Source organism: Haliotis rubra, unplaced genomic scaffold (assembly GCF_003918875.1).
Source record: "Haliotis rubra isolate DU_JTF1 unplaced genomic scaffold, ASM391887v1 Scf47, whole genome shotgun sequence".
Taxonomy (NCBI): Eukaryota; Metazoa; Mollusca; class Gastropoda; order Lepetellida; family Haliotidae; genus Haliotis; species Haliotis rubra.
This window is the reverse complement of record NW_025767157.1, coordinates 1,425,898-1,561,737: the sequence shown is the minus strand read 5'-3', so window position 1 is coordinate 1,561,737 and position 135,840 is coordinate 1,425,898. Positions and strand designations below refer to the sequence as shown.

The 135,840-nt window shown below is 40.2% G+C and overlaps 7 protein-coding genes across 15 annotated transcripts; 3 read left to right on the top strand and 4 right to left on the bottom strand.

Annotated features, from left to right (window-relative positions):
• Positions 1-3,540: 3,540 nt before the first annotated feature.
• Positions 3,541-17,012, bottom strand: LOC124290580 (protein arginine N-methyltransferase 3-like). Its single transcript, XM_046727331.1, has 12 exons — positions 16,899-17,012; positions 15,385-15,650; positions 14,809-14,911; positions 13,379-13,550; positions 12,057-12,201; positions 10,523-10,710; positions 9,976-10,048; positions 9,509-9,614; positions 5,549-5,736; positions 4,713-4,850; positions 4,024-4,111; positions 3,541-3,667 (listed from the first exon to the last, which is right to left on the bottom strand). Exons 1-12 carry the CDS (start codon positions 16,909-16,911, stop codon positions 3,558-3,560), a joined length of 1,590 nt encoding a protein of 529 aa, XP_046583287.1. The 5' UTR covers positions 16,912-17,012; the 3' UTR covers positions 3,541-3,557.
• A 3,076-nt stretch (positions 17,013-20,088) lies between these two features.
• On the bottom strand, positions 20,089-44,244 carry LOC124290595 (cold shock domain-containing protein E1-like). The gene is given in 17 exon segments (XM_046727354.1): positions 20,089-22,294; positions 22,831-22,994; positions 26,776-27,072; positions 27,405-27,531; positions 29,135-29,306; positions 29,989-30,114; positions 30,358-30,493; positions 31,311-31,454; positions 31,974-32,145; positions 38,809-38,978; positions 39,974-40,187; positions 40,703-40,860; positions 41,222-41,382; positions 41,525-41,621; positions 42,085-42,219; positions 42,875-43,127; positions 44,170-44,244. Coding segments are annotated over 16 exon segments (2,460 nt in total). The 5' UTR covers positions 42,911-43,127; positions 44,170-44,244; the 3' UTR covers positions 20,089-22,143.
• Positions 44,245-44,391: 147 nt separating this feature from the next.
• Positions 44,392-53,279, top strand: LOC124290593 (charged multivesicular body protein 2a-like). 2 transcript variants are annotated; one of them, XM_046727352.1, is made up of 6 exons: positions 44,392-44,482; positions 47,999-48,194; positions 48,536-48,715; positions 49,366-49,496; positions 50,081-50,142; positions 51,913-53,279. In XM_046727352.1, the coding sequence occupies exons 2-6, from the start codon at positions 48,021-48,023 to the stop codon at positions 52,038-52,040; spliced, it is 675 nt and encodes a 224-aa protein (XP_046583308.1). In that variant the 5' UTR covers positions 44,392-44,482; positions 47,999-48,020; the 3' UTR covers positions 52,041-53,279. The 2 variants fall into 2 exon arrangements, with proteins under 2 accessions (XP_046583308.1, XP_046583307.1); XM_046727351.1 differs by lacking the exon at positions 44,392-44,482 and adding an exon at positions 44,523-44,726.
• Positions 53,280-59,984: 6,705 nt separating this feature from the next.
• LOC124290594 lies at positions 59,985-60,519 on the top strand. Its single transcript, XM_046727353.1, has 2 exons — positions 59,985-60,089; positions 60,256-60,519. Exons 1-2 carry the CDS (start codon positions 60,006-60,008, stop codon positions 60,517-60,519), a joined length of 348 nt encoding a protein of 115 aa, XP_046583309.1. The 5' UTR covers positions 59,985-60,005.
• A 7,258-nt stretch (positions 60,520-67,777) lies between these two features.
• Positions 67,778-78,657, bottom strand: LOC124290646. Of its 2 annotated transcripts, none has more exons than XM_046727432.1 (6): positions 78,509-78,657; positions 77,791-77,997; positions 72,939-73,107; positions 71,516-71,586; positions 70,692-70,822; positions 67,778-69,337 (listed from the first exon to the last, which is right to left on the bottom strand). In XM_046727432.1, exons 2-6 carry the CDS (start codon positions 77,995-77,997, stop codon positions 69,103-69,105), a joined length of 813 nt encoding a protein of 270 aa, XP_046583388.1. In that variant the 5' UTR covers positions 78,509-78,657; the 3' UTR covers positions 67,778-69,102. The 2 variants fall into 2 exon arrangements, with proteins under 2 accessions (XP_046583388.1, XP_046583389.1); XM_046727433.1 differs by lacking the exon at positions 78,509-78,657 and adding an exon at positions 78,089-78,152.
• A 61-nt stretch (positions 78,658-78,718) lies between these two features.
• Positions 78,719-98,687, top strand: LOC124290645 (translocation protein SEC63 homolog). Of its 3 annotated transcripts, none has more exons than XR_006901993.1 (19): positions 78,719-78,885; positions 84,431-84,536; positions 85,629-85,743; positions 86,351-86,466; positions 86,660-86,721; positions 87,151-87,209; positions 87,660-87,710; positions 88,320-88,428; positions 88,993-89,087; positions 89,215-89,350; positions 89,493-89,585; positions 90,623-90,768; positions 91,084-91,231; positions 91,598-91,773; positions 92,059-92,214; positions 92,569-92,862; positions 93,630-93,836; positions 94,086-97,157; positions 97,361-98,687. XR_006901993.1 is itself a non-coding variant. In XM_046727430.1 (18 exons), the coding sequence occupies exons 1-18, from the start codon at positions 78,762-78,764 to the stop codon at positions 94,224-94,226; spliced, it is 2,334 nt and encodes a 777-aa protein (XP_046583386.1). In that variant the 5' UTR covers positions 78,719-78,761; the 3' UTR covers positions 94,227-98,687. The 3 variants fall into 3 exon arrangements, 1 of the variants encoding a protein (XP_046583386.1); XR_006901992.1 differs by having other exon boundaries at positions 94,086-98,148; positions 98,263-98,687; XM_046727430.1 differs by having other exon boundaries at positions 94,086-98,687.
• Positions 98,688-100,435: 1,748 nt separating this feature from the next.
• On the bottom strand, positions 100,436-126,606 carry LOC124290603 (CCR4-NOT transcription complex subunit 2-like). 5 transcript variants are annotated; one of them, XM_046727364.1, is made up of 17 exons: positions 126,511-126,606; positions 116,607-116,709; positions 115,820-115,898; positions 114,638-114,695; positions 114,282-114,411; positions 113,617-113,718; positions 112,563-112,621; positions 112,132-112,233; positions 110,933-111,016; positions 110,408-110,484; positions 108,784-108,877; positions 107,984-108,140; positions 106,987-106,995; positions 104,171-104,232; positions 103,663-103,712; positions 101,626-101,726; positions 100,436-100,917 (listed from the first exon to the last, which is right to left on the bottom strand). In XM_046727364.1, coding segments are annotated over exons 2-17 (1,404 nt in total). In that variant the 5' UTR covers positions 116,609-116,709; positions 126,511-126,606; the 3' UTR covers positions 100,436-100,679. The 5 variants fall into 5 exon arrangements, with proteins under 5 accessions (XP_046583320.1, XP_046583319.1, XP_046583321.1 ...); XM_046727363.1 differs by lacking the exon at positions 126,511-126,606 and adding an exon at positions 125,824-125,859; XM_046727365.1 differs by lacking the exon at positions 126,511-126,606 and adding an exon at positions 125,824-125,859 and having other exon boundaries at positions 115,826-115,898.
• Positions 126,607-135,840: the final 9,234 nt, after the last annotated feature.

Below are 135,840 nucleotides of genomic sequence, written 5' to 3'. Positions count from 1 at the left end.
GGTGTGCATGTCCCAAGTCACTGTGTCACTGGAAGTGTTGGGTGTGCATGTCCCAAGTCACTGTGTCACTGGAAGTGTTGGGTGTGCATGTCCCAAGCCGCTGTGAGCCACTGGAAGTGTTGGGTGTGCATGTCCCAAGCCGCTGTGTATGACATTTGTAAATAGACTCTCCCAATGTCTGTGTTTATATTTTCACACATTCAGAGCTTTCTATCTGTCTTACTGTACAGTTTATACTTGTTGAAGTTTATACCTTTTTTTATATATATTTTCTCTTTCTATACATATTGTACAAATCAGTTTCGTTTCTGACTTCGTTATCCTTGGCTGGAACCAAGATGTATCATTAGTTAACAGGCAGATTAGTTGGGGCCATTAGATCTGTTGTGTCATGTATATCTAGGTACTATGCACCCACATTTTGACATGATACCAATTCTTCAATACTGCCGATATAATAATTTCGTGGGAGACGTGTCTGCATCAGTGAATGATGTGTAGAACCAAACTGTAGTCAGTTCAGTGATGTGTAGAGCCAAACTGTAGTCTGTTCAGTGATGTGTAGAGCCAAGCTGTAGTCAGTTCAGTGATGTGTAGAGCCAAACTGTAGTCAGTTCAGTGATGTGTAGAACCATGCTGTAGTCAGTTCAGTGATGTGTTTCGCTCTATCTGTATTGAACAAACGCAGTATCTAAAGAATATTGACTGTGTACAAGGTTAATATATAATCTATCTTGTTAAAACCAGATCTTGCACTTCAGTACCCCTTCAGTGACATCAAGGTCAGAGGACACCTCTACAGGTCATAACAGCCGAACTCCAACTTTGACTGCCCAATCAAAATGAAGGATGCATAGGTTCTTGAGCCAATCAAAGTCAGCTTTCTAAAATGATTGATCTTCATTTCTTCACCCCCTATATCTACGAAAATTATCTCATCACGGAATGCAGATGTACCATCTATAGTAAGCATTTCAGGTGTAGATGCCACAGTGTTTACAGGGTGTATAAAAAGTCCACAAGAATAAATTAGGAATACATTATTATATGTGCATTCTGGTTTCATCAATTATTGTTTGTGCTTGTCAAACTTGCTTGCATGAATATATGTACAAAGAATTTAGAAGTCTTGACACTGAGTGCTCGATCAGAAAGTTCACCTGATGCTACCTCCTGGGAGGTGACCTTGGTTCTTCGTGCAGAGATGTATTGTGTCAGGATTAAAAGATTTGATTAGAACATATCATTAGAGCACAGCTAAAGGCTCTGATCTAATGTGTGTTCATTGTTTGGGTCAAGAGTGGTACATTTTTATCCAGATAATAGTATCCAACCAAAATTCTTTAACTGACGGTGGCACTTAATCTACCTCAACATTGACACAGACCCCTTGGCTGTGGGTTGGAGTGGAAAGTGCTGTTTGTGCAAAGTGCTCATGGATTTCACAGACAATCTTTCTGGGAAACTATAGTACTTGGCTGTGCTCTAAGTAGATAGAGGACTTGTGACAAGTATTTCATGAGGAAATACATGTGTTTACAAATTCTTTGCCACTGTACAATGATAAAATGGGCAGTTCACTTGAACACTGTTTTCTTTTTCTGTTTCTAAAGTTTCCTTCAGCAAAATCATATCTTAAATATTGTATATTAAATAAACATAATATGATAAAAGGGTGGGATAAAGGAAGTTATACATTCATGTGTTTACAAATCATGAATTTTAGGAATACCTTATGTATTACCTGTATGCTTTGCTGGAGGCATGCTTAATAAAATATTGATTCCCAACATTAACTATCATATAGAAACATTGTGTGCAAATAGTATCTTGTCCTCCTCCATGATGGTAATGGACCTATTAACCAAACTGTGATATACGTTTGTGGAAGATTTAACCTTTTGTCAGTGCTATGATTGGTCATATGTATTGGTGACCTTGCCCTTGTATCTGTTTTTAGTATTGATGTTAGTCCTGTTTCTTTATTACCATCAAAGACATGGATTGACTACTGTTGGTTGGAGAATTATGTAGGTCTTTTCATCTTGGTGTTTATAGAATTGAAACCTGCTTGACCTAAAGTGTACTTGTTAAAATTATCCTTACGAGTTTACAGTTTAGTTTATCATGGTAACAAACCCTTAAAACACCCATGTACACAATCTCATTGGCCTAAATATAATGTGTACGTTATAACTGACATCAGAGAATTATACTGATATACATCTGGGCCTGTTTCATAAAGCCTTGCTATGGCTATCGTAACTCTTATGATATAGAATTGACAAATGCTTTGTTAATGCCCAGATTCCTATACCATTATATCACTGGGCAATATGTCCGTTATATATTCAGCCTAGCTGATGTTGTTCCAGCATATTTACCGGGTATACAATGAAATCCTATGTACAGTTTCTTAGTTATTTGACAATCACTCTGGGTTAGACAAACTCAGGCTGATGCTCAATCTGTCCATGTTAGTTGCTACGGGATTTCTTTTGTTTGGACTACTTTCTGACAAACCTTTAGTGTTTGACTTATAGATATTTCTCCATCATAGATCATGTGTAAATAATCCTGGCTTGTCTCTAGAAAACTAAGTATGCAAAAATTCACTATGGAAATACTCATGTTGAGATATGTGATTACTTTGTTTTTATAATTTCAGATCAAATCGACTTGCCAATGTATTTCATATGCTATCTTTGTATATAAACATATATAAATATATGGCTGGGTTCTATTGCAAACGATATATATAATACTTACTATGTACTAGGTGCAATCTTTTATCCAATTTTCACTCATTTCTCATTAAATACTGATCTAAACAGCTGAGTAGTTGTGTATTTTTGGTGCAAGTGGAGTGTTCGGTTTGCAACATCCAGCTTTATAATGTCACGTCTGGACCTATATTTCTACCTGGAATCCCCAGAGATGACATGTGACAAGTACAAGCTCCAGGCCACTCCAAGATGTGTGGACACTTGGAATCTATGACCAAGTACAGTGAGTGAGTGAGTTTAGGTTTACGCTGAACTCAACAATATTCCAGCTATATGGCGGTGGTCTGTAAATAATCAAGCCTGGACCAGACAATCCAGTGATCAACAGCATTTGGGAACCGATGACATGTGTCAACCAAGTCAGCGAGCCTGACCACCCGATCCTGTCAGTCGCCTCTTACGACAAGCATGGGTTACTAAGATCAATTCACACTTATCAGAGGGGTACACAAAATCAGTGGTCTAGACTACCAGTTGTCTAACATCCATTTTGTGGATGCCACGGTAGCTGAGTGGGTTAGATGGCTGACTTTGTGTGCTGGCGATTAGGTGCCCGACTCTGAGAATGTGGGTTCGAAACCCTGGATGGGACTCAACCCAAAAGTACTAGAAACTGTACTTTACTGAGAAAGTGTTATCCCAAATATAACATAGGTTACATTTGACCACTTGCTAAATGGCATTGTGTATTTTCAAGCACAACCAAGGTGAACTTTCATCTTTAAACATCAAGGAAACAACAACACTAGTCCTGTTGATAACATAAATGGTTTATTCCATGATATATCTGTGTCTGACACCAGCCAGGTCGATTGTAATGACGAGACTTCGTGGGTCCTTCCGGTTCTTCTTACAGATGACCTTGCCCTCTAACTTCTCTCCTGCAAACAATCAGTGAGTGAGTGTAAGTAAAGAAGGCAGTGAATGTTGTTGAGCCAGTCAGCAGAATCCACCCTGGATGACCTAAGCCATGTAATAATGACAGCACATTTTCAGATGTATAACACCCAGTGAAGTCATGCCATGCATAAACCAACCATAACATTTATTTCCCGGCCATCGCCGTTGTATTAATTCTTGGAGATGTTATAAATCTTGCAGAACCCTTAAATATGTCTTATGCTTCAAAATATCACACTGGTAAACAAAATGTATTCTGTCCTTACAGTGTATAGATTGAGGCACTTTACATCCGTGTCCATGCTCACAGATTCACACACACACACTTCCATCTCACCTTTCCTTACAGTCCTGGGTTTGTCCAGGAGAAACACGGTCTGCTTCCAGTGTGTGGCTGGACTCCCCGGCGATGTGGAGAAGCTCACCTGGAATACAGCACAACAAATACTTACAAATAATGACTGATTTCATATTTACTATGACATGCTACTTATGACTAACAAATGTATTGAAACATTTCATACCTTTACAAAATCATACACAATACCATACCATATACAATTGTTTACTTATGTTTATTTGAACTATAGTAGAAATGATCTGGTTCCATGGAGACACTGAATACTATTTTCATGACAACTTATCAACTGATTCATCTCATTCAGCCCAAATTATGAAATTCAGACTATTCCAATAAAGAGTTGAGTTGTAGCTTTAGCAAGTACATCTGCAATATAACCAGGGTTTTTATTATTACCCCTACTATTGACAGATAAAATACAATATGTATATTCCCATCAAGGCAATGTAAAGATGCCTTCTTCTCTAACCTGCCTTCTTCTCTAACCCCTGCCTGAGTCAAAGTAGGACCTGAGTTATTCAATTCACTGCGGCATGGTATCAGTGGGCTAGCACTATGACAACCTAGTACAAGCAGCCACACTTAATAACTTATACACTTTCTCAGGTCATAACAAACAACCCTTAATAACTTATACACTTTCTAGGGATAACAAACACTCTCACCTTTGTATTACATCCCTTCTCGAAGAAGATGTCAAAGTAGCCTACTATCGCTGATAGGCAGCCATCATGTGTGCAGGTCAGACAAAATGGCGCCTCAAACTGGAGGTCATTAAGGCAACATCTACAGGCATCCAGCTCCTGTGTCAGTTAATGTTGGAAACTAATGTCACCATGGTTTCTTAAATAGACATACACATGTAATATACTGGTAGTCATACTACACTTTGAATAGATCCTAACAAACACAGTAATATCAATGAATGTGCAATATGTAATGTGATATAATTATTGTCATAGTTCTAAGGTAAGTAAGGAATGCTGTTTCATCATCAGTGAACTATTAGAAATGGTTTATTACTATGACAACATACACAGTAATCAGTTGCTGAGTGAGTGAGAGGAAGGGAGTGAGTGAGCACTAGATCACAGATTTTTTGCAAGTCTAAAGAACACAACTCTCCACAAATGTTTTTATATGACAAGGAATCTGTGCTGAAGGAAATGACTGACTGACTAAGTTTGGTTTTACGCCGCTTTTAGCAATAGGACACCAGAAATGGGCTTCACACATTGTGCCCATGTGGGGATTCGAACCCGGGTCTTCGGCGTGATGAGCCAACGCTTTAACCATTAGGCTACCCCACCACCCCTGAAGGAAATGAAGTATTTGAACATCTGTTCATGCTTCTGACATATGATCTAACTAAACCCATGAAGTTGAAGCATCCATCTGCTGAGACACTGGGATCTCTATACACTGCCAGTTGTGCTACACACCATCATCTTATACAGCAGCATTTGTCCTACACATAGTATTGGCAGCAGGATTCCCTCACCTTGACAACACATGGCTGAGTGATACTTCCACTATCTTCTACCAGTTCCACAATGGCCTCATGTATCACTTCTGCCTTCATGCAGGACATCTTGAAACCATATACATCATCCCAGAAAGTGATGTGTCGGCCATGAAGGTCAAGGTCACCTGACCCAATGAGGGATATAGTACACCTATCTGGAAACACTGAAACATTGGAAGAGAGAGGATCATACCTTAGTGCTGCTGCCACATACAGATCTGGGGGCATCCATTACAGGCCACTTCAGGATGACCTTGTGTGAACTTTAAACAACCAATGAACAGGAAACACCTCTCTTGAAATTTATGGGAACAGTTTCAAATTAGTGACTTTCATTCCAGAGTATGTTTTAAAGGTCATTTTAACAAAGATCTTGATTCCAAATCTGAAAACTAAACAAAAGAAATGTTCAAATGTCCAACAGATGAAGGTCGTATCGCAGTACTTCCAATGGGTTATGGACGTTTTCCTCCCTTTCAAATGTCTCCCAACAGATGGCAAAGATTGTATGGCAGTTCTATGGACTGTGGATGGTGTCCTCCCTTTTAAATATTTTCCCATAAAAGCAAAATGATTATTTTGACAGTATCAGTCATGCCTAATGTCTTGTGTTTTAGTAGTATACACTATGGGGCTACGGGACCAGGTCCCTCCCAGCCGAATGAAATGCAGCTCTCGGCAGTTCCCCCGAGCTGCCTTGCTACCATCTCGTTAGGACGTACTTGTAGCGATGTGTGAGCTGTCTGAAGGTGAATGAAACGCAGGTCTCAGCAGTTCTATGGGATCTCGGGGATTGCTCTGAGCGAGCGCCGTGTATGTGCGTGTGTGTCTCGGCTCGGCTATGATGATGCATGGCCGGCTGACTAGCGAGGCTACAGATGTCTGAAGGTGAATCAAACGCATCTCTCGGCTGGAGGAGCACAAACCCATCGAACTACGGTTCGCGCGGACGAAGCACGCCGTAGGTAAGTATCTGAGAGGCTGGAGGATGGACGTCGACAAATACATGGGCGTCGACGACATCAAACCCCTAGTCGCCAACAAAGACAACAAGGAACTGAACGATCTGGGAAGCCTAAAATTTCAACTCACGGTGAAAACGTCGCTGGACAAACAGCAGACTGACGGCACCACCGAGCACGTCCAGCCTTATTTCAGAGGCACGCAAGAAGTCGCGACTCAACCCGAATCCATCACCGCGTCTATCGACACCTCGTTGGAAAAAATACGAGAATCCCTGGAGCGCTACATGCACATGGGCTCGGGCTGGGTCGTGGACACGATCGACACGGTCTACCTGGACATAGCGAACTATGTGCCGTTCAAAGAAACAAGCCATAGTCAACTTCAAAAACAAAGACGACGACTGTTTACCGGTGTCGATCATAGCCAATTTGCATCCGGCTACCCATCATCCAGACAGACCTTCCAGCTATCCCTCATCGAGGAATCCGGCCTCGACTTTACGGGGATAGACAGGCCTACTCCGATCTCACAAATCGCTCGAGTGGAAAAACAAAACCCTCTGGCTATTAACGTCATCGGACACAAAGGGAACACAACTATTGTGCACAGGATAAGCCCTGTCCTAGATAAAACCGTGCTAAGGATCAATTTATTTCTGGTAAAAAAAGAGGACAAGTATCACTACATGACGATAAAAAGTCTCTGCAGACTGTTGTACGATCAATCGAAGCATAAGGAAAAAAAACACTTCTGCGAAAGGTGTCTGCACGGCTTAACGTGAGCCGACCTGCTGGAATCCCACCGGGAGGATTGCCGAGGCGTGGGAGAGACGGCCGTCCGAATCTATGCCCACTTCGAAGCCCTCATCAAAACCGTCGACAGAAAAAAGTTTCACGCATAAAGCGCAAGAACACAAAACCTGTGGTCAAACGACCGCTCTTGTGGTCTACCGAGGTCCCGACGCGGCCGAACGATTTCTCACGTGTTTGCAAAACGAAGAGAAAATCATCAGTTGTACACCATCGTCCCCTTGCGCATGACCCAATCTCTCAGGACGATTACACGCACGCCCTCAAAATGTGGGACAAACTGGGCTGCAAGAATTTGGGCAACTACCACAACCTGTACTTGAAAACGGACGGCTGCTTCTGGCCGACGTGTTCGAGATATTCAGAAAAACGTGCTCGAAACAGAACGGCCTGGACCCCGCGTGGTATTTCTCCTCCCCCGGTCTCTCTTGGGACGCCTTGTTGAAAAAGACTGGCGTCAAACAGAAACTACTGAGGGATTACGACATGCACCTGTTTATGGAGAAAGGCCTACGAGGCGGGATTTCGATGGCATCCAAGCGATACACGAAAGCAAACAACCAATACGTGAAAGGCTACGACTCGAGCAAACCGACCAAACACATCCTCTATCTCGACGCCAACAACGTGTACAGCTGGGCCATGAGTCAGTATCTCCCCACCGGGGAATTCGAATGGGTCTCCCCGACTGATATCGACGTGAATAGCATCGTGCCGGATTCGAACAAAGGCTACATGTTCAAAGTGGACTTGAAGTACCCCCAAGAATTACACGAATCGCACAACACCTATTCCCTGGCTCCTGAACGATTGACGGTGAACCCGGACTGGATGTCCGAATATCATTGAAACTTGCTGGGAGACAACAAGCCGAACTTGATGAACAAGTCAAAATACGACGTTCACTATCGCAATGTGCAGCTGCAGCGACTATACACAGCCAAGTCAACAAAAAAGTGCTCGGCAAGATGGAGGACGAATGCGCGGGCACGCCGATTGCCGAGTACGTCGGCTTGAGACCCAAGATGTATTCCATCAAGAAAGCCGCCGCCGCCGCCGCCGAAATCCAAAAGGCAAAAGGCGTGAAAAAACATGTGGTGAAAAAACACATCAAGCACGCCAGATTCAAGGAAGCCCTGTTCAAGTATAAAACGTTCAAACACCAAATGAACATGCTGAGAAGCGACAGACACAGGATATACGGACTGAGAATCAACAAGACCTCGCTGTCTTTCATGGACACGAAACGATGGATCGCCATCGACCACATATGCGTACGGACACACACACTCGCGCGCGCATATCGAATAATTGAACGCTTACTCACACATGCGTACATATATCATGGAGAAAATTTATTACAGCCCGTGCGGGTACTCAAAAGGCGCTGACGCCATCCCGAAACTCGCCAAAGCTGATCGAGTCTCGGAAGAGAAAGCCAAAGTCTGGCTAAAAAGACAAGCCATCTGGCAAGTCTACCTGCCCGCGCCTCGGTTCATCCCGAGAAGAAAATCCGACATTTCGACGCCGAATCGCATCCACCAAGCCGACCTCCTGTTTCTGCCTGCAAAACCTACAAGTACGCCCTGACGGTCGCTTGACATGACCTGCCGATTGCAACTCGTCATGATGTTTTATCGGTCTTGCATGCTTATTTTTCTGCTTAATGTAGCCAGCCAGCCAGCCACCCGTACACCAAGCCGATAGAGACACGCGCACACGCACTTTGACTCGTCCGCCCACAGCGCTCGGAGGAGCAACCACCCCTGAGGCGACCCGAGCCTTTTTCCCGACCGACCCCATGCTCACTTTAAAGTCAATATTTCAGAAACTATTTGACCGATTTTCATCAAATTTTGCATGCACCTCAGTAGTAGTATACACTATTAGGGACTTCCCAAGGGCTCAATTTAAAAATTGAGCCCTTGGGAGGGACCTGGTCCCATAGCCCCATAGTGTATACTGCTGTTTAACCTTGTCATGGTTGCATTACATTAAGAATCAGTAACGCGATGCTTTAAGCTTGGATGAAAGGTCAACCTGACATTTGACTAAAGACTGATGGTGTGTGATAGTGAGCATAAGATCTGCTTTAAAGGAGACTGCAATCTGGTAATCATATGGAACAGCAAATATAAGTATGGACATTCAAAAGCACTACCGATTCCATCCTCCTTCAGATACGTGTCTCTCGTGTACAGCACCGAGTCCAGCATAGACTCAAACAGCAAAAAGTACCCCATCCACTCCGAGATGATGATATCCACCTGACAACAAAGTATTACTCGCATCAGCATCAGGTGTCACCTTGAGCAGGGTCACGATTAACGTGAAACAGTTTAGAAATGAATTGTCATCCTTTATAGCAATATGAAGTGTAACATGTGACAGTTATTAGTTATTAGTCTTTCAGCAGCTGTATTTAAACAGAACTATGGTTCAGAGTTTCTTGTTTCCATCAAAACTCAAAACTGTTGTGTGCAGCTGTCACCCTCGCCATACCACAGTCACAATACTTCCACACCAGTCCCAATACTTCCACACCAGTCAAAATGATTTCACACCACAGTTAAAATGCCTCTACATTAGTTAAGATGTCTTCCATCATGCTAATGGTGTCCTACATACCTTATCCACTGGCAGCTTCACGTCTTCAAGTCTCCCTTTCAACAACGTCACCTTGTCACTGAGACCATTCTCCCTAAAACAGCAGAAACGTTTTTGTGTAAAAAAACATTATTGACATGTTTTGAAGACATTGTAATAAATACCTTGGTACAAATGTTTTATCAAAGCAAAATTATTCTTTGTTCTCACCCCCTTTTACTGCAGTAACCCTCCCCAATCTTTCAGGAGGAACTGCCTGAGAATCAACTGTACTTCATTCTTATTTCAAAGGACAAACTGGTCATGTTTGTGCTGGTTAACTTGAAACTGTTCTGACAAATCAGAATCCTAAACCGAAACAGGAAACCGTTAGTAATGACAATGTGGTGAGTAATGTCAATATGTATTGGGGTAAAATACTGCTATCACATCATCAACCACAACAATATGGCATCATGCTTACATTCCTGGTTGTCATTTCCTCAAGTAACTCTTGGTTCATGTAAAACAATTGACACAGTATTGCAGGGGCCATGTTTCCGGACTGACACACTGAGATCACCCATACCTAACTATGTCCATAGCTTGATAGATGATTTCTGATTGGTCGACACCGATGACAAGTCTGGCGCCAGCCTGTGCAGCAAACATGGACAAGATTCCTGTCCCACACCCCACGTCCAAGACAACTTTGTCAGCAAACAAGTCTTTGTTCTTCAGCATCAAGTCACGATAGCTCTCAGTACGTACCTTGTCCTGAAAAACAAAATCTGACACTCGTGAGTAAGTGAGTGAGTGAGTGAGGTGAAATTGGGTCTAACGTCGTGCTTGAGAATATTTCGCTCATATGACGACATGCATGCGTGTATATGTTTTGTGCAGCTGCTTGTACTAGCCCAGATTTAAGCTGGTTTTGTAGTGCTAGCCCACTGAGATACCATGCCGCAGTGAAGCATGAATACCCCACTCAGACACATTATACTGACTCCGAGCCGACCAGTCCTTGTTGTACCCATTAATGCCGAGCGCCAGGCAGAGACCAACAAGTACCATATTTTAACGTCTTTTGGTATGATGCGGTTGGGGATCGAACCTGCGACCTTCCGCTCTCCGGGCAGACGCTCTAACCACTACACCACGGAGGCAGTCGAGTGAGTGAGTGAGTGAAAGTGTGAAAGAGTGAGGCCTCCGTCAAAAGCACCAGGGGCTCCTTTCACGAAGCAACCTTAACAAAGGTTAACCTTAGTCCCATTCTTTAACATTACTTTAAGGTTACGTTAGTGACTTACGATCACCTTAGTGCCTTGTGAAAGGAGGAGCAGATCAATGTCTCAATGGTGGACAGGATGAATTGCCTCACAAATGTTATCCAACATGTCAAACATTGTCCATTTGTCTCCATGAGATTAATCAATTGCATAATAACTCAAAATCAGGAATAGTCTATTAACTGTCCATACTGTATATGCTAATGAATACCCTGTACCCGACAATATCTGCTGTTTGCTATTTTCATTTCCATCACTGGAAAAAGTTGTTTTAGAAAACTGGCCTCATAAAGAATTATACCAGTATTATAACTGTGTACAATTGATCCACACATCAAGATTAACAATGTCTCCCTGCCCTGCTCCACACAGTAGGAGTGGTGAATGGCAGGAAATATTTCATAGCAGGAAGTGAACGATTTATCACGCGAGAGGGGAGTGGGTTTTATTTTTTAGGTGTAGGAAAATTGTCAATATCTATATTTCTATAGGCCACACTGTCCCCAAAATTCACGCTGTAAAATAGAAGACACATGTGCGTAATTCCACCAAATATCTTTCCGTTCCGTCATCATACAAGCCCATGAGCCTGTAAAACATTGTCTAGCTTCGGCTACGTTTCCGTAAAGATGCATAAAATCTATCAAAGTTTAAGGTATCATTGCTGTATAAACGAAAAACAAAATACACCAACATTTAGAGTAATTATCGAACTATCTTTGTGTCAAATTTGAATGCTTAGTGTTGTGCCATTTTCGAGCTTTCATCCTGGAAAGACCAACACCATCAAACTCTTAGTGAACTACCACTCCCTGCCCTGCTCCCTGTGCCAACCTTCAACATCTCCTGATGAATCCCAAAGTGAGAGTATGAAGAGAAGTATGCCTCATCTTCATCCGCCTTCAGACTCTGTATAGACGGCGCTATGTGTGTGACCTTCACCTCTGGTTCAGTTGACATTAAAGTCTTCATAAAAGATCTGCAACAGTTTGTGATGTATTTATTAATAATCAAACCAGTGAGATTTTACACACAACCTCATATCCACCAGTTTCACCAGAACTGACCGAAATGGAAGCATGCAACTTTCACAGCCATTCTACTTTACTGATAAGGTTGGCTCTGTCATCTAAAGCTAAGCAGAGTTACATCCCTTGAGCACCAGTACTAATTGATATGAAAGACTGACTGACTGAGTTTGGTTTTATGCAACAAATTTGGCAATATTCCAGCACATATCAGGTTTGTCGCATTCCTGGGGACACCAGAAATGGGTCTTCACTTATTGTACCCATGTGGGGATTTCTAACATTCCTGGTCTTCAGCTGAGGAGCCAACGCTTTTGTCAACCACTAGACTACCCTGGTTTGCACATGTTGAGGTATGAAAGAAGCCAAAGTGACAGCATGTAACTTTCACAACCACCCTACTTTATTGATAAGGTTGTTCCAGTCATCTAAAGTTAAGCAGAGTTGCATCCCTTAGGCACTCCAGGAACCAATAACCAATTAGCATCATTCCTGGTTTGCACATGTTCTAGGTTTGTCAGTATGATACCAATGTTCATGCATTTCACCAAATTGGTAAACATCTCAGACACAGTGATATAACTAGAATGCAGCGTTACATCCAAAACACTCACTCACTGATAACATATATAGTTTCTATTTTGACATCAGGTCCAAAACATTTACATTAGATACTCCTCGTCTCTTAATTAAAAATATCTACCTTCATCCTTCACGTCCTTTCTTGATACACAATAAATGTATCAAAATTTGTCCACTTAAGTAGAAACAATAAATTTTCTGAAGTGAGTGTGAGATTGTTTGTATATCTAAATGTTATACAAAACAGGATTCTCGTTAAACTGTCTGCAAATACTTGAGTTAGACAATCCAGAGATGGCTACTGTGAGCAACACACCACAATGTCAGGTATGGAGACACATAACACTTCCTGAAGTGGGAGTAAGATCGGACATGTTTCTTCAGTCCGCTAATGAGAAAACAGCAACTTGTCTTTCAAAAACTCACCTATCAAAGTACATTCCGGTTCCCATGGATGCAAATATTCTCCATGAACCTAACAATCTGCTATATTTCACTTACTGTCTTATAATCTTATAATCAATTAATCTTTCCTATGTGACAGACCTAACTCTCTCCAAATCTGCAACAGCTCTTCTCAGTTCCTCCTCAGCCTGTGTGGCCCGAACCTCAGCTGTCACAGCTCTCTGTTCCAGCTCTGCAGTGCCGCTTGTGGCTGAGGTTGTCTCCCTTTGTTCTGCAGCCGACTGTGTATCACTGGTGTCCAGGGACTCTATGTCTATAAACAACAGGGTCACTCTTCCTCAACGTATTCATGTGTCACAGTACAATTTTGCCAAATATGTTTCATCAATGTAACCATATCAAAAGTAAATCATGGTATGAGACTGAGATTTCTTTCAAAAGTCTGTAATGGAGTCAAACACATTAACGGACCAGTCTTTTATTACAGGATGCATATTGGAGGACAAGTATTTATCCAGAAGTCATCAACATGAGCCTTCTTTCTAACCAAATCAAAGATTTGGATCTTTGGATCTGGGACACCACGGCAAAACCGTGACTTAGGATAGGGCTTGTTTCTACAGCAGTGGTAGCAACGGGCTGGTCGTCGCCCCATTTTTAATCTTCGAAGGAAAGAACTCTATATTATGTCATTTTACTCAAGGACATAACAGTTTATTAATGATAGATAAATTTCTTTCAATGAACATCCCTGAGACAAATACCAATACATCTGAAAATCAGCTGTTTTTTACTGACATTGTAGAACTTGGATAAGATTCAAAGGAATTGTATGGATGACAACTTCATTACGTATAGCTTACTTTAATCATGCTTCTGTATGTACTGCATGGTTTCTGCACCTTCTTTAACACCTTTACCTCACATGTAACGTGTAACATAAATTCAAATACTTGTTTGTTTTCTTGAGCACGTACATGTATTCTACTTGCTGTTCACACTTCATAAATCTTGAAACATCACAAAAGTGTAATTATTGAAGTTGTCATTTACAAAATATATATTTTGGCAAATAGGAAAACAACTATCTCTCTTATCTAAAACCTTTTATTTAACTTGGAAGTTGGCTGTAGGAAAAATACAGACTAACAATAATTTATATTTGACATGGTGTAGACTTGATCTGATCGTGCTGATGGTCAGTAATCATGCAATCAGACTTTGCAACAAGGACAAAAGTCAGTAAACATTACTGTTTGTGAACAAAATAAAAATATGAGTGAGTGAGTATGGTTTTACACCACTTTTAGCAATATTCCAGCAATATCATGTGGGGAATCGAACCCAGGTCTTCAGCATGAAGAGCCAAAGCTTTAACCACTAGTTTACCCCATTGCCCCAGATCAAACTATGTATCTATACATGTCTGTCTAACTGCTGTGTAAATTTGCAATGCAAAAATTGATCCCTGAATCATGTTATCACTAGTAGATGACTTTGTTGGCCGCTCATCTTGACATGAGTGAGTAACTTTTCCCTGACCACTCTCATCAGTGGACAAGACCACCTACCATACTGTAACAGCAGATCGCCAGGATCGGACGGCTGCATGAAGTCATCACTGGCCCACGGGACTGGGACTGTCAAACTGCTCAGAGAAGACAGACTTGGCTTCTGAAAACACAAAATTATTGACATCAACAGGTCATTTAAATATGATTATCTTATTCTAACACTGTCAGTTGAAACAATGAGCACAAAAGTGCTACATTGCATAGAGTTTTAAAAGGTCTTAAGTGCAGAAGCAGTGACATTAAACAAACACTTTCACCAAGTCATCATAGACTCCAGAAACAAGAGGCTCACCTAGTGGTATCCCATCAAAGTGCAAATGTACACCACAAGGCAATCAAAGTGCTAGGACCGCTTGACAAAACATTCTACACTGATGACTAGGATCCTGCACCTTAGCTATGACATCACATTCAGTCTTAGGACCAGTATTAAGGAATGCTTGAAATGTCAAATTAACTTATGAATGCAATACTTGTTATCTGATTTGCAAAACACATATGCAATCATCTCACTCTCTCTCTCTTTTATTAAACTAATCTTGACTGTATACAATAAAGTCCTTGCACATTTACCTGTTTTCTGATGTAGTTGATCATTTTGATGTAACCAATACAGTCCAGGCTGAAGCGTCTAGCTATCTGCAGTATATCAAACTGGTGCATGTCTCGGCAGTGACAGAAAGCCTCGTCCACACTCTGAAGGATACCATCACAGAACAAGCACCTGACTGGCCCCTTCAGCATCTCCATTCCTTCTTCCTCTCCATCATCATCCCACATACCATCATCCTCTTCCTCATCTGACTCTGGACACCTCGTCCCTATTGTGTTTTCATCATCTGTAAATATGTTCAAGTGTATCATGTTTTTCTGTATATATGTAGATATTTAGTCAAACATGGGGCATTTTTAAAGTCAATTATTACATATTTTCGGTGAGGTAACTACTTTTCAGGCCCTTGAACAATCAACCTATTTAAGATGATAACAAATCATCAAGGTCATTAATGATTAAGTCACACTTCTAAAGAATCCAATGTGTATTATATATAAACACATTCATACAGTCAAATAATTGCCTGCTGTATGATAAAGAGATCGGGCGACTACTGAATGCAATTGATTGGATTCAATAAGTTATAACTTCTCAACAATTAATTTACAAACCTTTGAACAATCTACACAAAAACCCAAAGGTTAAGATCAGTGTTGTACTCAAGACATAATTATAGTTCTTACATGTTCAGGGATAGCAACAGGAAAACCTATTTTCAGCTGAAAACTTAATATTGTGTCATCGAGTTGAGGGTTTCTCAATGGATTTAGACGATTCACAATTGAACAATTTGAAATAAAATCAGTGGAAATCCGCTGATCAGCGGAAAATTGCCATCCCTGCATGTTTGTCATCAACATTTTTGGTCTGAGTCCAAACACACATGAAGAAAATGAGTGAGTGAGTGAGTTTAGCAATATTCCAACAATATCAGTGTTAGGGACAACAGAAATGGGCATCAAGAAAATGAGGAAATGCCAGGTACTTCACTGTACTTGTATGATCAATGCCGGGATAAATAGAGGAACTTTCTTGGAAAATGATATGGCATTTCGAAAATGTCACCCATATACTAAAGTGAGGGAATGAATATGGTTGAACGCCTATGTCCTATACTATGATATAGGTCTCTTCCATAACTGTTTTAAGCTTGATCGGGTTCTTAGACAGTTCTCTGGTGTACATAATGAGGGATTTCTTCATCATAATGATCTCAATCATAACAATATTGTCTTTGTGTATACTGCATTTTGACGCACCGCCGTGCTGTCACCAAAAACCATATGATAGATCTATTATATATGGTCTCTGCTGTCACAAATAAACAATTTCTAATTGAACTAACTGGCGTGGGGAAGTATGGCATAAGGCATATGGCGATCTACAAAAGAGCGAATTGTATGTTACATGCTGAAACACAGAGGTATAATACACCCATAAATGTAACTTGTCTAAAATATATTTGTAAAAATCATAAAACACTACTGAAGGTAAATGTTTGACACTGATTTGGACACACGTGTTCCCTTACCACCGGAAGCCATGGTTGTTGACAAGGTGAAGGTCGTCAATGTTTTTAAGGTGAAGGTTGACGGAACAGATGCAGAAGTTCGAGACGAGAAAGTCTTCTATCGGAAATAATGTCAGCCGAAGGAGACAATGCTCATTTCATGTTTATGGGGACAAAGCCAGAATGTGTTCAGGGCGTTTCATTAATATTCACGTCTATTGTGAGGAGAGAAAGTTTGTGTTGAGGGAATTTGAGGCCAAAAACAATTGTGAATCTGAAATAATTTCACGGAAACATTTGGTTGATAAACATTGTCATTACTTCTCACTGCCTGGTGAATTTGAGATTGGGCGAATGCTGGGTCAGATGACTTGCATAGGATGTGTTGGCGATATATGTATTGCTCAATACGTCACCAGCGACAAGCAAGCACGTTATGTAAAATTTGTTTTGATTGACCGAGGTTCCGAGCAGGTGACCTCTTTCGAAGATACTCAGCACTTTTTCCTCCGGGACTCCGCAGCAGTGTCGCCTCTAGAATGTCTCCTCAGCCCAGACAAAATGGTGTGTCTACTCAGGCTCCCTCAGACAATACTCAGCCCAAAGAAATGGTCCAAACTTCTCATTTGTAAGAAAGCACAGGAACACGTCCCTATAGGAGACCTGAATCCTATCATAGGAACATCACCGAGCAGTTTCAGAGATCGGAAATTCCAGCTTATGGCTTTCGATCCACAGCACCCTTGCAAATTACTGACAGCATTGCTCGATAGCTACTGCTCCAAATGTAAGTTTAGTATGTACGATTTTCAAGTTAAGAAGGAAGTGCTGCAGTGTTCCAGAAAACTTGATCTGACAGTACAGGAGAAAGGGACAGATTCAGATTCAGATAGTGAGGATGAGGAGTTGAGATATCTGTTCCTTCAAGACTGCTCTATGACATACTGCCAAAGTGGAGACACCATGCTCATTTCTTGCAGAGTAATTGACAATTCCTCAAATGTTTTCTTCAACGTGTATTTTTTCAGTTCAACAACTTTGAAGCTTGTAGGCTGTAAAGAATTCAGCTGTGGCTTGCTGCAATTGAAAAAACATGAACTAATTGTGCCAATCTTCACAGTCTGCGACTCCAAAGTGACATTCTGGTTGATGGAACGAGATCAAGATGAATTCACTCAATTATTTACGTGTAATGTACCAAAACCAATCAATCTCAAGTCCATTTGTCGATCAGTTATTAAACACGCTTTAGCAAGGAGTAAGTTCAGCGAGTCTAATTTGCCCTTGCCACCTTCATTAATCAAATATTTATGTTTTTCTCAGATTGACTGATAATTCAGGTTAGTTTGTGAAGGCTTGCATCATTTAATGTTCAGTATGTGAGGTAAGACATTCCTCTACAGGTGGGAAACTAGATACAATGATGGCTTAAAATATAACTTTCCTAATACTAACCTTTAAATAGCTGACCTGGCCTGTCAAGCGTGATGCAAAGTTTGTGTTATATTGTGATATTATTATTATTACTTTGTCAGACAAGCATTTGAGTGCTGCAATTCAGAACCAGTTGTCAATGCTTCAGTTTTGTTGCCAATTATAACTGAAACAAGGTAAATATTTTGCTGATCAAGCAGGACTTGCAATAAACTGGAAGAACTAATTCTGATTCTCTATATGTACATTATTCACCACTTGTTTTCATATTCCAACTGAATCAGCTTTCTGAACAACCAATGAAGATCCGGGTTAGAATAGGTCTTCAGTAACCCATGTTTGTTGTAAGAGGCGACTAACGGGATCGGGTTAGAATTGGTCTTCAGTAACCCACGTTTGTTGTAAGAGGCAACTCCTGTGAAGATCCGGGGTAGAATAGGTCTTCATCAACCCATGCTTGCCACAAAAGGTGAGTATGCTTGTCGTAAGAGGCGACTGATGGGATCGGGTGATCGAGCTCGCCGACTTGGTTGACACATGTCATCGGTTCCCAATTGCGCAGATCGATGCTCATGCTGTTGATCACTGGATTGTCTGGTCCAGACTGGATTATTTACAGACCTCCGCCATATAGCTGGAATATTGCTGAGTGCGGCGTAAAACTAAACTCACTCACACACTGCAAGAGGCGACTAACTTTGTAAACATACTTGAATCCTTGTGAGAACCTCAAAAGTGGATTCAAGAGGTTGAGAGTGTTGTGCCATTGTTTCAGATCTACTTCCATCGACATTTGAGGTTAGGTGATAAGAAGGCATGTTACTTGATGGTTGACCACATCAGGAGACTGAAATTATGGCTGAAATTACGTCATTTCACCACTTTGAGGATTGTTGTGGTGTAAACTGTACCACTCAAAGCAAGTCTGAGAATACAACAATTGGAAGGCTAGGTGTCACAATACCCACTAGAAAACATCAGGTGTCTATTGAAATATACAATGTATAAAGGTCATTCATTTGTTGCCTGCTCTACAAGATATAGGCAACTTTGAGATTAGTGTGTATACAAGTGGTCTGAATAGTAAAATACTCACTCACCCCATGTTAAAATGTGCTAGGCATTTCAAATTAAAGTGAGACTGGTCCTCTTAGTGTGTATACAAGTGTTTTACACTGCATATTCTAAGTAAAAGGATATGTTTTAAAAAATACTTTGATTTTGCATGGGGGTGGGGGTGGGTTGTGTTACATCTCAAGGAGATATTCACTTGACTGATTTGGTTGTTCAGCAAGGTAACAGTTTCAAGAAAGCAAGAGTGAGATCAGGGTAATTTGAGACCGTCCAAGACCTCTACTTGCCCCGAGTTGAAGGGATTATGTGCATCGAGACATTAGTAATACCAAGAGGACTGGTTATATTTTGCTGTTGCCACATATCTGACCCATTTCCTCATGTGTTGCAATATGATTTGTAGATTAATCATTGATCATGTGTGGTTCTTTACTTATTTGACATGGGAATCCACACGTAACACAGGCTTCTCTTGTATATAATACCAATGTTGTGCTGGCAGCTTCACATCTATTTAACTGCCACTAACATTTATACGTACTGACCAGATCTACTGAACCTAACTTCTCATGATGGTCACAATAACAGATGCATGTAATTTTTAATTTTCTTGTCCAATAATGGGTTACGAGTATGTGTGCATTGCTTTACATATGTGGGATATCATATGCAATCCATCCATGAAATTAACCACAAACACCTGTTTGGTTGATTTATTTTATTTCTCAGGCAAGCCTGGCAGATGATCTTGTTGCATTTAGTTGCAATACAAGAAAACGTAACAAGTATCGCAGTCTTTCCATCAAGGACCTAAGTAGTCCTGCGCAGAATGGCTCAGTGCTGTTGCCTCAATATGCAACATAATCTCAGCCATTGAGCAGACAGTTTCATGGTTATTACATATAAATTAGTATCTAAAGGTTTCAGATTGCCAAAATCAAAGAATAATAACAGAAAGGGAGTAGTTTCAATAAATAGTTTCTTTTAAGGCTAAAAAAACCCCAGTCTTGGTTCTCAGGCACTACTATACATTTCATTTTTGCTTCTAATTTGAAAAAACCCAACTTGTAAATATTCTGTGTCGAACAGATGGCCTCAGCAGTGACATGCTGCAGTATTAAAATAACACAATATAATACACAGTTACCCCTTTATTTTTACATTGCTACAATGCATACTTAGTGTTACATTCATGGTGGTAGGGAGAGTTTGTGTGCTTGTTTTGCCATTTGCAAACTTGGTCAATGTGAATGAAATTGCTGACAAAGCACAGCTTAACATGATGGGGTATCATGATTTATAGTTGCCTTTATTTTCTGTATTTATTTGCATTGTTTATGTGGAGAAATGACATTTACTGTGTAATTATCTTGTTATAAATGCCTGAATTCTTTCTAATGCAATGATAGGAGCACATTCACAGAATATATGGCTCCTGCTTGAAGAATTACTAAGGAGGCCTCAAACTGCTCAAATTTGACAAAAGACAACTGATTTGTCAGTATTTTCCCATCAACAACTGAAATAATGTACGGAGATACCTTCCCGGGTTGGTTGGTTTGATATCCGTTTAATTAGTAACATACTAGTTTGGACATAGCACCACCACCTCACCCCCCACCCCACCCCAAAAACCCAACAAATTAGCCTGCCTGGACCATCTTTTCCAAAAGTCATTGCCTGAGAACCAATCTTTTTTTTTCTCCTTTTTTTTTTTGGTGAGCCATAACATTGTTGCTTCCTCCAAGACCAGTATTAGGCAGGCTTATTTGGACGTTATGGAGGGTTCATGAGCATAGTGAACTTGTTTCTTGGATATTAAATCATAAGCAGGCACAATGTAACAACAGCATCACAAAGCCAGCACTTTGTCTACAGGAACACAGTCCGTCGGTAGTCAAGTGAGCATGTGATTAGCAATCTATCAATGCTGATATGTGATCCTCTACATGATGATAAATAGCTGCAATCAGTGTTACAAATCTTTCATTGTTCCATCATAAATTGCTTAACAATATGCTGTTTACACAGATGATACTCATGATTGTAATGTGTTATTACAGGTATGGCATACATTAGTTAATGTCACATTATACATTATGCACAGTTGTCTCAGCATTGCAGCGAACTATGGTTAATCTGTACACAACAATGATGGTAAAAGTCTGGCCCAAACTTATGCATGAAACCAAACATGAAATTAGTGCTTCCTTCGTCAGCTCACCAACTCCACAAATTCAAAAAACTTCATGATAAAAACGCCACCTGAAAATTGCCCATTTTAGCCTTATAAGGCAGGGTAAATGATAAAAAAATTGGAGAAGAAAAAACAAAACACAAGGAAAAGTATCTAAAGCCTTTCACAGGCAAGAAAACATCTTTTACACATTTAACAACTGGGAAGTTTTTTAAATATTTTTTTGGTTTTGTTGAACCTTTTTTTCATAAAATTGTGTCACATTCAAAAGCAACAGCCAAACAAGGATTTCATTTCTGTCTACTACATCAGGATTTGGGTCTCTCACTTGGACAGCTGACACACACATACATTCAAACATACATACATACATGCACACATACAATAAGGGGAGCCATTGGCCTCCGTAGAGGAATCAAAGACATAGGATAGGCATTTTTGAGGCACAAAAATGTAGAAATGAAAGACACTTTGACAGTTAGTGACTATTTTTTATAACTTATATTTTTTTTTGTTCATCTGCATAAGACAGCAAAACTGACATCGACTTTAGCTTCAAACTCAAACAGTTGGTGTCCATGGCTGTCTTGGCTGAGAAAAGCCTTTTGTGTTATCTGGGCCTTTGGGTGCTCTGATGATCATCATGCGTTGCCCAACCTCATCTGACATACTTTTCAGCCGACTGATAAGGCGTTCTGGGCGCTGATGGTCTCTGGGGAAAAGAACAGACATTCATGATGGAATGACTAGTGGACCTAGTAGAACCATTTCAATCAGGCACTTCGTCTTCATACACCGTTTGAGTAACTAATTCTGTCAATAAACATCAACTTTTCAACCCTTCTTTGCTTGATATAAATCAGAATCCCCTGCAAAGAACCCATACTAAACTTGGATGATCATAGCATCAGTGATAAAGGTCACATGACACTTTTAGCATTATTCCATGGATACTGCAGAAAGGAATAATGCCCCCAAACTAGCTTCACACATTCCCCCAACCCACTCCCCCCCCAACAGGTATCAAACCCAGGTCTGGAGTGACAAACAATAGCTTTACCCAATACCCTACCAATCTGAATGACTTCTTTAAATGGCAACATTATATGTCAGCATGGTCTATAATGGTAAAGGAAAACAGTTCTCTTGTATGTTATATCCCTGTAAAAGATTCTGACTTTGTTACCCATAAAAGGTGGTAATCATGTGTACTTTTCATATAATTAGCAAATGTTTAAATAAGCTTACGTGATTTTCCTGAGACTGCAGGCTGAGTATTTTCCGTTTCTTTGGTTTTGAACGACGACAAACTCCACTTCATTCCCTGGTTGAATTTCAGCTCCATCATGGACTTCTGTCATATGGAAGAACAGCTTCTTGCCTTCTTCTACCTCATACTGGATAAACCCGAACTGTAAACAGACGCTATAATTAATAACCTTTTCGACATTGTCAAAGGACATTGATCTTGGTAAGTACATGTAAACAAAAGCAACCCGCTAAACTGACATTTAAAGGCTCCAGAAATCATTACATACCTGAAGGTCATTAAAAGTACCAATATTCGATGACATTCAGTTTTACCAAGCTAGCAACTAACCCAGCTCTTGATCAGACTTTGACCTTGATAGATGCACAAAAAGAAGGCAAGAAAAAGAGTCCTTAAGAGATTAACTTCCAAGCTCTGTCCAAACCCTTCAATTACAGAAACCACAGATTGATGCAGTCACATTCTGACAAACTCTCAAAGCATGAGGCTGCTAGAAGAAATACATTTGACTGACAAATCTCTCCATTCTATATGAAAACACATGAAAATTGCAGGTTCATGATCTGCAATTCTGTATGAATTCAACTGTCCTAACAACCAAGATGTAATTTTCTGACTAAAATTGATATTTTATACTTATCCTGACTCATGCTAATTATGCTTGTCTCCTTCCTCTTGCGAATGATAGTGGAACACTTGAAATCCCTTGAAGTTCCCTTTAAGAAAGCGGACGTAAAATCACTCACCCAGGAGTAGCGTCCCTTTCCTCCCTTTGGCGCCCAAATGGTCACATGATAGGCCATATTTGTCACTCTCTCCGTATGTAAGCCCGACACCCGGATTTACAGGGAAATCTCGAGTGCCATAAGAGGGGAGGTTGGGAGGGGCTAACCTCATGAGCTAACCTCATGAGTCAGGATAAGTATAAAATATCAATTTTAGTCAGAAAACTTACATATTTTCGTTTCCTTATCCTGACTCATGCTAATTATGCTTGCAGAATCCGCTTCCAGCCGGAAACGGTGGTGGGTCAAGTGGCCCAAACAATGCGTTCTGGATTCCCTGGTTGCAGATTTCCTAACCAAACGATTCGACGAAAAAACTGTAAAATACCCTTGATTCAAATCGTTAACGGCGGCGACAGGACTGGGACACCGGATCTCGACAAACCGCTCAATTGATATGGGCCAGGCGTGTTCGCGAGTCTAGAGCATGTATTTCTGACATCCTTGCAGCTGTTGCTAGAAAGATATCAATTTGCGATCAGGAACAGGGCTCTGACTTCATGTGGATTGGAGGCTTTCTGAGTTAGTAGTTCAAAGGATGTCCGCTCTAGAGGCCCAGTGGCCAGGCATCACTGGTGAGATGTTGATAAAACTATATTGAGATCCCAGGCAGGAGCCTTAAATTTCTTTTGTTGGTCTTCCAACTTAAATTTCTTTTGTTGGTCTTCCAACTTGAGCAGGTAGTAGTGCCAGAATCTCTGGTACTTTGGTCAGCTTGATACCCATTTTCATGGTGATAACTGTACTGAGGAAAGCTAAGTACGTTGAGAGTGTTGAACCTTTTAAGAGTCTCGTCTGTCGTAGATGACATAAGTATTCCGCCACTTGAGGATGTGTTACTTTCACCGCTGTAAAGACTTTCCTCTTTGCATATTGTTCAAATCTCTGCCACTTGTCGTCGTACAAGTTGCGAGTTGTTCTGCGTAGAGCTAGTGTTACTGCTTTCGCTGCTCTTGCGGAGTACCCTCTAGTCTTCAGGCAAGCTTTAATACGCTCCATGCGTGTAGCTGGAACAGTGTCGGGTTCTTTGTGTGTGGATGGATGAGTAGGTTCAACCACTCTGGTAGTTTCAGGGTTGGACTTCCGAGTTCTTGTATGAGGACGGGAAACCATACCCTCGCTGGCCAGTAGGGCGCGACCAAAATCAGTTGCAACATAGTCATCTGCTTGATTTTCTGTAGTACTTGTGGTAGTAGTGCAGGAGGCGGAAACACGTAAGCGTAGTCCTTCCCATGATATGCTTAGAACATCTGTTGCCCATGCCTGAGGATCTGGAATCGGTGAGACGAATGTTGGTAGCTGTTTGTTGAACTTTGTTGCAAACAGGTCTATTAGTGGGGATCCTAAAGTCTGTCTGATGAACTGGAATGCTTCTGGATGCAACATCCATTCCGTCGAGGATGGTTGTAGTGGACGAGATAGGGCGTCTGATATGACATTCTTTGCTCCTGGAATGTGGCATGCCTTCATGTAGATGTTCAGGTCGTCGACTATGCTGAACAGGAGAAAGCTGAGTTGTAGCAGACTTGTTGATCTTGTTGACCCTTGTTTGTTGATGTAAAACGCCACTGTGGAGTTGTCCGTGTGTACCAGAGTGTGTGCAGCTGGACAGTTGTAAAGCGATTAATAATAATAAGTGTTCTTTTTAGAATGATCGCTGGACCAATGTTGTAAAAGATTCCACGCGTTGATTACTGCTTTCATCTTCAACAGATTGATGTGTGATTTCTGATCTCCAACTGACTCATTTCTCGACCACTTCCCTGCTGCCACTTCGTTGTTGAAGTGCGCACCCCATCCTTGTAGGGAGGCATCCACGTAGATATGAGTGTTGCAAACCGGCTCTGACAAAAAGGTCCCTCCGCAAACGAGTCCACCATAGGAGATATGGTTTCAAACTGTCGGTAGTATTAACGGATCTAGGCTGTCTAGGTGGGCGTTCACTAATAAGAGACGTCATCTAAGGCTTGCTGCACTCGTGAAGAGTTGATGCTGCTGCTATCTCTGGTACCCGATGTCTGCATTGATAGTAGGTCTTCTGTCAATGTCTGCGCTGATACCAGTGTCGATGTCGATGTAGCTGTAGACTGTAGGCTTCGTCTTCTTACTGACGATGGTGACTTCAGGTATGAGGATGGGTGGATCATCATAAACATCTGCTTCTTCCAGAGGAACAATCTCGGCTGAGAAAGACCTCGTCTTCTGAGTAGAGCTGATCTTTGATTTCGCTGAAGTCTTCATGGTAGTAGCCTTCTTCATCTGCGATGAGGTCAGCTCAGTAGACGATGATCTCTTATGGCCTCCGGCGTTCACCCCTGGTACATCGACCTGCTCCTGAGAACAATCAGCAATTCACTAGAATTATGAATATCTGCAGCAATGGTTAACACACGGTTATCAGTGCAATCACTTGATTAAGACATTACTTGTGAATACCTACGTACCCAGTCCTTAGCATGTCTATGGATGGAAAAAAGGTAATTATTAAATTCAACCGAATTTAATTTTACACAATACTTACAGCGAGAGCTGAAAGAACATGAAACAGTGCAATTAGGACATAATAAAAGAGGGTCAGCCGCAGACACTCGGTACCTACAACAAATACAAGTTTTCATCAATTGTAAACATGAAGAAAACACATGTCAAACAACGAAAAATTTAGAACAAATTTCAAACCGTAATGTAGAATATAATCTTAAAAACCGTATACAGCAATAATTTTTATGTAAGGTCCGAAAATAAAAAAGGATATGTGCCGTATAGGGACCCAGGTGCTCTCACAACCGTCCTCAAGGGCAAAGAAGGAGAGAGTGACAAATATGGCTGATCATGTGACCATTTGAGGAAAGGGACGCTACTCCTGGGTGAGTGATTTTATGTCCGGTTTTTTAAAGGGAACTTCAAGGGATTTTAAGTGTTCCACTATCATTCGCAAGAGGAAGGAGACAAGCATAATTAGCATGAGTCAGGATAAGGAAAAATTGAAAGTATCTGGGGCCCATGGCCAATATTATTAGGTGTTCCAAACTGAGCGGTTTGCCTACATGGCCAATTCATGAAACATTCATTTACATGAACCTGATTTTCTAACAGGCAATTCTATTAAAAATACCACTGAAACAGGTTTTACTGTACCTGTCCCTTGACTGAATCCACCCTGGCTCGAACATACTTCCGCAGTGCTGCTATGTTGACAGCTCTGTGAGATCCAGAGGACTTCACCACAGCAACATTGAACTTAACAATGTCCCCTTTCTGCAGGAAATCTCGCTTGTCTGCAAGACTTGTGATTCCGTATGGATAGGTGACCATACTGGGGTCGTCCTCTTCCCTCACCTGCACCAGACCACAGTACTCATCCTGTTCAGGGTTGACGATCCTCATTGGACGGATAATCTTTCCCTGCAGGATACCCTGATCTCGCAGCATTTCCTGTAAACAGCAGTGAGGGACTGACTGAGTACTGGTATGTATTATCGCTTATAGAAATACTCCAGCAATATCATGGTTGGGACAAAATATTGTACCCATCCGGTGAATTGAACCCAGATCTTCAGTGTGAAGACTGAATGCTTTAAACACTAGGCTACCCCACTACCCCTCTGTCAACATAAACCATGAAGTGATCAGTTCACCTTTGATCAGTTGGTGAATTGCGCATTATAACCGCTGAACAAGATTCTTACTTTATAGTGGTATGCTGAGGTTGAACATGGATATAACATCAAACATAATTAATTGCAACAACTGTTACTCTGATATACCTCTGGTGCAACAGTTCCTTTTGGCAACTTGCGGATATTTTCGGCACTTAATTTGCTGCTTTTTCGGGCAAGGATATACTCCACTTCATCTCCTAGCTCCAGGTCACTGGCATCCTTGTCGAACGAACTGCAAGGTAACAATGTGTGAATCTCCAGTAACACTGACATTTCAAATACAACAAGTGTTTGCCACTGATGTGGCAATGTCCCCCGCCGCTAAAGAATGGAATATCTATATTTACTACTTTTTATTTTTGGGTCACATACAAGATGCCTGATATGACTGGTGTCTGCATAATCACCCAATGTAGGCTGTCAACATACTTGAAAACATTGGGTGCAATGTTTTAAGAGATATCGCCTTAAAAAAGCGGTCAAAGTATCGTGGTGACCTTGAAGATAAGGTCAAGGTCACCCAAATAAACTGGTGTCTGTGTAATACCCCAATGTAAACTGTCACCAAATTTGATGACATTGGGTACAACAGTCGATGAGATGCTGTGTTAAGAAGAGTTTATAAAGTGTTCAAAGTGTCGTGGTGACCTTGAAAATAAGGTCAAGGTCACCTAAATACAGTGGTGTCTGCGTAATCCCCCAATGTAGGCTGTCACCAAATTTGAAGACACTGGGTACAACAGTTCATGAGATATCGCGTTAACAAGAGTTTGAAAAGTGGTCAAAGTGTCGTGGTGACCTTGAAAATAAGGTCAAGGTCACCCAATTCGACTGGTGTCTGCATAATCCCCCAATGTAGGCTGTCACCAAATTTGAAGACATTGGGTGAAAAAGTTCATGAGATATCGCGTTAACAAGAGTTTGAAAAGTGGTCAAAGTGTCGTGGTGACCTTGAAAATAAGGTCAAGGTCACCCAATTCGACTGGTGTCTGCATAATCCCCCAATGTAGGCTGTCACCAAATTTGAAGACATTGGGTGCAAACAGTTCATGAGATATCGCGTTAACAAGAATCGGGAGGTACGGACGGACGCCGCTGAATACATAGTCCCCCGTTCCGGCAGGGGACAACAAAAACTGATACGTACAGCTTATCAGTTTACAGTAAAGTGCACTCAAGCTATATATGCCTTTACAAATTTATCAACATGGTAACTTTCCATTTGATTCACAATTCACAAGACACTCATGTTTCATGCTTGAATGTTACTAAATTCAAATTGAACCGAATGATGTCAGTCTGTATCACTCAAGGTTGAACCGGACAATCATGTGATCAGCATAAGCATTGATCAATAGAAATGTGATATGATAACATGCATCAATCGAGTCGGAGAGCTTGTAAACCCCAATCACATAAGGTCCGTCTTATCACAAGCATGGGTTTTTGAGGTGAGGTGAAATTGGGTTTAACGCCGTGCTTGAGAATATTTCGCTCATGATGACGTGCATGCGTGTGTATGTGTATGTGCGGCTGCTTTACTAGCCCAGACTTAAGCTGGTTTTATAGTGCTAGCTCACTGAGATACCATGCCGCAGTGAAGCATGAATACCCCACTCTGACACATTATACTGACTCCGAGCTGACCAGTCCTTATTGTACCCATTAATGCCGAGCACCAGGCAGGGACCAACAAGTACCATATTTTAACGTCTTTTGGTATGATGCGGTTGAGGATCAAACCCGCGACCTTCCATTCTCCGGACGAACTCTCTAACCACTACACCACGGAGGCGGTCCATGGGGTTTTGAAGAGTAGGACAAAAAAGAATTACCTATAGTGGAAGAAGACTTCCTTGTCATGTTCTGCATTCTCTATGAAGCCATAATTATCTTTCAGTGTTGCAATAAAGCCCTGACAGCGACCAGTGATGTTCCTCAAAACCACTCGAACATTCACAGCTTGGCGCTTGTTATTGGACTTTTGTTCCCCTATCGAAATTCAACCTGAAAAATAAAATACACAAGAAACTTAGACACACATTTCAACAACTTATATACAGATACTAAAATCATCCCGTCAAATATATTGAACATTATAATCTGAACATGCATCTACAAACTGCAAATGTTAAATGCTGTGGGGTTATTATCCACATGGAATAGTGTTGAAAATTGTCAGAAGGGCAAATGGCTTCCAATACTATGCCAAACATTTGGAAACACCAACCATGTTATAAACGAGTATCCTTGCAACTGAGTAAATACTATGATGATTAAATTCACAAATGGTTCAGACGCCATTAATCCAAATATTCAATCTTCAGTATCCATAAGCCATGCTTTCACAAGTGATTTTCATGCCTCAATATATATAATGGTTACAGTTAAGTACAAATGTGCAACAGTCACATATCATAACATTTGTACCTAGCTGGAACCATTATACATAGCAAGTACAACAGTGACAAATCGTAATTGGTTCGTCAAAGCTGTATGTTACCCTTAACACTGATTATGTTTAAGGGATTGAATTGATGATATTCTTGCAGTTCTTGTCCAGGAAATTAAATAGAACAACAGTTTAATCACAACACTTTGACCTGTCTATCCAAACTTGATATTTTTTTCCAGAATACTGACACATTTCAATCACATTAATCATTACATGCAGTTAATCAATATTGACCTACCTTGTCACCATAGCGGGGAGCCTGTTTCATCTCCACAAGGTCTTTGGTAAAATACGTAATAGATTGGATGGTGCCTTCATAGTCAAAGACAACGTTACCACCCTCTTGTTCTTTATTCTTGGCTGGAACAGAAATACAAATATTACAGTTGCTATTGTGTCTTGTACTAGACACACTTATTACAGTCCTTAAATATAGCTGTCATTTTCAAAATGGGATAAAAGTTCTGGATGGACATACAACACACTGTAACTGTGATTATGAAAGTAAATTTTAAGCATCCAGGGCCTACTGTTTTTTAAGAAGAGCTGAATAACAAAATAAGGGTAAGTTAACATACAGACAGAAGTGAAGACAATGAATACCTTGTGTTTTGTGAGTTGCAGGCTCTCTGTCTACTGTTCCAATATATTTTTCATTATGAATGGTCAGGAAAGACACAGAACCTTTAGGAAGATGCTTGATACGAATGGCAATCTGACGATTGGAGGCAGAGGGATCCTGAAATTCAAAACATTAATATGCTATTAACTCATGACGTGACTTCAAATTCAGGAATACATATTCCCAAGGCTGTACCGACTTTAAAACAGATATTGTGCCTCTGGCTACTTTGATAACAAGACTCATCAAAGACGACAGATCCCCCCTGACACCACATATTTGAAAAGAAAAATTATCTGTCCAACTTGATTTTTTAAAGACTAAGTCCACATCGTTTCCATGGACACCATGAATAATATAAACGCCAAAAATCTGTAAATAGCAAAAGGCACCACTTCAAGATCTCTTTGATATATCTGCCAAGTCTTGTAGAAAGATATAGAACGGTTTTCGAGATGTGCTCCAGAAACGAAGTCCACCCCTCGCTTCTGAGAAGTCCAAAAAGTTTCCATGGAAACCAAGAAAAATAAAAATGACAAAAACCTGTAAATAGCAAAAGGCACCACTTTAGGTTCTGTACCTACCAATTTTAAAAAAAAATATTGAACGGTTTTCGAGTTATGCTCCGGAAACAAAATGATTACGGACGGATGGACGGACAGATGGATGGATGAGGCATAAACTATATCCCCCAGCATCACATGCCGGGGGGATAAAAATCAATGCCAGATACCACTATTTTTTAACTCATTTCAGATCATGACCTGTTACATAAGCATATAAAATTTGAGTCAACAAATGTCAGGGATAAAAATACATAGTAAATTCATGTTTCTGCAGATCATTATGGAAATAACTAAGAAAATAAAGAGTTGTACTTGTTAAATATGAAAAAAATGCAACACACTGCTGTGAGTATTCAGTATGGAGTTACCTGAGCTACAGTAAACTCAAGATCATCCTGTACATTGACTGCAGACGTTGGATCAAGAAGTTCACTGAAGTGGAAGAACATTCTTGCATCGCGGTCAGCACACTGGATAAATCCATAGCCTTCTTTCAAGCTCACAACTAAACCCTGAAGATAGAAAAAGGGAACAATAGTACATTTCTCTTGGACCATGGAGCAGAAATATGATAACACTGGAGAGAACAAAATGAAAGATTATTGATCTTACTCAAAGGTAGAGATGAGTACAGGTTTGATTGGAATACAGTTAACACCAAGATAGCAGAATGGATGAGAATGGATAATATTTTCTAGGAATTGTTCAATTTAATTTGTACCACCTCAATTGATTAAATTCAATTGATGCTTCAGAAAGCAGTCAGTAACTACTTTTGTACTGCCAAAGCTGTTGTCATCCAGATACAGGCTGAACAAGACCACTGACTTTTGGTACAATTTGAAACTATCATCGGTGGTCTCCCTTGGCGACTATCCCATTCAATTCTGACATGTTTATGAGTATTTTGATGGGTATAATGTACTGGGTTCCTCCGCCGCCACCGATTTATGTGTTTTGTTTAATTGACAATGTGTGTTTAAATGACAAATTAATGGGTAAACTTCAATAAAAAGTTGTCTTCCACCCACCGTTTCTCGGACTTCCCCAACTTTATCAAATGTTTCTTCTACAAGCTGTATGTTGGTTGCCCTCTGGAGTTTATCTCGACGATCAGTTGCAATATTGAACTCCACAATGTCACCTTGATGAAGAGTATAATCACCTTTCTGGTCTTTATCACCAAATGGAATATCCATTGTACTGAAAGAAAATAGGAAAGTTGAATCAAAATCGATTATAACACCAATCTAACCTGACACTGTTGCTGATCCAAGTCAGTATGTTTTGTGACAGTCAACATACTGAGACATTTTACAGTCATATCCAAGAAATTTAGATAAACCTGTAGAGGTTTCCAATTCTTTGAAGAGAATCGTCCTTGGGGTACATACATGCATTTTCTGCGGCTGAAAATGTCATGTGACAGTTGTATCAATGTTCTAATAAAATATTGTACAATAAATAAAAAGCCTTTTTTATCTATTATACGGCCCCCCACCTCCCTTCCACGCATGCGTGGTCAACCAGGTAAGTACCCAGGCCCGTAACCCAAAGACCGGAGGCTTGGGAGGAGGAAATTCTGTCACAATACAAATAAATAACGATCACGTAAACGAAAAGTTACTTACGCCATAACACTCACCTGTCACTTGTCCCGAAGCTTCTGCGAGAGGCATTATGGGAGGTGACCCAACAGGGAGGAAACGTACTGAGGACTGACCTCAACATGTTAAGCAATAAAACACATCACATAGTGTGTAATTAAAACCCCGCCCACTTAGTGATATCTCTAGAGAGCACTGTAAGGGGGAAACCACAACTCACAACCGAATAACTCATCAGAGAAATTGAAAGTTGTCGTAGAATTCAACAGCAGTTATTTCAATTAACACAACAATTGATCTCAGCGTCAGAAACCAAATAACCAAGACTCACTCGGTCAGGGTGGCAGGACACTGTCCACTGGAGAGAACAGATCGGCCAAAGCGCGCTCGATCACGGGAATGTGTATCAAGCTGATAGTGCCATATTAAAGTGCTAGGCCGGCTCCAAATACAAGTCACACAAGCGACACAAGCCAGCGAGAAAGTGTCTGGCAGGAATTGACTATGCTGGCAGGAGTTCCAGCCTTCCCACCACCATAACAGCAGAACAGCTGGGTACCTGTCGGATCCCTTGTGTTCGTTTGATATAGACCTTGAGGGTCTTACGGACATCCAACGGGTGAGTGCTCGTTGCAAAGGTCCCCGATGTAGAAGGCTGGATAAGAGTGGGAAGTTCGATAGGAGCTGTCACATGGAAAGCGTGATCGATCTTCGGATGGTAACTATCTGGGAGGTGAGTACTGATGTGATCTGGATGGAACACAGTCAGTGAAGTGGGTTTGTACACCTGAGAGCAGGTTGAAGCCGATCCACGCCAGCTAAGAAGCGCTGCATAAGAGGGTGCTGCCCCAGAAGAGCACCATCGACAGGGATGTGAAAGTTGGAAATAGCGGTGGAGTAGCCATGAATGGTCGAAGCCGCCAAACCTTCTTCCAAACGAGACTGCAGAAACTCCAAAACTCGGACTAAATCCGCAGAAAAGGGATCTGCAATGCCCCTATCTGAACACCAGCGCGCATAGTAAAACCACCTATCCTCGTAGTCACTGAACGTTTGTTGAATCCAGCCTCGAAGCCTGAATTGTGTCTGCAACTGCTGCAGGAATTCCCCGTGCCTCGAGGCTCGACCTGACAGAGGCCAAGCCACCCACTGAATCCGTGAATTGGGGTGTGGCGCGCCGTTCTGAGTGAGAATGTCCGGTTGAAAGGGTAATAGAACAGGAGGCTGAGCCAGAAACCTGAGAATTACCGGAAACCAGCCCTGTGACGGCCAAAGTGGTGCCAGAAGACCAAGTAGCCGAGCTGGCTGGGTGGACAGCTGGGAGAGGACCCGGGGAATGAGAGGTAGTGGCGGAAACGCCCACAGTACCTTGCCCGTCCAATCCAGCAGGAAGGTGTCCTCTGGTCCGGTATTCGAGAGCAAAACATGGGTATCTGATTCATCCCACCGGACACAAACAGATCCACCTGGAATGATCCGTACAACTGGGAGATAACTCCGATTTATCTGCCGATTGAGCATCCACTTGTGCGGGGCCAGGATCTGGTGAGAGAGCACATCTGCTCGCACGTTCTCTAGCCCTGGGAGATAGACAGGAATCACCTGACAGTCGCACTGTACGGAATGGCCGTGCTGTTGTCTAACTGAAGACGAACAACCTGGCCCTGAACATGCTCCCGGAAGCGCTCGAAAACCAACCGCACACCTCTCAGTTCCGACACATTGATGTGAAGACGGACTTCTGCTGCATCCAGACACCGACAGGCTGCCCAGAATCTCTTAAAGGATGGAACCTCTATCATTCAACCCCTTGCGGTTGAGAATGGGACGGAATCCGTCGTCTTTCTTCGTTACGAGGAAGTACGTGGAATAGAACCCCCGCCTGTTCCTCTCCCGGTGGTATGCGCTCTATTGCGGACTTGTCCAGCAAAGCCTGAACTTCGTCTCGCAGTATACCTGCCTTGATCGGACATGACAGCACCGGAGTGCGCCTTATGCCGGTGAACTCTGGCGGGCCTCTTCCACAGCGGTAAATGGCCGACACGTACGGTGTGAGTAGCCTTCTCCCACACCGGAAGGAATAGAGGGAGCAGCCTCCCACTGGGATATGTGGTAAGGGAGCGTGAGTAGTCCCCTGCAGATGGACTGGCTGGGACGTATCCGGTGGAGCAGCCAGCAAGTCTAACGGGGGGTCGGGGCAGACCCCCACAACTGCAAAAAGGCTCCTGGGAGCTAGACGAAGAGGTCTGCTCCTTACTCTTACCTTTGGCGGGGGGCGGCTCCTCCTCCTTCCCCTGCCAAGTGGCCGAAGCCATCCTGCAGACTCGGGCGTAGGCTGCGCCTTGGAGGAAGTGCCCGCACGGGGGCAAGAAACCCGCGGTTATTCTAGCAAGGCCTTCGAGTCCTTGAAAGAAGTATTGGCAGCAGCAGCAGCCTCCCGTATAACCGTGCGCCCCCGAAAACAGTGTCACACCCAGCCATAATGAAAGGGCCAGCAAGGTTTGCTGGGTTGTCGCCGAGTAACATGAGGTCGACAACCACAGCTTGCGCATCCCAATAACTGCTCACATCACCGTCCACGCAGCAGACCGTAATGAGTCCCTGGTCAGGTGGGCCTGCACGTCGGTGAGCTGACAAAGTAAGACAACATGAGGTGATACGTAACTCGTGCCTCCCTCCGCCTCCAACGCCGACCTCTGAATTGAGGAGAGATACGCCCCATGGACCACCACCCTGATCTGCTGCACAGCATTTCGATAACCCTCCTTGTAGGTTCGGTAAGCTTGCCAAACTGAGCAAAAGGTGGAACTAAACGCCCTTGTTTGGCAGCTGGAGCTGAACTTGAGGAAGCCGAGCCTCCCCCGAGGGCGACCGAAGTGAAAACACATGCATCCACCTGGAACCTGGAAGAGGGACTCATCACCCAGCTGGTAACGCTTCACGAGTTCGGGTAAGTCAATCGGAGCCGAGAACCAGCGAGCAACGGATCCACTACATCCTGGATCAGTGACGGAAGAACGCGGAGAGCTGCGTCTGTGAAGGCTGCCGAGTAGCAAACGCCTCACCTGGCAGGCCGAACTCAGATGAATCCTGACGGCATGTCGGCACCACAGATTGGGGCAACATCTGCGCTATGCACTGATGTACCTCACGCAAAGTTGACAAGAAGCGGAAAGCGCCCTCGTGCTCCTCAACCTCTCCCACATCCATCGACTCGGCTCCCGAACCCGAGCCAGAATCCGGATCCTCCCGAAGAGAGGAACCCCGACCCGGCAGAAAGCTGAGTTGCAGACTACAAGAGAACGGAAGACCCTGAGACACCATCTGCCCCGGACACAGACAGCATGCCAGGACCCCGGTCCCGAGACGTAGGAGATAGCAGAGGCAGAACTGGCTCCTCCACTCTCATGGGGAACCAGAACACTGGGAATCCTCAACGGTCCCTGCACAAGCACCGAGAGAGACTGGGTGCGAGCCCTCCCTCTCCGGGGTGGCCGAAGCTCCCGGACCCGAAGCCAGCGGCAAAGGATCAACAGGTACCTCAAGGCCGACGGATCTAGCCGAGCTCGGCGCTTCGACCCCCGAACTCTCCGTCACCCGACTAGAGCGAGCGAGAAACTCCTGCCGGAGTCCTCCAACTGACTCATTGGCGAGAGACTTCACTGAGTCCATATGTTGCTGAAACATCTGTTTATTAATGACATATCAAAAGGTTGAGATTCTTTAGAACCTGAAGATTTGGGTTTGCTGGGCTTCCTAGCCTTTTTAGACTTAGACGGGGGACTTTCGTCAGCCGGGTCCCCTTCCCACCTCCCTCAATTCCTTAAAGAAAAGGAAATCGGCAGGTCGCCTCTTTTGCGTTCTGGGGGAAAAGCCAAGGCAGAGCTCGCACACGTTTGGGTTGTGCCCAGTTTTATCTAGGCAGCATAAACACTTGTCGTGTTTGTCCTGTGGTGGCAATTTTTGCTTACAGGTAATGCACGCCGTAAACGCCTGAAAGCAAACACGCAACGCATGTAGCTAATGGCCAAATACAACAGAAACAGGAATAACATGTATAAAACATTGAAAATATGTGAATACGACAACGCGAGATGAGATAATAGTATATAAAGCAATATTTCAACCACGTGGCACGCTAAACATCCCGCCATGGAATAGTAACATGTCCGTAAACGACGGGAAAGCGAGCGTAAAAGTTGATTACAAAGTCATATAAATGAGAAATAACTAACTGCAAAGTCAAAAGAGTGTTCTAAAGAACGAATAAAGACCATACATACAGTAGTTGAAGACTCAGACATCATAGAATTGTCAGCACAGTCAAGGCACGTGTGAACACGATGCGTGACAGCAGAAGGAATGATGATGCGGGCCTGGGTACTTAACTGGTTGGCCATGCATGCGTGGCAGGGAGGTAACCCTACGTAATATTTTATTAAAACATTGATACAACTGTCACATGACATTTTCAGCCGCAGAAAATGCATATTTGGACCCCAAGGACGATTTCTATGAAAAAGAATAATTTCCAACTAATGTATGTGTGAGGAAGTGTTTGTAGCTTAACGCTGCAGTAGGCAATACTCCAGCTATATGACGGTGATCTTCAAGAAATTTTAGTCTCTGCCAGACAATCCAGTGACTGATACTGTGTGCAGTGATTGATGTCGTCAGAGTAAGATGACATGCATTCAAACAGATCACTCCAATCCAATCCATAAAGTCTGACCATCCAATCCATTGCAACCTCTGGTAAGTGTTTGCGTTATCTCAGATTCATATCTAACGTCTAAAGTATCTCAAGTAGATTACGTACTTCACGCAACCAAAATCACAACATATACAACAACAAGTGTTTGCCACTGATATGGCAATGTCCCCCGCCGCTAAAGAATGGAATATCTTTATTTACTACTTTTTATTTTTTGGGTCACATACAAGATGCCTGAAATGACTGGTGTCTGCATAATCACCCAATGTAGGCTGTCAACATAATTGAAAACATTGGGTGCAATGTTTTATGAGATATCGCCTTAAAAAAGCCGTCAAAGTATCGTGGTAACCTTGAAGATAAGGTCAAGGTCACCCAAATAAACTGGTGTCTGTGTAATACCCAAATGTAAACTGTCACCAAATTTGAAGACATTGGTACAACAGTACATGAGATATCGCATTAACAAGAGTTAAAAGTGTTCAAAGTGTCGTGGTGACCTTGAAAATAAGGTCAAGGTCACCTAAATAAACTGGTGTCTGTGAAATCCCCCAATGTATGCTGTCACCAAATTTGAAGACATTGGGTACAACAGTCCATGAAACACCGCGTTAACAAGAGTTAAAGCATGCAAAGTGTCATTGTGACCTTGAAGGTCAAGGTCACCAAAATAAACTGGTGTCTGCGTAATCCCCCAATGTAGGCTGTCACCAAATTTGACGACACTGGGTACAACAGTGCATGAGATATCACGTTAACAGTTTAAAAAGTGGTCAGTGTCGTGGTGACCTTGAAAATAAGGTCAAGGTCACCCAAATCGACTGGTGTCTGCGTAATCCCCCAATGTAGGCTGTCACCAAATTTGACCACATTGGGTACAACATTTCATGAGATATCGCGTTAACAAGAGTTTGAAAGGTGAGGTGAAATTGGGTTTTACGTCATGCTTGAGAATATTTCGCTCATATGACGACGTGCATGCATGTGTGTATGTGTGGCTGCTTGTACTAGCCCAGACTTAAGCTGGTTTTATAGTGCTAGCCCACTGAGATACCATGCCGCATTGAAGCATGAATACCCCACTCAGACACATTATACTGACTCCGAGCCGACCAGTCCTTGCTGTACCCATTAATGCCGAGCACCAGGCAGGGACCAACAAGTACCATATTTGAACGTCTTTTTGGTATGACGCGGTCGGGGATCGAACCCGCGACCTTCCGCTCTCCCAAGAGTTTGAAAAGTGGTCAAAGTATCGTGGTGACCTTAAAAGGTCAAGGTCACCCAAATTGACTGGTGTCTGCATAATCTCACAATGTAGGCTGTCACCAAATTTGAAGACATTGGGTACAACAGTTAACAAGAATCGGGACGTACGGAAGGACGCCGCTGAATACATAGTCCCCCGTTCTGCGTTGCGGCGGGGGACAAAAACTCAAGGGCCACCACTACAGAGCAGAGAGTTTTCTCCAATATACAGACCCCATGCTAAATTTCCAAAACAAAGACAATTACAACAGATCAACAAGTACATTGAAAACATACCCTTTAGGTGTTTCATATATAATTCTCCCACCAAGAGGGTCACTCTGTCGACGATTGTTGCCATTCTTTAAGGTTTTTAGCACTTTTCCTTTTATCATATCCAGACCAATATCCTCAAATATCACAGTTCCTTCTGGTAAGCGAGATATATCTACAGCAACTTCTTTGCCCTGCAAGGAAATGTCACATTCATCATAAACACAATCTGGATTAACACAACATAAATGGTTTCAGTGCTTATGCACATATGAAAAGTAACAACATACAACATCACAAACACTTGAATAGAATGACACCAAACTTTCAGCAATATTCCAGCAATATCACAGTGGGGAACACCAGAAATGGGCTTCACACATTGTACCCATGTGGGGAATCGAACCTGGGTCTTCGGCATGACGAGCAAATGCTTTAACCATTAGGCTACCATACCGCACCCACTAAACATGAGTGAGTGAGTTTAGTTTTACGCCAGACTTTGCAATATTCCAGCTATATGGCGGCGGTCTGTAATAATCGAGTCTGGACCAGACAATCCAGTGATCAACGGCATGAGCAATTGGGAACCGATGGCATGTGTCAACCAAGTCAGCGAGCCTGACCACCCGATCCTGTTAGCCGCCTCTTACGACAAGCATAGTCGCCTTTTGTGGCAAGCATGGGTTACTGAAGACCTATTCTACCCTGGATCTTCACGGGTCACTAAACATGAACAATACCATAAACAGATGATGCTTTTGAACTGAATATGTCAAAAACTGAGCAAGTGGTATTTGAAATAACAGACAGCAATATTCCAGGTATATCACATCAGTATGTGCACAATCAGGTCTTAACAAGACAAAAGAAAGGTTGATATCATGAGCAAATAACCAATGCTTTTGAGGGACCATGAGAGGCAATCAACCAGGACGCCCAGTCTGATCCCTGGATTGTCCTCAATGACCTCATGTGACAAGCAATAGTGTGCAAAAATGTGTCTAGCCAGGACAATATGAGGGTCCAATAAACACTTGAAAGTTGAATTTTTATGTTATGGTTGGGAGTCAAGATCAAAGGAGCCACCCATCATCTAACACACAACAGATGGTGACAAGACATATTTAGTATTTCACATGCATGGAGGACATAGACCTAGTTCTTATGATCTTTGCTTATCACTTACATTTCTATTCTGAACACTAAATTCCACGTCATCCCCGAGTATTAGCTCATTGATGTTGTCCTTGAATTCACTGTAGTGAAAGAATATCTCCCTCACTACATCGGCTCTCTCAATAAAGCCAAACGTCTCTTTCATGGAACACACCACTCCCTGGAACCTCTGCTGGCTCGGTGGCTGCAGCATCTCAATCTGCCTTGCACGTATGTTACCATTCCTGCAGCACGGAATAAAGAAAGCACATTTTGTAACACGGAATAGTCTGAGTGAGTGAGAGAGTTTAGTTTTACGCCGCCTTTAGCAATATTCTAGCAATATCATGGCGGGGGACACCAGAAATGGGCTTCACACATTGTGCCCATGTGGGGAATCGAACCCGGATGTTTAGCGTGACGAGCGAACGCTTTCACCACTAGGCTACCCCACTGCCCCCGGAATAGTCTGTGGGTTCTATAAACATAAGTGTGGTTTTAATATGTTCAGCTGTGTAAGATTGTTCAGCAAATAATACAGCAGCATCATGTCAAGGAACACCAGTAAAAGCTTCAAACCACGTTTCTATGTAGGGAATCAAACTAATTTCATCTCCATGACAAATTTATGCTTTAACCACTGGGCTACACCACCTTATAATATCAAGAAGAGAAAGGCTTTTTAACTTTACTACCTAATACGTTTTTTCTGCACCAGAAAGAATAATTCGAAAGTTATAGGTATATTTGAGGGTGTTACCTTTTATCTGTGGCTATGTGAAACATGACCTGGTCACCCGGTTTGAGTTTCACACTACTGTCAGACAAATCCTCCAGACCATAGGGAAGGAAGAAGCATTCCCCATTATGTTCATAAGTGACTCGACCAAGTCCATCCTGACTGTTAACAACTGTTCCCTGTACAAGGATATACCACATATATAGCATGTGTCTAAGATTGTCTTTGTTCAAGTACACTTCACAAATCATCCATTGTATCTGTAGCATGTTCTTTGAAAAGCTCTTAACTTCAAATTCTGCTTGTCATTAAACATTGTTATCATTGTTACTGATACATATGACCTTACCTAATTTGACATTTTTGAAGGGCAGTCATTTTCTATAACTGCAACACAGTGGCAAGTTTTGTAACCAAAGTGCTGGGATAACTGACCAATCCAAATTTTGCAAGACCAGCATCTGGTTCCGAAATAGTAACTGCCATGTATACATTTGCCAAAATGCAAAAAGTGACATCTTTAGACATAATTTATCTTACATTTTTTGCATGCGATGGTTTAGCCACCTGAACTATGCTGCCAACAAAGCGCTCATCACTGAGAATCTCTGTGGTAACCATGCTGTTGTCAACCTTGACCACAGTCACAGCGATAGGTTTCCCTGTCCTCCTGTCATAAGACATTTGGAATTCCACTGCATCTGCAACACAACAGAAAACAAATATTGAAGTTATCTTGTCAGATGGTCAGGTTTCCAGAACAGCTGAATCAGCACTATCATAATCTCACTGATAAATTACAATTAATTAGGTTCTCAAGTTTTACATAGAAAATGTAGGTACCTCCTATTTTCATGGTGTCTATATCACCACTATATTCACTGAAGTGGAAAAAGAGCCTGGCTTCTCTATCACAGCACTGAATAAATCCATAGGAATGCTGGAACAAACAATGCATATGTTCAGGTATTATTACACACACTTCACAGGTTACATCTCTCCCACATTAATGCTAAAATCATCACTTAATTACTAACAAGTTTGGATGTTTTAGTGCAACATTGCTTGTTACTTTATATTTCTAAACATTAGAATCTGCATAATCAACAACTGACAATGTTGCATAATATTTACTCTAGTATGTACAAAACAGAGACTTCCTGTACAATCACTATCAAAGTCAAACACTCAACTTCCAAGCAACATATAGCAATATACTACAGTGCTGTCTTTTTGTCAATACACAGAAATGTACACATATCATATGCCATCAGTTTATGTATCATTGTATATGCATGATAAGTCTATTAATAACAATATTTTTTATTGTGTTTCAATTCGTTACTAAATTTGTAATTGTGTTAGCAGGATATATTCTAACCTGTCTACAGCTGGTTTCTCACCTGAAGTTTGTCAATTATCCCTGTTTCCCTAAGACCATTGTTGCCTGATGTTGGAATATTATTGTACGATGAAACTATGTTGGGACCCTGATGGAAAGACATGATGGCGGGATCTTGGGCTGGCGGCTGGAATTTCTAATAGTCATGAGAAACAGAAAACAGTGGTAGCAAACTGACATGCAAAACAAAAGAAGAAACATCAGCACAAATAAGAACCATAATGACAGCTTACTCCTGGAGAGTGAGTTGGGTCAACGCCACTTTGAACAGTATTCCAGTTATATCAAGGCGTGTCAGCTCAATGTGAGAGTCCTCCTTGGCAATGGTGAAGGTTTACACATTTGACAATATTCAAGCAATATTATAGCAGGAGACCTGAAAAGGGCTTAATACATTTATACCCAAGGCAGGAATCAAAGCCAGGCCATCAGTATAAACACATTCACCACTTGACTAATGCAACTGCCAAACTGCTGTAGAAGAATAAATATAACGATCTTCTGAACATGCTTATATGAGACCTATACATGATCTTGATATTAAAATGGATTTGAATCATGCAATCAATCACCTTGAACAGTACCACCCATGATTAGCATCAAGTCAAAGATGAAGTACATTCCCCGTGGTGAAACCCACACATACGGGTATGGCACTGACAAACCAAGGTATAATCAGGGCAAAGATTCAAGACAACTAACATAGCATTGCCACAGCTGTATCATCTTTTACACTTGTCAGAGTTGATGTCATTTACATTTTAGATATGGGTATGTTGAACTATGTGTACCTTCCACTGAGGACTATTCATCTTTCTGACAGACATTGGACGAAGAAGTTTGTTCGAAGATTCTTGTGTTAATGCTCTGTATCACTTGTTGTCCTGCTGTTGTCCCTCTATAGTACCTCAGATGTGCAGTGTGTGCTAGTTTTTGACGGATTGGGCACCTGGTTCGTTAGCTTAGGTATCAAAAGGTTTTCCGTAGTTTTCGTTATCTTGGTTAAACTCAACGTTTTATCTTCCCCTTTTTCCAAAAGGAGTGCTGGAAAAACAATATAAGAAGTATTTATTTTACAAATGCATATTTACAAAGGTCGAGTATGTACATCAACATGAAAATGTATGTCTTGGGCCATGAAAGTTGAACCTAATCCACATCATCATGGTACAAACACACAAAACCATCAACAACATTTTTATTTTTGTTATCACCTGTTCTCTGCAAAATCAGCACTTACAACTACATGGGTCAATGGCCATATCCTCTTCCCATAAATCACCATGTGAACATGTATGAAATATATTATTTTAATATTTTGGCTCAGTGAAGTTAAAATAATACCAACACTACAGCTCATTTGAGTGAGTCTGGTTGGCAAATTCTAATAAAACAGCGATTAATACTGCGGGGTTTTATCTAGCAAATTACAGGAGACAAAAATGCCTCTGACAACAAAAATCTCAAGCATACTGATTACTGGCCCATTTCCCAGTAAATCTAACCCAGGTCCATGTCATCATTGAAATTAAAGGGACCATGACCACACAACAAGGGTAAAACTCAAGGAACCTAATTCAGCAACATTTAACTGGGTATGAACATGATCAAGTGTGTGCAAACAAAGTGTTCTCCTAGCTGCTTCAGATCTACAAAGGTTAGGAGGTCATTACACTATCTACTAATGATTTTGACATGAGCTGGAGAATGGGTTGTTGCACAGATGTTCCAGCTTCCTCCTGATGTTTTGTACACGAGTAGTATGGAAATTAACATTGTGAAAAAAGCAAAATAGCGACTATTGTTTCAACGGAATTAATTACGCTCACCCACATTGTACGCCACCATTTTAAACCAAGCAAAGTGGCGAAAGAAAATTTGCTGAGTTTGGCATTTGTCCAAATATCTTGCGCAAAAGAATGGCCTTCAACACAGCTGGTATTTGAACGACACAGTTCGATAAATAAAAGTAAGAAAAGACATTCCACGAGCATATCAGTTACAAAAGATACTCTTTAGTCTATTTTCACCAACTAAAAGCTCTCAAAACAATCATATATAAGACATTCTGGAATTTTTTGCGCACCCCAATTCAGCACATCACTGCATCATTGCCGCCATCTTAGGATACCAGTACCCTCTGACCTTACAAAGGATATAGATGGAACAAATGACAAAGAAAGTAAGATATTGATTATATTACGTTAGTACTCGTTAATAGCCATTGCAAATTCGGGAATTTTAGCATATCTAAGATATCCACGATATATACGCGTAAGTGCTAGAGATTGGAGAGTACATCACGATATTTGTGACGTCATCATCAACAACATTGGAAAGACGGAAGAGGTCTTTCACAAGAAGTGATTGTGTACTTTGTGAACATACTTTTAAGTCTCGTGAGTCATAAGAATCGAACACGACTTATTATAAGGACATCGTCTTAGTTATTCATTCTCTGTGTCGTGATTATAGATGTCACATTTGTTGACCTAACGCAGTGTAAATTCCGACAAGCAAACATATCTTTAGTCTGTAGTCACAGTCATGGGATTTCTAACGCACTTCTTCATCTGACGATTACTCATAGACTGATTGAAAAATTATCCGTCCTTAGTGTCAGTTCAGGTGGAGCAGTGCGAGGTAGGTGTTATAGGTGGAAGTATATTCTTGAAAATTACTGAAAATGTAAAAGGTTCATAGCTGTAAACCAACAATAAAAGACTACCAACAACAATATTTTGTTAGTTAACCGTGTCCACTTACTAATGTGGTTGAACATTATAAGAATATATGAATTATAGACAAATGAAAAACTTGATTAACCCTGAAAGTGAAAACTATTAGAAACGGGATGGAATACTTAAATCAATAGTATCAATATTTGACTCAATTGGGGAATGTTGTTTAAAGAGAGAGTACATTGACAGTTCTGTGTGTTTTTATATCATTCATGCAATAATTTCTGAGTGAGATGCCACACATTTAGCTTTTCATTCAATTCTCAAATCAGAACAGTGCCCCTTACTGCAAAGGCGACAACTGAATGGCTGCTCAGAGTGAAATGGCGTTGTACATGTTTTTTGTTAGAGGCACATGCGAAAGAAAGTTCATGAGTTCATCATATGAATGAATTTCAAAATACTAATTGCTTGAATGATTATAAGGCAACCCATTTTTTACCAAAGCTGAGATTAGGATATAAATATGAAGCCAATCACTCTACTACCCAGAGTTTCTTTCGACCAGCCAAGTACCTCTGTCTCATCATTAGATCTTACACATTCGGCTCATGTATATGTTATCAGTTTCATTTTGGATGAATATACACATTTAGATATACATATATCATGAAATGTTTTACTTTCATTGAGTAAAGATAGTAAAAAGGAAAAATATTTCCGTTGACATATTCATCATCCAAGTGTTATTGTTGAAGCCCTACAGAAAACTAACAATATAGTCACATTGATATCTGAAGCTACTTTTTCATACATTTCACTGTTACAGTTGTAAGATGATTATCCAAAGCAATATGTAAAGTGAACCAAAAGGCTTGCATCAAGCCTGTCCATTCTTGTTTCAGAAAAGTGGATTAATTTACAAACAGGAGAACATGTCACATGATTTGACAAGTTTAAAGTTGTCAGGCATAAGTCTACACCATGGTGTGGCCACTGGAGCAGAAAGTTTTCCTGTGGAATAAGCTTGAGAGTTACTGGGTATCGTTGACAAATAATAGCTCAGAATGGTTGACAATAAGTTGACCGTCCTGAAGTGTTGTTCGTAAACAACGGTCAGTAACCACTTACCTTACTAATCTCTGCTTGCTTTATTCCTTGGGAGAAGTTAATTAGTGCTATATAATCTTCTTCACCCAACCACTGGATTTTATAATAATGTTATGTTGTAGATTGTGGAAAGCTTACACATGTGTAAATGTTATTACTAAGTAATCTAATGTATAATGATGAATTAGAGCAGTGTATCGTGGCCTAAGTGGCGAGACAATATGTGTCCCGATACCAGTTTAATGAGGCGAGACGATATATCATGAATGTATTGGCAAGAGACCTGCGAGACGATCGTCATCACGATACAATAGTGGCGATATGATACGTATCCCGATACTTTACAATTTCTAAAAACAGAACAGATATGATATGTCGCGGGTTCAGGCCTGAGTCTTGCCAAGCAGACAAAATAACGAACAGAGACCCTCGTTCGTGTAAAACATCTCGTTTATTGCCTGTGAATTAAATACAACATTAGGAAGATGTTGTGTCAGCCATACATGTGGGATGGCTGACGGATGACAACTGAATGTGAATTCAAATTGTCAAATTAATTATTCAATTGATAATCAAATAGCACAGTGGCATATGTTATAGTTATATAACAATTGAATAATGGTGATTGTTTACATGATGACGTCACATAAAGCTGATGCATCATATTATTGCTAAAAATATATACAGTTGGTGTTGATAATAAAAGGTTTATAAAATATAATATAATTATACTTTCACACACTGTCTTACGTGCTTGTGCTTAAGTTAGTATGTGATACGCGATAGATATGTTTACTTTATGCGCGATCGGTAACAATATGTTTACTAACTTAAAATACTTAACTGATAATAATTAGATATTTAGCACTATGAAATAGAGAAAGGATATAGAGAGGGTGCTTACCTGTGAATTAAATACAACATTAGGAAGATGTTGTGTCAGCCATACATGTGTGATGGCTGACGGATGACAATTGAATGTGAATTCAAATTGTCATACGTCACAGGTGTAGAAGCCCGTGCTTTTGGTGGTGAGCCAAATACGGGTAGCACGTACAACTCCCTATATCAGACAGTGGAGAAGCAGCCTTCTGATGGAAAGATAGAGAAATAAAAGGCTGTCGGCGACAGATAGATAAAATGACTGAAACTCTATTTTTCATGCAGCAGAACTTGTGTTACATTCACACACACTTAAAGAGCTGTTAATCTAATAAAATTTCAGCATTTAATGCTTAAGAAAGTACAGTCAAACACATTCAGTATACCTTGATCTAATATAAATATATTTGAAACTGAAGTTTCCCTGAGGAAGTTGTGTTTCTACACCAAGTCTTTCACAAACAATTCAACGTAATTTAACAGAATTCAGAATCACTGAAAAAAACTCTTTAAGTCTGCTTTCTAAATTTGATCTTATCTTTGTTTTCATAGTTGTTAATAAATGGTGTTATTTGTCAAATAACTAAAACATAGTTAAATTACTTGAAGACAAGTATTCTACAGTTCACAGAGTTTGAAAAATGTTCACACTCTTTCACTTATACCCCAACTCCTTTGTTCATGTAACAAAAATAACAGATACAAACAAATTCCTATAAGTTCAATTTGTTTTTAAAATTCAGAAGAATTTCAAAGAGACTCTGTTCCTATTCCTAATGCAATACTCCTTTAAGTAGTACTTAAGTAGTATCGGGATATATCATATTGTGGTGATACATTGATGTATCATGGACCCTCGCGATATAAATGTCCTGATATATTGCCTAAATGTGTTTTGTATCGATGCACTTGTATCTCGTAGTTGATGATGCAAACATCGATACTATCGATGAACCGCTACACCACTATGATGAATGTGATATTTAGAACTATTGTGTCATATTTGACAAGTTTAATTTACTGATGTATTGTCATGTTAGCTTACATCTATGTAAACTACTAGCAGTGACATAGTTTTTGGTGCCAAATGACATTGAGCTATTACTGTGGCCTAAACATGGTTTCTTTTTCTTTTAGATGAACTGGTACATTTCACCTTTTTGTTTTAATATTTACGGTAGGATTGGCTTCTCGTTAGGACAGCAAGCTACATTTACACAATATTTCATCCATTGTCTTCAGGTTATTCTATAAACTATTCATCATGCCTCTCGAATGGTTATTTGGGCGTAAAAAGACGCCAGAGGAGATGTTGCGTCAGAATCAGAGAGCTCTCAACAAAGCCATGAGAGATCTGGATAGGGAGAGATCAAAGATGGAGCAACAGGAGAAGAAGGTCATTGCAGACATTAAAAAGATGGCTAAACAGGGTCAAATGGTAAGTTGTTGCATTTGTCCTTACGCAGACATAACAACATGGCATTACTTGAGCACAGATTAAATTTATGTACAACCTCCAGTTGGTTGAAATTGGTTGAAATGATTATTTTCTCCTAAAGACATATTTTGAGCATTGGTTGATGGTATTTGATATTGGTTGCAGGAGTCATCAATTTGTTGTCCATTATATGTGTTATTCTTTCATGAAACAATTAGCCATCATCACAGGTATGTTAGTACAAAATTTAGAATTTCAAATGACATGTTGCAAAGTATAGTTGAATATTAAGAAGACAGAAATGTTAATGGCCAGTTTTAACCTAATAATGTATGTCACAGGATGCGGTTAAAGTGATGGCCAAAGACCTTGTCCGTACCCGGCGCTACGTGAAGAAGTTCATCACAATGCGGGCAAACATCCAGGCAGTGTCACTAAAAATCCAAACACTCAAGTCTAACAATGCAATGGCACAAGCAATGAAGGGTGTGACGAAAGCCATGGCAACCATGAACAAACAGGTACTTGTCTGTTATCTTGGCATTAGTATGTTATTGTTATTGTCATGATCAGCCTGGTGCAACAACAAGGACAACACAGTTACAATGAATGTGTAGAGACTGACATTTTACTTCCAACTATGTCTACATCTCTGTCACACCTCAGTTGTATTTCCCTTGAAAAAATGATATTTGAAGTGCTCCCTGGATCTCAGCTGCAGAGATGTGTAGCTTTGTTACTAGTAGTAGGTGTGGTTGTAAGTGAAATTAGCAGTCAGCTCAAAGCAAAATGGATATCAGGAATGTATAACTGTTTATGTCATGGTATGGCTGAAATACTGCCGATGTGACTATAAATTTGAATTTACTAGCCCAAAGCGAAATTGTATAGATCATATTAATTTGACTCAGGGTCATGTGGAGTCAACATGTATGTTCATTAACATGTGGTTTCCTTGGCTAAATGTTTTAGATCTGAAGAAGTTAGCTTTGAAATAACTGAGACAGGCACTTGTAATATGAATGTGTGAGTAAATAAATGTGTTGGGTAAATGTTGTGAACCAGTTTTTACTCTAACAGGGCAATGACATCATGTTTGGATCTATCATATGTTGAAGTATCCTAGACTGAGACAAGGTCGGTCATGTGAATATTGATGATGTGGTTGTAGCTGAAGCTGCCCCAGATTCAGAAGATTATGATGGAGTTTGAGAAGCAGTCTGAGATCATGGACATGAAGGAGGAGATGATGAGTGATGCCATTGACGATGCCCTTGGAGATGAGGAGGATGAAGAAGAGAGGTAAGTAGTGCTAAATAAAAATGCAACAATCAAATTTCACCAGAAACATATTGGTTACAAGCTTTTTGGTAATGGATTTTCATGACTAACATGAAAATTATGACTTTCTGTTTGATAGAACAGAATCTAATGTGATTGTGCCAAGTTTTATGCTGTCAGGCATACTAAGTGTCATGCTGTGTTAGCAATATTGATACATTCTGTAGGATGTGAATTCTGAGAGGATTGTTCAGTGTTTATGGTACCATTGCTGTGTTGTGTTTAGTAAGGTGATCACTGTTTTGGATAAAAACATCAGACAAGCTGTCTTTGAAACTTTAAATTTTTAAGAGTAGCACAACAGATTGCGTTCACATTTCATAAATTGTAAATGATTTCTTTCTGAAGAGAAATAATAACTAGCTTTTTTATCTTGACAAGTTGTTGGATTTCATTGTTTGTGGAACATTGTGGCTGACTGGGATGGCTGAACTGACTTTCTGTGCTGATGACTTACTCTGACTCTGAGTGTGGGTTTGAATCCTGGATTGGACCCTAATCTAGGTTGTTATGGAAACTAATGATGTGACATTGTTTTATTGTAGTGATGCTATTGTGTCTCAAGTTTTGGATGAACTCGGCTTACAGATGGCAGATGAATTGTCAGGTAAGATAAACACCAAATATCCTGAAAGTTGTGAAGGGTTAATGCACAAATATGACATATTTCATGTTGTCTGATACCCAAGAGATGTTTCCCATGGAGATATTAGGAGAACTGGTTTCCAGGAACCTCTGCTTTTGGTATCTATGCAACCATGACTGAGCTTGAACATAACATACTGCAGCAGATAACAACACTTACTCTCACCGTGAGAAATTATGAGGGCAACTACACTTGAAATTATGAGGGCAAGTCTCCATAGTTGCTGTTGCCCGTGAATCATACTGCAGGAACCGCCTTAGGTTACATGTGAGGTGAGGTGAGGTGAGGTGAGGTGAAATTGGGTTTAACGTTGTGCTTGAGAATATTTCGCTCATATGACGACGTGCATGCGTGTGTATGTGTATGTGCGGCTGCTTGTACTAGCCCAGACTTAAGCTGGTTTTATAGTGGTAGCCCACTGAGATACCATGCCGTAGTGAAGCATGAATACTCCACTCTGACGCATTATACTGACTCCCAGCTGACCAGTCCTTGTTGTATCCATTAATGCTGAGCACCAGGCAGGGACCAACAAGTACCATATTTTAACATCTTTTGGTATGACACGGTCAGGGGTCGAACCCGCGACCTTGCACTCTCCGGGCTGACTCTCTAACCACTACACCACGGAGGTGGTCCTAGGTTACATGTACCATAACACTTTGGATTGATGTTTGTACAATAAGTGTCAGCCTATGGATTGCCATACAATATCACATTGTAGCCCAGTGAATATCTGGTTGAAATTTATAGCTTGTTACTTGAAGTAATAGGATCAGCAGGTCAGACTTGATGTTGTTGATACGTCCTCATAATCCAATTGCGCAGGTCAATGTTCATGATGTCAGTCACTAGATTGTGTTGTACACACTCAAACTAGCTAGAATATATCTGAATGTGGTGTTACACAACAAACAGACATGTCGTATTGCAGGTTGTTGTGATGAGCTGGGATCTTGAGGACTGCCATCCTTCACGAAATTTTCATATTTGTTACAAGTGTGCAACTAAATATGAAAATAGTATTTCTTCCTTAACTCATGCAATATGTCAATCAGCAAGAAGTCTAATTTTCATAAGAATTAAATTTTCAAAGACACAGAGGGTATTTAGCAACGGTCATGTCTTGTTTATTGACCAGTACGAAGTCTATTTATGTTTGAAGTGTGGCAGTTGTCCTTACAAGACTGTTCACTAATATTATCCGAAGCTGAGTTGCTGTAGTAGAAATGAAACTAAGTAATACAAGCGAATCACATGGTGGTATTGTGGTGTAGACGATTAGAATCATTACGCTTTGATGTCCCTACAGGAGATTTTAACAAAGTACAGTCACAAACACTGTTGTGTCGAACTCATGGTTGTCTTGAAGTAAGGCTGGGTCCCTGTGTATTTCTTGTTTTGTCATCAGTTTACATTTGTGTTGAACTGCTGCTGATATCTTGAGGTGTTTAGGGAGGTCCCTTCAACTTCAAGACAACAGGGGTGGTGGGGTGGCCTCGTGGTTAAAGTGTTTGCTCGTCACCCCGAAGATTGGATTCGATTCCCCACATGGGTACATGTGTGTTTCCAGTTTCTGGTGTCCCCCCCTTGATATTGCTGAAATATTGCTAAAAGCAGCGTAAAACTAAACTCACTCAAGACAATAGTCTTTCACTGTACTAATTGTAATTTTGGACAGCTGACAGCTTAATATATTTTTGAGGATCATCAATGTGTCTTGTTCTGTAGGTCTGCCAACTGCTAACCAGACTCTTTCCGCTGGAGCCTCCAAACAACCACAAGCTGCTGCTGCCGCCGATGTCAGTGCTGCAGATGCTGATCTTGAAGCAAGGTTAAATAATCTGAAGAGACAGTGAGACTGACAGACTCTATGGAATGATACAAGAGAGCTATTGCTTGAGGCAAGCTCCCTCTATAGCCAAACCCTTGGTGATGACAGCTGTTATGTGATCAAGGACAAACTTGAATGTAGCTTGTCATGGAAACACGAACATACAAGATAAAAGTGTTGTTGGCACAGTGGTGGCTTATTGTAACATGCCCTTATTGTAATGTTTGATTCCAAACTACATTTTTAATTCACTTTGGAAAGTTTCATAAACTACCGTCTCAACTTCTGGGTAGGAAGGATCCTGAAAGTGTCAGGTTACAGAAGTAAAGACTACAAAACTGTTCCCAGTGTATAAAACTGTCAGTTAACTAAATAGGTCGTTCACAATGTCATTATTCAAAACTGCTTTTCCACATTACGATCATGTTTTGTTCCTTTTTTACATTTCTGAGACATCTTTCATGTAATCCATTTTATGTTATCTAATTGGTTCTTTTAAGTTATGCTCTGCACATTTGAGTCTATTTTTAGGTCTTATTTTGTCCAGTTTAGGGTATTACACTGATTTATGTCAATGCTTATTAATATTCTAGTTTATATTCCATGGAACACATGTTCATACTGTTCTGTGTACAATCTAACTGTGCCCAATGAATACTGAAGGAAGCTTTGTGTTGAGTCTGTATGTGCTTACATGAAATGATCAGTCATAAGAGTTTAGTCTCATCAGTTGGTTGTAATGCTTACTACAGCAATGTTCATGTACAGAGGTTGATATTAGATGTTTGTCAATACTGCCATGCCTTCTTGTTGAAGAGACATTGGTTTTGTGTGTGATCTGATATTATTTATTGATCAGTCATGCTTGGTCAGTAGCATAGCTTTAGAACACCAGGGAATTGTTTCTTAAATAAACACCAGTCCTACTGAAAAAATATTCAAAAGTTTACAGAATTAAAATAGCACTGTACTGTACTTCCCCTCCAATGACAATATTGGATTTCATGGTCATCAAGAAATGTGATCAAATATCTTAATATATGAGCAAGCAGTTTTGTTCTGCCACCATTGTGCATACAGGCACAAATAATCTATTGATCAATGTTAGCCTTTATTTATCAAAGTAATGACTGCTTGTCAGTGATTCCAACCAGATATCACTATTCTTCTCTCACACCTGTGAAGAATTTTTAGTGTAAAAATGTATTTTTACTTGTGTATATATTAATATGTATGCGTTTTGAAGTAAACACTTTCAAACTGATATGTTAGGATTTATTTGTATTTCTTCAAGACTGAGCTCATAACAGATCCCAGAGTTCAATGGACTGCATATTAATGAAGCCACATCACCATTCTACATGTCTGCACACTGCTTTGCTTGCTTGTGATTGGCTGACATTTTAAGTCAAGGTCGCACAGTAAAATTGTTTCAATAGTTAAGATGACAATATTTGTCCCAATCTCAAAATTGAGACCGTATAAATATCAATAGTAAACAGTAACAAATACAAAGATCTTCACAGTACATGCAAAAAATGGGGATTGTAAACCAAAAGTCACTGTGTTCTTCAATCTGATTGGTTGAAAAACGTGATCAAATGGTATTTGATTCTCGGAAATTCTCTGCGTATTAATACATACAAACATCGCTCACACCATTGTATTGTTACGTCGTCAGCTGTGATGACGTCATTAAAATCATATTGTGACGTAAAGTCCGAATGACGTCACAAATGAGCAGTTCCAGATGCTACCATGGGAGACAGCCGAAACGGACGGCTGATGACATTTCATTGCTGTACCCGCGTACTTTCGATGTCAATGAGTGCAGAAACAAAAACGTGTGTGGACCTTTCGGTTTACTTTTAGTTTATACAATGTCGATAAACATCATGTGTTTAGCGAATTTCCGGGTGTTATTGAGTATTTGAAGCACGGAATATTTCATTTGAAACCTCCGGCTGATGCCGTCGGTTCCAAATGAATTCCCGTGCTTCATATACTCAATAACACCCGGAAATTCGCAAACACATGATGTTTATCTCCTAATTAATTCACTTCCCTTCCCTTCCCTGAATTCCCCAAGCTATTACCACAAACAAACAATTTGACTATCAGGTCTCAGTTGACTGAACCATTATCTATGCTCATCTTTTACATGTAATGCTCTGAATACCAGTATATCTTTAATGCCCAGTGCAAGACAACTCACTCGCAACTCACACAAAACAAATTCATTAAGCACCTCTGTGGGAAGAGAATGAGGTATTATGTGTCCACGCATTCCAATCATAGTTGCCAGCTACTAGTATCTTGAAAGGAAACTTGCAGGTGCTGCTGGTAGAAAGACCTTGAGTCTCAATTTCAACCAATCACATGATTTATGATTAAAATCATCAGGATAAGCCATAACTGTGAAGCAAACAGAGGCTTACCTAGTACAAAAAGATGGTGAAAAGACTAACCGGTCCTGAGACTTGACCTCCATGAATGTTGAAACCTTTCCTTCAATAAGGCTTACATCAACTACATTTCATTCTACTACAGAGTCAGCCCCTTTACTCCTATCTGGTGGGAAAGGTGATCATCAGTTCCTGGACAACTTCAGCGGCAGCAATTTGCAGATTAAGTCACAGGAAACATCTTGTACATGTATATTTGAAGTCACATCAAAATAGCTTCATATAAAGCACAGTAACAAAATATCACATCCCAAGGTAGTATATGGCATGTGCTACTCACTGAGAGTAGGTCACCAAATCAGAATCAGTTGTTTTACAAGTAGTTTTCAATGGGAGCTGTTAGTGTAGATTGAATCATCTGGCAATTGTAACTGGGTGACTATGAGTACAGCTTGTGTTTTAAATGTACATACATTCCTGCATTTAGTAAAGGAGCTAAAACTTGTCATACAATTTTATTGTTGCTTAAAGCAAGACTGCGCACATGAACATGTAACAGCACGTCCATTTCTATAGAACTTCATATTTTTTTTTATAATCTGTATATGACTGACAGCATGTCGCAGCCTAAATTTAAATGTCCTTTTTATAATTTTGGGAAAAGACTGAAAACATTGTTCATAGCTGTTTCCCATGGTAAACTCATTATCCGATCATCTCCCGACTCGTCCTAAGCCAGGCCTATAGATTCCTAGACCTGTGCATCTTGATAGCACAGACAGTCTGTGGCCAGTGACTTTTGACCATGGCCAGGATCTTATTGTTGACCAGCATTTCATACCAGAGTCATCAGAAGATGACATATCCCCCCAGCCCCACATCTTTGAAAGAACAAATCATCTGACAGTTACTTAAAGTCCAGCTTGACTTTTTTTATTAACTAAGTCCAAATCGTTTCCATGGAAATCATGAGAAATATAAATGCCAAAAATCTGTAAATAGCAAAAGCACCATTTCAAAATTTGCCTAATATATCTGCCAAGACCTGTTGAAAGATACTGAACGCTTTTCGAGTTGTGCTCCGGAAATGAAGCCCACCCCTCCCTTTTGGGACTAAGTCCTAATCGTTTCCATGGAAAACGGGAAAAATAAATATGCCAAACATTTGCTAAATAGCAAAAGGCACCACTTTGGCATCTGCCTCACATATCTGCCAAGTTTTGCTGAAAGATATTAAGAAGTTTTCCAGTTGTGCTCCGTAAACGAAACCCACTCCTCCCTTTTGGGACTAAGTCCGAATCGTTTCCATGGAAACAGGGAAAAATAAAAATGCCAAAAATCTGCAAATAGCAAAAGGCACCACTTAAGGATCTGTTTGATATATCTACCAAGTTTTGTTGAAAAATATTTGACGTTCTTTTTCAAATAGATAGTCCTTGGGGTACATAATTGCATTTTCTGCGGCTGAAAATGTCCTGTGACAGTTGTATCAATGTTTTAATAAAAATATTGTACAATAAATAAAATCTTTATCTATTATACGGCCCCCACCACGTGGAGTTACCTCCCTGCTACGCATGCACAGCCAACCAGGTAAGCACCTAGGCCCGTATCATCATTCCTTCTGCTGTCACTCAACCGTTCAGACGTGTTTCGAGTTGCCTTGCTGAATACCTCTTGTATAAAGAATAATGTCTGAGACTTCAACTGTATGTATGGTCTTTATTTGTTCTTGACAGAACAGTATTATAAGACTTTTGCAGTCTGTTATTTCTCATTAATGTGACTTTGTATTAAACTTTACGCTAGCTTTCCCGTGGTTTACGCACGTGTTGCTTTTCCATGGCGGGAAGTTTAGCGTAGCTGCCAGTGGTATTGTGCGTTATTAGCCAAGTATTTCTTCCCGCGGTCACATTCACGTAATTTTCAATGTTTTGTACGTGTTTATTTATGCTGCTGGCTCCGCTGTTAGCTACATGCTTGCGTGTTTGCTTTCAGGCATTTACTGGGTGTTCTGTCTGCAGGCAGAACATCCCCAGAGCCGATAAGCACGACAAGTGCTTGTGCTGTCTCGAGAAAGTCGGCCACAACCCTGATATTTGTGAACTTTGCATGGCCTTCTCCCCCCGGGCCCAGAAACGGAGGGCCGCGGATTTTCTCTTCTACAAAGAGTTGCGAGAGGCGGGAGGGGACCTGACCCAAGAGGTCCCCCCGTCTAAAGCTAAAAAATCTAAGCTGGCTAAGAAACCTCAGTCACACAGTGGTTTTGATATGTCTTTAATTACACAACTTTTCCAGCAGCATATGGACTCAGTGAAGTCCCTTGTTCACGAGTCTGTTGGAGGTCTCCGTCAGGAGTTCCTCGCCCACTCTGAGCAGGGGACAGAGACTCCGGGGGTGGGATCGCCGAGCACGGCTCAATCCCTTAGCCTGGAGGCGTCTGTCGATCCGTTGCCTCTGGCTTCGGGTCCGGACGCCTCGGCTATCCCGGAGGGGAGGGTTTGCTCCCAGTCCCCCTCGCGGTGTTGGCGCAGGGTCTGTTGAGGATTCCTGGGGTTCTGCTCCCTGCGCCCCTCCGCCCTGCCCCATGAGAGCGGATGAGCCGGTTCTGCCCGGTCTTCCTCCCGTGTCTCAGGACCGGGGTTTCGAGTATTTTGTCGGTTGCCGGAGCGGGTAGTTCCTTGGGCTCTTCCCTTCCCTCGGTGTCTGGGGCTCGGCCTCCCACCGGGTCAGGGTTCGGATCCTCTTCGCGAGGAGACCTGGATTCTGACTCGGGCTCGGGTGCCGAGTCTATGGACGTTGGGGAGGTCGAGGAGCCGGAGGGCACTTTCCATTTCTTGACGGCTCTCCGGGAGGTTCGGCAGCATATTGCCGAGTTCATTCCCAAAGCCGCTGTACCCACCAGTCACTGGACTCATCTGACTTCCGCTTCGCCGGGCGGGCTGGACTCATCTTGCCTTCCCTGGTGCAGGACGGATGGATCCCTCCTGGTGGGGACACGCCCGGGTCTCGATTTGCCTGAACTCGTGAAGAGCAGGGATGTGAAATTTCCGGGAAAATTCGCGTTTTCCAAATTAATTTTCGCTTAAAAATATCACTTCTGTGATTTTTTCTCAAATAGCAAACAAATATTTTCACATCGCGATCTCGCGAATTGTCCGGATTTGATCTTGCCTCGAAGTGATCCTGATTTTCCCCAGAGCCCATACAGGCCCTATAGGCGTATCTCATAGCACTGTTGGTAGTACGCGAGGTTGGGAGCTCAGCGTAAACAAAGGACAAACATGGCGACAGTTGAATGGAAGTCCGATGTCACGAAAATCGATAAGGGAGTTAAAAGTCCCTAACAGGGGTTGGCTGGAAAAATGTAGATAAAAACACAACTTAGTGTTGTGATTGACAAGATTGATAAACCTGGCTTTGCATATTGTAAGATTTGTAGAAAGGAAATAAATTATGGGAAGCGTGGGTGTGTCGCACTCGAAGATCAATATGCTGGATCGAAACACAAGGAGCTGGTTCTCATTCAGAAGACAAATTATGCATTACCAGGTACATACATAATTTGATTAGTTAAACTGTATTTTATAATTGATAATAATTCGCGTAATCTCTGTATCATGTTAATTTAGCATAAAATAATTAAGATGCAGACGAGAAACATGGGAAGCAAATTGAGATAATTAAATATTTGTCTTGTGCCTAAACTTCTGTTTAATATTATGTATGTAGCATGTTCAATAAAGTAATATTTTATATATGAAAATGAGAACCGTAACTATCCCTGGCAAGTGTTGGATTGTAGTATTTAGGTATATATAATGCATGTTTTGTTTTATTTTCATCCACTTTGCAGTGATAAACTGATGCATGTCTTAGTAAGTATTTTATATACCTTAGCTCATGTAATCATGTAAGCTTTTTATATACATTGATATATAGCTTAGCCTCTTATGTAATCATATTTATACATATATTTATATATAGGTGATGGTAATATATATGTTTATTTGTTGATGGTTGTGGCTTTTTCTCAAATTATTATTCATTATTAATCATCTTTTAGACTTTAACATTGCCTTTCTACTCATCCTTGACACGCTCAAGAACACTTCATATTATGATTATATCCACACTATTTTTGTATTGTCTTGATTATCATGATTATTGCTTTACTGTTTATAATGTCTATGGACAATTGTTAGTATAGTTAGGTAAATCACCTAAAACAACAATTTAAAGTTCTGTACCTACACTAACCACTGTGCTTGTGTAACTTATAAGTTTGTAGCTACATACATGCATGAATTAAATGTCTGATTTTTTTTTGTAAGCATGTTTTAATTTTGATGGCAGTAAATAGACATAATCTTCAACTGGAATTTCTTTGTCAAATTATAAGAATTATTAGACACAATATATAGTTAATTATGGTACATGTATTTATCCTACTATTCCCATATATTTACTACTGCAAAAGTTAACTTATAGCTCAAATAATTCAACCCTTCATTTTCATTAATTTTTTTTTCTTATTTTCTGTTACAGGTCAGCAGAAGGTGTTTAGTATCTTCAAACAGCCTATTCCTTCAGGACAAGACAACAGTAGTACAGAAACCTCAAGTTCATTACCACCTATAGCAGCAAAGACTCCAGTTAAAGATCGCGTTCACAATGCTGAAGCAATGTCGTTGTCCTTTGCAGCTGATAATTCACTTTCATTTTCACAAGTTCCAAAGTTGATCTCACTCGCAAAGGCTTTGTCTTCTGACAAGTCTGCGCTTGACCAGCTGTCTATGGATAGAACATCAGCCTCATATAAGATGACCCATGGCCTTGCATATACTTACTGGGAAATTCTTGTTAATGACATGAGAACACACAAGTGTTCCTTGAACATTGATGAAGCTACAAGTTCCGATAACCATCATGTTTTGGCAGTTATTGTCAGCTATTTCTCAACTGAGCAACAGAAAGTTGTTGTTCACCATTTGGACTCTCTTTCTGTTCTCGAAGTTGACAGTCAAACACTATTTGAAGCTCTTGATAAATTGTTTGTATCAAACAATATCCCGTGGACAAATTTGATGTCTATATTGATGGACTCTTGTGCTGTTATGAGAGGTTCAAAGAAGGGATTAGAAAAGATGATCAGGACGAAAAGAGCTCCACATCTTTTGGACATAGATGGCGATACCTGTCACCATGCCCACAATGCAGCAAAACGTTTCTGCCAGCCTTTCGAATATCACGTTGAAGGACTGATGTGTGACCTCCATTCTGACTTTAAGTGGTCTGTTGACCACAGGGAAGCTTTACAGATGATATGTGCCATTCTTGGCAATGTTAAATACACAGTGCCCGAGAGATATATCGCTCACAGGTGGTTATCTGTATATAATGTTTGTGTAGACACACTTCGATTATTTGATGCCTACACTCTCTTCTTCTTCCCTTTCCTGTTCAAAACTGAGACCTGCAACTACAGGGATATTGTCAATTATATCTATGCAAAGTACAATGTGAGCCATGAAAATGATCAAAATGCAGTTGAAAAACTGCTCCAGCCTATCCTCAAAAAGAACATGACCACTGAAGGAAAAGAGAGGAAACAGAGAATCCTGGAAAATCTATTCCATCTGAGCACCAAGACATTTTTGATCATGCAGGTATGATTGATAATTTGTGTATAGTTGTGCTGCCTAGTAAACACATTATATACATGTAATATCACTTTGTATTTACCAGTTTGCATCTTAATATTTCCGGCAGTAATGAGTCATTTATGTTTTAAACTTTTAGATTATATTTAAGTTTTCTTTATTTGCTTTTCAGTTCTACACAGCAGTGCTGGGACAACTGAAGAAGTATGTTGTCATGTTCCGGTCAAAGGACACCACAGTAGACAAGCTGCATGACGAGCAGAAACAGTTGGTAACAAGGTTCCTCTCAAATTTCATCAAATCAGAGGTTCTGAAGGGAATCACACCAAAGAAGCTGGTCAACTTTGCAGTGTCAGACCCTGCCAAACCACTTGCCACGGAAAGATATTTTTGTTGGATGGAAAACAAGAGGAGTTTTGTCAAAGTATGGCAGTGACAAGACTGTTTCACAGTTCCTGGAAAAAGCCAAAGAAGCATTCATCAGCTGCAGCATTGCCATCCTGTCCAAGTAGCCCATCAACAACCCTGTGCTGAAGGCAATGTCAGCACTGGATCCTGTAGTGAGGCAACATTGCACGACACAACATTATCGGAATCAACTGCCATCCTTAGCCACAAACATCACCACTGAAGAAACCAGGGATGAACTTGACATGGAAGTGAGAGGGTATACTGTTGATGAGAACTTGCCTGGACCACTGGCTTGTGATGAGGAGAAGCTTGACTTGTGGTGGGCCAGGGTTCATAAAACTGGTCGGTACCCACTTCTGACATCTGTGGTGAAGGGTGTCATATCCTGTTTTCATGGCCCTATGGTTGAAAGTAGTTTCAACATCATGGGTGATATCCTTGATGATTCGTCAGCCAACATGAAGATTAAAACTTACAGTGCCATTCAGACTGTGAAGTATGAACTGATGGCTAGAGGCCAAACATCTGTGGACAAGGACCCCAAATTTTCTAAAGTGAACCCACTCTTATGTAAGAATCTGCAGACAGCATATAGGCGGAACCAAGAGTCTAAAGAAACAAGACAGAGAGAGGTCAGAGAAAACCAGAAGACTTTTGGAATTGTTGCACCTCCAGCCAATCCTGTATCTAAAAGAAAATACAAGGAGACAGTTTCACAAGAAGTGGAAGCATCATGGAAGAAACAGTTTAGTGAAAAAAGAAAGAAATTGGATTAGTCTATTCTGATGATTTGCCGAAGTGGAAAAATCTTAATCTCTGAACTGTGAACATAGAGACACAGAAGGCTGATTAGTTTAGTGACACTTTCAGGACAATGTACAGGATGTTGTGAATTGATTACATTATTAAATTGATAATGCTTTTAAATGATAATGCAAGGAAATGATCTGCACTACTTTTGTCTCATTAAATTTCTTTAAGATTGCAAATGCTTGGATTGATGTTTGTTGACAGTTATTATCAAATTTGTTATCAACCAAAGAAAGACATCCAAAAGAGGTAGATATTTTGAGGGTAAAGATAAGGTAAAATAAGGTAAAATATAATGAGGAAATGCACCAAATTGCAGGAAATGTAGTTTTGATTTTAACATTTTCTGGGGGCTTACCACCCTAGCAAATGCAAACCCTAAGGGGTTGGCATGGCCACACTTTCTGCTGCAGATTATTTTCCTCTCTTTTTTTTAATCAGTGCTCACATCCCCGATTAAGCCCTGGGGAGGCTCAGCTTCCTCTGTTGCAGCCCGTCTGCCAAGCAAGGCGTTTGTACCACCGTTTGGCCTTGTGAAGCCCCTGCAGCAGGCTTACCTGACTTATGAGGAAGTCTATCGGAATGCCATGAGGCCTACCTTTCCTCTATCCAAAGGTCAGCTCTGGAGGCTGAAGGGAACACTGGGGACGTGTCCCTGTATGTTGTTCTGCTTCGACTGTGGTCCGAAGTGCAGGCCACACCGAAGGACTCGCTGCCTTGCGGGTCAGCGTCTGACGGTGATGCGGCTATTATAGGGATGTGCAAGCTGTGGCTGTCGACTGGATTGCTCAGCAGCAACACAGCAGACCTTGCTAGCCCTTCCGTTCCGTCTGGGAGCGACGTTGTTTCCTGGGGCTCAGCAGGTCATTTGGGAGGCTGCTGCTGCAGCTATCTCCTTCAAGGACTCTAAGGCCTTGTTGGAGCATCCGCAGGCTTCTAGCCCCCGCGTTCCCGTCACGGTTTCCTCCAAAGGTAAGGGTAAGGAGCAGTCCTCTTCGTCTGGCTCCCAGCCTTTTTGCGGGCTCGGGTGGTCTGCCCCGACCTGGGGTTGTTTATTTTCGCACTGTGTGCCAACTTGCTATGCTTAACCTACGAGGTCGGTTCTAAGTACTTATCCTCCCTGTCGGTTACCCTCCCATAATGCCTCTCGCGGAAGCTCCGGGACACGTGACAGGTGAGTGTTGTGGCCTCTGTTACATTATTCCTAACGATCGCTATTCATGTGTACTTTAACAGAATTCCCTCCTTCCTGGCCTCCGGTCTTTGGGAGTCTGAGTTTATGCATATATGTACCCCAAGGACGATCTCTCTGATAAAGAATTAACTAAACCAATTCTTTGAAGAGAGTCCTCTTTGGAGGTCGCGCCCACCTCCCCGCAATTCTGTTCACTGATTTATTCAGCAGAAGGAATGATGATATGGGCCTAGGTGCTTACCTGGTTGGCTGCGCATGCGTAGCAGGGAGGTAACTCCATGTGGTGGGGGCCGTATAATAGATAAAAAAGATTTTATTTATTGCACAATATTGTTATTAAAACATTGATACAACTGTTACAGGCCATTTTCAGCCGCAGAAAATGCATATATGTACCCCAAGGACGACTCTCTTCAAAAGAATTGGAAACCTCTGCAGGTTTAGTTAAGTTTTTGAGTTATGCTCTGGAAACAAAATGATTACGGACGGACGGACAGACGGACGAGGCGTTGACTATATCCCCTGCATTACAGTCCGGGGAGATAAAAATCATGTTCACCACACTACAAAGCAGCAATAAATCAGTTAGATGATGCATATCACACTTCTGTAGCCAATTTTCCCTGGGTCACACAAGAAAACAAGGCAATGTAAGTAATCCAGCCAAGATGTCCAAATCTGCCAGTCCTTGTCATCTAAGTTCAAAGAGGAAAACTGAACAAACCAACAAAAGAAAAGAAGCCATTCGGCAGCAGATTCAGGAGGGTGGTTATATAAATCTTGCTCTCCTGGTAAATGACCCCCACCAAGACAACAATGACTTTCACACAGTATCAGATGTGGATGGAAACAAAATATGTATCAAAGGCCCACACTCAGCCAAGTTACTGAGATCACTGACAGTAAACAAATTCCATGTGGCATTTGGAAGATACATGTCGGCCCTTTGTGAGACAGACCCTGACAGATGGGCAGAGTTACCGACTTATCAAGCCAGCAATGTGAACATGGCGTACACCTATGGTGACAGTGTTCTATGACTACCACCAGGCTACCCTGTGGCGGGTGTATCGCACCAAAGTGGACTGGTCCCTCATTGATATACCCCTGTACGTTTCCATCACTGCGGACAGGCGAATGTCGGTATGTACCATTTGTTCCAGTGACTGACTGACTGAGTTTGGTTTAAGCTGCTTTTAGCAATATTCCAGCAACATCACGGCGGGGGACACCAGAAATGGGCTTCACACATTGTGCCCATGTGGGGATTCGAACCCGGGTCTTCGGCGTGACGAGCCAACGCTTTAACCATTAGGCTACCCCACCGCCCCTTTGTACATAATCAGAAACATGATACTCAGAAACATGAACTCGTCCCATAGTTTAAATAGAAGCACTTGTATAGTTGATATCAAGCTCAAATGATAGATGAGCAGTACATGTAATGCAAGAATATACTTTATATTCAATTAGCATCACTAAGCCTTATGTGTGATTTGTTTCAACTTCAGTTATAACTCATGTCTGACAGAGGTTTTCTTCAACGTATATAATGGTTTCATACACTTAAATTATATTTTGTTTTCTATTCAGAATGGAAAACTATCAGAAGTCTCACCAGTGTGACATATGTTGCACATTGTTTACACAGTCCAGCAGCCTCTATCGTGACAAGAGAACTGTACATGGCGTGCAAAAATATAATTGCGTTCAGTGAGGTCATTCTTTCTCTAGACTGGATTTTTTAATGCCCACAATTGCCAGTCCAGACTGAAACGGACGGCTAGTTCCAGTGAGAATACAGATCAGCCTATGAGTAAGCAACCTTGTCGACGACCAGGGAACCCCCAACACCAACACCAACACCCAACTGAACCGTTATCCAATGCCCGTTTTGATACCTGCAAGTGGTGCGGTCACTTTAAACAGAGACCATATAATATTATATGGTCTCTGCTTTAAAGGTTTACTGCCAGGTAAATAACAAAATATGTATGAGTGAACACTTTCGTGTATCTATGTACACATTTTGTTAATATTTTTTATTACATTTTAGAAATATCTGGACCTCGGAGTCAAAGCCACAGGCATGGCAGAGACAGTAGCAAAAGCTGCGAGCCATGCCATCATGTCGTTTAAGATATGCTGTTTGTGCTAAAGAAGGGCATCCACTGACAAGGTGTTGGACAGTCTCTGTAAATTCATTGCAAAGTCAACATTTCATATTGATATTTTCTTTTAAAATCACATTTGGGCAATTGCGAGTGGGAAGTGACTAGTCCTGAGCAGCAAAAAGGAAGCCCTCAGTTTCAATTTATATTATTATTATTATTGCCATAAGTGTTTATTACCAGGTAAACAGTTCTGCGAGCAATGCTCAACTAAAGGGAGAGAATGTCGACAATGCCATCGCCCTCTCCCCGAGAGATTCTACAGTCAGGGTGTCGAGGTGTACAAGCTGTGTGAGACGAAGACAGAGGTGGCAACAGAGGAGAGAACAGTATGGAGGAGGTCAAACGAGGACAGATTTGGAGGGTTCAGCCTCTACGACAACTCTTATTGTCCCTCTCCATGTCAGTTCTTCTGAATCTCTGAATACAATTGACCTCTTGTTGATCAGTAAAGGAGAAAAGTGACACTTCTGTCTGATCAGAAATTTTTTCAGACTTATGGGAGATAGAACCAATTATCATGGAAAATATTTGTACTGTAGGAGATGTCTCCATGGGTTTGTGAGACAAGATCTGTTGGATGGTCACCCTCCCTATTGTCGCCAGTATGACCTTCAAAAACCAAAAATTACCACAGACTGATCAGGAAAGATGGGTCAGATTTAAATCCATTCAAAAACAGCTAAGGGTTCCATTTGTCATCTATGCTGATTTTGAATGTTTGACCAATAAAGTGAGTGGTTGCACTCCAAACCCAGCGTCCTCTTACACTGATGTGTATCAAGAACATGAACCGTCTGGTTTTTGTTATAAAGTGGTATCAGTCAATCATGATTATACCGAACCTGCTGTTGTTAATAGAGGACCCAATGTTACACATTTTATTGTGCGTCTTCTCAAGGAAGAAAAGGACATTTTACAGGTTCTAGATTATGTCATGCCTATGTCCCTCACTGACATGACGAGCAGGAACATGATTTCCAAAGAGCCACTCAATGTCACATTTGCTCTCAGCAGTTTACTTCCACATGCATCAAAGTCTGAGAGCACTGCCACGTCTAAGGGGCTTACCATGGAGAGCACTGCCACGTCTAAGGGGCTTACCATGGAGAGCACTGCCACGTCTAAGGGGCTTACCATGGAGAGCCTTCCACACTGTATCAAAGTCCGAGAGCACTGCCATGTCTAAGGCGATTACCATGGAGAGCACTGCTGCTCATCAAGGCTGTAATCTCAATTATAAGTTTAGAAAAGCTCTAAAACAGATGAGAAAAAAGCAGGAACGAATATTTTCTTCCAATCATTTTCCATGGACTTCGCAATTATGACTCGCATATACTTATAGCAGAGTTAAATAAAATATTCAGAGTCAAACACTCCTGTCTAGCTAACAATTTGGAGAAATACATTTCATTCAGTCTGGGTAATTTGAAATTTATTGATTCGTTTCAATTTTTAAACGATTCCTTGGAGAAACTAACTCATAATTTGAAGAAGGCTGATTCAACCAAATACAAATGTTTATCACATGAGTTTTCAAGCGAGGATCAGCTGAATCTCTTGCTTAGAAAGGGAGTGTATCCCTATGATTTCATGGATGATGAAAGCAAGTTTCATCTGACCAAGCTTCCAATTTCATCTGAATTTTATAATATTCTGACAGATAGCCCTGTTTCGGATGAAGATTATGAATATGCACACCTGGTGTGGTCTACTTTTGGATTGAAAACAAGCATTGTCACTAAGGTGACACAATCCCCCGCTGCAAATTATCAAATCAAACTTAAAAAGTAATGAAAGTTTAAGATGAAGTTAAATGTCAACAAAAACATGACCATGAAATATATAACCATTACATACATCTATTGTTTGTCATTATTTTCTTTCTAATATTGAAAAAAAATATCTATTAAAACAGGACTAGTATGCATAAAATATACATTGTATAGATGTATAACCTTTTACTATAATAATTTTGAAAAAGATGTTATTATTATTATTTTATTTATATAGGGCCCTTTTGACTAGGGGTCTGAGGCCCTTTTGACTTTTTTATGCGGCCCTTTTGACTAGGGTGTTTTTGACCCTTTTGACTTTAGTGCCCCTTTGACTTTTCGCCCTTTTGACTAGAACCTGGACAGAGAATGTCATGAATGTTATGCAAAATAATTCTCTTATTTTGAGCTTGTCCACGGTTTTAATCAGACAGCCATTACAGAAGTAAACATTGACAAAATCAGAGCAGGTTGCTTGTACCATTGTATTTCCATGACAAAGGGTTTAACTTGAGCCCCATGAGACTTCTGGAAAGAATTCTGGCAAAGACAATTTCCAAGTTGTATAAGACAATATTCCCATTTTAGCCAAAGACTGAAGAAACTATAGAATGGCTCAGCATAGTAAAGAACAGCTCCAAGTAAAATCAGAAAGTAAAACCTGAAAAAGGCCAACTCTTCAAAGAGAAACCATGTTATCTTGGACATACTGTGTCCGAGGATGGGTGGCTCCAGATCCAACTAGATCACTGATGTCAGTGGTTGGGCAGTTCCAAAAACAGAAACACAGCCTTCTTTGGTTGGCTGGTTGCTATTAAAAGTTTGCACGAGACTTCACCAGCGTTGTAGCTACTCTTCCCACTTTTTTGCCAGGCAAAAGGCTGGATTAGAAAGAAGAAGGAAAGTCCAAGCAGGGATTGGCATGAAGTCATGATACAACTCTTGGGACAAGGCTTTTATAGAGCTGAAGCTGCATCTTGCCATGGTGACAGTCCTGGAACATCCTGTTCTTTTTCAGAAGAAGTCTTCTTTGGGGTACATATGTGCATTGTCTGCTGCTGAAAATGTTGAGGAATGCTTGCCAACAGATCAGGGTGTTGGTCCATGGTGCGTACTTCTCCTCACTTCAGAGGTAGACCTGGAGTCAAGAAGGGGCCCTGGTGATGTTTCATCAAGTATGATCCTCCTCCATGAGTTGACCGAGGTGCAGGCCCATCTGATGTGGGATTTTGAAGTTTCATCATACCATGGTGCTAGTCCTGGAACACCCTGATGTTAGCAGACCCCATATCCTGGACATTGTGCAGTAAAGGGAAATAATGGCACAGGAAGAAGAATCCAGCAAAGTTGTGCTGAGCTTTGCTAGCAGATCCTAATGACCATCCATTCATGCATTCAAACTGTAAAAACGTGTCAGCTTTGCCTTTTAATTGCTCATAGCAAAATTCAGTGCTAAGGAAAAAGCAAAATGGTTCAGAACTGGAGTTGGACAATAAGAAAGATAAGTATATGAAACAAATTAGCATTATGGAAATACTGACAGGGCCTCATCGTAATGGTAATTTGGGTGCATATCTAAAGTACAGGTTTCATATATCTGAGATTTGTGGGTTTTTTCATATCCTTGAGTGAAGTGCATTTTCCCCAGTATGTTTGTTGCATTATGGGGCCTATACCACACACTATGGTCGAATGGTTCACAATGTCAGTGAAGAAAGGCTGCATCCATACACAGTTACTGTGTTTGTAAGAATAGGTTTTGAGGAGAGAAGAAAGAACTCATAATTTCTTTGTATGATTATGTCAACAACTTACAACTTCCAATGTCTGGAGTAATAGAGACTTAATTATTCATAATCTGATACAGGTATTCATTCATATTAAGTTGTTGTCATGTCAACCATCGATTGTCTATTCACCTGTGTTGGGATAACTCTTTACCAAATACCCCTCTGGATACAGAAGCATTCATAAATTTAACTGTGAACAAACAAAATCTGCAGGAGTATCAAACACAACATGACAGTTACTACAGTAATAACAGCACAGGGGCTTGTAAAGCAAGCTATATACTGTCACTGACGGGGTCTTAACACAGTACAAAAGTCCTTATATCTAGTGTTAAGACTCCATCAGTGACAATATATACCTTGACGCCAGTTTTTTTCGTTACAAGCCCCTGTGAATAACAGCATTTAGACCATGAATCACATGTCATGTTTAACCTGAGTTTCTATATTTGAATAAAAAGGAATACTAAAAACGTCTTTCTATAGTAAAAGACTGCAATAAGGTACCTGTATCTGCTTCAAACACATGACAAAAGACATCTTAAACATATTTTGGATCTCTTCTGGAAAGAAATATCTAAGGCAACATTGAGGGAGAATCCAAACCACAAGAACGTCATGTAGGGTGCACATTTTTCTTGCCCTAGTGTTTTTGAAGCTGCAACTGTCACTGTTACACCCATAGGTTTCTGGAATTGCACATCAATGGGGAGGTAACTCATTGCTCACAAAGGCACCCCAACAACATTCCCTGAGTGTTGATATCAAGTTGAGTATTTTGAGCAGATTTCCTGTGTATGAAGGTAGAGTGCCCCTCTTACTGTTTTTACTCAGTCAGTCAAACCAGGAAGATTTTCACATATCATCTCACAAAAGACGTTTCTTTTTTGCATATGCATCGAAATCCTCCTTATTGAGTTTATACCCCCAGTGCTGTAGAGTCTGTCGGACTACCGGGGAGATGCTGTGGTTGTCATAGCCACACCCACTCTTCACACACTTGGAGATGAGATTGTTCCGCCATCGTCCCGTTGTGCCTGCACACCTCAACCACCTCCCAATCTGACGCTTGTCATCTTCTGTCCGGCCTCCTTGATAAAACCTGAAACATAACGGATCCCTATATTCATAAAGAACCTCCCTTAAATGACATTTGACATCAAATATATCAACTCAAGTCATAACTTTAGTAAATATGTTGTGTTTCTTCACTCACCTAAAGTACCATTGACACACATCAGGTTTGATCCCACAGTATCATTTACACAAGGTTTGATCATACAATACCATCTACACAAGGCAGGTTTCATCATACAGTACTACTAACACAAGACAGGTTTGATAATACAATACCATCTACACAAGGCAGGTTTGATCATACAGTACTACTAACACAAGTCAGGTTTGATAGTACAGTACTACTAACACAAGGCAGGTTTGATCGTACAGTACTACTAACACAAGGCAGGTTTGATCATACAGTACTACTAACACAAGGCAGGTTTGATCATACAGTACTACTAACACAAGACAGGTTTGATCATACAGTACTACTAACACAAGGCAGGTTTGATCATACAGTACTACTAACACAAGTCAGGTTTGATCGTACAGTACTACTAACACAGGGCAGGTTTGATCGCACAGTACTACTAACACAGGGCATGTTTGATCATACAGTACTACTAACACAAGGCAAGGTTCATCATACAGTACCCACAGTACTAACACAAGACAGGTTTGATCATACAATACCTACAGTACAACTACACAAGGCAGGTTTGATCATACAGTACTACTAACACAAGTCAGGTTTGATCCTACAGTACTACTAACACAAGGCAGGTTTGATCATACAGTACTACTAACACAAGACAGGTTTGATCATACAGTACTACTAACACAAGGCAGGTTTGATCATACAGTACTACTAACACAAGGCAGGTTTGATCATACAGTACTACTAACACAAGACAGGTTTGATCATACAGTACTACTAACACAAGGCAGGTTTGATCATACAGTACTACTAACACAAGACAGGTTTGATCATACAGTACTACTAACACAAGGCAGGTTTGATCATACAGTACTACTAACACAAGGCAGGTTTGATCATACAGTACCACTAACACAAGGCAGGTTTGATCATACAGTACCACTAACACAAGACAGGTTTGATCATACAGTACCACTAACACAAGACAGGTTTGATCCCATACAGCACTACTAACACAAGACAGGTTTGATCATACAGCACTACTAACACAAGGTTTTGATCATACAGTACTACTAACACAAGACAGGTTTGATCATACAGTACTACTAACACAAGACAGGTTTGATCATACAGTACTACTAACACAAGACAGGTTTGATCATACAGTACTACTAACACAAGACAGGTTTGATCATACAGTACTACTAACACAAGGCAGGTTTGACCAAACACTCACCTACAGTACCACTGGAACCAGCCATAAGGGTCTTGTTTATGAATCCAGCCACTTGACTCCCACATGTCCAGACTGCCACCACACTTTACCTTGTATGTGTTGACTTTCTCATCATATGTTGATGACGACAGCTGTGATGAAGACAAGATGCCTACATTAGAACAGGAGAGTATTACCCTGCTTTTATCAAAGCAACTGGGGACAACAATAACGTACTCCATTTTGTTCCGAAGTGAAGAAGGAAACTTCGAAATTTGTTAAGATGAGTGAACACATTAAGCACAAGGCATCTCCTCTGTCTTGTATTCAGCTTCAAACATCACATACATCAAACAGACAGCTTGGTAAAAAAACATTGACAGCTCTATGACACTTTCATGAGTTCACCACCATAGAGGCGTTATGTTTGTATTCTTGTGATGTGGCGCCCACAACACTGTAATACAAAGTGTACATCTCCTTGTTCAGGCATACTTGACAGTGGTGCTTTCAGCATAGAAACAGCACTTGTATATATAAATCAAAAAGAGTCCTAACACTATTGCAGTGACCAGTATGACTGACTGCCTGAGTTTGGTTTTACGCCGCTTTTAGCAATATTCCAGCAACATCACGCCAGGGGACACCAGAAATGGGCTTCACACATTGTACCCATGTGGGGATTCGAACCCGGGTCTTCGACGTGACGAGCCAACACTTTTAACCACTAGGCTACCCCACGGCCCCGACCAGTATGAAGCAAACTCTTGGGGAAAAGATCTCAAGGACTGTTTCATACTCAGATCAAAAGTCTAATAAGAAACAAACAGGCAGATTTCCCACACCTGTTGTCCTATGTTGAGTCCTTGCAACCAGTCCTTGGGAAGCTCCTTCCACACACCTGAATAGCTCTTTTCTGCAACAAAACAAGAAGTGATGCAAGACCTGACTTGTGCAGGTGGAAGTATACTGGTCAAATAAGTTAGGGATATTGGTATTTTTATGATTGATATTTTATCAGTGTGTCAATGAATAAATAGATTATTATTCATAATTTCAAAATTTACATATATCCCTAACTATTTTTGTCCAGTATTAAAAATCAGTGTAGTAGATTAATGTAAAGTGGGCATGCTGAATGTTATGTGAACACCTGTATAAACACAACATAATATTGAATATTCTTATCAATAGATAATAACTTCTCAGGCTGTTTCTTTAATCATTAACATTAAACAAAGGAATCAAATTTGCAAAAAATATCACTTGCTCAGCAAATCAAATGCCATGGAATCACTTCAAGTATATTTATCTACATATGAAGTGTGTATCTTCAAACAAAGATCTTCATGATTTTTATATGGCACATGGTGACAAAGTATAGCCCAGTGTTCTAAAACAACACAATTTACTATGCAGAGTTGCAGCCTTTTGGTGTGCCGGAAACCTTTGATCATGGACTCACACAAAGATCTGCCCTGACTATGAGTGAGTGAGTGAGTTTGGTTTGACTCAGCTTTTAGCAATATCCCAGCATTATCATGGCAGGAGACACCAGACATGAGCTTCACACATTGTACCCAGGTGGGGAATTGAACCTGGACCTTTAACACTTTAACCACTAGGCCACCCGACCACCCAGTCCTGATAAAGAGTCTACTGCTTGTATTAGATGAGCCTGCGCAGTACAAGCATTTGTGACAAGTAGGCGGGGCAGGGAATCTAGACGAATACACTTGGTTGCTACAGGTAGATTGGCGATTAAGCATGTGCAATACATGCTGACTGTGGTGTGAAGTCAATACCGCAGCTGTTTAACATGTGTCTCGTAGAGCGATTATACATCCGCTTGTAAACATAACAAATGTTCTTTTCTCTAACACGGTGTGGGGTGTTTTGTAAACAAAGTTATATTTGTCTTGGTTCAGTTTCTAAGGATCTTAGCTGTAGACATACCTAGTATGATATAACAATAAAAACATGATTCGCACGAGGAAATTGAACTTTTCAAGTTTTAGACGACAACCCGTTTCCCTCATTTTTGGAATTTTAATGAATGTTCTGGAGGAGCGTCCCATATCTGCAAATTGGGGTCATTTGTCAGGTCGAGGCTCATCTAATAGTAGTACATCAGTACTGTAGGTTTGCCATGCCCCCTTCTCCCACAAGCTCTGATATTCTCGGGACACAGCTTAGAAAACCATAACACTATACTCACTCACTCAACTCATTATCTCAGACAAATAACTTTCCATGTTCAAAACATACTTGTAGCACCAGATTTGATTGGTCGAAAATAGGTTCCTCCAAAACTGCCAGCGTGCATAACTTCTTTAGGAGTCATATTAGGTCGGAACTCTGGAACTCCAGCAAATACCAGCTGCCCTTTGCTGTTACGCGTTGGAAGACTAGCTGTGAACTCAATCTTTTCATCACTCTGTAAAAAAACAATTAACACAAACTATTGCAATATCTCCATAGAATATAGAAATTGTTCAGGATAAGCTGAGGATCGAACCCGCCTGACCTTCTGCTCTCTGGGGGAACACACTAACCACTGCACCAAAGAGGCAAGGGTGGAAATAACTTTAAAATTGCTTGTGTACTCCAGTACAGTGGCACATGTAAAATCACTTGCCCTGATAATTTTTCCACTATACCGTCCGTTTTCTTGTTGATTTTTTATATAAACAACATGATAAACATTGGAAAGTCAACTGGACACCGTACAGTGTGATATACAAATTTGCTTGCCCTCGACAGAAAAAACACTGGACTCGGACGTCACAAGCATGGTCAGCCTTTTGTGGCAGCATGGGTTGCTAAAGACCTATTCTACCCGAATCTTCACGGGCCATATGTATTGTGGTATGCATGGCTGGGTAACTAAACCCCTGCCCTTCCCCTCTGTAGACAAATGCTCTTCCACTACTAGTATGTTGAGGGCAGTTGCTCTAATGTGGTATTTGTATCTTCTAGGTACAGTGCCTCATTTTAATCTAAATCATCTAATGTCCACCAGAGGTATTACAACATATACCTGCATGTCAGTGCCCTTTCACTGTCCAATTCATTTCTCACTACCACACTATAAAGTGTAAGCATGACCACATCATATCTCCTGAAAGTAATTACTGTGTGAAGCCTGTAAGCATGGAAAAATTAAAATGATAAATAAAACTTGCTAGTATCATTTCCTCAAAGTCTGCATATTGTACTTTCAGCCATGTTAAGAAATAAGGACATTAAGGTTGGAACAAAGGTCCCCAGAAACAGAAAACTTTTATATTTGTGTATCAGACACTGCACTATAAAATAAGCACAAAATATATGAATAAATTACATAACAGCACATAATGAAATCACCCGTGAAGATCCAGGTTAGAACTGATCTTCAGTAAGCCATGCTTGTTGTAAGAGGCAACTAACAGGATCGGGTGGTCAGGCACATGGTTGACACATGTCATCGGTTCCCATCTGCGTAGATCGATGCTCATGCTGTTGATCACTGGACTGTCTGGTCCAGACTCGACTATTTACTGACCGCCGCCATACAGCTGGAATATTGCTGAGTGCGGCGTAAAACTAAACTCACTCGCTCACATAATGAAATCTCAAAACCAGTTGAAGATATCTGACACATTAAGTATCAAACACAAAAAAATCTCCTTCAACCACATGTAGGTTTGCACGTTTGACTTGGTCTAAGCTCTATTGTTAACAAAAATGTCACCTTTTCATATGTTAAATAGTGGTGGTCCACTTAATTGAAATAATCGAAGATTGGTCGCAGTGACTAAATGACCAAGCAATCGATCATGTTTTCTCATAATTGAACACAAACAATTTTGGAACACTTGTTTGCATTAACAATGTTTTTCACAAGGTTGGTTTTGTCTGTGTCATTAAATCTGCATTTCATAAGCACTGGAAACTCGTTCAAAGTCATGACTGAACTTATCTTGAAGACTCCAGGAAATTTATGTTCCTGACATACTAGTCCTCCTCTAAAGATGTAGAATTTGCAAATGCTTTTTGTGCACTTTGCCAAAACCCCAAAAGTACTACATGGTTTTTTTTCTATATTTTTGTGTGCATTAACAAAGATAACATGAACATTTGATAAGTGATGCTAACCAATAATTTTCGATGATTGATCGGTTGTAATGGACCAATCATCAGTTATGAGATTTTAACCAATTCCCAACACTAATGTCAAAGACTCTGCAAAGAAAACTGTATGAAGCACTGGTCTATCTGTTCCAGATCTGCTTATTTGTTGGCAACCATTACAAAGGTGAAATATTGCTGAGCAGAACATTAAACAACAAACTATCAGTTAACAATGGACTAGCCAGAGAGAAAATAAACTGATGTAATTTCTTGCAACATACAAGAAGGAAATTTGATTCATACATACACGGAATGTACTGACGAATTACATTCCACACATAACTGATCAAATTTCTTTTCATATGTATTTTCTACTTTGTAGAATATTGAGGAAGGCAGTTACACATAAGTAGTAATATGTCTTCAGGCTATCATTATCTTAGATAAGATGTGTTGTTGATTCACACCTTGCCCCAGGCAACTGCTACTGCCTATTCTTCCCTTTGCCCCTCCCCCCTCTCCAAACATAACTACTTCCCCATCAAATGAAGGTTACACGTGGAGTGAGTACAGCATAAGACAGGATTGACACCATGAAATGTGCACAATCCTTGGGGCACCCATAAACATGAGTAAGGTGTGCCCTTTGTAATTAAAATTGTGACAACTAGGAGGATTTTAGCTTTTGTTGAAACAGAATGTTATTTGCACCAACACTAGATAATAAAATGAAATCAACGGCTATTTGGGCTTTGATCACCTATGGGGTAACTGAGACAGAGGACAAATTGCAAAATTGTACAGTTTGTCCCTGCTGGAACCTATCTTCCCTTTTCTTCCTACATCAATGCAAAGGTTGAGCACTCAAGTCCATGCAGTTTCAGAGGAGACATTGAAAATGCAGTAACACTAGCAAACGAGTGGTATGTTCAAGGTCACAGCTGGATCAAAAATCAAAACATCCCTTAAACGAAACTACATGCTATTCTGAGAACCACAAACTTTTTACATAAAATCTATAATTTGCCTGAATACTTACTACTACCGAGGTTTTCCAAAAGCAAGCCCTCTCGTTTAGAAGCCCATGGGCTACTATTCGGAATTATTTTCCAAATAGTGAGCTTCTATTTAATTCCAAAGTGTGCTAAATGAAAGTAGCCTCCCCTTTCTACAATACAAATACTAGTAGTCCATGTTATTTCTTGCTATATTTGACATGACGAACATATCTGTTTACGCTGTTGAAAGTGTTATTCGTGGTTTTCACGTTTATAGAACATTTTGGACACCTGATGAGGATGAAATTTTGAATACTGAACGTGATGATCTAAATTATGCAGATCGTTATGCTGTAGCCGTAAAACGTGGTCATCTCATAGTTGGACATGTACCTAAAGCACAGAGCCAAGTGTGTAACTACTTTCTAAAGAGAGATGGTGATCTGACTATACAGGTGATAAATAAGGACTTTAAACGTTTGGATTTATCCCAAGGTGGTCTTGAAATACAAGAGTTATACATATTCACTGGCGTTATTAGTGACGTTGAAAAACTTGTCTCGTATTTTGCCCATTGTCTCATCTCTTTAGTGACAAGCATCGGTTTACAATCGTACTTTGTATAACTGCCAGTGGCAATTTTCTCAAATCAATGGTGATTCTGAAAGGACTTAAGAAGTTGCCAAATTGTGATGTACCTTTAAACATTCATCTGACCGTTTCTTTTGGTGGCAGCATGAATGAAGCCCTGATGCTTCAATGGATTGACAAAGTTTTGAGATGTCGTGGATCTTTCATCAGGTTTGAACCATCAGTTCTATTCATCAGAGCCATAGAAGCCATAGTATGCCGAAAGTGAAACACCATCTGAAGCAGTTGAACATACTGACAAAGATCATTCCTCCGAAGATGACACATTTTCTACAACCCCTGGACATGAGTGGTGGAGTAAATGGCATCTTTAAGTCCAAAATGCGTGAACAATGGAACGATTGGTCCGAGAATGGAGAAACAATGTTCACACCTAAGGGATATAGAAGACGGCCATCTTATGGCCATTATAATTGAAATGGTGTCCAAGGCGGTTACCTCATGCGAAAGGTCAACTGTGGCAAGATCATTCCAACTTTCTGGTATTGTTCCGAATGGAGAAAAGGTGGCTATAATGAATCTGAACAGTCGACTGCGAGGGAGCCTCGGATACAATGTAGGTTTGAAGGTAGTGAGGTGAGGTGAAATTGGGTTTAACGTCGTACTTGAGAATATTTCGCTCATATATGACGACGTGCATGCGTGTGTATGTGCGGCTGCTTGTACTAACCCCGATTGAAGCTGGTTTTATATTGCTAGCCCACTGAGATACCATGCCGCAGTGAAGCATGAATACCCCATTCAGACACATTATACTGACTCCGAGCCGACCAGTTCTTGTTGTACCCATTAATGCCGAGCGCCAGGCAGGAACCAACAAGTACCATATTTTTTGGTATGACGCAGTCGGGGAACAAACCTGCCACCTATGTAGGTTTGGAGGAGGGTGACATGGATGTACATGATGATGACGCAAGCGACGTTGATGACGAAGATCCTTTAGGTGAAATTGAGCTGTTTGATTGACTTGTTAGAAACCCCACAGATCATGGCGCAAGCGGTGTTGACTGCGATGATCCTTTGTGCGATGGATTGACTCGTTTGAACCCCCTAGTTCTCATGACTAATTTTTAAACATTTCAAAGTTTTATTGGAGTTTGTATGTGTTCCGTTTCAGTGCATAGTCATTGCAATATTCGTGAAAGTAATAATAAAAAGATTTCCTTCAATTATTGCCTTATGATTATTTATTCTGGATATGATTGTCACTTTAAAAACATTTCCGAATAAAAGCCCATGTTTCCGAATATAAGCCCAGGCTTCTATCTGGTGTCAAAGTTCACTTGTCAAAAACCCTATTTTATGTATAGAAGCCCTGGGCTTGCTTTTGGAAAACCCCAGTATGACGAATTAATTACCTCCACATTTGTGTCCTCATCTATCAGCTTGGGGTATGGAGATGTCTTCCCTCCTTCCTCCATTGTGTCTGCATCTGTCTTAACATTTTTCTTCACCTTTTGTTTCTTTTGTACATTTTTCTTAGAAGACTCTGTTTTAAGGGCAGGTGATTGTTTCTTTTTCTTTGCAGTTTTGGATTCAGCTGTTTCCACTTTCCGTTTCAACATCTGAAAAAATGAATGAATGAGTTTGGTTTTACCCTACATTGAGCATGATTTAACTTATATTACCCCAGTATACATCAGGAAGGTACTTCACTCTTTGTTCTCATGTCTGGAATCAAACCAAGGCCTTTGGCAAGCAAATGCTTTCACAACTGGGCCACCCCAACACACCCTCAAGAAATGGACTTGCCAACTATGATAGACTTGCACTGGCTGTATTGAATACATTAGTTGCAGTCTTTCTGTGAACGATTAGGCCACAATATCGAAATAATCAATGAAATACAGTTCGATTTATTGTGTTATCTATTCCCTCCGATTTTGGCTAGGGTGCATTTCTGTATACATAAACGTTTTGGGGTGCACATCTGATGGGACAGCGACCCATTCAGCTTTTGGTCTGTTTGCTCAATCTTGTATGAAGAATGATTGAACCATTCTAAATGGTGCATAAGGCAATAAATGTTTTACAAACCCTTTTCATTCTAAGCATATATATATGCATATAATATACCTTTACGCTCAATGCTCCACCACCACAAAAGACTTGTTTTTAAAAGACACGCGTTCACAAGCGCCCTCTTTAACCAAGAACCTGAATACATGCAGAAACAGGTGCGCTTTTGATCGTTGATCAAAGGGATGTAACTGCTGTCGTGATTAACAGATGGAGCGGTCCGACTGGTGACGAGTCATTTACGCAGGTTATATAAAGGGACACAACCGACTTCCTTTATCAAGACGGAAGCGACGTAAACAGAGCCAAGATGCCTGGCATGCAGTTTGAGTATGATGAGGAGGGGGGAACTTTCTACTATTTCCTTCTTTCCTTTTGGGGCCTGGTCCTCATACCGGCTACATATTATCTATGGCCACGGACTAAACCTAAAGGTAGGATTTTGACATCCATTTTGAATTTCTCATTTTGACGGGATACATAAATCTGCTAGACCCCAAAGTCCAAAGAAATAAAAACATGTAAATCCCAATATCGTTTCAATAATAATATACAAGTATTAAGACTATATTTTGTCCTTTCAAACTCACACGTACACGAAGACGTGCGTTTGAGGCATTCAAAAAATACTTTCACTTAATTTTTTACTTCATCCGTATGCCTTTCACCCATCATGTTTGGGAAAACACGGATTGCCATACAATAAACATCAGCTCTAGTAGCAGTACAAGAAGCAATTTGCAGTATTTTAAACAGAACAACTGGCACATGACACCTTAAAATTACAATAGTATAAAAATCAGGGATATGAAAATAGTTATTATGTCAATTTGGTAGCTTGTACAGAAGGTGGTTAGCATATGTTTTTAAAACATAGATAGATTCTGGAAATTTCTGTTTGCTTAAACTTTGGTCCAGTAAAGGGTAAGCCTTGTGGTTAGGTTATTTGTTTATCATGCTGAAGGTCTAAGTTGTATTTTCGTGTGTGAAGGCTATTTCTTGTGTGCCACATTATCACATGATTATATCGACAGTGGAATGTTGAGTAAATATCATTACGCCAAAATCTCTCATGCTGGTTTGTAATCTAGAGACAAGGTAAAAAGATTAAGACCATAACCCAATCCAACCCCAACTCTGGTAGATGAACCACAGAAATGTTTGATGTATGCACTCTAATAAAGTAATATGGCGTAAAACATTTCGTCATATACAACAATCAGAAAGATCATGCTTACACAGAATTTGATTATGGCTATGTTTATACATATAAACATGTATAATAGTCAGAAGGAAGCAGTGCATGTAACCCTTTTCATAATACAACATGATACAGTAATACATTACAAACCTCAGGTCAGTATGACCTACTTGGTACCCATGTCCTTAGCAGGGCCCATCCTGACCTGAGTTATCTGTCCCAACCTTATACCTAACTTAAGTCGCTTTCCTCGTAATATTGTGTCTCTGTTGTAATAAAAATGAGCAGAAGTACAAGAGGTCATGATTAGGTGAAGTTGTAACAAGATGATATCAATGACTGGTATGTTCGCCAGGATGCATACAAAAATGTCTGTACATGCTATTCAGGAAATTATCTGGAATGCCATAAAGAAGTACCGTCATGTTTTGTTTCAACTAATAACTGTTATTAGTGGATCTGTCACAGTTCACTCACATATCCAGTACATCACAGTGTATCCCTTCATTAATCCAGTTTGTTATTCGTGGTCACTTGAATTGAATATTCCTGAATTTTTTTAAAGATAGTGTTTTTACTTGAATTTTGATGTTATTTATCAAAATGATGTGCAAAATGGATATCCAATCAAGATAGTATTGTAACCAATGCTCCTATTTGACATATTCAATTTGATGGTAATGTAGTCACTGGTAATTGTTGTGAGAAATTAACACTATCATCATAGTCAAAATATGTAAAAAAAATTATTGTTTATTGTTTTTATAATTATTTCTTATTGTTTAACCGAATATATATTGAATAATCAATCAACTGTTGACCTGTTACAATATGCATTAGTTGATCATGTTGATATATGTATTCATTAACCAATATTTGTAATCCATACAATATTAGTGGATTCACAGAAGCCCTAGTTTTTAGCAATTTGTATCATCATATTATAGTCATCACACTCTTTAGTGAAATCACAAGCATAAAAAATACTTTTGGTTTGAAAATGAAATGTGTAATAAAGGTGGTTTTAATCAAGCAGAAAATTCCAGAAAATGCCTTCCATCTATCTGATGCAATTCACACCAGCTGTTGTTAACTGTAATCTGCATTTTACAGTGTTGTGATGAATTGGAATTTTACAGTTTAATGTTATGATGAATACTCATGATTAATGGGATTTTGTCATTAAAGGAGAGGGAGGGTCATTTAATGATGATTCACAGTGTGTGAAGCAATCTCTGGTCTGTTAACATTCACACAATTCATGTCCTTATATATTTGTTGCATAGCCACGTTACTGTAGTGATGCATTGTCTATATCCTACATACAAGGTGGAAATATGTCGTGATCACAATAAACATCAGCATCATTTGAGCCACAATGCTATGATGGGCAGATTGATCCAAGATTTATGGGACAAAACAATCAAAATGACTCAGCTTGTTGACATTTAATGATTTATTGATCAGCATTAAGACATCTGTCTTTTGTTGTTGCAGTGTCATGTTTTTTTGCCCTTCTAAATTCTAATGTTAACCATTTAGCTGTGTGAATTATCTACGCAATGCTGTAACTGCTTCTTTGGGGACATCATGCTTATGATATGATATGATATTTGATTTCATTTTTTAATCTTGTGTCATTTCACATATGGAACATTTACAACAGCATTGAAATGGCATTGTTATCCAGGGTTTTACCTTGAGTCCTGTATTTGAGGGTCCCTGGGACTCATGCTTATAATTTTCAGGGTTCCTGGACAACAAAATGGGGGTCCCAGACACTTATATATTATTATTGATACTGCTATTGTATTGTGTATCATGATCAATACATTAATTGTTGCAGTAATTAAATGCAAATGATACCATAATCCAGCTAGTAGCAAACTCAGTGATAACTTAATTTTACAAAAGTATTTGGCCTTTTCTGCATCCCTGTAGATGCGCTAATAAATTTTGTTGTGTCCATTGTCAATTTTTATGTGTATAGGACGTAGGAATTCATGTCCTGTAAATCCCTGGTTATCCAACAAACAATATATTTTTGATTTTGAAATTTTATTAATTTTTAAGTGGTATTGAAAATATTGAATTTCAGTTTCATCTGGCATTCACTGAAATTATTCATTGAAAGAAGACATTCTTTTAGATATCAGACAAGATATCGAGGAAGTTTCAGGGCCTTTAATCATGTTTGTTCCTTTTAATAAGGGTTATGTCCTATGAAATTTGAGAATTCATGGAAAAGTGTCATGAATTAAGTATTCAGACTAGTGTCGTATCATGAACAAAGAATCATGGTTCATAGAATATCAGGGGATAGTTGTATCATGATGTCCTTTGTAAGAAGCCACTGCCTGTGTCAGATCACTGTGACATTATCAACAGCAACCATTGCAGAGAACTATGCATATGTTCCCAAAAATCAATGAACGTAGTGCTAACCGGATGAAACATATATGATCTAGACATATGGGATTTGAAAAAATAGAAATTGTAGTGAGCATATGTTGCATCAACCACTGCACACATAAATAGTACATTTGTATACATTTTGTCTTCAGTTCATGTAACTGTAAATCACTTATTACTTCTGAATAACCAGGACAGTATTAAGATGTTTCAATGAATTAATTTACAATGTGTTTAGTAGTAATTACAGGAGTTCAATGTACTTGAAGAATGAGGACAATTTTTATGGATATACAACTTCTTTATTCTGTATAGGTGACATTTCGACATAGATTCTAATGTCGTTGTCAAGCAAGTGACCATCTCCTCAACTTCTAGAATGCCAATCAAAGAAGTTCTATGTACTTATGCTATAACAGTTAAACTGATGCAACTGTTTTTATCATATGGGGCATCTGATCTGAAAGTCTTCAGTAGACATCTTTAAGAAGTTCATAGTGTGAACTATAAATTCTGCTAATGTTCTGGCCTTGTTATGTTGTAATGGTTCCCATGGTGTAGTTGTCCGCTTCCTGCGGAGCCAGACCAGGCTCGACTAGCGTTGGGTCTCTGGTGTGCGCTCTCCGCCTGAGTACTTGCCACAGATGCTCTTTTGGGAACATGTCAAGGGACTTAGCAGGCTAGTCAATAGGACTCCATGTCAGAGATCACTGGTGACACCTTTGGCAGGCATTGACCTCTTGATAAAAATTCTGTCGATTGAAACAATGTCTAAATTTCTACTGCCCCACACCATGGCACTATTTCCATACTATGGTCAAAAGTTGTTTTGGTGGTAAACATGGTGTAATGCCATTGGTACACAGCCGTATCCCGGTGTTGTCGAATCTGCTCAATCTTTGTCACTAGTAGTAAACTGTTAGGATCACATCCTTTACGGGACACTAGGGCTTCCACGGGTACTCGAGTACTCGAGGACGAGTCGGGTGTAGCTGGACTCGAGTCCATTTTCAAGGACTCGAGGACTCGAAAAGGGGAGATAACTCGAATTATTGACGTTGACGGACTGTCTGCCATGTGCTAAGCATGAGCAGCCGTTAACGTCTAATATTAAGAAAAAGATATAACTTTATTATCCCGGAGGAAATTCTCATACATCCAAACTGTCTCAAAATAAATATATACACAGTTCACAAAAATAAACACAATAATTACATGCTCAAAACGAATGCTATTTACAAATAAAACTGACATGATATAATTCAATTAACCACATAGGTAAAGAGGCTGAATAATTCTAGTTCTAAACACATCATGGTGATTCAAAATATTTGCTGCATTCAATTAATACTTGATGGTATGAAAGACTGTCGCTTCTGTTTTGAGGGAAGGTAATCTACAGCAGCCGCCCAGAAGGAAGTAGTTCAAAATGGTGAGATCAAATATGTCAACTATCAAATCTAATTTTAGCTGTCTTTGACTATACTCAAATACACTCCAGAAATTTTGCAAGCAGTATTAACAATTTTGAAAAGTCTGTTTTGTTAAGATGAGACAGATCCCCATACCAACATAGAAAATTGTAGGTCAACACACTTTGAATAAAGGTTTGATAAAAAACTGTCATTACGGTTTTGTCAATACCTTGACGATAATAATGTTCAGAATCAGAAATTAGGCCATTAACAGTGGCGTCATCTGCAAATTTCACAGTAAACAAGTCATATATTGACAAGTAACAGTCATTGGTATACAAAACGAAGAGTACGGATGAAGGAACACAGCCATGTGGATCTCCAGTAGAGGTTGAGGGAAAAGAAGATTGATAGCCATTGACACTGACATACTGAGTTCTATGTACCCTGAATTCTTTAAGCCATCTGATAATGTTTTTATTAACACCTAGATTAAATAGTGTACTCCTCACACAGTGTGGCTGTGTGGTATTAGTTGTTACAAGTCTGCAGATGAGAGTAAATATTATACATCGACTGAGATTTCACTTCTTAAAATGATTAGGTAACTATCTTGACAATTGATCGTTTGCTTGAAAGGTATGAATTTCGAGTACTCGGGTCCGAGTCGAGTCTCACCCCTCGAGTACTCGAGTCCCAAAAAATGGACTCGTTGAAGCCCTACGGGACACCTTGCCTTCAGACAGGCTGCAAAGAGCCATTTTCTAACATTTTCTAATCTTGAAATTTGCCTGTTATTGTATAGAATTCTTTGTAGGTTGGGCCACAGGGATAGCTTAGTGGTTAAAGCGTTTGATCGTCACGCCACGGGAGGGAGGGATGCTGCTGTGTGTTATGTTTTGTTTTCTTGGTTGTCAACGGACCTTTCTAATGAGATACTCTTACTTCCAGATGAGTCACAACAATCGCGGGTCCAGTGTAGCTGTGAGCCGTGTCAGCTGAAGAAAACTCTGCTCAAGTCCAAGGACTCCTGGTTCCATGCTAAGGACAAATCACTGTGAGTAGAATCAATGTATGCAACAGTGTTCACGGTAGGAAAAAAAGATTTGCGTTCCTAAAATGCGTTGCCCTTTGAATCTTGCGTGTATTTTATACACACGAAGTGGCAAAGTCTTGAGGGGAGTCTAGGGGCATAGCCCCGTGATATTTGAAATTTCCTTGCATTTCAGAGCATTTTATCATCATTCATAAGTCATTATTCATAGTGGTCAAAGTCAAGTTAGTTGTTTCCCCCGCCATGATGTTGGGAATATTGCTATCAGTTTTTTCCTCGGTTACTTGTTGTGTTTCACGAACCATCGGTTCACATGTCCACAAGTCATCGGCATTAAAGTCAACTTAACGTTTTACAGTTTCATAAAGAATTTGGGGAAGTGTGGTACACAACATGTGACTCAAAATCTCGAACCGATGATACATTTCAGTATCATGAGATTTAAGGAAGTAATTTAGTAATGTAACTACCCAGATGTCAAAATGCCTTGTGTGCAGAAAATGCAGGTAGAAAATATTGTGCATGAAATGTAGATTTATTTGCATGAAACACCCAGGTTTTTGAGTTAACTCGAACACTGATGCAACCTTCCAATCAACATTGTAATGTCTTGTACATAGATGTGAGCATGTTAGTAATCTTAACCATGAAGACCCAGGTTAGAATTGGTCTTCAGCAGCCCACAGTTGTTGTAAAAGACGACTAACAGGATTGAGTGGTCAGACTCGCTGACTTGGTTGACACATTTCATCACATCCCAATTGTGTTGATTGATGCTCATGCTGTTGATCACTGGATTGTCTGGTCCAGACTTCATTATTTACAGACCACCACCATACAGCTGGAATATTGTTGAGTGCAGCGTTAAACAACCAACCAACCAACCGATAATCTTCCATAGCAAACATTTGTGAATATATGAAATATACCAGTATATGGTTCATAATCTTAACAGTGCTTTAGTTTTTATATAAACTTCAGCTTATAAGCTTGCATGTTTGATATTGGTTGCTTTCATAAGTCATGTGAATTGATGTGAATAGTTTTTAACAAGTACGTTTGAAATTATGTTTCCATGTTGCCTTTGTTTTTCAGGAAAATTGGCTTGATAATTGGCTGGTTGATCTTTTTCCTGTTGGCCTACAAGGTGTCCAAAATACAGATGGACTATGTTGAATATGACCCTTTCCAGGAACTTGAAGTTGATAGAGTGAGTGCTCGTATGATAGTATCACAAAGTGCATTTCAACAAAATGAAAGCAATTCATCTTAACTGTTTTGCGTAACATGCTGGAACAGAAATTATTCGGGAATTTCGAGTCTTTTATTCTGTCCAATAGCGTGTTATATGAATGTGATCAAGATTCATTTCATTCCTGCTAATTCTAATGTAGGAGGAAAATATTGGTTTCTGAACATGGATGACAAATTCAACTTTTAGTTGGAATTTTAAGAAATAATCAGAAAGTACTATTATATATGACTATCATCAATACAAGTTCCAGCGAGAGGGATAGCAGTGAGTGTTCTCACCAATGAGCGGGGATGGTGGGTTAGTCTAGTGGTTAAAGCGTTCGCTCATCACACAGAAGATCCAGGTTTGATTCCTCACATGGGGCATTATGTGTGAAGCCTATTTCTGGTGTCCCCTGCTGTGATATTGCTGGAATATTGCTAAAAGCGGCATAAAACCATTCTCACTCATTCACTCATCAGTGAGCACCGATTAAATTGGCAATAGTTTCTGTGATAGTCTTGTGTAACCAGGGGCGATAAAGGGACGTGTTATGATTAACCATTACCAACTGTGACTGTAGGGTGCCAGCCCTGGAGAGATCAAGAAGGCCTACAGGAAGCTCAGTTTGATCTACCATCCTGACAAGCAGACTGGAGACCCCAAGAAGTTTATGAGAATAGCCAAAGCTTTTGCTGCGTGAGTCAATTTAGTTTTGTCTTCAGCATTAAATAAAGTGTACATGTATCAAGTCTTATGTTGACACCAGAACCAATGAACAGAAAATACCTCTGCTATATCCTAAATGCAGTATTGATAATTAAACGAGTAGTATTGTTTATCTGGGAATTAAACTTTTGATGTAATTTTATTATACTCTTTTGTTAAACAGACTGACAGATGAAGAATCTCGCAAGAACTGGGAGGAGTATGGGAACCCTGATGGTCCTGGAGGTAAGACCTGTGAACATGGTGAAGTTATCTGAATTGTGCCCTACAGGATAGAGTGAACGAGTTTTGTTAAGTACCACTTTGAACAGTATTTCCTTATATTTTGTCACTGACTATCAGCTTGATGTCAGAGGAAGGCCTACATGGTGTATCTCTTAGATGTATACGCAGGTCTGATGTTGACAACCTGGAAGTATTATCAGGCCGAATTGGGATTTGAACCTATGAACATAGGCAGCTGTCACTCCCAAGGGACAGAACTCTGTTCAGTGCAGTACAGGGTAGACACTTGAATTAGTCATGTCCCAATGACGATGTTTGCTTTTGTTCCCCTCGGTATCCAGTGTTCATTAAGTTATCAGTTCTAGACCCTACTAGTGTAAATGTGTTTGCCCTACCAAGGTTTGTACTAATATTTGAGATATGTTTCAGCTACCAGATTCGGTATAGCTCTGCCCAAGTGGATTGTTGAGAGGGAAAACTCCATGTGGGTATGTACAACGCAGGTTCACACAGTGAACTCATGTATTTTTCGCATGTTTGCATCTGTTTGTAATAAAGGGACATAACTCCAGTAAATGTTTAGCTCAGTTAAACAGCTGCTTTTGTTTCATTAAGGGTTTTACATGCTTAATACGAGTCTTAGATATGAGTCATGATTGACACAGTATTTTACTGACTGCAGTTTTGATTACATCCTGTGAACCTCCGGGTGGATAACAGCTTTTTAGGATGTTTATGTATTCAAGTCATTTCTAAAATGTCACTTACTGCATAGTTAAGTTTAAACAATTGTGTATTAGTGAAAGAAACTCATGATTCCCAATTTAGAAAATGACACGTAAATGTATATGGTTTGTCGTTATGTCTCCAATGTTTACAAGTCGAATGAAACCTTGTTATATCATGTATGTGTGGTAAGCATGTGATGTGTGTTGCAGGTGCTTGCTGCCTATCTCCTGGTCTTCATGATTCTCATGCCGATCATTGTGGTATGTGAAACTACCAGACTTGCTGGATGTGTTGTTCCTCTCACACTTAACTGAACGGCCCTTCATTTGATTTACCACACAAAATACAACAACAATATTGTAGTCATTGACAATTACTTTGTTTTGGTTGCTTATGTTCGCAGTATTTGGACTTCAAGAGTTGAGATATGACCATGATACCTATGAAGGTCCGGGTTAAAAATGATCTTCAGCAGTGCTTGTCGTAAGAGGCGACTAATGGGATGGGGTGGTCAGGCTTGCTGACTTGGATGACACATTCCATCGTATCCCAATTGCATAGGTTGATGTTCATGATGTTGATCACTGGATTGTCTGGTCCTGACTCGATTAATTACAGACCTCCGCCATGTAGCTGGAATATTGCTGAGTGCGGCGTTAAACAGCAAACCAAAACAAACCATATGACCATGTGAATGTAGCATTTTGTATTGCCATAGTCAGCCTTAGTCATAGTCATATCTGATCAGATGATCTATACATTTCACGTGTGTGAAGAGGAATCTACTTGATTCTGCAGTGACTTTCATTGAAACAGTGAAAATGGTAATTGACTCTGTGTAACTGTGTGACTATTTTCTTTTCTGGCAGGGCATGTGGTGGTATCGATCAATCAAGTTCAGTGGAGATCAGATTCTGCTGGATACGACACATCTCTACTTCTACTTCATTAGCCGAACTCCAAACATGATTCTCAAACGTGAGTTCACCCAGTTTATTACAAAGATATTCACTATTTCTGCTCTCTCTTCATTCATCAGTAAGTGGGTACCAAGTAGGATGTGACTGCACCTGTTCGTCCATCAGTAAGTGGGTACCAAGTAGGATATGACTGCAACTGTTCATCATCAGTAAGTGGGTACCAAGTAGGATGTGACTGCAACTGTTCATCCATCGCTATGTGGGTACCAAGTGGGAAGTGACTAACTGTTCATCCAATTTTGATTGAGTGTCTCTGCTGGAAAGGTAGATGATGGATTGGTTGGGGTTTTTTAACCTTGGAAGCCAGATAAACCTCAGCTTTGTCTTCAATATGTATTTAGAAAATTGTTATGACTTTTTTAATGTTTCAGTTTGTAGATGTACTGTGATCTTTTTAGAATAGGATTTTCATTCTATCTTTCCAAAGCATATTTTGAATGAATTTTCACATTTTCCATATCCACAAAGTAAGGCTGAGCCTTAGTATGTTTTACTTACTTGAGAGAAGTAAAAGCCCTTTTGTTATCATGGTCTATATTCTATCACCCTGTCTCTTCCTCAGGTGCCGTAATGATACTGGGAGCATCATTTGAATTTGACCGCTTTCACAATACTGAGATTGCAAACAGACCAAGCGACAATGAAGAAATTCCAACAGTAAGTCTTGACTTGACCACTTTTGCTATATCGACTTTTATATGTGAATTTGTTCCATGTCTGACTGTCTTGGCTTGATATGTTTTGTATTTTGTTTTTCACTGTGACTCATTACGCTTTGTTGCAGCTGATGAAGCTGTTGCCCAACATCCAGAAGGAGAACAAGAAGCCACCACTGTGTTACCCATACAGCATCAAGGCCCGTGCCCTCATCCTGGCTCACTGCCAGAGGATGCCACTCCCACCACTCAGTCTGGACCTCGGTAAGATATGACTTATATTCATACTCCTGTTTCAAAACATGACCTTTTGCAAAAATATTTTGTATCCTGTGTGAAGTTTTTCTTGGAACTTCCTTATAATTTTATGGTTTACTGTCATGTGTATTGTGTTTTGTTTCCTCAGACAAACAGTACATCCTGAACAAATGCCCCTACCTTCTGAATGAGATGATCAACATTTGTGCCCAGCAGGTTGCCATGGCAATGGCAGGAAGATGTAAGTGTTGCCTTTATGTTATTATTGTGCCCACCAACTCAAATCCACTTGTTGAACCAATAAACCACATACTCCCTCAGCAGGTTTAGGTCACTCATCACTGTCTACTGAAAATTCCACTCAGCCCACCCAGTGAACCTGTCCACCCAATACACTTAAGCACTCAGCATACACTCACCCAGCCATCGCAGCTGAGAGGTATCAGATGTATATCTGTAATGTATATCACTGTGTGTGAGCTCTGTAGTTACATCATAGTGTTACCATGCATTTAGTATGTAAATCATTTACAGTGAGTAAGGTTTTATGCTGCTTTGAGCTATTATCCAGCAATATAGACGAGGACTCCAGAAATGGGCTTAAAACATTGTACCCATGTGGGGAATCAATCCTAGGTCTTCAGTGTGACAAGCAAACACATTACCCCACTATTGGCTCCCACCCCACTGTCAAGTATTTACAACATGGAATTACCATGTATGAGTAGTGTTAAACATTTCCAACATTGTATCACCATGTGTGAAGTGTGTATCAAGTTTGTAGAACATTGTATCACCATGTGTGAAGTGTGTCAAAACATGTAGAACATTGTATCACTGTGAGGTTGTAAAACCTGTATAACATTGTATCACCATGTGTGAAGTGTGTGTCAAGCATGTAGAACATTGTATCACCATGCACGAAGTGTGTCAAAACATGTAGAACATTGTATCACTGTGAAGTGTGTCAAACCTGTATAACATTGTTTCACCATGCATGGAGTGTGTCAAGATTGTAGAACGTTGTATCACCATGCGTGAAGTGTGTGACAAACATGTAGAACATTGTATCACTGTGAGGTTGTAAAACCTGTATAACATTGTATCACCATGTGTGAAGTGTGTGCCAAGCATGTAGAACAGTGTCACTATGTGTGAAGTATGTGTCAAGCATGTAGAACATTGTATCACCATGTGTGAAGTGTGTGTCAAGCATGTAGGACATTGTATAAGATGTGTGTGAAGTCTTTGTCAAGCATGTAGAACATTGTGTTACAGTGCAGCAGAGCCCCCGTCTGGACACAGTTGAGAACCTGATGAAGCTGAGTCAGATGATCATACAGGCCCTGGAGGAGAAGTCCAGCTCGCTGCTGCAACTGCCCCACATCACACAGGACATGCTGAGACACTTCGTGGGCAAGAAGGTGAGATCATTGTTGGTCATATGCTTACACCTACACCACCACATCACACAGGACATGCTGAGACACTTTGTGGGCAAGAAGGTGAGATCATTGTTGGTCATATGCTTACACCTACACCACCACATCACACAGGACATGCTGAGACACTTTGTGGGAAATAGGATAGATCACTGTCTTGTGTCCTTGGTGCCTTATACTTTCCTTTGAGACACCTGGCTCCAGGAGAATGTTCCCAGATGATATTTGTCTTTCACAGCACTCACATTCCTAGAGTAATCTTGTATTGTCGTCACAATGTTCTTTACCCTATTACAGAGGAACATTCGCACCATCCGTGACTTGGTATCGATGAAAGAGGAAGATCGACGCTCAATGCTGCGTGGTCTGAATGACAGCGAATACAATGATGTGATGAACGTCTGTGCAAGCATGCCTGATGTCATCATGGAAGTAACGTCTGAGGGTAAGCTATGGCTGTCCTGAAAGTCATTTAACTGTAAACAAGACATGTTCCATCACATGCCACAACTTAAGAGAAAGATAAGAGCATAGGTGACCAAATGATGTAGGGTATCACAGTTAGGTGCAGCATTGCACCTCTTAGCTGTGTCTGGATCTGCTGTTTGGTCTGTTCCCTTCTGTTCAGTTAGAACTTTAGAACGCATGACTTGCCAGAAATACTGGTGAACATGAAAGAATAATGTTTAGTGCATAGCTTCTGCATGGCATGTCTGTATTGAAACCCTTGTTAGAGAGATTCATTAAGCATGCAATGTGTGATTTAAGATAAAATATTGAACATGCATTGTACTTTCCTGTCCAATTTCAGTTCTTGATGATGAAGACAAATCTATCACTGCTGGATCGATTGTCACTGTAACTGTGAGACTGACACGCGAACATCTGGGTTTGAAGTTGAATCGGGAATTGCCAGCCTCTGAAGGAGTTGAAGATGTTGTTGACAATGATGGAGATGAAGATGCTGAGGATGGTGAAGAGAAACAGGTGAGGGGGAACAGTCCTGTTAAGATTTAAGATCAGAATAGTTACCCAATACCTCATGCTATCCATACGTCAAGACTGGTAGCTGATGTTTATGATGCAGTGAGTGTGCAGTCACTTGTTTGCCTTGTATAGATTTGCAGGCTGAATCAGATCCTGGAACAATGAAGGATGCAATGTTTCACAACTTTTATGCCTTACATGACTATGACCTTTTCATGACACGATGAATGCATAGTGTAACATTTGATCTTACCAAAGTAGTATAGTGTCGCTATGTTCCCCCAGACAAATGCCTCCCCCCAGAACAAGCCCAAGGTGTGGGAGAAACAGAAGAAGAAAGGCAAGAAGGGAGGAGCCAAGCAGAAGAAGAAGACCAAGCAAGCCAACCAATGGAAGCCTGCAGCTCCACAAGCCAAACCAGATGCAGCACAGAACAATGGGGTAACTGTGCTATATTTGTCGTTTATCACATAGGGTAACTGACCTGTGCTTAATGTTTATCACACAGGATAACAAGCTAAATGTCCTATACTTGTTGATTATCACTTGGATGTGTACACAGAGTTATGGCCCTTTAGATGTTATACATAGTTGTTGCTGACTTGTCAGTCAGTGTAACTGAGAGACAGATTTAAAGTCCTGTTCTTGTGAAATGGTCTTATAGTTTGCTTGTTTATTGGGTAACATCACTGTTCTTGGAATCTTTATAGGTTACCCTGATATGACCCAAGTAGAGTAAAAGAATGTTTCCTACCAACTGTTACAAGGTACATGGTTTTTTCTGTTGTTGCACAGAAAACAGCCAAAGCAGCAGAGGCAGCAGCAGAAGGAGCTGAAGATGACGAGCATGAAGATGTGCCTGAGAAGAAGGTGCAAGACTCGCATGTTGAGGAGTCAGAGGATGAGGAGAGAAATGACTCAGAGGAGGAACAAGAAGAGACTAAGAAGCCTGTCAAAGCTGAGGACGAGGAGAAGGATGAAGAAGAGGAAGAAGACTGGTCAAAGTTCCAGGAAGAATCAAGGAAAGAGAACTCTCTGGAAACCAAGAGCAAGGAGAGCCATATTGTTCACTGCCCATATTTCTCTACAGTAAGTTGTATGACATGCTCTATCACCCTCATAATATTACAGTCATGGAAGGATTCTTTTGAGATATTGATTTATGTTGTGGAAAGAGACCAAGGTTTGAAACTTAAAATGTGAATGAAACTGTTGGCTTTTTGTGATATGTGAATAAGTAATGACTGCAAGTGAGGGGTTAGTTTGTTGATCTCTAAAGCTTCATGGATTCTAGGTTAAAATTGGTCCCTTGTAACTGTGCCGGTTTTAGTGGCCAATTTGTGGATCTGCTGGTCGGACTTGATTGCTCAGAGGTCACCATCATACACTTGGAATACTGCTGTGTGTCGTGTTAACAGATGAATGAAAAGAAGGCACTGAAAAGGCAAACTAAAAAGGGAGATAACTCCTTAACAGTGTTATTTGGAATACTGAAGAGGGAGATAACTCCTTGATAGTGTTGTTTGGAATATTGAAGGGGGAGACAACTCCTGACAGTTTTGTTTGGGAATTATGACCAGGATGAAAACTGACTGTCAATGGTCATGTGACTACTGTAGAAGGAGTTAAGTCCTTGATATCGTTGTTAGGAATACTGAAGAGGGAGATAACTCCTTGACAGTGTTGTTGGTAATACTGAACAGGGAGATAACTCCTTGACAGTGTTGTTGGTAATACTGAACAGGGAGATAACTCCTTGACATTCTTGTTGAGTGTAAGGAACTGGGTGACAACTTCTTCATGGTATTATTTGGAATGCTAAATAGGGAGATAAGTGCTCATCGTTTTTGTTGCAGGAGAAGCAGGAATGGTGGTGGTTGTACGTGGCAGACAGGAAACACCATCACCTCATCACTGCACCTGTACAGATTTGTAGCCTGAAGAAGGATGAGGAGGTCCAGCTCAAGTTCTCAGCCCCTCGTAAACCTGGCTCATACCAGTACTCTGTCATCCTACGCTCAGACTCATATCTGCTTGACTTTGACAAAATATCCAACATCAAGGTATGTAATTACTTCCTGCAAATGTATTCCTCATGCAATGTAATTGAAATTAAGTCTTCACATGTCCTGAGAGCAGCTTGTAACCCTGCATCAGCAAGTTTTGTAGTTCAGAGAAGAATGGATTTGGGGTATGCTAGTCTAAAGGACCATTGAAAGACGCAGCCATTATAATAAAGCTAGAGTTTTACTAAGCGTGTCATTCATTCACTGACTCAACATTATATCTGAGACTGGCCACTCCTGTTGCAGCTGGATGTGAAGGAGGCGAAGGTTGTGTCCGACCACCCGCAGTGGGACATCTCAGACGACGAGGCGGAGAAGGAGGATGGCGCCGGAGAAGACACAGAGGAGGATAGCGACTACTCTTCTGAGGAGGATGACGATGATTAGGAGGGGTGACAGGAGGGAGGGGAGGGAGGGATGACGTATGCGAGGTTGTACAGAAGATATTGATTTGTTAACCAAGGAGGATGAATTCAGGTCAGGGAGTTGGGGATGCAGAAGAGAAAAGTGCACATTTATATGTAAGAAGTGTCTGATGGGTGAATGTCTGATGGTAGGATAATATTGAGGGTGGTTGATACATATTTATGATAAGGTTAGCATGTGGAAGGGAGGAGTATGAGTACACAGAATGAGTGTGCAAGCTTGTTATCTCATATAATACATTGGAGGAGAGATTTCCTACAACATTGTTGTGACAATAAAGTCCGTGATTGCTATCTCGTTTACAGTATATTAGTTGGGGTCATGTTGTTATATCCCAGTTGGGTGGAGACTGTCCCTTTGGGGCAGTATGGTCTATACCAAATATGTTGACAAGCACTGAAGACGGATGTGTATGTGGATTGTGTGTATGGTGTAAGTGTTAAACAGATCATAGCAGTAGATGCTCCAGTCTTCACAGATGCTATCCCTTGATGGAACAAGTACATATTGTCAGGAAGGTAACAAAAGCATGAAAATTGTCCTTCACAAATCATTCAGGAATTCATCATTTATGATAAGGGTCAGCCCTCTGGAGTGAACATTGAAGATCTTATGTACATTATAGGGATTGGTGATCTGGATTGAACATAAAGGAACTGGTCAGCCATTGCAGGCCCACCATCTGGAGTGAGCATTAATGGATCTGTCATTTATTGCAGGGTCGCCAACAAAACAGTTGAGTGTCACAGATTTAGGGTACTTAAATAGATCACCGCTTCTGTTTTAATGTAAACTGTCATTCTGTTGAAACAGTTTCGATTATTCAAAACAAATGTCTTTGGTTATGTTACATCATGGGTCAGATATATCAGAATCACTTTAAGTCTCACTGTTTACTGCTCCTGCATGAAGACCAAAACCTTGGTGTCGTTCTCCCAGTGATCAGTGACCAGTCAATGTGCTCCAGTGTAACTTTAGCATCAGGGTAAGAGGACAAATCGCAACTGTTGTGATGTCTGGTTGACTATAGCTGCTGATTGAGACTGAATGATACAAATATTATAAGAGATCAAAGGGTCTGTAAAAGATGATGAATGTTATATAGATATTTTGTTCAATGTTTTGTAATAAAATGTGACCATGTTCAAAGCTGTGTTTGGATCAGTTTTATAGACTTACTGCTTAAACATTTCAGCATAGCATTTTCTCATCTGTGGGCATTTATAACTCATTTATCGTTTGTGTGTCTCTGTTCATTTGACAAAAAATCGCAAGTTGGAAGAGTGCTGTCATGCCAAGAAAATATGTTCCCTCCATAATGTATTGACCTGTTTAACACACAGCTCCTTTGAACATTGAATTATACATTGAATCATACAATAATTAAACCAGCATCCTTCCCAGAAATCTGCAACAGTTATTATTTGTACTACTCAAAGGGAGACTACTCTTCATGCCTATTTTCGCCATTTCCTGATGGGTTTCAGATGTGTGAAATGTTCCATTGTGCACCATAACATTTGAATTTGTAAACAGTACTTTCAAATAGCTGGAATAAAACTAAACTGAAATTGCCTTAGTCTAGCCCTACTTCAAGTCTGTTTTGTACATTTGTTTCTAGATAATTTATGGATTATTTTTTATTTAGAATCAATCATTTTGTATGGTCTGAATACTGTGTCAAGTTATGCTGGTAGAGTGCTCACATTGTTTCTTTTGATGCTGTCTTGGCTGTAGAGTTTGGTAATGGTTACAGCTTATGTCGTCAGGAGCTTCAAGTAATATGTGTGGATGATGATGTGAAGAGTAACCATTAACTGCCACATCATAGCAGGCCAGACAGGGCCAACTTCGTTTTCATCTTGTATGCCTTATCTTTGGTTTGCAGAACATGAGAAACATATATTTGATTGAAAGAATTCCTTATCATCAAACCATAATAAATATATAATTAACCTGCCTCAGAATCAATGTTCTTTTTCAAATTATGACCAAGACCATGTTCCCCAAAGACATTTTAGTACAGTACCGAAGTTCGTCCTTGGAAACTTGCCCATGATTCTGACAGTCATGGTTCAAAGATGGCATTGTAGGATTGGAGCCTTAAGCCTGAAGTTGACATTACAGGGAATGGTCTGAAATCAATGTGGACAAGCTACATATGTCATCTGCATCATGCTGCAATGGCAGGGGAAATATGTGTAATATTTGAACATTTGAAATAATACTAGTCTGACCTTGAACCAAATATAATGTTGCCTGTATGTCTGAGATGTGTACCAGCATATTGTTACTAATATAATCACAAATCGCCTGCAGTTACAATTAAAGGAAGGTTGATTTTCCATTACTGTAATTGTTGTTTGTTTAACACTGGTAATATGAATAGCAATGAAGAGACAGAATGTGTACATAGTAATATACGGGATACCACTGTTATGGCAAAGTTTGAACATTTTGGTGTTAGAGGGATTTTCAGAAAATATATTTATGTGATGAAATAAACAGCTTTCTTGTTGAAGGTATCATGTTTGTAAATAGCTTATTAATCCCATTTTGTAAATAAAATCTGAAATAGTGTACCTAAGAACTCTACCTAAAACTGAGCTGTAAAGAATATCTGAAGATGTCTTGATGTTTCATTGGTTATTTATATGGAAAATCCTTTACAAATATGCTCTTTGACTGTCCAGAGTTCTATAATTTACAGTAAGGCTGTACTTGGCATCTGCTATATCTGGTGGTGTTAGAATGGGGGATCACTGCATGGCAAGTTGTCAAAGCAAAACACTGTTTACTCCCATAGCTGCTGTACCATGTGACCTTGGCTAGTCATGCATGCATGCAATACTTACTGTACCATGTGACCATGGCTAGTCATGCATGCAGGAGGTGCTGTACCATGTGACCAAGGCTAGTCATGCATGCAAGAGCTGCTGTACCATGTGACCAAGGCTAGTCATGCATGCAGTACTTACTGTACCATGTGACCATGGCTAGTCATGCATGCAGGAGCTGATGTACCATGTGACCATGGCTAGTCATGCATGCAGTAACTGCTGTATCGTGACCATGGCTAGACATGCATGCAGGAGCTGCTGTACCATGTGATCAAGGCTAGTCATGCATGCAGGAGCTGCTGTACCATGGCTAGTCATGCATGCAGGAGCTGCTGTATCATGTGACAATGGCTAGACCTGCATGCAGGAGCTGCTGTATCATGTGACAATGGCTAGACCTGCATGCAGGAGCTGCTGTACCATGTGACCAAGGCTAGTCATGCATGCAGTAACTGCTGTATCATGTGACCATGGCTAGACATGCATGCAGGAGCTGCTGTATCATGTGACAATGGCTAGACCTGCATGCAGGAGCTGCTGTACCATGTGACAATGGCTAGACCTGCATGCAGTAGCTGCTGTACCATGTGACCAAGGCTAGTCATGCATGCAGTAACTGCTGTATCATGTGACCATGGCTAGACATGCATGCAGGAGCTGCTGTACCATGTGACCAAAGCTAGTCATGCATGCAGTAACTGCTGTACCATGTGACCATGGCTAGTCATGCATGCAGGAGCTGCTGTACCATGTGACCAAAGCTAGTCATGCATGCAGTTACTGCTGTACCATGTGACCAAGGCTAGTCATGCATGCAGTAACTGCTGTACCATGTGACCATGGCTAGTCATGCATGCAGGAGCTGCTGTACCATGTGACCAAAGCTAGTCATGCATGCAGTAACTGCTGTACCATGTGACCAGGGCTAGTCATGCATGCAGTAGCTGCTGTGCCATGTGACCAGGACCAAGCTAGTCATGCATGCAGTAACTGCTGTACCATGTGACCATGGCTAGTCATGCATGCAGGAGCTGCTGTACCATGTGACCAAGCTAGTCATGCATGAAGTAGCTGCTGTACCATGTGACCAGGGCTGGTCATGCATGCAGTAACTGCTGTACCAGGGCTAGTCATGCATGCAGTAACTGCTGTACCAGGGCTAGTCATGCATGCAGTTACTGCTGTACCATGTGACCATGGCTAGTCATGCATGCAGTAACTGCTGTACCATGGCTAGTCATGCATGCAGTAACTGCTGTACCATGGTGTACCAGGCTTCATGCATGCAGTAACTGCTGTACCATGTGGCCATGGCTAGGTAGGCATATTTCCAGATATACTCCAGATCATGTACATTTCCTTGCTTGTCAGTCAGATGTAGATGAACACATTGCATCATAAATTCCTGAAATCAACAGGTCCAGTAACTGTTGTGACCTTCCCCTTGACTGACATCAACCCTCAAGATAACATAGATGATCCATCATTCTGCTCATGTTACTTTCTTACATTTTCCTGTGTCAGTTATAGCAGTGTGAAGAGTTTCTTTACATAAAAATACAATAAACTATTTTCAACGTCACTCTTGTCTCTGTCATTTGTTTACTGTAGCCACAGCAAGAATTAAAGTGTGATGACAATAAAAGGACACAATGTGGAGCATTCCAGGGTTTTGCTGTTTCGGCACAATGCTGTCAACTGGCTATTCAAGGGCTCTTTGCACATTTCTGTGAGCAGACATTTATATCAAATGAAGAAAAAGAAAATGTCCTTCATGTGAAGTAGAGTAAATTTTGTTATTGAAAATAATACCATAAAATTTGATCAATCTTTTATCCTTATAAATTCATTGCCAAAACCAAACCTGGAAACTGACAGATGCACCCACATACCAGTGTCAATAACGGGTGTGAACACCATTTGTATTAACACTTGCAAGGCCGCCATGGTGTTGCAAAGACACCAGATTTTAAAACCCGCCAAAGGGATGCTCCTGATGTCAAAACCAATATAGGATCATCAAGAGAAATAGCCCAGCACGACAGTACAGCCATGTTATAGAGCCTCTAAAAGTGTTCCAAACTTGCCAACTGTGGTCTGGCACTATCTGGCTGCTAGGTGACATTATATATCCCTGCATTTGCAAAAAGGGAAGAACATGATCCAGAACGTTGTCTTTTCATGTCGCACACCAACCAAATTGAAATTAAATATGACTTGCATTCCCCCATGAAATGTGATTCCACCCAGTACCGTTACACCTCTTAACTGATCAGGTGCAGTAATGCAAGCATCACTATTTGGAAAATGTTGTGGATGCACCATCAGAGCCATTTGTGGAAGTAAAACTGGGCATATCACTAGATGCTGGGACTGGATGATGTGCTCCTTCTACCTGTTCCATACGGCTCTGACACTGACAGTTTCGTATTAGTTCTGTAAATGCATCAACCTAATATGGTTATTTTAATAACATGATGTGAAATATGGATGACCCACCCATGACAAATCATGATTGTTTGGATGCCCATCAAAGGTCTGGCAACATCACTTTGTACCATACTGTGAAAGAGATATCTAAAGTTCTTTGAAAACAAAAGTGTTATGTGCATCTGATAGCTAAACAATAATTGTGTTTTGTGGTCAACTTGATTACCGTCATGGCTGCCTTGATGGTATGATACTACATGAGGGAGTGAGTGAGTTTAGTTTTACGCCGCACTCAGCAATATTCCAGCTATATGGCGACGGTCTGTAAACAATAGAGTCTGGTGCAGACAATCCAGTGATCAACAGCATGGGCATCGATCTGCGCAATTGGGAACCAATGACATGTGTCAACCAAGTCAGCGAGCCTGACCACCCAATCCCGTTAGTCGCCTCTTATGACATGCATAGTCGCCTTTTATAGCAAGCATGGGGTGCTGAAGACCTATTCTAATATGTGTAGGTAAAGTAACATGCCGATCGAGCAGGTTTGTTTAACAAAATGTAGGTGATTTGTTGCTGAAAGTAGATTCCCACTGCTACTGGGCAGGTCTCCTCCTACACCATCATAGTCGGCAGGATGGGTTGAATTTTATGTATGGTCTCCACGACAAAAATGATTTTTCTGGACTTGTCAATGTTATATTTCACCACACTGCCAAAGCAAACTGTTTTTGGCTATGACATGTCTTGGTTCTCATATTCTTCAGGAAGATATGAAAATTCTGACACCCAAGAAGCACTTTTCACATTATTGAGATGTGTGAGATCCAAATGTCTCAGCTTGAATTAATCAGCCTTGAGACAATTTTCCCCAACACAAAAACACAAAGAGACACTTGGTTATACTAGATGACAGATGTTGTATTTACAATGAAATCAACACATTGTCTGGCGACCTGTCTCCCCAGGAGAGTAGAAACAACACCGGTGGGTGTTCCAATTTACATAATTACAATAAAACAAATATTGATCCATCTGCTGCATCAGGGCAAGGGGAGACAACTCTGGTTCAGAGTTCATGTCTGACAGTTCACTGAGAGTGGCACGGCTGCTTCCCTGGTCACAACAGTCTGTTCACCCACTGCTAGTGAGCAACAATGGGCTGATTGGGGTTGTGATGGAGCGTGGGAGGTAAGCTGGGGCGTTCCTCCAACTTGTCATACTCCAGGTGAAACTCTTTTGCCACTTTCCGCCAGTTCTGTGCATCAAAGAAGTAGTATGTTCCCCTCTCATACGTGTTTGTTTTGACGATGGGATCCATACCCGGTGCCCTTGTCATCCACACCCTCTCCTCCTTGTGGTACCTCCACTCTCGACTGTGACTGAAAACATCACACACACGACATAATAAATAAATTCAATCAACTTTTTTAACATGTTATTGTGTTTGCCGATTAAAGCCACTTTCAGAAATATTCAAGATATATGATGACTGCCTGTAAATACTCACAATTACCAGAAAGGTGATGGATATTAGATATTATTCAAACAACTGTACCACAATATCAAGAGCCCAACCATAAGATCCACTAAATTGCCTCTTACAAAGTACCTTAGGTTGGTTACCGTGGACTAATTCTAACCCCAAATACTAACCTCAGTAAAAAGACTATGCAGTAGAATTGCTACAGATATGGCCTAATACTACCCATCTGAGTTAGGTAAAGATGTGTTTCTAATGCATATGTGTATCTCAGTGGGCTAGCACTATAAAACCAGCTTCAGTCTGGGTTAGTACAAGCAGCCGCACATACACACACACGTGCATGCACGTCGTCATATGAACGAAATATTCTCAAGTACGACGTTAAACCCAATTTCACCTCACCTCACCTCTAATGCATATGTACCTTATTTAACAATCCACAGCTGTGACAGCTAAATCAATATAATAAAAACTCCATCCCTTAATGATGTCCATATTACTAATGCTATGTCATCAGAACAATCTATTTTCGGAACTGACTTATAAAACATTTCTTTGGAAATATGCAAAAGCAATTGAAAGACTGTTGCAGGGTGTGACTCACAGTTCTGCTGCCGCCGCCAACTGCAACACGTCCCCACCGTTCATGTAGAACAAGAAGAACAACAGGTCCTCTCCATACCGGTTCAGCTTGATTGGAGCCAGCTGCACGACAAACAACACAATCAGGTCAACCGCACTTCTGTAAGTGGCATTTACAAACTGGTAGGATGAAGAAGAATGAATTTTATGGATTGACAACTTCTTTATTGCAATTGCTGTGTTTCCGTGTAGATACAAACCTGTTATCAAGCAAGATACACCAAAACGTTGAATCTATTGATGTGTTTCCGTGTAGATGCTATCACTGTTATCAAGCAAGATACACCAAAATGTTCAATCTATTGATGTGTTTCTGTGTAGATGCTATCACTGTTATCAAGCAAGATACACCAAAATGTTCAATCTATTGATGTGTTTCTGTGTAGATGCTATCACTGTTATCAACCAAGATACACCAAAATGTTCAATCTATTGATGTGTTTCTGTGTAGTTGCTATCACTGTTATCAAGCAAGATACACCAAAATGTTCAATCTATTGCTGTGTTTCCGTGTAGATGCTATCACTGTTATCAAGAAAGACACACCAAAACGTTCAATCTATTGATGTGTTTCTGTGTAGATGCTATCACTGTTATCAAGCAAGAAACACCAAAACGTTCAATCTATTGCTGTGTTTCCGTGTAGATGCTATCACTGTTATCAAGCAAGAAACACCAAAATGTTCAATCTATTGCTGTGTTTCCGTGTAGATGCTATCACTGTTATCAAGCAAGATACACCAAAACGTTGAATCTATTGATGTGTTTCTGTGTAGATGCTATCACTGATATCGAGCAAGAAACACCAAAACGTTCAATCTATTGCTGTGTTTCCGTGTAGATGCTATCACTGTTATCAAGCAAGAAACACCCAAACGTTCAATCTATTGATGTGTTTCTGTGTAGATGCTATCACTGTTATCAGGCAAAAACACCAAAACGTTCAATCTATTGATGTGTTTCCGTGTAGATGCTATCACTGTTATCAAGCAAGAAACACCAAAACGTTGAATCTATTGCTGTATTTCCGTGTAGATGCTATCACTGTTATCAAGCAAGATACACCAAAATGTTCAATCTATTGCTGTATTTCCGTGTAGATGCTATCACTGTTATCAAGCAAGATACACCAAAACGTTGAATCTATTGCTGTGTTTCCGTGTAGATGCTATCACTGTTATCAAGCAAGATACACCAAACTGTTGAATCTATTGCTGTGTTTCCGTGTAGATGCTATCACTGTTATCAAGCAAGATACACCAAAACGTTGAATCTATTGCTGTATTTCCGTGTAGATGCTATCACTGTTATCAAGCAAGATACACCAAAACGTTGAATCTATTGCTGTGTTTCCGTGTAGATGCTATCACTGTTATCAAGCAAGATACACCAAAACGTTGAATCTATTGCTGTGTTTCACTGTTATCAAGTAGATGCTATCTATTGATGTTATCAAGCAAGATACACCAAACCGTTTCAATCTATTGCGTTGTGAATCTATTGCTGTGTTTCCGTGTAGATGCTATCACTGTTATCAAGCAAGATACACCAAAACGTTCAATCTATTGCTGTGTTTCCGTGTAGATGCTATCACTGTTATCAAGCAAGATACACCAAAACGTTGAATCTATTGCTATAAAGAAGTTGTCAATCCATCAAATTTGTTCCTCTTCATGTCAACGGCTGGGAGAAATTTCACTCTTCTTAATCCCACTACCTTCTCAGCTTTCAAATTCACTCTAGTCCAAGACTACTAACTTATGTTGAAGGTATCTAAAACTCCAATGGTAGTCTTCACTGACCAGTAGCATGAGGGCTATATTCTAAACCAGTTATGTCAAAAGCATTCAGAAATTGCACTTTTGATAATCCCACTAATTCCCCGTCTTCAATTTCACACATGTTCAAACATAATCAGGTCAAACATAGTTTTTGTTCTGAGACAGGCTGACATTACATACTGGACCTTTTAATGCAAGCATAATCTCTGCAAACTCACCTTTTCCCTGATGAAAATGTTTGTGAGATACTCTGCAGGCACGTGGAAATCTGAAAATAAACATTTGGTCCATGGGCAACATCTGGTGCTTTTTAATCTGACATCTGGACAAACATTTTCTATAAACTGACTTAAAACACAGACACCTCATTGGAGTTGCATTTGTCCTGACATAAAACAGTATCTCCAAAACCAACTGTGAAACACAGTGGATTCTCTCAGCATCTGAAATACACCCATCAAGCCAGGCAGACAGGTGACTTAAATGTAACTAACATGTCTTGAAATTACAGGCCCGTATCATCTCACTTGTGCAACTCGGGGCTATCTTGAACAACCAAAGAATATCCAGTACAACTCACAGATACTGCAGTCCTTGTTCATGCAGTTCATCATACCTCCATCTTCATAATGATCAAAACCATGAAGCCATTTGCTAGTTTTGCACAAAATGTGACATCACCACGTCCTTCTCTCGTGTCTGTAGCTGTAGCGACTTGAAACTTACCGATATCTTGTGGCCGACAGGGTGCATCTGCCCAGGGGGACTGAAATGTACTGTAGAGGTTTCTGGAACAAAATCAGCAAATACTGTCACAGTCGGTTGATGACAAGATAAAACAAAATTATGGCAATTACACACAATACAACCATTTTAAATATGACTGACATCGGCAGGGGTTGAAGGCTTTTATGGCTGAAGCGACTGAATGTTACTCTCCAAGGGAGTTTACACAACTATGACTATGTATATACAGTGAGTTGAAGAAGCTGCTCCAAGAGGATATATGTAGCCATTAACTATACTCATGCACATTACACCACCCAAATCCTTTCATGTAAAGATATGCACACAGTAGGTTTACAAATATCTACCAGGTCAAACAATGTAAACACTGACAACATGGTCAAAAAATGTAAACATTGCCAACATGGTCAAAAAATGTAAACAGTGCCAACATGGTCAAACAATGTAAACATTGCCAACATCATCATACAATGTAAACAGTGCCAACACGGTCAAACAACGTAAACATTTCTAACATCATCAAACAATGTAATCACTGTCAACCAGGTAAAATATTGGTAAGTCAGGCAATGAATACAAATTAAACAATACCAACACATTATCAAGCATTGACAAATAATGTCAAGCAAGGTCAGTGTCAACCATTGTAGACATCGTCAAATAATGCTGACAATGTCAAACAGAACAATCATTCCAGACAATGTCAAACAGGACAACCATTACAGACAATGTCAAACAATTCCCACAATAGAAAAATGCAGGCAACCATTCCTGACAATGTCAAACAATATGCACAATGTCAAACAAGGGCAACCATTCTTTACAATGGCAACAATGTTGTACAATTCCAGCCAACAATGAATGTGTATGCAAATAAAACCATCACAGTCAGTTTAGTAAGCTAATGGCCAGTACTGCAGTACAGAATGTATTTATCATATGACACCAATCAGCAGTTTCACATAACATATTTATGTACGGTGAACGTGAAATGGAAACAACAAAGATACACAACATATATATATATCAGAATGTATATTGGTATATGTACCCCATCCAGGTACTGACACACACACACTCACTCACATGTAGAAACACACTGACTACAAGACAAGCGAAACAGATTACACACAACCAACACTGAAAGACAGACCCTTCTTATATTCAAAGTCTGATAAGAGCAAAGCATTATATTCCTACTCCAACACTTAATGGATGGGAAAACTACATACAAATTAACACGTTATTTCCCACATGATAACACATTAACATATGTCAAATCCATAGACTTCACAAAATCAAAAGGGGGACAACTCTGACATCTAGTAAATGTATTTTCATTGGTTGTCTATCTGTGCACCAGTGCCTGGGATATTCCATGTGATATTGATATTAAACTAGGCAAATAGCCTTCCAAAGTCAACCAGTTTTACAAAGGAGGTAAGATAATCTATTAATCATAATGACAACAATCAACCCCTCTCAAGGATTGACAGAAAAGGAGAGAAAGTCTAGTCGGCACCCAGATTCCACAATGATATATGAGTCCAAGGTAACAGATCTGAACTCCTTCAATGAATACAACACGCACTCTACCAAGTTTAAAGAGTTCTGAATACACTAAGTCCAGTATCACAAATACTTCAATGATTATCTTAAGTACTGAATACCCAACCAAACACCCTGACCACTTCTGAGTATTACACAGAGCATCATGTGTTGAATGACGAACTATGAAAAACACTCATCCTCTCCATGATAACATGAAACATTTATGGATAACAACTTCTTTATTGTTTGCAACAATGTTCACAATCTACTTCTTGACCCTTCGCCATTCACCTGATCAGAATCAGAAGAAGACTTGTAACCTGAAACATCTCATTACACATAACAAAGTTTATATCCATAAATATTTCACGTCTTCATGTTTGTCCAACTTCTATACTTATATACCAAAGACTTCATCTCAACCAACCACACAAACTTTCCAATTAGCGTTTTACCATTAACCTGTTTAGGACCAATCTGTGATCCATTCATACAGCTATCACCAGGTAAATACATGAAGTTACATGTTAACAATGAACAGACCAAAGCCACCAACAGAGGTGAGAAAACCCCTGACAACAATTTATATAACTCATTGCCTGTTCTACAGACTGACTACTGTTAATGGTTACAGCAAGAGACATGCCAGAGGTCTTACACTCCACAGTCTTTACCAGATGGACACAAGGAACTATGGCCTACAACCACCCATGAACCAGCTGGACAAACTAGGGCTTACTGCAGACAGTGTTAATTGCGTCAGATGTTAGTGCACGATAGGAACACAGACGAAGGAGGACAACAGTCGCAGAGAGATTAAATAAGCAAACACAGAACACCTCAGACACCAAATTTTGAAAAGCATTCAATCAGGGTGGGGTGGGGGTTTTCAGTAGCATCAGAAACACTGAGAGAATAGTTACAAAGCATATTGGGTCAGATTGATCGTTTGGAAAATTTAGAAATAATTCTTCATGTCCTATCTATAACCTGGAGCTGCACACATACCCTTCCGCTGTGATTACTGTTAGCAGCAGAGCCATTTAATAGTCTGATGGTATTTCAACAAGGACATCTAACCCTGACTGACTATGCTTTACTAATGATGTTTTGTAAGGAAAATGACACTGTAAAGGAGACAATGACAATTTGTTGAAGAGATGTTTCCGGAGATTGTAGTGAGCATTCCAGCAGAAACAATGGGTAAATGAAGAAGTTAGTTTGAGAATAATGGTCAGGCCTACCTCTTAGAGCTGCATAGAGAAAGAAGCAATGATCAGAACATGATTATCTTAATTATAGACACATCAACGAATTTTTTACATTGCAGGGTTCAGACGACCACTTCTCAGACAGCCATGTTAACAGCAGTGAAGGGTGTGCTAGGGGTAAGTCCGTCTCCGTGGAGGACGAGTATTTCATTGACAGATGTGTTGTGTTACAAACAAGATAGTCATTGTGAGTGGAAACAGTCTCTGCAGGACTTCATTCAGGACCATGATATAAGAAAAACGTTTGATGGATAGAAAACTATAGAAAATTATCATGATGTAATGTTTACAAGAAAATAATACAATTGAAACAAAACAAGAACTGAAGCACTGGCCAATCAGCTTAAGTAAATGCATGATGACTGCACACACAGACATGGAGGCATCGGTGTGCACAACACATGCAGTCCAACCATACCAGCAAAGCCAAGACACCATCCCAACAATAACTCCGGGACCAACATGAGTACCTACTTAACACACGCTATCAGTTACCCAGACAATATCTATCAAAATATCACAGCCCGTTCATGGACTAATTCTAGCTACCATAAATAATACCAAACTCAGAATTCATGAATTGGTCTTATCCATTGTTAAATATAGTTAAAGGTTGTCAATGCAGCTACAAGCTGTTACAAAACCCTAACAATATACCAAACTCTTTCATTAAAAAGCAATATTGTTGTTTTAACTTTACACATTTTATAAGAAAAATAGAAGTTTAAAAAGGGTATAATTTTCTATGTTATCATCATGTCAATAAGTGCTACTCTCATATCTGTCCTAAAGGTATACAGAATTAGTGACACACTGTGACACAGTGGTTATTGAAAACATCCATGAATGCCACCTCCAGCAGGTGCCCCGATGCAAGTAACTAGGGGATGCAGCTGACACAGCACACAGTTGCTTAAATTGAAAGGCCAGGGCAAGTTTGTGAGGAGCAGATACTGGAGAGACAACTTACTCAGGGGAGTTGAGATTGAGGCCCAATGTTGTGAGATCAATCCCGGGTGCTAAAGCAACCAAGTTGGGGTCGTTCTCGGATGCCCGTATAAACGTGAGGAGACCCACAATGCCAAACTGATCTGTGACCATGCCTGGCGGGATATTGGACACCGTGCCTGTATTGGAGAAAGATACATTAATACATGGGGGTATTAAACAGGAAGATAATAACAGTTATAAATAAAAATCACTTCAATTCACTGAATAGATAGATCAGGAAGTTCTTTTGTGCATAAAATGCAAGATATTAACTACAAAAAATAAAACTTTAAAAGATCACCTGATTCACTAACCCTCCGAGTTTGTAGCTACTCCAGTTTGAACAAGACAGAAATGTTATCTTTGTTTAAACACAGTTTACTTCAGCAGCAGAAATGATGCACTGAGAACAAGATCCAAATTATTTTACTAAAAATCAGCACGCCTGGAAGGTTGACCCCAGGTGACTCGAAAACCCCTGCCCAACTGCAAGTTGTTCTAACTACTGTGAGGCACAGAGCAGGGGTGGAAATAACTTTAAAATTGCTAGTGTACTCCGGTACAGTTGCACATGTAAAATCACTTACCCTGATAATTTTTCCACAATACCGGCCACTTTTCTTGTTGTTTTTAAATAGACAACATAATTATTAATTAACATTGGAAAGTCAACTGGACACCGGTATAGCGTGATATACAAATTGGCTTGCCTGACAGAAACACACACTGGACTGGGGCGTCGGGCAATGGGTTATTTCCACCCCTGACAGAGACACTCACCATCTGGGTGCGTCTGAATGCCTCTCTTTGGTTGTGATGATTTGTCGGAGGGTTTGTCTTTGCTGTTCACCGACTCGAATGTTCCTGGTGCAGGCTGCAACAATACTCTCTCATGTCACACAAGTCAACCAATACTCTCTCATGTCACACAAGTCACCCACAGTCTGAACACGCACATCACTAGTTTGCAGCTTCAGTCAGATGTCAATAATACCATGTCAAGGCATGTTCTGGACCTACTCTTGCTCCCTGAGTTTCCCATCTGAACCCCACCTTATTCTTGTTCCCTCAATATCTCATCTCAACCCCACCATACTCTTCTTCCCTCAATATCTCATCTGAACCCCAACTTATTCTTGTTCCCTCAATATCCCATCTGTACCCCACCTTATTCTTGTTCCCTCAATATCTCATCTCAACCCCACCATACTCTTCTTCCCTCAATATCCCATCTGAACCCCAACTTATTCTTGTTCCCTCAATATCCCATCTGTACCCCACCTTATTCTTGTTCCCTCAATATCCCATCTGAACCTCACCTTACTCTTGTTCCCTTAATATCCTGTCTGAACCCCAACTTCTTCTTGTTCCCTCAATATCCTGTCAGAACCTCACCTTACTCTTGTTCCCTTAATATTCCGTCTGAACCTCACCTTACTCTTGTTCGGTCAATATCCCATCTGAACCCCACCTTACTCTTGTTCCCTCAATATCTCATCTGAACCCCACCATACTCTTCTTCCCTCAATATCCTGTCTGAACCCCACCTTACTTTTGTTCCCTCAATATCCTGTCTGAGCCTCACCATACTCTTGTTCCCTTAATATCCTGTCCGAACCCCACCTTACTCTTGTTCCCTCAATATCCAGTCTGAGCCTCACCTTACTCTTGTTCCCTTAATATCCCATCTGAACCCCACCATACTCTTGTTCCCTCAATATCCTGTCTGAACCTCACCATACTCTTGTTCAGTCAATATCTCATCTGAACCCCACCTTACTCTTGTTCCCTCAATATCACGTCTGAAACTCACCATATTCTTGTTCCCTCAATATCCCGTCTGAACCTCACCATACACTTGTTCCCTCAATATCCCATCTCAACCCCACCTTACTCTTGTTCCCTCAATATCCCATCTGAACCTCACCTTACTCTTGTTCCCTCGATATCCCATCTGAACCCCACCTTACTCTTGTTCCCTCAATATCCCGTCTGAACCCCACCTTACTCTTGTTCCCTCAATATCCCATCTGAACCTCACCTTACTCTTGTTTGGTCAATATCCCGGCTGAACCCCACCTTACTCTTGTTCCCTCAATATCCCGTCTGAACATCACCTTACTCTTGTTCCCTCAATGTCTCATGTGAACCCCACCTTACTCTTGTTCCCTCCATATCCCGCCTGAACCCCACCTTACTCTTGTTCCCTCAATATTCCATCTGAATCAGACCTCACTCATCTTGTCAACTTTCACTGACGTCTCCAGATCAGCCACAGATACCCCCTGGCAGAATGACCAAAATCTGTTCCTAATAGGTTTGTCAGTATGACAGTACATATATTACCAAGGCAAAGTAGGTACTTTTATCAAAGTAAATTTACCATGTAAGTTTGTTTACTTACCATGTAAGGATTTGGAGGACCAAATAGAGCACTAACAGTTTTCCTTGTGGAGTCGTTTGCCGATGATGCTGGGGGATCTGGAACAAAACAACAATGTTATCATAGTGAATGATTACATGTAGTTACAATGCACCTAATGATATTCCATCTGTATCACAGGAACCTATTACATTCTCAGGTTTTGAAGTATTGTTTTCTCATATATAGAATCTATGCATTGTACTGCTCTGTAACACTGTGTAACCGACATGTTCTGTTTGTTAATAAAGCCACTTGACAACCTTGTGATTGATATCATGAGCATAGATGGGTGGGGCATTTTCAGCAAGAGTAAGTGAGTTTGGTTTTACTCCGCTTTTAGCAATATGTCAGCAATATCATGGCAAGGACACCAGAATTGGGCTTCGCACATTGTACCCATGTTGCGAATCGAACCCGAGTCTTCAGCGTGACGAGGGACTACCACTAGGCTACCCAACCTCCCCCATTCTAAGCAGGAAGCTTGACATGAAGCAGCGTACTTACTTGAGGATCCAGGCAGGGCAGGGAACTCCTCCTGGGTGATATTGAACTCCGGGGTGGGGTCCGGAACAGCTTTGCTGACCATACCTACTGTAGGCAAACAAACACCCTCTTTAGTCACCGCGGCTTTTGTATACACACTGGATACAGGCATCGTGAGCATTTGCATCAGGTAAACTCACACAACTACACCACTAAAACAATCAGATAACCACAGAAAAGGTACAATTCATAACAGTTATCAAACCTGTTATATTTATAAATTGATGTGAAATGATTAACTTTGTACAGTATAAGTCTGTCTAATCCATGATTTGGAAAAGTATAACATACAAACGATCAATGAATGGAAACATTACAAACAGATATCCAAAACAAACAGTATATTACAGTTATAACAAAGTGAAAGGCACCACCTAATTTAGTTCACCAAACGTATAGTATATCATACAGATCTTAACTAGAATACACAGCAAGAGGACATTCCAATAGTTTGTTATATATATCAGATTGTTATAAGCATATTTCTTACAAACACAGCTTACTGTAAGTAATTTCAAATGTTAAATTCAAAAGTAAATTGTAACAAAAGCTTTGATATGTATTTCTTGTGCCTGAAGAAAGATAACATTTTGACAGAAGTGACTCATCACCATTTCACTCCTGCATGGACACTGAGAAAGTCTTTAGCCAATGATGAGGCAGTTAACTTAGAGAGAAGACAAGGAGGCTACAAGAAGAACTGAAGCAGAGATGATGTTCTGGGGAGATAGATGAAGGAAGCATGGCAATAGTGCAAAGTAACTCCGTAGAAAACTAGGTAAGGTTGCCATAGTTTTAATTATCACAAGACCTTGAAACTGATCTTTTGCTAAATTTTCCTAATTTTTAATAAATTATTGCACATTTTATGATAAGATGGCAATAGCTCTCAGCATAATTTTCACGAATCAGTAGAGACTATTTATGATAAATGGTTTTGAAGCTGGTCATATTTCCATACAAATAAATATGTCTTGTTTCTAACAATTTGAGGACATTAAAAATGAATTATCTATTTTTATAGATACATGATACAGATGTCTCGTACTCTTCCTTCTCAGTATCTGCATTTTTTATCATTAACAGGATAGTCTATCAAATAAACTATAAAACATAGTTTTAGATGTCAAAAAGAGCTTGATCCATTGGCTAGATCTTACCATAGTTTCGAGCGGTTGGCATGGGATTGGGAGGGATGTTAGATCTGTTGCTTAATGAAGGAAATTCCGACAAATCCAGCGCTGGATGGTTGTTCTCGTTACCTGTGGAACATAAGGAGAATGAGGACTCACACAGAATTACTGTACAAGCACAACAAACTAATCTCCTCGTATCCACCAAATGTACATAGATTGAAAACCCTTTTTTATACATACAAATTTTGAATTAGCAAACCAAAACAGCAGTCCTGTTTCTAACCACGGGGAGATTCTATTCAGCATTCAAATCTTTCTTTTAATGTTTTATGTTTGTAATCAGTGACAATGTGTTTAAATAGCATAGCTACTGCTTCATTGGCAGAGAGATTAATGATGTCCCCAGAGACGTCACAACAGTTTGCAAAGCAATTTACAATTAAAAGATTGCATACCTTGCCTGCTCCCCGAAAAGCCGAAACTGTTTGTGATACTAGTGATTGGTCCGGCAGCACTGCAATACACAGGACACACAGTGTAGTAAGTGGACATCAGTGTGCACACATCACCATGGCAACATTGTAAATATCACAGGTGTTTACACGTGTACAGGACACAGTGGGTTATAGTTAGTTGGAACAATTGTTGCTGTGAGATTGTAGAGTGAAATAATACCCAAAACATAATCACGCTATATCACTTCATTACAAACTGTAGTCCAAACATCAACAGAACAATATACACATATAATTTATATGAAATATACACTTTTGATATATATGGTAATACATACTTTATAATGTAAACATTAATATATATGTATACTTTGCCACTAATTGTATTGTTTAGTCTAAAGTCTCTTGGCTTCATTGTGTTCACTAGAACTAGAAGTCAAATGCATATCAGTCAGCATAGCACTTTCTCCATAGTTTGTCTAGTGTTATGAGGCAGTGTCATCTTTGATATCAGGCAATTGAATTGACAAACATGTCACGACAGTGCCCTGTTGGCGTAATGTGCTTAGGTTGAAACATTTGAATGATAATTTCTGTGAAGCAAAACAGCAAAACCTCATTAACAATGCCACTTACAGCCTAATGACAGTGCCCTGTTGGCCTAGACAAATTGTCACAAGTGATGCTACTGCATGGCTTTGACATATTCTATTTTGCATATCTCAATTAGGTAAACAACAAACTAGTTCCATGTTAAAAACATTCTCTCAAAATATTCCTAAATATTTGATTCTAATGACCAATAATAATGAATTGAATTCATGAAGGGATATAGAGGTTTGATTCACTGAATATGTGAGTGAATCCCAACAGGACAGGTATATAATACTATACATCTAACAACAATTGTTCTCAAGCAATGAGAAGGGGATAAGGGAATGTTCAACTTCTGCACACAAAAATAATTCATAGCCTAAAAAACCATCTCTTTTAGTCTCCTGTGTAACTCCAGACACGGAGATACAGACGTTTTGTTAAATGTGGGCACTGTTACCTTCCGAATGCTGAGGATAAAGTTGTCCGCTTCTGGAGATTATTGAGAGGCTGAGAGGACTGGTTCTGACCGAGCACACTGCGGGCTCCGATCACTGACAGGCTGCAATGATCAAATAACTCACTTGCACATCATGGAAACATGGGCAGTTGTTTATTGTTTCACACTGCCCTCAGCAATATTCTAGTTGTACTGCACTGGCCCCTAAATAATCGAGTCTGAACCAGAGTGATTAATATTACAAGTAATGATCTATGTTGTCATGTATGATGTCACTCACACAAGTTACTGAGCCTGATCATTTAGTGAGTGAGTGAGAGAGTGAGAGAGTGAGTATAGTTTTACGCCGCTTTGAACAATATTCTAGCAATATCACTGCGGGGGACACTAGAAATGGACTTCACAGATTGCACCCATGTGGGGAATCAAACCTGTGTCCTCAGCGAGATGAGCAAATGCTTTAACCACTAGGCTACCCCACCACCCCTGATCATGTAACTCAATATGTAATCTCTTACAACTCAATAGTCTGCTGGGGACCAATTCTAACCTGGAATATGAACAGGGTTTACATAAGTGAAACCATTAACAATTTTCTTTGAGAGTGGCTGAGATTGGCTGGGCATTGACATTTAGTCTACACATAACTACTGGCTACACAGCACCTGTTGGGTGAGTGTTGAGGCTGCTGTATACTGATGGGGAAGTTGGGGTTCATGCTCGTCGGCGTGATGTGGCCGCCACTGCTGTTGCGTCCAGGGAACTGACTGTTACCAATACTTCGTTGGGGCAGACCTGGAAACAAGTAACACAGCATTCTAGTGCTCCATCTCCCAATCCATTATCTTGTCAGTCAAAGTTTACCTTTAGTTGGCAGAATTTTGTTACTAGTTTTATGATACTTACACGAATGTAACAAAGGGAAATGCAAGATTCAAGACAAATACTTTAAAGAATAACATGTTAGAAAAAAAACCCAACCCAAAACATGTTAAAATGGCAGCTATATCTGATGACTCACCCTGGCTGTAGAAGTTGTTTCCGAACCCAGACAGCTGAGATGGGGATTGAGATGTCATCTGTCACAGAGAGACATTGATACCAGAAACATAGTCAGTTGATTTATATCAAACACAAATAAAGAAGATCTTGGTCTTCCTTTCTGTTATTACAGTGAAACCACATCAGCTGTTGGAGATTACTGTGGCATCATATGTGCCCTAAACAACAGATAATGATGCATCTACTTGACGACCCCTAGAACTCAGTTGTAATCGTTTACTCAGGTTTGCATCATACATTGAGTAGATCAAAACAAAAGAAACAACAAATTCTTTGTATGTTTATGATGTTGTGTTTATGTAATGACCTCAATCACTTCAACAGGTCTAGAAATGCAACAGTAATTCTGCAGCAAGTCAGCGATGAACACCAAACATCTATATTTAGTAGGGGTGACTATTGAGGGGGACACAACTGTAGCGACAGTCTATTGCAACATACTATAGCGATAGTCTATTGCGACTAACTATTGCAATAGTTTTTTCTCTCCTTGAATTGTCTCATTTGAAGTCATTTCCCAAATGAATGTATAGTTTATATGAAATAAGAACAAGCTGAAGTAGTTTCAATCTCTTTTAATAACTGACAAGAAACTTGAAACCCAGATTAAGTTTGTTTAAGAGGTAACGGGCAGAAAACTCTAAATCAAAGTGAACGAATCTGGTACTTCCTGTATTTTACGCTGCGCATTTATCAACGGAAATCAATTACTAAACTATCGATAGTCAAACATTCTATCGATGCATCGATAGGTTTTCGTTTCTACCATCGATAAATTGCTATCGGAGACTCAACAATTGCAATCCAACGATAGTTCGATGCATCGTTAAAGCCCTAATATGTAGTCTATTACTTTGCTTTATATACACTATACAGGCAGGTTTGAACGTCATCAGCTCATAAAGGCTTTCTTCTTGCTTTGATGGCAGTATATACGTAAATATTTAAATCTGGACCAGACAATTCAGTCAATAATTTCATGAGCAACTATCCATGTTTTCTTGGTGACATCAACTGTCACACAGCCTGACCGTCCAATCCATAAAGTTGCCCCTTACAGCCAGTATTGGTTGCTCAGGACTATTCTAACCTGCAGTCCCCATGGGGAACACAACAATGAGAAGTAAATGTGGTTACTGACCCTCACCTCCTTGTCTGGTCGGGAACACAGACTGACTGAAGTACAAGCTGGGATCATCCTCGTCTGTCTCGAACATGCCCTACACACAAAACACAAACTTGTTTACTTTATAATGTTTGACTGCCTATATGGCTGAATCATGAATAGATCATAAGGTCATTCTGAAACACATTTTACAGACCCATTCTTCAAAGCAGTCTCAAGGCTTCAACTCTGTAAACTGTCTTTTAATTTTGTTGCTGTTTAATGTCACACTCGGCCATGTTCCAACATGATGACAGCCTGTTCATGTTTGAGTCTGAACAAGACCATCCTATGAACATATTATCAATGATACATGCCATCAGGTCACAATGACATATCATTGCAAGTCACTGAACAACCAGTGCTGAGGACCTACCTAAATAGACAATCCCCACATGGACCACTGGGTCAGGACAGTCATATTGCTCTGATTGCCACTGTGATCGTGCCTGATGAGACACTTTCCAGCATGTGTGAGTTTAGTTTTATGCTGCTCTCAGCAATATTCCAGCTATATGGCGGCAGTCTGTAATTAATCGAGTCTGGACCAGACAATCCAGTGATCAACAGCATGGGCATCGATCTACGCAATTGGGAAACAACGACGTGTCAACCCAGACTCATTCATCGCCTCTTACGACAAGCATGGGTTACTGAAGATCAATTCGAACCTGGATCTTCACGGATCTTCAGCATTAACTACTCTAGAATTTTGCGTAACATTAATGAATTCGATTGTCTGTTTCGTTGGACTTCTACTCACATGTTTTCTTGTTTGGGATTTTGCTTGTGGCATACCAATCATGCCGAAGTTCCTGCGGGGACCCGGGGATGGATCTGTAACATTCTTCTTGTTCATGCTGAATCTGAAAAACATAATATCCACAAATGATCTTTATGATATACTTATTATCTACTTTACACCCTACTAAAGTCTATGTAACAATAACTATGGTAACAAACAGCCATGCACTTCATATCTTTAACAAACTTTCACATGTAGGACATGTTTGCGACACAATGACATGTATGACATTGATGTGACACACAGACACGTATGACATCTGTGAGACATCCTGGCATGTGTGACAACCTCAGATGTATGGGATCTGCATGACACCCTGACATTTATGACAATGATGTAATACCCTAACATGTATGGCATTGATATGACACCCTAACAGACATGATGCTGATATGACACCCTCACAGGTATGACATTGATATGACACCCTAACAGACCTGTATGACATTGATCACACTCTAACATGTATGACATTGATGACACCCTAACAGGTATGACATTGATATGACACCCTAACAGGTATGACATTGATATGACACCCTAACAGGTATGACATTGATACGACACCTTAACAGTATGACATTGATATGACACCCTAACACCTGTATGACATTGATATGACACCCTAACAAGTATGACATCAATGACACCCTAACAGGTATGACATTGATATGACACCCTAACAAGTATGACATCAATGACACCCTAACAGGTATGACATTGATATGACACCCTAACACCTGTATTGATATGACACCTTATCAGTATGAAATTGATGTAACACCCTAACAGGTATGATATTGATATGACACCTTAACAGTATGAAATTGATGTAACACCCTAACAGGTATGACATTGATATGACACCTTAACAGTATGAAATTGATGTAACACCCTAACAGGTATGACATTGATACGACACCTTAACAGTATGAAATTGATGTAACACCCTAACAGGTATGACATTGATATGACACCCTAACAGGTATGACATGGATATGACACCCTAACAGGTATGACATGGATATGACACCCTAACAGGTATGACATTGATATGACACACTAACAGGTATGCCACTGATATGACACACTAAAAGTACTCAGTACATCTACATTAAGCATACCTACTTATACTGTGGCACCAGAGTGAGTTGGTAATATACTGAAGGAAAACATAAGGGATCACATGAGAGCACAAGTGTTCCTTTATTTTTTCCAAGGTTTCTTCACAAGCTTTAATAGCACAGCTTGTGAAGAAACCTTGGAAAAAATAAAGGAACACTTGTGCTTTTATGTGATCCCTTATTTTTTTCCTTCAGTATATAATCATATTTAAGATATCATGATACCATCAGACATGTGGCACACAGAATTGTACTGACTGACATTGTAATGCCTTTCCACACAATTATACATGCAGGATTTGATTTTAACAGCAGTCATAATAGACATCGCTTGGCATCAGTGACTGGAAAGGGCAACTGCCATCCCGACAGTTACAATGTTCAAAACCCGACAGAAACTCAAATCTTGTTGAACTTGATAATAGTCATGATACTGATGCATCTTGAAACTGCCACTGCTCATTTGGTCCCATTTTGAACTGATGTAAAACAACAATCGTGACTATGTTAACGTGAAAGAACAGAACATACAGGTTATATATATACAAAAATGAATTGCAATACCATTCTCAGCAAATATATCACATGAATATTTATGAACTAAGTACCAAAGACTGTCTCAAACAACCTAGCATTCAACATCACAAACTTACACAAACCAGTCCCCTATGTTACACTGACCATGGCAGACAAATACACATGTAAGCCTGGAAGCAGCAGCCTGAATTAAATAGGTTAGCTGGGGTTCAATGAACTGCAGGTTGAACCATCAGTCTAAGTTGAACCCAGTGAATATTTAATGGCATCCAAGCTTCTAGAAAATCAATACAAAAGCCTGATATGGCAAGTGTGCATCAACCATACCTAAGATCTTGTTAAATGACAATGTACATGAGTGATTGAACACCAGAGCTCCAGATAAGTTTTAGCTCATGTGGGTGCTGTACCCACTGTATATTTTTGGGAGTGGGTATTATGAATGTTGAGTGGGTATTTCATTTTCCGTTACCCACTGCTTTCAAATATGTGGGTATTTCAGTGATTTTACTCACCTAAGTATATGTCATTGAGTAAGTTAACTAAGCAGGTATGTACTGCCTTATGTCACACCTAATCAGAACCAAATTAAATATAATGGAAATGATTTCATAAAAACTCACTCATCCTGTACTGACAGTACAACTCTAGTCCTATACTAACAATACAACTTGATACCAATCGATGTCTTTTTCATTACGCAAGTGATTTTTATAGATATATTCCATATGGATATGTTTTAAACTTTGTGCGGATCTAACATTTTAAATGCGTTTTTGGTACGCAACAATTATTTACTAGTAACACAATGACTATAGCCAACAACTAGTAACACCATGACTATAGCCAACAACTAGTAACACAATGACTATAGCCAACAACTAGTAACACCAAGACTATAGCCAACAACTAGTAACACAATGACTATAGCCAACAACTAGTAACACCATGACTATAGCCAACAACTAGTAACACAATGACTATAGCCAACAACTAGTAACACAATGACTATAGCCAACAACTAGTAACACAATGACTATAGCCAACAACTAGTAACACAATGACTATAGCCAACAACTAGTAACACAATGACTATAGCCAACAACTAGTAACACAATGACTATAGCCAACAACTAGTAACACACGTGACTATAGCCAACAACTAGTAACACCGTGACTATAGCCAACAACTAGTAACACAATGACTATAGCCAACAACTAGTAACACCGTGACTATAGCCAACAACTAGTAACACCGTGACTATAGCCAACAACTAGTAACACCATGACTATAGCCAACAACTAGTAACACAATGACTATAGCCAACAACTAGTAACACCGTGATTATAGCCAACAACTAGTAACACCGTGACTATAGCCAACAACTAGTAACACCATGACTATAGCCAACAACTAGTAACACAATGACTATAGCCAACAACTAGTAACACCATGACTATAGCCAACAACTAGTAACACAATGACTATAGCCAACAACTAGTAACACCATGACTATAGCCAACAACTAGTAACACCATGACTATAGCCAACAACTAGTAACACCATGACTATAGCCAACAACTAGTAACACAATGACTATAGCCAACAACTAGTAATAGCACAACTAGTAACTATAGCCAACAACTAGTAACACCATGACTATAGCCAACAACTAGTAATACAATGACTATAGCCAACAACTAGTAATACCATGACTATAGCCAACAACTAGTAATACCGTGACTATACCCAACAACTAGTAACACAATGACTATAGCCAACAACTAGTAACACATGACTATAGCCAACAACTAGTAACACCATGACTATAGCCAACAACTAGTAACACAATGACTATAGCCAACAACTAGTAACACAATGACTATAGCCAACAACTAGTAACACAATGACTATAGCCAACAACTAGTAACACCATGACTATAGCCAACAACTAGTAACACCATGACTATAGCCAACAACTAGTAACACAATGACTATAGCCAACAACTAGTAACACAATGACTATAGCCAACAACTAGTAACACCATGACTATAGCCAACAACTAGTAACACAATGACTATAGCCAACAACTAGTAACACAATGACTATAGCCAACAACTAGTAACACAATGACTATAGCCAACAACTAGTAACACAATGACTATAGCCAACAACTAGTAACACAATGACTATAGCCAACAACTAGTAACACAATGACTATATGACTATAGCCAACAACTAGTAATACCATGACTATAGCCAACAACTAGTAACACAATGACTATAGCCAACAACTAGTAACACAATGACTATAGCCAACAACTAGTAACACAATGACTGTAGCCAGTAACAATAAACACCACCACTATAACAAGCAACTAGTAACACCATGACTGTAGCCAGTAACAATAAACACCACCACTATAACAAGCAACTAGTAACACCATGACTGTAGCCAGTAACAATAAACACCACCACTATAACAAGCAACTAGTAACACAATCACTTGAGCCAGCAACTATACTACCCATCAAAAGTTTAAACTCACTAGTGTAAATGTAGCCACTTACTTCAGTCAACTGTTCTATACTAGATTTTGCAAAATATTTCATATTGACTAAAGGTACTGTTTACACATGAACTGATGTATTGTAAAAGAGATTGGTAACGTTGAAAAGATTATTGTCATGAGTTCAATAAATGATGAAAATTAGCGAATTCTTAAAGGTCACATGCAACCAAAAATTCAAACATAATTAAAACACAATTATCACTTATTCGTGACATATAATATACATTGCTGGTTATGAAAAAACATATAAACAAAATTATAAGTGTACAATCCCAAATCAAAAGTGCAATATTGTGTACTTGGTTTACTTCCCAAGAAACGAAGCAGCCGGGATACCGAACCCAGTCAGAGCGGGTGGGTGTGCACTCAAGTGTAATGGCTGGTTCATTTGCATATGCCCTCACGGCTTATTGTGTGTGTATATGTAGAGATGTTGGGTTTTGTAAATACATGCTCATTTTTTGTGGATAACATTTTGCAATCAACAGACATCATAACATGTCATGTGTTCAACTATCACACCTGCCCGTCTGTGGAATTACATAATGTGACAGAGACCGAACTCGGGCCATAAATCAATGCATTTTGTTTATGGTGTATAGCCTGATTGGTGTTAAATTCAAATTGCATGTGGTCAGTGATAGCAGTTGTGTATTGAATATTTTCATTAGCAGACAGGCAGGCAGACAAACAGGTGTCAATAAAACAAGACATTGAGTTTTGTCTGTGACAACGACATATCTATATCACAGTTAGAAATTCTGTCAACGCTAAATAATGACATTGCTTTTAAGTATCGAACTGAGAAAGTGACTCGGTAAGAAGAACGTGTGATGAAATTATATAAACAGTTAATTTACTGTCATAACATATAAAAAGCTCGCGCCTGTGAGATTTCAACTGACTGACCGAGTTTAGTTTTACGCCGCTTTTAGCAATATTCCAGCAATATCACGGCGGGGGACACCAGAAATGGGCTTAACACATTGTGCCCATGTGGGGAATCGAACCCGGGCCTTCGGCGAGACGAGCCAACGCTTTAACCACTAGGCTACCCCGCCGCCCCTGAGATATCAACAAAACATTAGAAAAATAGCTTACACCAAAGCCTTCACCGAGTATTCACCGGACAACCCGCTGCACGAACCTATTTCACTGCGCACGTGCTATGAGCGCAACCCAGCTGTTGAAACCAGTTTTCCCCAGAAAAGTCGGGGGAAAATAAGAGAAACGTTTGAACTCCGATTTCGCGCGGTTTTTTTCATCGCGTTATTTTTCAAATTTATAAGCTGAATTTGCATTTTTGACGATTTGTTTCGGTAAGTCAATACCGAAAGGTATCAGAATCTGCAAAGTTGTGTTTTACGTTGCATGTGACCTTTAAGTTCAAATTACATGTGGTCAGTGATCGAAGTTGTGTATTGAATATTGTCATTAGCAGACAGGCGGGCAGACATAGGTGTCAATAAACAGACATTGAGTTTTGTCTGTGACAACGACATACTATATCACAGTTAGAAATTCTGTCAACGCTAAATAATGACATTGCTTTTAAGTATCGAACTGAGAAAGTGACTCGGTAAGAAGAACGTGTGGTGAAATAGACAAATGAAATTATATAAACAGTTAAATCCGTAATCTACTGTCATAACATATAAAAAGTTCGGGCCTGTGAAATATCAACAAAACATTAAAAAAATAGCTCACACCAAAGCCTTCACCGAGTATTCACCGGACAACCGGCTTCCAAGCTGTGCGAACCTATTTCACTGCGCATGTGCTATGAGTGCAGCCCAGCCCAGCTGTTGAAACCACTTTTCCCCAAGCTGGGAAATTAGTGAATTGTTTGAACTCCGATTTCGTGCGGGTTTTTTCATCACGTTATTTTTCAACTTTATAAGTTGAATTTGCATTTTTCATGATTTGTTTCGTAAGTCCATACCGAAAGGTATCAGAATCTGCAAAGTTGTGTTTTACGTTGCATGTGACCTTTAACAAAACTTTACACCAAAACGCAGCTGTTCACATGCACGATTTTTGTATATGCTTTTCAGCAATTTGATGCATGATCCTCGTGCAATTCATCTAAAAAAGTTTGCAGTTGGTTCCCCCAAGTTAGTGGAGAAATTCATCTTCGATGTAACCATATATATTTACATAACATATAGTGAGTGCTTTAAGTGAGTCTAAACGTTTGATGGGTAGTACAGTAACAAGTAGCACCCTGACAAGAGTCAGCGCCATGTAACATTGTGACAACAGCTGACAGCATGTAACACCATGACGACAACCAGCAGTAATCACAGCCATGACCACAAGACTGGGGACACTACAGCATACAGTGTGTGTAAATCATGTGACCAACTTAATAAGCTTACAGGGACAACAAAGTAGATGATAATTTCAGAGTGAAGCAACCCTGGGACAGTCAACTGGACACTTGTTAGTGACAACACTTCACCATGTTTACATTTCTATGGTGGTTGTTTAAAGCAACAATCAGCACAAGTTGAGCTATATCACCAGACCTGTTATTAAACAAGTCTTGCCAAGGCAAATCAGTGTTTGATAGTAAAGCCATCAGGTTTTATTGACAAGTGTGACATACACATTGTTACTATGGAGTTGATTTACTGATACTCAAAATTCCAATCACCCCTCTTTGTCTCAAGTAATACTCTTTGTCTCAAGTTCCATAGTTGACCTGAGAGCGATTAAAAGAGCAGATTTAAAGACATTAATCTTTGGACGACTTCTTGCATGTATATAATACTTCTGTATAAGGAACAGTGAATGGTGAATGGAACAAATTGTGTTCAAACATGGTGGGTGGAGTGAGTGAGTGAGTGAGGTCAAATGCCACTTTAAGGTACCCCAGTCTTGGCAGTGTGATGTCAGAGGAAAACCCAAAGTGTGCATTAATTTTAACAATGCTGACATAAGTGAAATATTGCTCACTGTGGTGTAAAGAGTCTGAAACACAAGTCAAGCAAACAGCTTATTTGAGTAAGCCCAGTTGACAACATTCCATACAACAGTATGCACCTTTAGCCTCTCGTCCAAAGCCACTAGTCTTGGAAACTTCTGTTCCGGGTAGTAGGAACAGTTAATAACAGTCCACACAATAACACTAAACTCTACTGAAAATGATACAGAGCCAACTCTGGGCTAGCAGTCTACACTTCTTTATACAGACAGTGATAACAGTAAAATGTACAATATTGATAACAAGTGACACATTTGGGTTAATATCAAATGTTTGTCAAGACTGATATGTATGGTACTGTGAGAGAACTAATGAGAAACCTAATAGCCTTGGGTTTGTCTGGTCCGAACATTTACAGGTTATTGTGAAACAGTGTAACACAACAACAAACACTATCCCTGTGTGGCTGGGGTTTTGAACAACAGCAATCATACACACACTGTTTACCTCATGATGTTATCAGAGTGAGTTTAGTAGTTTTACGCCTCTTTAAGCAATATTCCAGCAATATCACGGCGGGGGACACCAGAAATGGGCTTTACACAATGTACCCATGTGAGGAATCAAACCCGGGTCTTTAGCGTGACAAGCAAACGTTTTAACCACTAGGCTACCTCGCCACCCAGGTGTTATCAGATGTACAATCAGTAAAACAAAAACCGCCAGCTCCTTGCGATCACCAACAACTAGTGGCCAACATCCTTACAAGCAGCGTGACCACCTCACCCCAATAAAAGACAAAAATGAAAAAATTATATCTTTCCATTCAAATTCCCAGAGAAGCTATGTTCATGTCTTATTATAATTTAACCATTTCAGTTACAGCATGTACAAAGTTGTCACATGAGTTTCTTCTTCAACCATCACATCTCCTTCAGCAATGAGTGAGTGAGTATAGTTTTACGCTGCTTTTGGGCTTCACACATTGTACCCACATGGGGAATCGAACCCGGGTCTTCGACGTAACGAGCCAACGCTTTAACCACTAGGCTACCCAACCGCCCTCTTCAGCAATGAAGTAATGTATTACAAGGGTGGTGATTATAATGAGACGATGGCCTCAGATCATGATGAAGCAACTGAGCAGGTGAGTTGAGTATAATGCCTCTTTGAATGGCATTGAAGTTATATCAAAAGGTGTCGGCTTAGTGTGGAGGAAAGCCTTGAGTGATGCAGGTGTTAGACATTAACCGCTTTGGAGAACCCCACAAGCAGAGGTGAGTGAGTATGGTTTTAGCAACATTCCAGCAATATCATGGAGGACGTCACCAGAAATGTACCCATCTGGGGAATCAAACCCAGGTCTTTGGTGTGGCTAGCTAACACTTTAACCACTAGGCTACCCCACCACACAAGTGTGTGATGCTGACAAAATTAGAAATATATCTGGAGCAAACAACAATCATAATCATAGGTTTACAAGAAATGCAGCTCTGCACAGCAAAATGCAGCACCACCTATTCCCCATGTATGAATAAGCATTTGAAAGCTTTACATGAAAATATCTTCAAAACCCATTACCAGAAAGCATGATGAGTATCCTATGACAAACGCCTCCCTTGGAAATAAGTCTCATTGAACAAATTTTCAAAATTATGTGTTTAAGCGTACATAATCGGTTCTTTCAATATAAAAATTTGGTCTTGGGTTACCTACATTCTTGGGTGAAATGGTAGGAGACAAAACTTTCCATGAACAGATTGTACAGTTATAAACATGAACAGTAACAAACACCAAACAATGTTTCGTTAGAATATCATGCATTTACACATACCATGCACTGAAATAGATTCAAGTTAAACAGAATGTCACAGATGAGATGCTGTTAAACACTTCTTAGTACTCCTGGAACAATTCCATTTAGTTATATCTAAACAAGCTAGAGGATGGAACACTCGTGCTGGTTGGAAACAGTCAACAGGGGTTAGCACCAACCAATGGACTGGCTACTTACTGGGCATTCCAAGACAACGGATCAGCCCCAAACCTTCTGTCACCAACAAAAGATTGGAGGCATTGTATTAGTCATAATTAAATCTCATGTTGTAATGATTTCATACACAAATGACTTCTTCATAAATGATCAAGCCTGTGCCTCAATAATTAGCACAGCTATTTTTTTCCAACATTATACAGAATCATTAACAGTTGATTTCTAGACTCATAATAATTGTACCTACATTTTCAAACAAACGTTCACAATAACTCCTTTGCTGCCCTCAACGTGCAGAATTCCTCAAAATTAATTTACAGTGTTATATTATTGCAAATATCATAAACAAAGTTAAAAGTTCTACAACTACAAAAATCTATCTACTTCTAAAGAAAGGTAACCTAATTCAGAGTCCAAGCCATCTTCATTCTGACATTTGTTCAATTAATTACAGTAGTCAAATATTCCCAAATAATTATTGTTCTTGATGAAATTTCAATCACAAATACAACATTTAAAGATACATTACATCACACTTACAATAAAAAGCATATTTTTACATGTCTATTAATGAACCACATACTCATAATGATATTTTAAATGGTCCAGGAGGCATGGTAAAATCACATTGATTCTTGATGCTTAATGGCTTGAACACTGAACTGGCTAACTATCTACAGTGCTAAAAAGTATATGAAGTATACTGACTGTGATCCTGGTGCTCCTCCCCCTCCACCGCTGCTTGGCCCACCCCCAGTACTGCCCCCACCCCCAAGGCCTGTCATACTGTCTAACTGGTTCCGAAAGGTCATGACTGTTGTCTCTTGGAATCAAGTAGCTAGTGGCCTGTCAAAATACAGTAATAATGCAATATCAGTTTCACACATTATTCATAAAGTTTTGAAGCAACTCAAACACCTAAAATCTGATAACAATTCTGATTTTCAGCAACATGATAAAGAGTGGTGTAAATGTTCACCTCCTAACATGCATAAAGACAAACCTAGACATGTATTCAATTACTGACTTCGTCTCATTAGAAGTATACAGTCTTATTAGACTCACTGTCTTATCGGATAATGTGTCAGCAATATTTTCATTTGCTTGATAACAGTGTTAGGATCTAAACAGATAGGTTGCATCTTTTGCAATGAAGAAGTTGTCTATCCATAAAAAGGTGTTCCTCTTCATCAAACCAGCTTCTAAATACCACTTAAAGTAGAGGTAGTATTCTTATCTTAACATCCTATTTAAGTATAATGTGAGTGTCTGAATCACCAATCTGCGAACATCATAACATTCTTACCTGAAATTGTTATGGTATGTGTTATATTAGCAACATATATCCATGACTACCAATTAACACATCAGACAAAAAGAAACAGTATATATACAAATACACAATTGAATGAATCCGGACTTGATTGGGGAAAATACCTGCTGCACCAACTATAACAGACAATTAATTGCAGCATAAACATCTTTTGAGCATCTTGAATACTGCACTCACAAATAATTCGTATCAGGCTGATGTAAAACAGAACATGAACCGTCTGCCTCAGCATATTTCTATGCATTTCATGGTCTTATCAAGACGCATCAATAACCCAAGGTGACATATGCACGCATGTTCAAATAATAATTTGGCTTTGTTGAATGTGACAGTAGTAACAGCTTGTCTTTGCAGGTGCAATTTTGGGACGAGTTATTGTCACTCTTCACAAACGCTTTGCAGTTCCTTTTGACAACCTTATCCTCAGTCTGAAATACATAAGACTAAAAGTACAAAGATGTACACACATATTAACAAACCTTTCGTATAACTGGTAAATTTTATAATTTTTAACCCAAGATGGCATGAAGACATTGTGCGAAATTGGGCATACTTAATCGACCTTGACCTTCCCTTTTATAAATTTGATTTGGGAAATTATCACATCGAGTGTGGCATTTGTGATAGTCTAAAAACAAAGTAGAGAATCCCAATTAACGACATATGGATTACCTGGAGACAAATGTAGTTTATCTTTTTTATAAATCCTCCGATTTCATGATTCAGCTAGTTAAAACCTCTTCTGATGTGAAAACCATGATTGTAAATTCTATACCAGCGCCATCTATCGATACAAAAGCAGAAAGAAGCGAGTTACCTCCCTTAGACTGAACGACTTCATCATCACTTCTGGGTGCTATATGCGCGATTGTCTTACTGAGGCGACGTTTTATTGACTTCAATCCCATAACTCAACTTTTACTTGACTTTATTGTCTTCTCTGTATTTAATCACTCAGGCTTTTAAGTAATATTGTTACCTGGGTACATTAATCATAACTTATATAAATATATTAGCTTCTGTATGTAGTCACAAAAATCTGTCTAAGTAAACTTAGGCTCAGTATTATTCGTTACATTGCTATACTGAATAGCAGTGTAACGAAACATACTGAGCCTAAGTTCACTTAGACTGTCATAAAAATACAGAAATTGTTAACTATAGCAATTTTCATGTCGTCATTTTCTTCCAACTTCTAAACGAGTATTGCAGACTTCTGTGGTACCAGTAAACGGTATTTGTTCGTGCCAAACCGAACAGCACAGTTCTAAATTTGACGCATTCATCAATTATATTTTCAACTCCATGAATCCATGAAATGCGGTATATCAAACCAAATTGCTGACTGATTATAACTGCCTGTATAGTGACGTTCTTATCTGACACGTGGGAGCTTTCGTCTTCTGTAAACGCAATGTTCGTAACAGTCGTAAGCGAATAATAAAAATAATCTTTATCTCAATATTTATAAGAAATACTTTACATATGTGTGCCACGAATGCATGCATTGTAGGTAGCTAAAGCTCTATCTTGGTTCTAATAGGATAGTTTACTAGTCCCAAAATTGTGGTAATATTATGGGGTCGCTTTCGCAAAAGCTATAGGACTATTGACCTTTATTGTTCCCTTTTTATTTATTAATGAAAAGCAAATCCTGAACTTGTACAGTTGTTTGACTGGATTTTGTACAGAAGATATCATCTTGATTTCTGACACAGTGTATGGACTACAAGGACATATCAGTTATCAGTGTCTGAAAATCCTTTTGTGTCAGTTACCATTTGAGCGTTAATGAGGATAAGACCACTTTAAAGCAGTGCACAAATCAAAATGGACGTCTTAAGTTGGACAGTTATTATTATGATCAGGTTCTGGAACAGTCCTAACATATTAAGTGTTTTTGTCAGAGTTGTCTCTTGGATTTAAACATTCATACCATTAGGATTAACATTAGACGAATACATTATAGCACCTGTACCAAATATGTAACTTCAATACAGTATACTGAATCTTTACTCTAACATGTTTCAAACTTAGGAACACAAAGGCATATTTTAGATACAGTTCGCATCACCTGATTTGAATCAGAAAGGTTTTCTTAGGAAAGAGAGAATTTGTAAAGAAACGTTAACAGAGGAGGAGGCTATCGTTTCATTTTAAAGTGTAAAACATATGATGATCCCAGAGCACTGTTTAAGACACCAACATATTATATCTCTGCTACTAGACACACTTTTAATGTATAAGGGACTTACACAATACAAATCAATGTACATGTATAAGAAACTTGGAGACAACCTGTCATCCCGAGTCACGTACAACTCCACGGTTAAATATTTCTGTGCGTAAACAATGTTTGTGACGATCGTTTCAGGAATCTCATTCGCTTGAAACAACATAAGAATAAGAAAAACAACCGCCAGTAATGTATATATTTACACACATGATCCGAAATGCAAACTGGATGTGGAGGAAGCAGGTTTCACGTATTTTAACGTGTGCATGTTATTAGATTTTGAGATAAACGATCACGATATGTTAATAGTTGAAGCTTTTGAATCCCTGCATAGGATGATGCAGTGTATGTGGAGTGAGCGTTGCTGGGTGAACTTAGTAGTGGTGGTAGTAGCAGTACCTGAGGCAGCAGCAGCAACGACAGCAGTAGCAGCAGCAGTAGTGAGGTGAGGTGAAATTGGGCTTCACGTCGTGCTTGAGAATATTTCGGTCATATGACGACAGCAGCAGCAGTAGTGGTAGTAGCAGTAGTAGTAGTAATTGTAGAAGCAGCAACAAAAAAAACATATAAAAATTCTTTTTTTTTAGTAGTAGTAGTAGTAGTAGTAGTAGTAGTAGTAGTGGTGGTGGTAGTAGCACCAACAGAGGCATTAGGAGCAGCGTCGGCAGAACTAGTAGTATTAGTAATCAACAGAGGCAGTAGTAATAGTAGTAGTAGTAGTAACAGTAGTAGTAGTAGTGGTGGTGGTGGTGGTAGTAGCACCAACAGAGGCATTAGGAGCAGCGTCGGCAGAACTAGTAGTATTAGTAATCAACAGAGGCAGTAGTAATAGTAGTAGTAGTAGTAATAGTAGTAGTAGTAGTGGTGGTGGTAGTAGCACCAACAGAGGCAGTAGCAGCAGCGTCGGCAGAACTAGTAGTATTAGTAATCACCAGAGGCAGTAGTAATAGTGGTAGTAGTAGTAATAGTAGTAGTAGTAGTAATAGTAGTAGTAGTAGTGGTGGTGGTAGTAGCACCAACAGAGGCATTAGCAGCAGCGTCGGCAGAACTAGTAGTATTAGTAATCACCAGAGGCAGTAGTAATAGTGGTAGTAGTAGTAATAGTAGTAGTAGTAGTAACAGTAGTAGTAGTAGTAGTAGTGGTGGTGGTAGTAGCACCAACAGAGGCAGTAGCAGCAGCCTCGACAGAACTAGTAGTATTAGTAATCACCAGAGGCAGTAGTAATAGTAGTAGCAGTAGTAGTAGTAACAGTAGTAGTAGTAGTGGTGGTGGTAGTAGCACCAACAGAGGCAGTAGCAGCAGCCTCGACAGAACTAGTAGTATTAGTAATCACCAGAGGCAGTAGTAATAGTAGTAGCAGCAGTAAAAGTGGTGATGGATAGGGACAGTGTTCACTTCGCGTGCAAATCTAAGACGAAATATCATATCAAAGATTGACACTAACATACTTGAAACGATAATCACCGTCGTTATAATGCTGCACGTTTTGCTGTACCCCATAATGTTCCATGTCCGTGCTCCCTATAGCAATATGTACAATGTATATTTGTTAATGCAGTCGTAGAATCTGGAAAGCATTTATTGAAAACTTTATTCCAAAGATTACCGAGTAGATAACTACTATATTTCAGCGGAGAGACATTTGAGTGTTGTCATGACAACAGTCAGGTTCCAAATGCCAGGGAGCAACCATGTTGTTTCTGAAAAGTGGAGAAGTTCTGAGACGTTCAACATTTTGTGCTGTTTTCGTCCATAATATGATAAAACTATCACATTTTAATCAACATTGACAATGACGTCATTGAGCAATTAACTTTTCTGTTTCTTTGAGAGAAATAACAAAAAAAGGAAAAGATATAAATATGACATTTGCGTAATTGACGTCACTGGTTTCAGTGTTTTATTAGCAAAACGACATTGGTGTTGACAAACCAGCTGCAAAACATGTTTGTATCATTAAATGACTCCTACATAGTTAATATTTCATGACTGTTACTTTTTTCACGTGTCAATACGTTAGCAATATTTCAGCTATTTCAAGGGGGGTGGGTGTGTGTGTGTGTGTGTGTGTTCTGCACCGAGACAGACAGCCTTACAAGTGGTTGACATGAACAACAGCCCACGACGTCGGCTTCGTAGACTACTTGAACGGCAGGTATAGAGATTTTGGGATCCTATATCTAACCCGCAGGCCACAACAGAGGAATGTTATGTCCGTTCACAATGAACATCGAATCTGGAACTTTGACATTCACGGATATTGTTATTGTTAGTTGTTTAGCGCGGCACATATGAGTGAGTGAGTATGGTTTTACGCTGCTTTTAGCAATATTCCATCAATGTCACGACGGGGAACACCAGAAAGGGGCTTCACACATTGTAACCATGTGGGGAATCTGAGTCGAGTGAGTTTAGTTTTACGCCGCACTCAGCATCATTCCAGGTATATGGCGGCGGTCTGTAAATAATCGGTCTGGACCAGACAATATACTCCTCACAAAAAATTAAGCAACAAGTATTTTCAGTGTAATATCTTTATCAATCTCGATAGCGATTTTTGCCGACATGTTACTGAAAGGTAAATATTCAAAGAATACATAACCTTTAGTGACTGTCAAATTGATTTATCTGATAACATTGACAACATCACCCGAACACAACCACCCTCAGAAACAACATGCAAAATGTGTGGCATGAATGTGCTCCACTCTTCACACATGCACCCTGATCGGTGTAAACCTACCTGTAATCATTCCTCTGGTACAACAAGCGGGTCCTAACTTCATTTTTATGGATGATAATGCCCGTCCATGGATGATAATGCCTGAGAAAGAGTTGTTAACGATGTTGTTTAGATCAACAACATCACACATATGGACTGGCCTGCAAGGTCACTTGATCTTAATCCCATTGAACATGCTTGGGACATTATTGGAAGTCGTGTTTACGGTCTCCATGTTCACCCCAGACTCTGGATGACCTTGAGCAGGCGTTACAGAGAGAATGGCAGAACATTCCACAACAGCAACTTTAAAGGCTCATTTGGTCAATGCAAAGACGTGTAGAAGCTTGCATTTGTGCTCATGGTGGTCATACGCGTTACTGAACACTGCTTCACTGTCCAAAACTGACTTGAACCTTAATGTTAACATTTTGCTCCATCAATGCAGCACATTTTGCACGACTGTTTCACGGGTACATGCTTTTGATGATTTGTAAGTCTATTATTGCTCAATACCATTTCATTTCATTTTGTTAATCGTGTGTACATATGTTTCACCTTTCTATTGCATCATTCCATGATTTGCAATTTCAATAAATGAAAATGTAATGAGACTAAAAATTGTGTTGCTTAACTTTTTGTGAGGAGTATAAAGTTATTCGTGTTGGCACAATAAACAAAAATATATTATGACCTAAGCTGAATTACCAATCTGGTGTTTCCTTCATATTAGATGGTAAACGCCCATTCAAATAAATTTAATATACTCATGCCAATAATGGTTGTCACCCCCTTCAATTTTATAAATTGGAGAGAGGGTGGGGGTGTGGTGGAGGTGTGTGTGGGGTTGGGGTGGGGAGGGAGGTGACAACCATTATTGGCATGAGTATATATCACAAGAGAAGCAGTTCGTAACGATTTGTTGAATTCTGACATTGTTTCACACCAGTCAGATGATCCTGATGCATTAGCAGAGACTCTGAGCACAACACTCGCGGAGCTATTTGATAAACATGCACCGCAGTCTACTAAGCGTGTCAGGGTTAAACAACATTCACCATGGTTTTCAGAAGCAATTTCTGAAGCGAAGGCAAGTAGGCGGAAAGCCGAGAGAAAGTGGCGTGAATCTAGATTGGAAATTGATCGACAGATTTATGTTACTGAAAGACGTAAAACAAACTTACTCATTAAAGAAGCGAAGATTGAGTTTTGTAACAACAAAGTCAATGAATTCTCAAGGAAACCTAAAGCTCTTTTTAAATTTATGAACTCCTTGATGGGCAAGTCAAAAGAAGTTATGTTGCCAGATACACAGGATCACAAGGAGTTGGCAGAGGAATTTTGCTCTTATTTCACTGCGAAGATAGATAACATTCGCAGCAACCTTTTGGGGAAAACTGCTACTGCTCCATCTCTGAATGTGTTTCCAGAGTATGGTGAAACTGTGCTACAAACATTCAAACCTTTCTCTGAGCAAGAGATTCTCAAACTTGTGTTTGACTGTAAACCAACAGAATGTGAGTTAGATCCTGCTCCTACACAGTTTCTTCTGGAGTGTATGGATGTACTCTGTCCAATATTCACTCGGATTATCAACTCTAGCCTCCAAACAGGAACAGTTCCATCTCAGTTCAAAACTGCTCTGATAAAACCACTTCTTAAGAAGCCGTCTCTTGACGCCAACACCCTGCGACATTACAGGCCAGTCTCCAATCTGCCATTTCTGTCCAAGGTTCTGGAGAAGGCGGTGAAGATCCGTCTTTTAGAGCATTTAGAACAGGAACAGTTGTTATATGAATTCCAATCAGCATACAGACAGAGGCATAGCACCGAGACAGCTCTTGTCCGAGTGGTAAATGATCTGTGCATGGCAGCGGATTCTGGAAAAGTATATCTCCTAGTGTTGCTGGATTTATCGTCAGTCTTTGACACGACTGACCACCAGAAGATGTTATCCAGGCTAAAGACTGATTTTGGAGTGCATGACACAGTTCTGGCATGGTTTGCCTCATATCTGTCAGACGGGAGCCAGTCAGTTGTTGTGAAGACCGTCCACTCACAAAGAGTTCCCCTATCCTGTGGCGTACCCCAGGGGTCTGTCCTGGGGCCCATCTTGTTCACCCTCTACACGAAGCAGTTGGGTCAGCTCCTTGTAGAAGAGAAAATGAACAATCACTTGTACGCTGACGACACCCAGATGTATGACTCGTTTGCAATAGAGCAGGAGGAACAGCACAAGACATGGGCAAAGATGGAACATTCCATCTCTGATGTTAAAGAATGGATGACTCTGAATATGCTTCAGCTAAATGAGGAGAAGACAGAAGCTGCTGTTATTGGGCCTAAGACCAAGCTTTCCAAGTTGTGTCAAGACAAACTACACATTAACCAGACAAGCATCGATATGTCCCCTGTTGTGAAGAATCTAGGCGTCCTAATTGATGCTGGATTATCAATGGAACAGCAAGTGAACAACATATGTAAAAGTTGTTACTTTCAACTGAGAAACTTGGGGAAAATCCGTCATCTCATAACTGAGGATTCAGCTGCAACGCTCGCTCGATGCCTGATTCTGACACGCATTGACTACTGCAATAGTCTGCTTGCAAACATACCGGCAACACTCCTCAGTAAGCTTCAAAAAGTGCAAAATCGAGCGGCGAGGATAGTCACCAGATCTCCCTCAAGAATGCACATAACACCGGTGCTTAAGGCGTTACACTGGCTCCCAGTAGCGGCGAGAGTGGACTTTAAAATCCTCACCCTGGCATATCAGTGCGTTCACAATCTGGCCCCATCATACCTGTGTGACATTGTATGTATGTACATTCCACCACGTTCCCTCAGGTCTGAGAATCAACAGAGACTCATACTGCCACCATGAAAGAAAATGTCCTTTGGTTACAAGTCCTTTAGCGTTGCAGCTGCCACTAAATGGAACTCACTGCCAGACTCTCTCAAAGACGCCCAGTCGTTGGAACAATTTAAGTGTCTCTTAAAGACTCATCTGTTCCAATTCTACTTTTAAAGTGACCTTGTACTGCTGCCAAGTTTGTACTTCTTTTCCTTGACTCTTGTAAGCGCTATGAGCACGTCCCAGTGGAGTTTAGCGCCATATAAATGACATTATTATTAATATAAACAGTATACCGTATAGTTAGTCATCTCATACAATATATTTCTATATACAATATAAGTTGACAGATCGAGGCCACTCGCCTAACAAAACAGTTTTCTATACCAACTGACATAGATAAATACAGAAAATGAAACTGTATTTTTGTCCCAACGATCTGTATGGGGCCTATAATGCCAGACAGTCATATCACCAGGTGTATGCAGAGATTTCAACGCCAAGAGTGAAAATGTCCTGAGACGCGCGTGCGTGCGTGCGTGTGTGTGTGAGGGGGTTTCGTCCCCTGAAGTCAATGTATAATTGCAAATTCCCTTCTCAGAAAAGTAGAAAAGTCACTGAAACGATGTACGTGTATTCAGACGTATTTGTGTGATTGAGTTTGGCGTGAGAATTATCAGTTTAGTCGTGAGAGCGTGACATGAGTAACAAATGCGTGTCTCGAGCCGAAGTGAAAGGTGGCAGGTATGTGTATGCATGGCGAGCTGAAAATAGAACGAAGCCGGTTTATTTTCACTGTGATATTTATATCAGACGAGGTGATATCAAATGTGTTACCATGGTAACAAGCTCAAATTCTGCCCATGACACCTGATACCTGTCTGATTGGGGA

What these genes read in the sequence shown, in the direction of transcription:
- LOC124290593 (XM_046727352.1), top strand. Translation starts at nt 48,021, where the DNA reads ATGCCTCTCGAATGGTTATTTGGGCGTAAAAAGACGCCAGAGGAGATG. An exon ending in TGGCAACCATGAACAAACAG is followed by an intron (nt 48,716 to 49,365) that starts GTACTTGTCTGT and finishes ATGTGGTTGTAG; the next exon opens with CTGAAGCTGCCCCAGATTCA. An exon ending in GATGGCAGATGAATTGTCAG is followed by an intron (nt 50,143 to 51,912) that starts GTAAGATAAACA and finishes CTTGTTCTGTAG; the next exon opens with GTCTGCCAACTGCTAACCAG.
- LOC124290603 (XM_046727364.1), bottom strand. An exon ending in TTATCCTCAGCATTCGGAAG is followed by an intron (nt 112,622 to 113,616) that starts GTAACAGTGCCC and finishes TGTGTATTGCAG; the next exon opens with TGCTGCCGGACCAATCACTA. An exon ending in TGCCCTGCCTGGATCCTCAA is followed by an intron (nt 110,485 to 110,932) that starts GTAAGTACGCTG and finishes GTTTTGTTCCAG; the next exon opens with ATCCCCCAGCATCATCGGCA.
- LOC124290594 (XM_046727353.1), top strand. Translation starts at nt 60,006, where the DNA reads ATGACCACTGAAGGAAAAGAGAGGAAACAGAGAATCCTGGAAAATCTA. An exon ending in AGACATTTTTGATCATGCAG is followed by an intron (nt 60,090 to 60,255) that starts GTATGATTGATA and finishes TTTGCTTTTCAG; the next exon opens with TTCTACACAGCAGTGCTGGG.
- LOC124290580 (XM_046727331.1), bottom strand. An exon ending in CGATCTGCTGTTACAGTATG is followed by an intron (nt 13,551 to 14,808) that starts GTAGGTGGTCTT and finishes TGTTGTTTATAG; the next exon opens with ACATAGAGTCCCTGGACACC. An exon ending in CAAGCTATGGACATAGTTAG is followed by an intron (nt 10,049 to 10,522) that starts GTATGGGTGATC and finishes CTGCTGTTTTAG; the next exon opens with GGAGAATGGTCTCAGTGACA.
- LOC124290646 (XM_046727432.1), bottom strand. Translation starts at nt 77,997, where the DNA reads ATGTTGAAACGGAAAGTGGAAACAGCTGAATCCAAAACTGCAAAGAAA. An exon ending in GACTCAACATAGGACAACAG is followed by an intron (nt 70,823 to 71,515) that starts GTGTGGGAAATC and finishes TCTTCATCACAG; the next exon opens with CTGTCGTCATCAACATATGA. An exon ending in TGGTTCCAGTGGTACTGTAG is followed by an intron (nt 69,338 to 70,691) that starts GTGAGTGTTTGG and finishes GTTATGTTTCAG; the next exon opens with GTTTTATCAAGGAGGCCGGA.
- LOC124290645 (XM_046727430.1), top strand. Translation starts at nt 78,762, where the DNA reads ATGCCTGGCATGCAGTTTGAGTATGATGAGGAGGGGGGAACTTTCTAC. An exon ending in GCCACGGACTAAACCTAAAG is followed by an intron (nt 78,886 to 84,430) that starts GTAGGATTTTGA and finishes TCTTACTTCCAG; the next exon opens with ATGAGTCACAACAATCGCGG. An exon ending in TTCTCATGCCGATCATTGTG is followed by an intron (nt 87,711 to 88,319) that starts GTATGTGAAACT and finishes CTTTTCTGGCAG; the next exon opens with GGCATGTGGTGGTATCGATC.